This window comes from Mustelus asterias, unplaced genomic scaffold (genome assembly GCF_964213995.1).
Source record: "Mustelus asterias unplaced genomic scaffold, sMusAst1.hap1.1 HAP1_SCAFFOLD_677, whole genome shotgun sequence".
Lineage (NCBI taxonomy): Eukaryota > Metazoa > Chordata > Chondrichthyes > Carcharhiniformes > Triakidae > Mustelus > Mustelus asterias.
Genome location: NW_027590626.1, coordinates 65,222 through 207,637, shown reverse-complemented (window position 1 = coordinate 207,637; position 142,416 = coordinate 65,222). Strand labels below are relative to the sequence as shown.

Genomic DNA, 142,416 nt, shown 5'->3' with positions numbered 1-142,416 from the left:
CTTTGGACTGTGGGAGAAAACCGGAGCACCCGGAGGAAACCCACGCAGACACGGGGAGAACATGCAGACTCCACACAGTGACCCAAGCCGGGAATCAAACCCAGGTCCCTGGCGCTGTGAGGCAGCAGTGCTAACCACTGTGCCACCGTGCCGCCCTTAACACTTATCGTTATCACTTATAGTTTCAGGGGTCATTAATGTGGTTTATTGTTTATAAGTGTTATATTCAGTAGTAATGAGGAGCAGGAATGAAGGACCCGAGAGAATTGGATATAATCTGACATCAAGAATCTTCCAAAGGTTTAATTTAAAAGGGTAAGTCATGGCAGGGGAGTTCCAAGCTGTGGTATGCTCTTCATGCTCCACGTGGGAGGCCGGGAACATTTCCAGCATCTGGGACCAGCATGTGTACAGAAGCTGCAGCTCCTGGAAGCCCGCGTTTTGGAGCTCGAGCGGCAGCTGGGGGACACTGTGGAGCATCCACGCAGTGGAGAGAATTGTGGATAGCATGTATAGAGAGGTGGTCACACTGCAGTCTCAGACACCACATGCAGGAAGGGAATTTGCGTGACCACCGGGCAGAGCAAGAGGGCGAGGCAGTGCAGGAATCCCCTGTCGCCATTACCCTACAAGATAGATATACCGTTTTGGATACTGTTGAGGGGAGTGACCTCTCAGGGGAAAGCAACAGCAGCCAAACTCGTTGCACCACGGTTAGTTCTGCTGCCAAAGGGGAAGAGTAAAAAGTGTGGGAACGCAATAGTCATAGGGGGTTCAATTGTAAGGGGAAAAGGTAGGCATTTCTGTGGCTGTAAACGAGACTCCAGGATGGTATGTTGCCTCCCTGGTGCGAGGGTCACGGATGTCTTGGAGCAGCTGCGGGACATTCTGGAGTGGGACGGTGAACAGCCAGTGGTTGTGGTACACATCTGTACCAGTGATATAGGTTAAAAAAAAGGATGAGGTCCTAAAAGTACATTACAGGGAGCTGGGAAGCAAATTCCGAAGTTGGATCTCAAAGGTAGTGACCTCAGGATTACTACCAGTGCCATGTGCTAGTTGATGCGCGATATAACTCACGAGGCTAGAGATGCTCAAGGAAATAAAGGCTTTTATTTACTATTACAATGGAGCTACCATATATAGTACACGATCCCAGACTGAGGGGTCCCAGACAGAGCAGTGACCTTTATACCTCTCCCAGGAGGCGGAGCCCGACTGGAATGTACCATAATAACTATAATACAGGTAGAACAGCCCAACCCTAACCCCAACAGTAACAAGTAGAACAACCCAACCCTAACCCCAACAGTAACAAGTAGAACAACCCAACCCTAACCCCAACAGTAACAAGTAGAACAACCCAACCCTAACCCCAACAGCAACATATATACAGACTCATAGGACTGGCCAGACCCTGGCTCAGTACTGCCTGGTGGGAACCAACGATGGTTCACCACACTAGTCAGAGTAGAAGTAGGACATTTCGGATGCTGAGGTGATGGTGTGAAGGGGAGGGTTTCAGATTCCTGGGGCATTGGGACCGGTTCTGGGACCTGTACAAACTGGACAAGTTACACCCGGGCAGGACTGGGACTGATGTCCGAGGGGGAGTATTTGCTGGAGTGGTTGGGGAAGGTTTAAACCAAGATGGCAGGAGGATGGGAACCAATGCAAGAGAATCAAGGACAAAAACTGAAGACAGAAAGGGGAATAAGAAAAGGGATAGGCAGAGAAACAAAGGGCCAGATTCAAACAGGGCCACTGTGAAAAATAGTGGGAACGGGAGCAGTAACGTTAAAAAGACAAGCCTAAAGGTTTTGTGCATTAACACACAGAGAATTCCCAATAAAGCAGATGAACTAACAGATATAATCAGGTATGATATAGACGGGATTATGGAGACATGGCTGCAGGGTGACCAGGGATGGGAACTGAACATCCAGGGGTACTCTGTATTTCGGAAGGACAGACAGAAAGGTAAAGGGGCTGGAGTTGCATTGCTGGTTAAAGAGGAAATTCACACCGTATTGAGGAAGGCTATCAGCCCCGACAGTGGGAATCTGTATGGGTGGAGCCAAGAAACACCAAGGGGCAAATAAATGTGAGTTGGGGTTTTATGTAGACCCCCGAAATGTAGCAGTGATATTGGGAATGACATTAAACAGGAAATTAGAGGTGAGTGCAATAAAGGAATATCTGTAATTACAGAGGAGTAGGAGGGGGCTGAGGACACAGCCTTGTGGAGCACCGGTGTTGAGGATGATCGTGGAGGAGGTGTTGTTGCCTATCCTTACTGATTGTGGTCTGTGAGTTAGGAAGTTCAGTCACAGAGGGGGGTGCCGAGGCCCGGGCCACGGAGTTTGGAGATGAGTTTTGTGGGAATAACCTGTAATTATAGATTGGGCAAATCAAATCAGTCATGGTACAATAGGGGAGGAATTTCTGGAGTGTGTATATGGGATGGTTTTCTGGACCAATATATTGAGGAACCAACTACAGAGCATTCTATTCTAGACTGGGTATTGCGCAATGAGAAAGGAATAATTAGCAATTTAGTTGTGAGGGCCCTTGGGGATGAGCGATCATAATATGTTGTAATTTTTCATCAGCTGGAGAGTGATGAAGTTGATTCTGAGACGAGGGTCCTGAATCTTAATGAAGGAGACTACGATGATATGAGGCACGAGTTGGGCTATGATAGACTGGGAAACGTTACTTAAAGAGATAATGCTGGGTAGCCAATGGCAAAAATTCAAGGAGCGCATCGGTGAACTGCAACAATTGTTTATTCCTGTCTGGCTCAAAAGTAAAACGAGAAAGTGGCCAAACCATGGCTTACAAGGGAAATTAGAGATGGTATTAGAGCCAAGGAAGAGGCATAAAAAATTGGCCAAGAAAAACAACAGACCTGAGGGTTGGGAGCAGTTTCGAATTCAGCAAAGGATTTTGATTTGATTTATTATTGTCACGTGTTAACTTACAGTGAAAAGTACTGTGTCTTGCGCGCTATACAGACAAAGCATACCGTTCATAGAGAAGTAAAGAAGAGAGTGCAGAATGCAGTATTACAGTCATAGCTGGAAGGTAGAGAAAGATCAGCTTAATGCAGGATAGGTCCATTCAAAAGTCTGACGGCGGCAGGGAAGAAGCTGTTCTTGAGTCAGTTGGTACGTGACCTCAGACTTTTGTATCTATTTCCTGAAGGAAGAAGGTGGAAGAGAGAATGTCCGGGGTGCGTGGGGTCCTTGATTATGCTGGCTGCTTTGCCGAGGCAGCGGGAAGTGTAGACAGAGTCAATGGATGGGAGGCTGGTTTGCGCGATGGATTGGGCTACATTCATGACCTTTTGTAGTTTATTGCGGTCTTGGGCAGAGCAGGAGCCATACCAAGCTGTGATACAACCAGAAAGAATGCTTTCTATGGTGCATCTGTAAAAGGTGGTGAGAGTCGTAACTGACATGCCAAATTTTCTCAGTCTCCTGAGAAAGTAGAGGCGTTGGTGGGGCTTTCTTAACTATAGTGTCGGCATGGAGGGACCAGGACAGGTTGTTGGTGATCTGGACACCTAAAAACTTGAAGCTCTCGACCCTTTCTACTTCATCCCCCTTGATGTAGACAGGGGCATGTTCTCCTTTACACTTCCTGAAGTCGATGACTATCTCCTTTGTTTTGTTGACACTGAGGGAGAGATTATTGTTGCCGCACTAGTTCACCAGATTCTCTATCTCTTTCCTGTACTCTGTCTCGTCATTGTTTGAGATCCGACCCACTACGGTGGTGTCGTCAGCAAACCTGAAAATCGAATTGGAGGGGAATTTGGCCGCACAGTCACAGGTGTATAAGGAGTATAGTAGGGGGCCGAGAACACAGCCTTGTGGAGCACTGGTGTTGAGGATAATCGTGGAGGAGGTGTTGTTGCCTATCCTTACTGATTGTGGTCTGTGAGTTAGGAAGTTCAGGATCCAGTCACAGAGGGAGGTGCCGAGGCCCGGGCCACGGAGTTTGGAGATGAGTTTTGTGGGAATAATAGTGTTGAAGGCTGAGCTGTAGTCAATAGATAGGAGTCTGACACAGGTGTCCTTCTTATCTAGGTGTTCCAGGTGCACCAAAGGATTGATTAAGAAGGGGGAAAATAGAGCATGAGAGTGAGCTTGTGGGGAACAAAAAAACTGACTGTAAAAGTTTCTATAGGAATGTGAGGAGAAAAAGATTGGTGAAGATAAATGTAGGTCCCTTACATTGAGAAACATGGGAATTTATAACGGGGAACAAAGAAATGGCTGACCAACTGAATACATACTTTGATTCTGTCTCCTTCACAAAGGAGGACACAAATAACATACCAGAAATGTTAGAGGGAGGAGCTGATGGAGATCAGTATTAGTAGAGAAATGCTGTTGGGGAAACTGATGGGATTGAAGGCAGATAAATCCACGGGGCCTGATAATCTTCATCCTTAAGGAAGGATGAAGATTATCACATAAAAGATTTGACAGGCCACTTAAGGAAGTGGCCTGACAAATAGTGGATGTTTTGATGGTCATCTTCCAAGATTCTGTAGACTCTGGAACAGATTGGAGAGAAGCTAATGTAACTCCACTAATTAAAAAAGGGAGGTGGAGAGAAAACAGGGAATTATGGAACAGGAAGCCTAACGTCGGTACTGGAGAAAATTCTGGAATCCATTCTCAAAGATTTTATAGCAAAAACACTTGGTAAACAGCGGCAGGTTGAGGCAGAGTCAACATGGCTTTATAAAAGGGAAATCATGCTTTCCAAATCTACTGGAATTCTTTGAGGATGTAACTAATAGTCGATGAGGGGGAGGCATTGGATGTGGTTTATTTGGACTTTCAGAAGGCTTTCGTCAAGGTCTCACATAAAAGATTAGCGCGTATAATTAAAGATTGGGGTAGTGTATTGAGATGGATAGAAGACTGGTTGTCAGATGGGAAACAAAGAGTAGGAATAAATGGGTCTTTTTCCAAATGGCAGGCAGTGACTAGTGGCTTACAGTATGGATCAGTGCTGGGAACCCCAGCTATTCACTAGACATATTAATGATTTAGATGAGGGAACTAAATGTGATATCTCCAAATTTGCATATGACACAAAGCTGGGTGGGAGGGTGAGCTGTGAGGAAGATGCAGAGATTCTTCAGTGTGATTTGGACAGGCTGAGTGAGTGGGCAAATGCATGGCAGATGCGGCATCATGTGGATAAATGTGGGATTATCCACTTTGGTCGCAAAAAGGGGAAGGCAGATTACTATCTGAATGGCCATAAATTAGGAGAGGGGAATGTGCAGCGGGACCTGGGTGTCCTCATACACCAGTTGCTGAAGGTAAGCATGCAGGTACAGCAGGGGGTATAAAAGGCAAATGGTACGTTGGCCTTCATAGCGAGAGAACTCGAGTACAGGAGCAGGGATGTCTTGATGCAATTATACAGGGCCTTGGTGAGGCCACCCCTGGAATATTGTGTGCAGTTTTGTTCTTGCTATAGAGGGAGTACAGCGAAGGTTTACCAGATTGATTCCTGGGACGGTGTGATTGATTAATGAGGAGAGATTGAGTCGGTTAGGATTGTATTCACTGGAGTTCATAAGATTGACGGGGATCTCATAAAATCCTATGAAATTCGAACAGGACTAGACAGGGTCGATGCAGGAAGGATGTTCCCGATGGTGGGGGTGTCCAGAACCAGGGGTCACAGTCTGAGGATACGACCCTTTAGGACGGAGATGAGGAGAAATTTCTTCACCCAGAGCGTGGTCAGCCTGTGGAATTCACTACCACAGAAAGTAGTTGAGGCCAAAATGTTGAATGTTGTCAAGAAGCAGTTCGATGTAACACTTGGGGATCAAAGGATATGGGGGGAAGGCGGGACCGGGCTATTGAGTTGGATGATCAGCCATGATCATAATGAAGTGATTTGATTTATTATTGTCACATGTATTAACATACAGTGAAAAGTATTGTTTCTTGCGCGCTATACAAAGCATACCGTTCATAGAGAAGGACACGAGAGAGTACAGAATGTAGTGTTAGTCATAGCTAGGGTGTAGAGAAAGATCAACTTAATGCAAGGTAAGTCCATTCAAAAGTCTGACAGCAGCAGGGAAGAAGCTGTTCTTGAGTCGGTTGGTACGTGACCTCAGAGTTTTGTATCATTTTCTCGAAGGAAGAATGTGGAAGAGAGAATGTCCGGGGTGCGTGGGGTCCTTGATGATGCTGGCTGCTTTTCCGAGGCAGCGGGAAGCGTAGACAGAGTCAATGGATGGGAGGCTGGTTTGCGTGATGGATTGGACTACAATCATGACCCTTTGTAGTTTATTGCGGTCTTGGGCAGAGCAGGAGCCATACCAAGCTGTGATACAACCAGAAAGAATGCTTTCTATGGTGCATCTGTAAAGGTTGGTGAGAGTCGTAGCGGACATGCCAAATTTCCTTAGCCTCCTGAGAAAGTAGAGGCATTGGTGGGCTTTCTTAACTATAGTATCGGCATGGGGGGGAACCAGGACAGGTTGTTGGTGATCTGGACACCTATGAGTGAATGAATGGCGGAGCAGGCCCAAATAGCCGAATGGCCTCCTCCTGCTCATATTTTCTAAGTTTCTATGGAACTTCAGTAGCCATTTCTTCTCTTGGAACAAATTCAATATCATTCTCTCTAGGGATATCAGTATAGATTCACTCGTCAGGTAACTCATATTCAACTAAGTCTTCCGTTCTAGTATTCACAACATTAGAAACATAGAAACATAGAACATAGAAAAACTACAGCACAAACAGGCCCTTCGGCCCCACAAGTTGTGCTGAACATATCCCTACCTTTTAGGCCTACCTATAACCCTCCATCCTATTAAGTCCCATGTACTCATCCAGGAGTCTCTTAAAAGTCCCTATTGAGTTTGCCTCCACCACCACTGACAGCAGCCGATTCCACTCGCCCACCACCCTCTGAGTGAAAAACTTCCCCCTAACATTTCCCCTGTACCTACCCCCCAGCACCTTAAACCTGTGTCCTCTCGTAGCAGCCATTTCCACCCTGGGAAAAAGCCTCTGAGAGTCCACCCGATCTATGCCTCTCAACATCTTATATACCTCTATCAGGTCTCCTCTCATCCTACGTCTCTCCAAGGGACTAAAGAAGTTGGTACCTCTGGAGATCATTTTGAGATGATCACAATTAGTCAGCATGGCATCACCCAACTAGTTCATCTTCCGTGTGAACCATGTCAGAAATTGGACCTGTTTTTGCTAAAACTATGGCTGGCACCCATTTCTCACTTGTGGCGTCATTACACACTCACACTTGATCTTCTTGTTGAACTGAGTGTTTTGCTCTCACTTCTTGTCCAGCGACTTGAACATAGAACAGTACAACACAGTACAGGCCCTTCGGCCCATGATGTTGTGCCGAGCTTTATCTGAAACCAAGATCAAGCTATCCCACTCCCTATCATTCTGGTGTGCTCCATGTGCCTATCCAATAACCACTTGAAAGTTCCTAAAGTGTCCGACTCCACTATCACAGCAGGCAGTCCATGCCACACCCCAACCACCCTCTGAGTAAAGAACCTACCTCGTACATCCCTCCTATATCTCCCACCATGAACCTTATAGTTATGCCCCCTAGTAACAGCTACATCCACCCGAGGAAATAGTCTCTGAACGACCACTCTATCTATCCCCTTCATCATCTGATAAACCTCTATTAAGTCGCCTCTCAACCTCCTCCGCTCTAAAGAGAAAAGCCCTAGCTCCCACAACCTTTCCTCATAAGACCTACCCTCCAAACCAGGCAGCGTCCTGGTAAATCTCCTTTGCACTCTTTCCAGCGCTTCCACATCCTTCCTATAGTGAGGTGACCAGAACTGCACACAATATTCCAAATGTGGTCTCACCAAGGTCCTGTACAGTTGCAGCATAACCCCATGGCTCTTAAATCAAACCCCCTGTTAATAAACGCTAACACACTATAGGCCTTCTTCACGGCTTTGTCCACTTGAGTGGCAACCTTCAGAGATCTGTGGATATGGACCCCAAGATCTCTCTGTTCCTCCACATTCCTCAGAACCCTACCTTTGACCCTGTAATCCGCATTCAAATTTGTCCTCCCAAAATGAATCACCTCGCACTTATCAGGGTTAAACTCCATCTGCCATTTTTCGGCCCAGCTCTGCATCCTATCAATTGATAGGATTGAGATTGTTGTTGACTCTCTCCTATCTCTGAAATTTCTGGAGGTAATAACAAGTCAAATGTAGTTCCTCAACTTTCTCTTTAAGAGTAATAATGCAAGTGAACTTTGGGTAGTTGCATAATTCGTGTTTCTGATAAGATACCAAAAGGTTATTCACACAAATCTTGCTCTCTTGAAGCTCTTAAAGAATGTTTCAGGGATTCTAGGAATCTTTCAGCTACCCCATTGGTTGACAGGTGATAAGGTGTAGATGTTACATGCTAAACACCATTTACTTTGAGATAATCCTCAAACTCTTCTGAAGTAAACTGTGAACTATTATCGCTTTCTGTCCCAGTTTAACAAATCTTGCAAAAATTTAATCAAGTTCTTCAATATTTGTTCAGTTGTTGTAGATCTCATGATAACTTCTGGCCACTTCGAGTGTGCATCAATTATGACTAAGAAAATGTAACTCTCAAATGGACCAGCAACATCTACATGTAATCATTACCGTGGCATTTTAGGCCATTCCCAAGGATGTAAAGGAGGCAATGTTAGAAACATAGAAACATCGAAAAACTATAGCACAAAACAGGCCCTTCGGCCCCACAAGTTGTGCCGAACATATCCCTACCTTCTAGGCCTACCTATAACCCTCCATCCTATTAAGTCCCATGTACTCATCCAGGAGTCTCTTAAAAGTCCCTATTGAGTTTGCCTCCACCACCACTGACGGCAGCCGATTCCACTCGCCCACCACCCTCTGTGTGAAAAACTTCCCCCTAACATTTCCCCTGTACCTACCCCCCAGCACCTTAAACGTTGGTGTATTTCTTATTTGTGCTCAGGAAGGATGTCCTTCGTGTATTTGTTCAAGAACTCTTCCACGCAGATTGGGAGGAATTATCACTCGGATTCCCCACAACAGACACCCAACTTGGACGGACAACTCAAATTTTAATGACAGATATGGGATGGAAATTTTCCCCCAAAAATTCGAAGTGCCATACTGGCGAGAAAGCGGGAGGTGCTGGTTTTTTTCAGTGGGCTCTGCACCGCAATCTTCCAGCACTTCGATTGACAGCTGGGAGCTTGGCTTCAGAGCGCGAGGGCTCCATTTCACAGGGCACCCCGATCCGCCGGTGAACTGAGAGGCCTCCACCCACCGCCCCACAGACATCAGACCACCCTCCCTCCCCCCACCACCCATTGGTGGCGGCATGTTCTCTCTCCGCACCGATGTAGGTCACTGGCATCGGGCCATCAGGGCTCTCCCGATGGGTCCGCTGGCAGACCCCTAATATGTCAACCCCCCTCAACCCCGGCATGACCCCCTTCACAATCCACCCCTGCAAGACTCCCCTTGACGATTCCCCCACGTAGTTCATAACCCCCTGTCAGAATGCCTAGACCACCCTGTGTATAGCACCACCCCTGCCAAATCATAGCCCTTTCACCCCCACTCTGCCCCTTTGGACTGCCCCCGGCACACTTTCAGTGCCCAATCGGCACTGCCCAGTCACGCTGAAGCCCAGGTTCTTCAATGGCCCCCAATCTCCCCCCACTCCACCAGGCATGGGCATGGCACCTGGTCCCCACTGGTGAAGACCAGTATTGATTCTCGCTGGCATGAAGCCTTGCCGGAGAGCATCCGGGAGGGGGGAATTAGCCGTGCCGGATAATGATATGGAGATCCAAGCACTCTGATGCTAATAAGCTTCATAGAAATCATAGAAACCCTACAGCACAGAAAGAGGCCATTCGGCCCATCGAGTCTGCACCGACCACAATCCCACCCAGGCCCTACCCCCATATCCCTACATATTTACCCACTAATCCCTCTAACCTACGCATCCCAGGACACTAAGGACAATTTTAGCATGGCCAATCGACCTAACCCGCACATCTTTGGACTGTGGGAGGAAACCGGAGCACCCGGAGGAAACCCACGCAGACACGAGGAGAATGTGCAAACTCCACACAGACAGTGACCCAAGCCGGGAATCGAACCCGGGTCCCTGGAGCTGTGAAGCAGCAGTGCTAACCACTGTGCTACCGTGCCGCCCTTTTGTGCCCCTTTGTGGCGAGAAGCCATTTTTGGCAGTCAAACGGGGCCGGGAAGATGGCAGTCTGGGTGTGAATTGGGTTTTTGGTCTCTCGGGCTATGTACCCAGCTCGCCATGCCAACCGACAGGTGCGGTGAGCTGCTAAGATCGCCCTTATGGTTTCAAACCAGGATGTGTATGACGCGTTCCAGCTATCCTTTCTTCAGTACTCTGTCATAGAATCCCACAATGCAGGAGGAGGCCATTTGGCCCATCGAGTCTGCGCTGACCACAATCCCACCCAGACCCTACCCCCACAGCCCCATGCATTTACCCTAGCTAGTACCCATGTTGGAGGGAGTGCAGAGAAGGTTCACCAGGTTGATACCGGAGATGAGGGGTGTAGATTATGATGAGAGATTGAGCAGATTAGGTTTGTTCTCGTTGGAGTTGAGAAGGCTGAGGGGTGATCTTATAGAGGCCTATAAGATAATGAAGGGGCTGGATAGGGTAGAAGTGGAGAGATTCTTCCCACTTAGAAAGGAAACTAGAACTAGAGGGCACAGCCTTAAAATAAAGGGGGGTCAGTTTAGGACAGAGTTGAGGAGGAACTTCTTCTCTCAGAGGGTGGTGAATCTCTGGAATTCTCTGCCCACTGAAGTGGTGGAGGCTACCTCGTTGAATATGTTTAAATCACGGATAGATGGATTTCTGATCGATAAGGGAATTAAGGGGTTATGGGGAGCAGGCGGGTAAGTGGAACTGATTCACTTCAGATCAGCCATGATCTTATTGAATGGCGGGGCAGGCTCAAGGGGCTAGATAGAAACATAGAAAAACTACAGCACAAACAGGCCCTTCGGCCCACAAGTTGTGCCGAACACATCCCTACCTTCTAGACCTACCTATAACCCTCCATCCTATTACGCTCCATGTACTCATCCAGGAGTCTCTTACAAGACCCTATTGAGTTCGCCTCCACCACCCCTGACGGCAGCCGATTCCACTCGCCCACCACCCTGATGGCCTAACTCCTGCTCCTATTTCTTATGTTCTTATGTACCCCTGACATTAAGGGCAATTTAGCATAGCCAGTTTACCTAACCCACACATCTTTAATTTCTTTAATAGAGGGATACGGTTCTCGGGAGGGTAGGGAGTTTTAGTTCAGTCGGGCAGCATGGTCAGTGCAGGCTTGGAGGGCTGAAGGACCTGTTCCTGTGCTGTCATTTTCTTTGATCTTTGGACTGTGGGAGGAAACCGGAGCACCCGGAGGAAACCCACGCAGACACGGGGAGAATGTGCAGACTCCGCACAGACAGTGACCCAAGCCGAGAATCGAACCCGGGTTCCTGGCGCTGTGAGGCGGCAGTGCTAACCACTGTGGCACCGTGCCACCTAGATCCATCACTTTGCCCATCACAGGATCATAGGTCTCTGAACCTGAGAAACTGTCATAACAGAAAAATAACGAATATCAGTAAATCTAATTGGTGGCATCACTCGTTGTAACTGGTCTAACACACCAGTGTTGACAAATCGTACTAACTCTTCTCTGACCTTTCTGCAAACTGCATATGGGACCCCTCTTGCTTTGAGAATTTTTGGTTGACTATTGGGATTTATCTTGAGTTTCACTTGAACTCCCTTCACTGAGCCAAATAACTCTTTGAATACACTCTTGTATTTAACCAGAAGGCATTTTGGCATCGACCAATCTGTTGACGGAACTCCAGTTAAGATTTATTTTCCCCAACCACGATCTCCCAAATAGAGCTGGAAAATTACCACGGAACAGATGACCGAGGCAGCACGGTGGCAAACTGCCGCCTCGCCAGCACCACGGACTCGGGTTCGATTCCCGGCTCGGGTGTGTGGAATCTGCACCTTCTCCCCGTGTCTGCGGGGGTTTCCTCCGGGTGATCCGGTCTCCTCCCACAGTCCAAAGATGTGCGGGTTAGCGTGGATTGGCCATGCCAAATTGCCCCTTAGCGTCAGGGGGATTAGTAGGGTAAATATGTGGGGTTATGGGAATAGGACCTGGATGGAATTATTGTCAGTGCAGGCTTGATGGGCCAAATGGCCTTCTTCTGCACTGTAGATTCTATGATTCAACGAGAGGCAACTCCACCGTTTGTCCATTCAACTCTACATTGACCTTTTAACGGCACAATCTCTCCCGTGTGTGTCCTTGAAATCACATCAGCCGGTTTGAAAGGAAGATGCTTCAGCTTTGCTGGTGTGTAGTCTCAGGAATTAAAGATACAGCAGTGACAGTTTCAAACTCCACCCTGATGTGTTGTCGACTTAACTTCAGAATCACCCAGAATCCATGTGGCTTCCCCTGTATGGATAAGACGTTCAGTTGGAGCTTGTCGTCCTATTCCTGGACATTTTCTTCCTCACAGTCGGAATTCTGTTCTTCCACGTTGTAAATTATTTTTGTACAACGCAACATGTTCTTCTTCTGAAAACTCTTCTCAGGGGAAGCTGGTCGAGCCCAATAATGCCGCCCATTTTGCTACAATTCTTACATTGACTCCCCTCCCTCCAGTACTCACTCGCTGAATGGCCCGTTTGGACCCATCTGTGACATGCTTGTGGATGTTTTGACTTCTTGTGGGAAGTTCCCAACTTCATTCCTGCACCAAATCCTGAAGCCTCTTTCGCAGCCAGTTCCATCGACACTGCGATTTCTACCGCTGTCTTTAAAATCAAAGCACGTTCAGTAAGCAATCGTCTTTGAATAACCTCGTTTTGGAGGCCGCAAACTAGACGATCTGGAAGAATATCTTCTCATGGCTCACCCAACTCACAATGTTGTGCCAGCCTATTTAAGGTTGCCACAAACAAAGCGATGTTTTCGCCTGCTTTCTTCAGAGGAACCTGAACCAAAGAACAAAGAAAATTACAGCACAGGAACAGGCCCTCCAAGCCTGCACCGACCGTTCTGCCCAACTTAACTAAAACCCCCTACCCTTCCTGGGACCATATCCCTCTGTTCCCATCCTATTCATGTCTTTGTCCAGACGCCCCTTAAAAGTCACGACCGTATCCGCTTCCACTACCTCCCCCGACAAAGAGTTCCAGACACCCACCACCCTCTGTGTAGAAAATCTGCCTCGTACATCTCCTTTAAACCTTGCCCCTCGCACCTTAAACCTGTGCCCCCTCGTATTGACTCTTCCACCCTGGGAAAAAGCTTCTGACTATCCACTCTGTCCATGCCTCTCATAATCTTGTAGACTTCTATCAGGTCTCCCCTCAACCTCCGTCGTTCCAGTGAGAACAAACCAAGTTTCTCCAACCTCTCCTCGTTTGGTGATGATCGATGACTCTGCCTCAACTATTTACCATTTATATAGACGATCTGGAGGAGGGGACTGAGTGTAGGGTAACAAAGTTTGCAGACGACACAAAGATAAGTGGAAAAGTGAATCGTGTGGAGGGCGTAGAAGGTCTGCAGAGAGATTTGGACAGGCTGAGTGAGTGGGCGAGGATCTGGCAGATGGAGTATAACGTTAACAAACGCGAGGTTATTCACTTTGGAAGAAATAATAGCAAATCGGATTATTATCTAAATGGAAAGAAATTACAACATGCTGCTGTGCAGAGGGACCTGGGGGTCCTTGTGCATGAGACGCAAAAACCTGAAGCAGGTGCAACAGGTGATCAAGAAGGCAAATGGGATGTTGGCCTATATTGCAAGGGGGATAGAATATAAAAGCAGAGATGTCTTGCTGCATCTGTACAGGGCATTGGTGAGGCCGCAGCTGGAATACTGTGTGCAGTATTGGTCCCCTTATTTGCGGAAGGATATATTGGCCTTGGAGGGAGTGCAGAGAAGGTTCACCAGGTTGATACCAGAAATGAGGGGTGTTGATTATGAGGAGAGACTGAGCAGATTGGGTTTGTATTTGTTGGAATTTAGAAGGCTGAGGGGGGATCTTATAGAGACCTATAATATAATGAAGGGGCTGGATAGGGTAGAGATGGAGAGATTCTTTCCACTTAGAAAGGAAACTAGAACTAGAGGGCACAGCCTCAAAATAAAGGGGGGTCGGTTTAGGACAGAGTTGAGGAGGAACTTCTTCTCTCAGAGGGTGGTGAATCTCTAGAATTCTCTGCCCACTGAAGTGGTGGAGGCTACCTCGTTAAATATGTTTAAATCACGGATAGATGGATTCCTGATTGGTAAGGGAATTAGGGGTTATAGGGATCAGGCGGGTAAGTGGAACTGATCCACTTCAGATCAGCCATGATCTTATTGAATGGCGGGGCAGGCTCGAGGGGCTAGATGGCCTACTCCTGCTCCTATTTCTTATATTCTTATGTTCTGGAGAGTAAAGTTCCGCAAGGATCTTTGTCAAGTCATCGTACGTTTTGCTTCCTGTCTTTGCTGGATGAACAAAGCTCCAGAGCAAAGTGAAGGTTTTACTTCCTATTGTACTGAGAAAAGCTGGCGCGAGCAACTCATTTTCAATCTTATTCACTTGTACAGAGTACTGAAAATACTCGGCAAAGAAACTCCATCATTCATTCTCATCATTGAGATCCTAACTGATCAGTCATTTCTCTTGCAAGCACGAGCAACTCGCATTTAGTGTCTTCCCACTACTCCCCTTTTTAGCCTAGAGACCGTTGACTTTTTGCTTTTTCTCAAATGGCCACAGCCGTACACCAAAGCATCCAGTTATTGTAGGTGTCCTTCACATGCTGTCTCCGACTTAGAAAAACAGTTCTTGCAGCTGCTGTTGCTTGCCTGCATTGTGTACCCTTCAGGAATGCAGTCAATTTCTAGCGAACCCAGCATGCCTTCTGAGTTTTAAAATGTAGTCAAGTCAGTAGTGTTAGTTAACCCCCACAGTCGAGCATTTAAATGTAATTGCATAGGCGTAAATATCTTAAAATGAAGTCTTTGCATAGACTGAAGCAAACAGGGCTAAGCATACACAGGATCTCTCAGCTCTCCTCAGCTTTCTAATATTCAAAACATGGGGACCCACAATGTTTCTTTTCCTTCTAGAATCTTTTCTCGATGTTATCAACGAAACAAAATCCCAACTCGTCGTCAATTTCCTTTTTGTAATGTCCTGACTACGTTTGGGGTTGTGGGTTTTAAACATAAAGAAAAGCTATAGTTTTGCACACATAGATTCAAGGTAACACACAACAGGTTTATTCGAAGAGAATATACTAGGAAGGATAGGTGAAGTGAGCGATCTTGGCGTACAAGTACACGGGTCCCTAAAGGCAGCAGTTCAAGTAGACAAGGTAGCAAAGAAGGCATATGGAATGCTCTCCTTCATTGGCAGAGGTATAGAATATAGAAGGATATAATGTTGGAATTGTATAAAACACTGGTGAGGCCACAACTGGAGTACTGTGTGTAGTTCTGGTCACCACATTATAGGCAGGATGTAACTGCTCTGGAGAGAGGGCAGAGGAGGTTTACAAGAATGTTGCCAGGGGAGAAAAGTGTAGCCACGGGGAGAGATGGGATAGGTTGGGGTTATTTTCCTTGGAACAAAGAAGGCTGAGGGGCGATTTGATAGAGGTCTATAAAATTATTGAGGGGAAGAGATAGAGTGAACATTGTTTCCCTTGGCGGAGAATTCTAGAACCAGGGGACACAGATTCAAGATAAGTGGCACTAGGTGTAGAGCGAACATGAGGAAGAACTTTATTGCGTAGAGGGTGGTGGGTGTCTGGGATTCACTGCCCGAGTTGGTGGTGGAGACAGAGACCCGAAACTCTTTTAAAAAGTACCTGGATCTGCACCGTACGTGCTGTAAGATACAGGGCTATGGGTCTGGTGCAGGAAGGTGGGATTAGAAAGGGCATCTGGGTGTCCTTGGGCTAAACACAGTAAGAAGTTTAACAACACCAGGTTAAAGTCCAACAGGTTTATTTGGTAGCAAAAGCCACACAAGCTTTCAGAGCTCTTAGCTCCTTCTTCAGGTGAGTGGTTCTGCTTAGGCCAAAACTGGAGTACCGTGTGCAGTTCTGGTCACCACATTACAGGCAGGATGTGATTGCCACTCACCTGAAGAAGGGGCTAAGAGCTCCGAAAGCTTGTGTGGCTTTTGCTACCAAATAAACCTGTTGGACTTTAACCTGGTGTTGTTAAACTTCTTACTGTGTTTACCCCAGTCCAACGCCGGCATCTCCACATCATGTCCTTGGGCTGGCATGGGCAAGATGGGCCGAATGTCCTCCTCTGTGCTGTAACCTTTCTACGGTTCTATAGATAAATAGAGACAGTAATAAACAGAGATAGAGATGCATTCATAGATAGACAGATAGTGACAGTGAAAGAAGCAGAGATAGGAAAAGTAGAGAATGACTGATACTGTGAGAGATAGAGCGAGAAAGACATGGTGATGGACAGATAGAGGGAGGTAATAGAAACCGTTAGTCGCACAGTTCTTGAGTGGCAGCCTGTGTGGTTTCCCAGTTTAATTACAGGATGGCCAGTTCCAGGGTGGATTGCAGGCGGTTCATTAATGGACCCACCAGAATCAGGATAATGGAGGGATAGTACTGGAGTCTGTAATTACCCAGCCTGTCGTTAAATACTGGCCCTGGGCGCATGGGGAATGCGGCGCTGCAACAGTCACCCCGGGGTTGAGACCCTCAGACGTCAAGTTTTTTTTTCTGGTGCGGAGGTTATCAATGAAACAAAATCCCAACTTGTCGTCAATTTCCTTTTTGTAATGTCCTGACTACGTTTGGGGTTGTGGGTTTTAAACATAAAGAAAAGCTATAGTTTTGCACACATAGATTCAAGGTAACACACAACAGGTTTATTCGAAGAGAATATACTAGGAAGGATAGGTGAAGTGAGCACACTTCATTACGCAGTGGCCAAATCGCACACAGCAAGATCCCACGAGCAGCAATATGATAATGGCCAGATCGCCCTGTGATGCGTCGAGCCTCCGCCCCATACCCTGAGCGGCAAGAGTGAGTGTGGGACACAGATTGATGGCAGTGTCGTCAAAGGAGAGCAAAAATTGGGAATTTGATTTGCAGGAGTAAGGAGGGCCTACCTTTTCTCCTTTCTTTTACCTCCGGTAGCTGGTGAGTGGTTTTCTTCTTTAAGCCTTGGGTTTATTTCGGTTCGTTTTGGTAAATCGTCGAATATGCAGAAGCTTGGCGGGGGCACTTCAGTCCCATGGAAGGCATGTCCTGCGACACGTGGGAACTCCGGGACGCTTCCTGTGTCTTGGAGAGCACCACCCACGCAAGAAGTGTCTTCAGCTGGAGAAGATTGAGCGCTGGGCCTTGAAGCCTGAGCAATGGCGTCACTGTGTCCCTTTTCAAAATGTTATTTCTGCCCAAACTGCTTCATCCCACCTCTGGGGGGGTCGAGTTTAAAGGTAAAACTTAAAGGCCACCTCCCGTTCTCTGCCCCCCGCCACCGCCCCCATGTCCGATCCTCCCATCCTCCCGAATCAAAACATGTAAAGTTCTGACAGGGTTGGACAGATTGGATGCAGGGATGTTGTTTCCTCTGGGTGGGGGGAGGTGGGGGGTAGGGGTGGCGGCTGCATCTAGAACAAAGGGTCCCAGTTTCAGGATACAGGGGAGGCCATTTAGGACTGAGGTGAGGAGAAATTTCTTCACTCAGAGGATGATGAACCTGTAGAATTCTCTCCCACAGAAAGCTGTGGAGGCCAAGCCTGAAAGTGTTTAAGAAGGAAATGGATTTCTAGACTCTAAAAGGTGTCCAGGGGGTATGGGGAGAGCGAGGGGAGTGTGGCCTTGAGACAGAGGATCAGCCGTGGCCATACTGACTGGTGGAGCAGGCTCAGAAGGGCTGAATGGCCTACTCCTGCTCCTATTTTCCAGGTTTCTATACCAATAACAATGTAAGACTTGAAGTAACCTAGAGTAACTCAAAGGCCTCAATTTTTGTCCCCTGTGGGCCCACCCGCTGGGTGGGCCGTGAGGTGGGCACGGAACGCACTTCCAGCTAATTGAGGTGGCAGCCAGCGGGAAATGCGTATGGAGTCATCGAGGTTTACAGCATGGAAACAGGCCCTTCGGCCCAACTTGTCCATGCCGCCCTGTTTTTTTAAACCCCTAAGCTAGTCCTGGTTGCCCCCATTTGGCCCATATCCCTCTATACCCATCTTACCCATGTAACTCTCTAAACCCTTTTTAAAAGACAAAATTGTACCCACCTCTACTACTGCCTCTGGCAGCTCGTTCCAGACACTCACCGCCCTCTGGACCCTTATGTATCTCTCCCCTCTCACATTATGGAAAGGCGGACGCCAAGAAAAGGAAAGGCACGGCGGTGGGCTGGCGTTTCTAACGTGGGCCCTTGGGAGGCAGGGAGGGCAGTGTGGGTGTGGGGGAAGGGGGCAGGGAGGGCACTGTGGGTGTGGGGGAAGGGGACAGGGAGGGCAGTGTGGGTGTGGGGGAAGGGGGCAGGGAGGGCAGTGTGGGTGTGGGGGAAGGGGGCAGTGTGGGTGTGGGGGAGGGGGGCAGTGTGGGTGTGGGGGAGGGGGGCAGTGTGGGTGTGGGGGAAGGGGGCAGTGTGGGTGTGGGGGAAGGGGGCAGGGAGGGCAGTGTGGGTGTGGGAGAAGGGGGTAGTGTGGGTGTGGGGGAAGGGGGCAGTGTGGGTGTGGGGGAAGGGGGCAGGGAGGGCAGTGTGGGTGTGGGGGAAGGGGGCAGGGAGGGCAGTGTGGGTGTGGGGGAAGGGGGCAGTGTGGGTGTGGGGGAAGGGGGCAGTGTGGGGGAAGGGGGCAGTGTGGGTGTGGGGGAAGGGGGCAGTGTGGGTGTGGGGGAAGGGGGCAGGGAGGGCAGTGTGGGTGTGGGGGAAGGGGGCAGTGTGGGGGAAGGGGGCAGGGAGGGCAGTGTGGGTGTGGGCGAAGGGGGCAGTGTCGGTGTGGGGGAAGGGGGCAGTGTGGGCGAAGGGGGCAGTGTCGGTGTGGGGGAAGGGGGCAGTGTGGGGGAAGGGGGCAGTGTGGGTGTGAGAGAAGGGGGCAGTGTGGGTGTGGGGGAAGGGGGCAGTGTCGGTGTGGGAGAAGGGGGCAGTGTGGGTGTGGGGGAAGGGGGCAGTGTCGGTGTGGGAGAAGGGGGCAGTGTGGGTGTGGGGGAAGGGGGCAGGGAGGGCAGTGTGGGTGTGGGGGAAGGGGGCAGTGTGGGGGAAGGGGGCAGGGAGGGCAGTGTGGGTGTGGGCGAAGGGGGCAGTGTGGGGGAAGGGGGCAGTGTGGGTGTGGGGGAAGGGGGCAGTGTGGGTGTGGGGGAAGGGGGCAGTGTGGGTGTGGGGGAAGGGGGCAGTGTGGGTGTGGGGGAAGGGGGCAGTGTGGGTGTGGGGGAAGGGGGCAGTGTGGGTGTGGGGGAAGGGGGCAGTGTGGGTGTGGGGGAAGGGGGCAGTGTGGGTGTGGGGGAAGGGGGCAGTGTGGGTGTGGGGGAAGGGGGCAGTGTGGGTGTGGGGGAAGGGGGCAGTGTGGGTGTGGGGGAAGGGGGCAGTGTGGGTGTGGGAGAAGGGGGCAGTGTGGGTGTGGGCGAAGGGGGCAGTGTGGGGGAAGGGGGCAGGGAGGGCAGTGTGGGTGTGGGGGAAGGGGGCAGTGTGTGTGTGGGGGAAGGGGGCAGTGTGGGTGTGGGGGAAGGGGGAAGGGGGCAGGGTTGGTGTGGGGGAAGGGGGAAGGGGGCAGGGTTGGTGTGGGGGAAAGGGGTACACAGCTGCTGTAGGGTGGACTCAGGGACCTACAAAATCACAATGGAGGAACTACACCCAGAGCGTCCAGGCGATGCATTCGAACGCAAACCCCAGTCCCCAGGCACATTGGAAACATTTTATTTCTGCCCAGATCCACAAGAAACAATGCTTTTCATTGCATAAAGTTTATTTATTTGTGTCACAAGTAAGCTTACGTTAACACTGCAATGAAGTTACTGTGAAAATCCCCTAGTCGCCACACTCCGGCTCCCGTTCGGGGACACTGAGGGAGAATTTAGCACGGCCAATGCGCCTAACCAGCATGTCTTTCAGACTGTGGGAGGAAACCGGAGCACCCGGAGGAAACCCACGCAGACACGGGGAGAACGTGCAGACTCCACACAGACAGTGACCCGAGCCGGGAATTGAACCCGGGTCCCTGGCGCTGTGAGGCAGCAGTGCTAACCCACTGTGCCACCGTGACCTCATGAATACCAATCCCTGTGACAACAATAAATCAAATCGAAAACCGCTTCATCCCGCCCCGGGTCGAGATTGAAGCTAAAATGTAAAGGCCACTTCCCATTTTCCCTTCCCCGTTGTCTGACCCTTCCCCCAATCCACCCCCACCCCCCCGATCTCCAATCGAGAGAGGGAGAGCATGTCCCAAAGGGGTCGAGGGCAGAATCTATTTAGTTAGAGTTACGAAATAATCAAGATATTACAGGGTGTATTCTAGACATAATAAAGACATTACAGGGTGTATTCTATAGTGTATAATACGCTGTTGGTCAGGGCTACCCCAACTATTTCCACTGTGACCCCATTTAAACACGTAAAAATTAATGTGGGCCAAAGACCAACAAAACAAAAAAAATAGAATATTAACATTCAGTGTATAAGGAGATCCATTAGAGGTGCCAAAAGACAGTACCGGACCAAGTTAGAATCCCAGGCTGGCCACACCGATCCCCGCCGACTATGGCAAGGTCTTCAAGACATAACAGGCTACAAGATGAAGGCATGTAAAATCTCCGGCTCCAACACCCCCCTCCCTGATGAGCTCAATGTATTCTATGCCCGTTTTGAGCAAGAGGTCAGCGAGAGCATGTCCTCCACCCTGGATGAACCTTGTATCTGGGGTCACCATTGCAGATGTCAGAGCAGCTTTCTCGAAGGTCAACCCATGGAAAGCGACTGCCCGGATGGGGTACCCGGACGAGCACTCAGATCCTGCGCGGATCAGCTGGCGGGGGTATTCACAGACATCTTCAACCTCCCTTTACAACAATCTGAGGTCCCTATCTGCTTCAAGAAGCTGACCATCATCCCGGTACACAAGAAAAACCAAGCAGCGTGCCTTAATGACTATCGGCCGGTGGCTCTGACATCCATCATTATGAAGTGCTTCGAAAGGTTAGTCATGGCACAAATCAATTCCAGCCCCGGACTACCTGGATCCACGACAGTTTGCCTATCGCCGCAACAGGTCCACAGCAGACACCATCTCCATGACCCTGCACTCAACCCTGGAACACCTAGATAACAAGGACACTTATGTCAGACTCCTATTTATTGGCTACAGCTCAGCCTTCAACACTATTATTCCCACAAAACTCATCTCCAAACTCCGTGGCCTGGGCCTCGGCTCCTCCCTCTGTGACTGGATCCTGAACTTCCGAACTCAGAGACCACAATCAGTAAGGATTGGCAACAACACCTCCTCCACGATCATCCTCAACACCGGTGCCCCACAAGGCTGTGTTCTCAGCCCCCTACTATACTCCTTATACACTTCTGACTGTGCGGCTAAATTCCCCTCCAATTCGATTTTCAAGTTTGCTGATGACACCACCATAGTGGGTCGGATCGCAAACAACGATAGACAGAGTACAGGGATGAGATAGAGAATCTGGTGAACTGGTGTGGCAACAATAATCTCTTCCTCAATGTCAACAAAATGAAGGAGATTGTCATCGACTTCAGGAAGCGTAAAGGAGAACATGTCCATGTCTACATCAACAGGGGATGAAGTAGAAATGGTTGAGAGCTTCAGGTTTTTAGGTATCCAGATCACCAACAACCTGTCCTGGTCTCCCCTGCTGAAACTATAGTTAGGAAAGCCCACCAACACCTCTACTTTCTCAGAAGACTAAGGAAATTTGGCATGTCAGCTACGACTCTCACCAACTTTTACAGATGCACCATAGAAAGCATTCTTTCTGGTTGTATCACAGCTTGGTATGGCTCCTGCTCTGACCAAGACTGCAAGGAACTACAAAAGGTTGTGAATGTAGCCCAATCCATCATGCAAACCAGCCTCCCATCCATTGACTCTGTCTACACTTCCCACTGCCTCGGCAAAGTAGCCAACATAATTAAGGACCCCACGCACACCGGACATTCTCTCTTCCACCTTCTTCCTTCAGGAAAAAGATACAAAAGTCTGAGGTCACGTATCAACCGACTCAAGAACAGCTTCTTCCCTGCTGCCATCAGACTTTTGAATGGACCTATCTTGCATTAAGTTGATCTTTCTCTACACCCTAGCTATGACTGTAACACTACATTCTGCACTCTTTCGTTTCCTTCTCTATGAACGGTATGTTTTGTCTGTATAGTGCACAAGAAACAATATTTGTGGGGGGTCAGTGCTGAGGGAGCCGGCACTGTCGGGGGGTCAGTGCTGAGGGAGCGCCGCATTGTTGGAGGGTCAGTGCTGAGGGAGCGCCGCACTGTGGGAGGGTCAGTGCTGAGGGAGCGCCGCACTGTGAGAGGGTCAGTGCTGAGGAAGTGTCGCACTGTGGGAGGGTCAGTGCTGAGGGAGCGCCGCACTGTAAGGGGGTCAGTGCTGAGGGAGTGCCGCACTGTTGGAGGGTCAGTGCTGAGGGAGCGCCGCACTGTCAGAGGGTCAGTGCTGAGGGAGTGCTGCGCTGTCAGAGGGGCAGTGCTGAGAGAGCGCCACATTGTCAGGGGGCCAGTGCTGAGGGAACGCCGCACTGTGTGTGGGTCAGTGCTGAGGGAGCGTCATGCTATTGCAGGGTCAGTGCTGACTGAGCGCCGCACTGTCGGAGGGTCAGTGTTGAGGGAGCGCCGCACTGTCAGAGGGTCAGTGCTGAGGGAGCGCCGCACTGTCGGAGGGTCAGTGCTGAGGGAGCGCCGCACTGTCAGAGGATCAGTGCTGAGGGAGCGCCGCACTGTCGGAGGGTCAGTGCTGAGGGAGCGCCGCATTGTGGGAGGGTCAGTGCTGAGGGAGCACCGCACTGTGGGAGGGTCAGTGCTGAGGGAGCACCGCACTGTGGGAGGGTCCGTGCTGAGGGAGCGCCGCACTGTGGGAGGGTCAGTGCTGAGGGAGCGCCGCACTGTCGGAGGGTCAGTGCTGAGGGAGCGCCGCATTGTGGGAGGTTCAGTGCTGAGGGAGCACCGCACTGTGGGAGGGTCAGTGCTGAGGGAGCGCAGCACTGTGGGAGGGTCAGTGCTGAGGGAGCGCCGCACTGTCGGAGGGTCAGTGCTGAGGGAGCGCCGCATTGTGGGAGGGTCAGTGCTGAGGGAGCGCTACTGTCAGAGGGTCAGTGCTGAGGGAACGTCGCACTGTCGGACGGTCAGTGCTGAGGGAGTGCCACACTGTGGGAGGGTCAGTGCTGAGGGAGCGCTGCACTGTCAGAGGGTCAGTGCTGAGGGAACGTCGCACTGTTGGAGGATCAGTGCTGAGGGAGCGCTGCACTGTCAGGGGGTCAGTGCTGAGGGAGCACCGCACTGTGGGAGGGTCAGTGCTGAGGGAGCGCCGCACTGTGGGAAGGTCAGTGCTGAGGGAGCGCCGCACTCTGGGAAGGTCAGTGCTGAGGGAGCGCCGCACTGTGGGAGGGTCAGTGCTGAGGGAGCGCCGCACTGTGGGAGGGTCAGTGCTGAGGGAGCGCCGCGCTGTTGGAGGGTCAGTGCTGAGGGAGCACTGCACTGTGGGAGGGTCAGTGCTGAGAGAGCGCCGCACTGTGGGAGGGTCAGTGCTGAGGGAGCACCGCGCTGTTGGAGGGTCAGTGCTGAGGGAACGTCGCACTGTTGGAGGGTCAGTGCTGAGGGAGCGCTGCACTGTCAGGGGGTCAGTGCTGAGGGAGCACCGCACTGTGGGAGGGTCAGTGCTGAGGGAGCACTGCACTGTGGGAGGGTCAGTGCTGAGAGAGCGCCGCACTGTGGGAGGGTCAGTGCTGAGGGAGCACCGCGCTGTTGGAGGGTCAGTGCTGAGGGAGCACTGCACTGTGGGAGGGTCAGTGCTGACGGAGCACTGCACTGTGGGAGGGTCAGTGCTGAGAGAGCGCCGCACTGTGGGAAGGTCAGTGCTGAGGGAGCACCGCACTGTGGGAGGGTCAGTGCTGAGGGAGTGCCGCACTGTGGGAGGGTCAGTGCTGAGGGAGTGCCGCACTGTCGGAGGGTCAGTGCTGAGGGAGCGCCGCACTGTGGGAGGGTCAGTGCTGAGGGAGCGCTGCACTGTCAGAGGGTCAGTGCTGAGGGAACGTCGCACTGTCGGACGGTCAGTGCTGAGGGAGTGCCACACTGTGGGAGTGTCAGTGCTGAGGGAGCGCTGCACTGTCAGAGGGTCAGTGCTGAGGGAGTGCCGCACTGTCAGGGGGTCAGTGCTGAGGGAGTGCCGCACTGTGGGAGGGTCAGTGCTGAGGGAGCACCGCACTGTGGGAGGGTCAGTGCTGAGGGAGCGCCGCACTGTGGGATGGTCAGTACTAAGAGAGTGCTGCACTGTCAGTGGGTCAGTGTTGAGGGAGCGTTGCGCTGTTGGAGGAACAGTGCTGAGGGAACGCCGCACTCTTGGAGGGTGAGTGCTGCGGGACCGTCGCACTGTTGGAGGGTCAGTGCTGAGGGAGTGCCGCGCTGTCAGAGGGACAGTGCTGAGGGAGTGCCGCACTGTGGCAGGGTCAGTGCTGAGGGAGCGCCGCACTGTGGCAGGGTCAGTGCTGAGGGAGTGCCGCACTGTGGGAGGGTCAGTGCTGAGGGAGCGCCGCACTGTGGGAGGGTCAGTGCTGAGGGAGCGCCGCACTGTGGGAGGGTCAGTGCTGAGGGAGCGCCGCACTGTGGGAGGGTCAGTGCTGAGGGAGCGCCGCACTGTGGCAGGGTCAGTGCTGAGAGAGCGCCGCACTGTGGGAGGGTCAGTGCTGATGGAGCATCGCGCTGTTGGAGGGTCAGTGCTGAGGGAGCGCCGCACTGTGGGAGGGTCAGTGCTGAGGGAGTGCCACACTGTGGGAGGGTCAGTGCTGAGGGAGCGCCGCACTGTGGGAGGGTCAGTGCTGAGGGAGTGCCACACTGTGGGAGGGTCAGTGCTGAGGGAGCGCCGCACTGTGGGAGGGTCAGTGCTGAGGGAGCGCCGCACTGTGGGAGGGTCAGTGCTGAGGGAGCGCCGCACTGTGGGAGGGTCAGTGCTGAGGGAGCGCCGCACTGTGGCAGGGTCAGTGCTGAGGGAGCGCCGCACTGTGGCAGGGTCAGTGCTGAGGGAGCGCCGCACTGTGGGAGGGTCAGTGCTGAGGGAGCGCCGCACTGTGGGAGGGTCAGTGCTGAGGGAGCACCGCGCTGTTGGAGGGTCAGTGCTGAGGGAGCACCGCACTGTGGCAGGGTCAGTGCTGAGGGAGCACCGCACGGTGGGAGGGTCAGTGCTGAGGGAGCACCGCACGGTGGGAGGGTCAGTGCTGAGGGAGCGCCGCACAAATGACTTGGGGTCGTTTATCACACCGGCTCCCAATGGGATCTTGCTGAGTGCAAATCGGCTGCAAAGTTTCCAACATGACAACAGTGATCGCGCTTCAGGTATTTGATTGGCCACTTTGGGATGTCCTGAGGTTGGAAGACAGGGTGAGGGTCGGGGGAAACCCTTCCAAAGCGAGAGGGAGAAAGGAACTTGTGCAAAGTTGTGGGGTGAAGCAGGGAGTGGGTGGGAGAATGGGTGCGAATGAATGGTAGCTCTTTCAAAGGCCAGCAGGGCTACAATGGGCCGAGTGGCCTCCTCCTGAGCCTGGCCAGGGCTGCAAAGTGGCTCCCCTGAATCTGGCAACCCCCATCTGACATCCAAAGGGGTTTGCCATACAGAATAAAGGTGGTGCTGCGGATGTTCAGACTTTGAGCCGCAATCCCCTTCCTGATTTTGCAACCAGCAGCATGCAAATAGCTGACTGTTCCTCCCCATCCACCTCCCTTTCTGTCCCTGCTCAATCCAACCAATAAGATGTTCGTGGCGTGACTTCGATTTTGAGCAAAACCCACCCACCTGAGCGAACGACATATCCGCTGTGCTTGTGGATTGAGAAAGCAGAGGGGAAGGAGGAAGTTTCTGCAGCAGATTCAGTGTTCCTGCAGAGAGAGAGAGAGAACATTACAGTGAACCTCCTGCAGCCTCACTGTTCCTGCACTCACACAGGGAGGGAGTGGGCTGAATTATACACTGATACAGTAGCAGTGTGTGTTTCCTGCACAGATATTGTACACTGATACTGTAGCAGTCTCTCTCTCTGTTTCCTGCACACCTTGCCTTTGGGAGCCCGTTAACACTCTGCTTATTCCTGCAGCCATGGATAGCTCTCAGCTCCCAGACAGTAAGGGTCGCCAGACTCTCCGGGACATCGCCAACAGACTTCGCATCCTCTCCATCAAAGCGACATGCGCCTCCAATTCAGGGTGAGACATCTTCTCCTCCCCCCTCGCCTCCTCACTCCTTCTCCACACTCTCCCTCATTATCTCTCTCCTCGCACACTTTCCCCAGCTCTCTCTCTCTCTCCCTTTCTCCAATCTCATTCTTTCCCCCTCTGCTATCAGATTCTCGACACGTGTTTCTCCCCCACCCCCCACCATTTCATTGTATCTCCACATTTCAGGAGTGTCTCTCTCTTTTCCCCCTCTCTCTTTCAGTAGTGTGTGTGTCTCTCTCCCCTCTATATTCCAGTAGTGTGTCTCTGCCCCCTCTCTCTCTCTTTCAGGAGTGTGTGTCCCTCTCTCTCCCCTATCTCTATTTCAGTAGTGTGTCTCTTTCTCCCTTGTATCTCTCTCTTTCAGGAGTGTGTCTGTCTCTCTCCCCCCTCTCTATATTCCAGTAGCGTGTCTCTTTCTCCCCAGTATCTCTCTATTTCAGGTGTGTGTGTCCCTCTCTCTCCCCTATCTATATTTCAGTAGTGTGTCTCTTTCTCACCTGTATCTCTCTATTTCAGGAGTGTGTGTGTGTGTCTCTCTCTCCCCCCTCTATATTCCAGTAGTGTGTCTCTTTGCCCCGACTCTCTCTATTTCAGGAGTGTCTCTCTCTTTTCCCCCTCTCTATATTCCAGTAACGTGTCTCTTTCTCACCTGTATCTCTCTATTTCAGGAGTGTGTGTGTCTCTCTCTCTTTCTCCCCCCTCTATATTCCAGTAGTGTGTCTCTTTGCCCCGTCTCTCTCTCTCTTTCAGGAGTGTCTCTCTCTCTTCCCCCTCTCTATATTCCAGTAGCGTGTCTCTTTCTCCCCAGCATCTCTCTATTTCAGGTGTGTGTGTCCCTCTCTCTCCCCTATCTATATTTCAGTAGTGTGTCTCTTTCTCCCTTGTATCTCTATTTCAGGAGTGTCTCTCTCTCTTCCCCCCTCTCTATATTCCAGTAGTGTGTGTGTCTCTTTCTCCCCTGTATCTCTCTATTTCAGGAGTGTCTCTCTCTCTTCCCCCTCTCTATATTCCAGTAGTGTGTGTGTCTCTTTCTCCCCTGTATCTCTATTTCAGGAGTGTCTCTCTCTCTTCCCCCCTCTCTATATTCCAGTAGTGTGTGTGTCTCTTTCTCCCCTGTATCTCTCTATTTCAGGAGTGTCTCTCTCTCTTCCCCCCTCTCTATATTCCAGTAGTGTGTGTGTCTCTTTCTCCCCTGTATCTCTCTATTTCAGGAGTGTCTCTCTCTCTTCCCCCTCTCTATATTCCAGTAGTGTGTGTGTGTCTCTTTCTCCCCTGTATCTCTATTTCAGGAGTGTCTCTCTCTCTTCCCCCCTCTCTATATTCCAGTAGTGTGTGTGTCTATTTCACTGGTGTGTGTCACTCTGACTCAGCATTTCCTCATTGTTAGTATGGATGCTTTTTCCAAAGCTCTGCGAGACTATCAGGCTGTTGCTACGTTGATTTCTCCCCCTCCCCCTCCCCCTGATTTGGAAGAAATGTATTTGGTATTTGGGTCAGTATTGGGAGTGAAGGTTATTTTGAAAGCTGGCGGGGAGGGGGGTGGAATCACTCCACCCTTGTCAGCATTTCGCCATGAGTGAGGTGAGTTCCATTTGTGTGCTGTTCCCTCCCCTGCAGCGAGCACACAGACTGATTAAGTGTGCTTTATTGAGCAACCTCCTGGCTGCTAGTTTGGAGAACAATAGTCAGAGAAGGGAGGCAAATTTTGACGAGTCACTCACAGAGGGGAAGTGGGACCAGAATTAGAAGCTGTTGGGAGAAGGGGGTGAATTTGGAGGACTGTGTTAAAGGGTGGGAGTGTGTGGCACCAATGAGAGCTCGCTCTCTCGGGGATGGGGGGGGGGGTGGGTTAGCATGGACAGGATGGGCTGAATGACCTCTCCTGTACCATGCAAGTCTTGATTTCAGAGATGTGCTGGGGGAGAGCGAGGGGAGGGGGAACTAGCTTTTGGATCAAGTCTTTCAATGGGTGAAAGAGCAAAAGAGGTGGCCCTTTTTTTTGGATCTACTCTGTAGAATCCCTACAGTGCAGAAGGAGGCCATTCAGCCCATCAAAAGTCTGCACAGACTCTCCAAAAGAGCATCCCAAACCAGGCACCCTCTTCCCTCCCCATGAACCCCTGCACATCTTTGGACTGTGGGAGGAAACCGGAGCTCCCGGAGGAAGCCCACGCAGACACGGGGAGAATGTGCAAACTCCGTACGGACAGTGACCCAAGGTGGGAATCGAACCCGGGTCCAACTGCGAGGCAGCTGTGCTGACTAATGTGCCACCCTTCCTTGCGGCAGCAGGGATGGGATGGGTTGGATTAGCTGCCACCTCCTGAGGCGAGTGAGCGCCGCGGCAGAATGCCTTGAACATGTACCCAAAGTGGGTTGAACGTTGGGTCAGAGGTGTCCCCACCCTCCCCCTCAATCACAACTGCGTGCAGTTTTGGCCTCCTTACACTTGAGGGATCTACTCTCATCGGAGGCCGTTCAGACTCACTGGGCCGATTCCGGGGATGAAGTTGGGGGGGTGCGGTTTGTCTTATGAGGAAAAGGTTGATCAGGTCAGGGCCTGTGCCCATTGGAGTTTGAATTAATTAAAAACTAATTCTTCGACAGGATGTGGCCGGTCCCAGCCTTTATCCCATTCCTAATTCCCCCTTGAGAAGGTGGTGGGTGGGCTTGCCATCTTGAACCCGCTGCAGTCCCGTGTGGTGTAGGTACACCCACAGCGCTGCTAGGGAGGGAGCTCCAGGATTTTGACCCAGTCGCAGTGAAGGAACGGCCGATATATTTCCACGATGGCACAGTGGTTAGCACTGCTGCCTCATAGCATCAGGGACCAAGGTTCAATTCCTGGCCTCGGGTCATTGTCTGTGTGGAGTCTGCACATCCTCCCCATGTCTGCGTGGGTTTCATCCAGGTGCTCCGGTTTCCTCCCACAGTCTGAAAGACTTGCTGGTTAGACGCATTGACCTGAACAGGTGCTGGAGTGTGGCGACGAGGGGATTTTCACAGTAACTTCATTGCAGTGTTAATGTAAGCCTACTTATGACACTGATAAAATAAAATTAAACACATCATCATGACTTTAGTTTTAATTTTGGGGGGGTTCAGAGGGGATAACTTGCGTCTGCTGCCCTTGTCCATCTAGGGGATAGAGGTGACACGTTTAGGCGATGCTGTTGACGCCTTTGCCAAATTGTTGCAGTGCATCTGGGTAGATGGTACATGCTGCTGTCGCTGTGTCGGGAAGCCTTGCTTTAACTGTACAGAGCATTGGTGTTTCTGCAGCTGGAGCACTGCGAACAGTTCTGGTCTCCTCACCCTCACTGAAGGAGGGATCCACTCGCATCGGAGGCCGTTCAGAGAAGGTTCACTGGGCCGATTCCTGGGGTGAAGGGGGGGTTTTGTCTGATGAGGAAAAGGTTGAGCAGGTCGGGGCCTGAACCCATTGGAGTTTAGAAGAATGAGAGGGGATCTTATTGAAACATCTCAGATTCTGAGGGGGGGTTTGACAGGGTGGATGCTGAGAGGATGTTTCCCCCTCTCGTGGGGGGAATCTAGAACTTTTGGGGGGGGGGCACAGTTTGAGAATGAGGGGGTCTCCCATTGAAGATGGAGATGAGGAGGAATTTCTTCTGAGTGGTCAGTCTGTGGAATTCCCCCCTCCCCCGGACAGCAGTGGGGCCTGCGGCTCATTGAATGTATTCAAGGCCGAGTTTTTTGGCGGTGGGGGAGGGAGGGGACACAATTTGATCCGCCATGATTTTTGTTCAATGGGATAGCAGGGCTCAAGGGGCTGAATGGCATTGCTAATTCAGATGCTTGCCCCCCCCCCCTCAAGTGGCTATGGGAGATTCCACGGCCATGATTGGAAGTGGGGTGGGGGGTATGGGGAACTCTTTCCTGTGTCCCGGGACCCAATAGTGATCCTGCAGATCCAATGTCACGGAGAGAACACGTGTGTCGGTCGTTTAACAAGTTGCTCTCTGTGGGATCTTCCTGTGCCTGAACAGACTGAGGCGTTCCCTTCGTCCCAGGTGAGCGGACTGTAAAATTTCAACATTGGTTTTGGGCCGTTGTTGAATGAACTGAGGTTATCGCAGGCTTTTCACCCTGAAACACATGATTCACCTCAACCACTCCCTGTGGGAGCGACTTCCCCACTCTCCGGGGAAAGAGCTTCCTCCTCAATTCTCCCCCTCCCCATTTGATTTGTTAGTGGCTGTCTTACACCTGATGGGTTTCCTAGTTCAGGTCTGGCAGAAACATTCTTGCTGTAACCCAACCCTTCAAAAAAATTTGAAGTTATCAGAGTGAGAACACATTCTGGACCCTCCCCCCACCTCAGGCAGCTGAAGGCACGGCCGCCAATGGTGGAGCGATGGGAATCGGGGGATGTTGGAGGCCGGAATTGAAGGAGCGCAGAGATCACGGAGGGTTGTAGGAGGTTACGGAGATGGGGAGGGCTGGGGGGGGCGGTTACGGAGATGGGGAGGCGGTTACGGAAATGGGGGGGTTGGGGGGCGGTTACGGAAATGGGGGGCGGTTACGGAAATGGGGGGGGGCTGGGGGCGGTTACGGGGATGGGGAGGCGGTTACGGAAATGGGGGGGGGGGCTGGGGGGCGGTTACGGGGACGGGGGGGGCGGTTACGGAAATGGGGGGGGCTGGGGGGTGGTTACGGGGATGGGGAGGCGGTTACGGAAATGGGGGGGGCTGGGGGGCGGTTACGGGGATGGGGGCTAGGGGAGTGGGTACGGAGATTGGGGGGGGTGGTTACGGAAATGGGGGGGGCGGATGGGGGGGCTGGGGGTCGGTTACAGAGATTGGGGAGGTGGTTACGGGGATGGGGGGGCTGGGGGGCGGTTACGGGGATGGGGGGGCTGGGGGGCGGTTACGGGGATGGGGGGGCGGTTACAGAGATGGGGGGGGGCGGGCTGGGGTTACAGGGATGGGGGGGGGGGCTATTGTTACAGAGATGGCGGGGTGGTGGGGGGAAGCGAGGTGGCCAAGGAGGAAGTTGAGAATAAGTAAGTGGGGGCGGACGGGTAGGGAGTTGCTGGACTGGGAGTGAATGGAGAATTAGTGAGCACCGCATCAGTGATAGACTCTGATTGTGGTGTTCGATGAGGTTAAACTCCGATTGAATGTACAGAGCTCCTGAAGCCTTGCATTGTTGCTAAGCAACCTAAATCTTCTTAATACAAGCTGGGACATGGGGGAGGGGGTTTGACGGGAGGGAGGCAGGGTGTAGGGGGAAAGAATACAGAGTTGGGTTCAGTGACTTTTGGAATAGCAGCAATGCTCAATGTGTTCAGTTCCCTCTGGAGAATTCAATCTCTGGTAACAGGGTCAATGTTAAAAACAAGGATTAGAGGCCTATTCACGGGGATAATTCCATTAGTTCAGGTTTTGAAATGCATTGCTTTATCTGGAGTTGCTGTTTACACTGGCACTCTTCCCGTCCACCCCCATCCCATCTACCATCATCTCCAGAGACTCGAGCCCATAATCTGGACCCCTGAGTGACAGTGCTCAGAGAGGAACCCTACAACCCTCCCTATCTCTGTTATTCCCTTCCAACTCTCCCTATCTCTGTAACTGCCTCCAGTCCCCGACAACCCTCCCTATCTCTGTAACTGCCTCCAGCCCCCACAACCCTCCCTTTCTGTGTCAGCAAGGAGAACAGCACACACCACGGCCCCAGCTTCTCTGACATAGCCACATAACTGAAATTCTTCTTGTCTGGAACCTTTCTTGTCAATATTTCAGCACCCCCTCTAAAGCCTTTGCAACCTTCTTTAAAGTGCGGTGACCAGAATTGGAGAGGGTGGAGCGATTCGCAAAATGGCCGCTTTCAGGGCAGTGTTTGTTGTGTGGGAACTGGATGGGTGCGATACTTGCTGAACCTCGATACCTAATGGTACTGTTGGTTTGGAAAGATTGGCGGCAAACTGATTGAAACGGGACAGGTGGGAGATGAAGAAATGCTTGTGTGGATAAGGGAGGAGTGGGGGTGTTGGAGGTGGGAAACAGAGCAATCAGATGATGGATTATTGACTGGATCCATTCTAGATTTGTCTTTGAGCTTTAATGGTCTGTGTCCTGCTGCTGACACTAATGTCTGAGATACTTGCTTTTTATTCCAGTCATCCCACCTCCTGCTGCAGTTCTGCGGAGATCATGTCCGTTCTCTTTTTCCATGTTATGAAGTACAAAGCCAAGGCTCCAAGGGACCCCAACAACGATCGTTTTGTGCTGTCAAAGGTAAGGGTGGGGAAGGGGGGTGGTCTCATAGACTGTCCTGCCCCGAGGGGAGGGGGTCTTCCCAGAACGGAAGATTGGAGGCCACTCAGCCCCTCTTGAGCCTGTTTTGCCCCACACCCCCCCCATTCGATAGGCATGATGGCACAGTGGTTAGCACTGCTGCCTCAGAGTGCCAGGCACCCCGGGTTCAATTCCAGCCTCGAGTGACAGTCTGTGTGGAGTTTGCATGTCTGTGCGGCGTCTGTATGTTCTCCCCGTGTCTGCGTGGGTTTCCTCCGGGTGCTCCAGTTTCCTCCCACAGTTTGAAAGACGAGCTGGTTAGGGTGCATTGGCCGTGCTAAATTCTCCCTCAGTGTAACCCGAACAGGCTCCGGAGTGTGGCAACTAGGGGATTTTCACAGTAACTTCATTGCAGTGTCAATGTAAGCCGTACTTGTGACACTAGTAAATGAACTTTAACCTTTACAATCATGATCTCCCACCTCAACTCCACTTCCCCCACCTGCTATCCCTCAATTCCCTCAACGTCCAAAATTACCCCTCAATCCCCTTCTCCCCACCCACCCCCAGTCTCTTAACGGCTGAGCTTCCTCTGGAGTTTGAGAATTCGGGGCGAAGAGATGCCTCCGTTTCTCTGTCCAAAATGGCCACCCTGTTATCCTGGGGCTGTGACCCCACCCCCTGCCCCGTCTTCCTGACTCTGTGGTTGCGGGGGGGCGGGGGGGAACAGCCTCTCAGCATCACCCTTGTCAAAACCCCCCCTTAGAATTTAATAGGGGTTGGGGGGGGGGTGGGGTTTAATATTTGGAACCGCCTTGAGTTTAGAGAGGCGACTTGATTGAAGCCTTTGAGATTCTAAGGGGGTGTTGCTTGACAGGGTGGATGTGGAGAGGGTGTTTCCTCTTGTGGGAGAATCTAGAATTTGGGTGGGGAGGGGGGGTCACTTTATAAATAAGGGGGTCGCCCATTGAAGATTTCAGAGGGGGCTGAGTTTCTGGAACTCTCTTCCTCAGAAGACGGGGGAAGCAGAGTCTTGGAATCTTAAGGCAGAGGTGGAAAGATTCTGGCTTAACGCTGAGGTGAAAGGTTATCGGGGGGAGGGGGGGGGGTGGGAATGTGGGGCCGAGGTGACAGTGGGACCGCCATGATTTTATGGAATGGCGGACCAGGCTTGGGGGGCAGGGGGGGCTGAGTGGCCTATCCTGCTGCGAATTGATATGTCCGTATTTCTCCGCTGACCACTCGTCCGTCAGCAGAAAGATGTTTCAATTTTTGATTTCTCCCTCAACCCGTTTGAAGTTTTGGACTGATCTAATCTTCTATTTTCTTCCATTTATTTACCGGACGTGGGCGTGGCTGGCCGGGCCCAGCATTTACTCCCATCCCTAATTGCCCCCTTGAGAAGGTGGTGGGTGAGCCGCCATCTTGAACCCGCTGCAGTCCCGCGTGGTGTAGGTACACCCACAGCGCTGTTAGGGAGGGAGCTCCAGGATTTTTGACCCAGCCACAGTGAAGGAACGGTCGATATATTTCCAAGTCGGGATGGTGTGGGAGTCGGCGGGGGGGGAATCTTGCAGGCGGTGGGTGTTCCCCATGGCATCTGCTGCCCATGTCCTTCCAGGGGGTCGAGGTGGCGGGTTTGGGCAGCGCTGTCGAAGGAGCCTTGGCGAGTCGCTGTGGTGCATCTTGTAGATGGTACACACTGCTGCCGCTGTGCGTCGGAGGGAGCAGACCCAACCTGTCCTCGTACGACAAAAACCTCCTCCATCCTCAGCCCAGTGAATTGTACTCCTAGGGGACCTGGTGCATCCAAGATTTTGGATTGGAGGGCTGTATCTGCTGTTGTTGATCACTTTTGCCGGGAGCTACGAGAGCCCAATAGTCGTCCCCTTTTTCACGTGCACTGACCTGTTCTCTGATTCTAGGGACACGCGGCCCCGATACTGTATGCGGCCTGGGTCGAGGCTGGCTACGTGGAAGAATCGGAGCTCATGAAGCTCCGCAAGGTTGGCTGCCTACTCGAAGGACACCCCACTCCAGTAAGTTTGACTCCTGTGTGGGTGAAAACCAACATCATTTCAATGGGTCGGTAACGCACCCCAGTCCCCACGGTGCACAGTGGGTACGGAAAGCCTCCGTGATGCTGTTGGGTTTTTTTTAATTCTTTCCTGGGATATGTGGCGTCGGGGATAAGAGCACTCATCCCCAGTTGCCCCTTGAATGGAGAGTCTTGCTCGGGCTTACTTCTGAGGGGCAGTTAAGAATCAGTCACATTGCTGTGTGGGGTCTGGAGTGGGCGGAAGGGCAGCCTGGTCCTGGGGGAGTGGAAGAGGGGCCCTGTCGTGGCGGGAGGGGGGGGGGTCGCGCTGTTAGGTCGGCCAGTCTAGAGGATGGGGGGGGGTGGCGTTAGGGGTGTCAGTCCTGTCCAGGGTGGTTGTCAGGGGGGGTGGAGAAGATTGGGAACCAAAATGTCTGTTGAAAACACATCTCATTGCTGATTTGTGGGATCTTGCGTAACACGACTGTTGGTTTTCCTACATAAAGAGAGTGTCTTATTTATTTAGAAATCTGCGTCATTGGCGATGAGGCACTTTGGGATGTCCTGAGATGGGAAACACGCTGGAGAAATGGGAATTTGTTCTGGTTCACTCACGTGCTCTCTCTCTCTCTCTCTCTCTCCCACAGAAACTAGCCTTTGTGGATGTTGCTACAGGATCCCTGGGTCAGGGTCTTGGGGCAGCCTGTGGCATGGCCTACACTGGGAAATACTTCGACCGTGCCAGGTACCAAGAATGGAGGGCCTCTTCTCCCCCCACCCCTTCCCAGGACAGGGTCCTGCCGAGGTTTAATTTGGGAACATATTTTTTCATCAGGATAATGGGTGTGGCTGGCCGGGCCCAGCATTTACCCCCGTCCCTAATTCCCCTCCTAGAGAAGGTGGTGGGTGAGTCGCCATCTTGAACCCGCTGCAGTCCCGTGTGGTGTAGGTACACCCACAGCGCTGTTAGGGAGGGAGTTCCAGGATTTTGACCCAGCCACAGTCAAGGAGCGGCCGATATATTTCCAAGTCGGGATGGTGTGTGTGTGCGCCGCGGGGCGGGGTCTCTCGGAGGGGCAGCTTGCAGGCAGTGGGTGTTCCCCATGGCGTCTGCCCTTGTCCTTCCAGGGGGTAGAGGTGGTGGGTTTGGGCGGCGCTGTCGAAGGAGCCTTGGCGAGTCGCTGCGGTGCATCTTGTAGACGGCACACACTGCTGCCGCTGTGCGTCGGTGGTGGAGGGAGTGAATGTTGAGGGTGGGGGGGTTAGCGTGTCGATTGAGCGGGGGGGGGGCTTTGTCCCGGATGGTGTCGAGCTTCTCGAGTGTTGTCGGAGCCGCGCTCATCCAGGCGAGTGGGAGAGTATTCCATCACACTCCTGACTTGTGCCTTGTAGATGGTGGACAGGCTTTGGGGGGAGTCAGGAGGTGAGTTACTCTCCGCAGGATTCCCAGCCTCTGACCTGCTCTGGGAGCCACAGTATTTATATGGCTGGGTCCAGTTCAGTTTCTGCTCAATGGTAACCCCCCAGGATGTTGATAGTGGGGGGGATTCAGCGATGGGAATGCCATTGAATGTCAAGGGGAGATGGTTGGATCCTGTCACTTGTGGCCTGGCACTTGTGTGGCACGAATGTAACTTGCCGTTTGTCAGAATTTATATGTCCGATACAGACTTTTGTCAATGGTGACCCCCCCCCCACCGCCCTAAGAAGTGGGGAGGTTTAAGAGAGGAATTGCAGAGCTTTCCCCCCCCCTCCCCGGCAGCTGTGGGCACGGCCGCCCCTGATGGAGTTGAGGTCAGAAGTGGAGAAGCGCAGAGACCTCTGGAGGGAAGTTCCGGAGATGGGGAAGGGTCAGACAAGGAAGAGTGCTTGGCCACAAGATAAGAAACCAATATCTCATGAATTGGCTCCTGTTCTGACACAGGGACATTGTCTAAAAGACAGATTTGGAATGGGGGGTGCGGGGAAGGAACAGGAGTGTTGGAGGTGGGTGGAGTGGACTTGACTGCTGAACATTGAGTCTGGCATGTTGTACAATTTGAACAGAGACTCTTTCATTCGCTCCTCTTCAGCCTGCCCACCCATCACAACATTGTACCAGTCTGCCACCGGCCCACTGAGGAGAGCCAAGTAGCCTACTTTGAACTGCCTCAATTTAATCTTTATCGTGTCTCTCTCTTTCACCCTGGGATTGAGATTCGGGGTGGATTCTTGTGTCAGCTCCCTGGAGTCTGATTGGAGTTTGTTGGGATTCGGGTGTGTGTGGGGTAGGAGGTTTGGCCGGGGTGGGGAGGGGAGGGGGGGGAGAGGAGAGAGATTAATGGGGGGAGTTGGAGGTTTGTGTCAGTTTGACTCAGGTCAGGCTTCCTCCCCCTCGCCTTGGAGTCAGGCGGGCATTGGTTACACCATCCCTCATGCCACTGTGTGCCCCATGATCCAGGATAGACATTGCTCATGGTGCCAGTGTTGGAGGCACGGTCCTGTCGATTTTGCGTGGGGGGGGTTCTCTAGGCACAGAAGAAATTGGGGGTGGTGCTCTGGGCATTGTGGGGGGGGGGGGGGGGGGTGGTGCTCACGGGTACTTTGGGGAAGGAGTGGTGCTCCCTGGGTGTGGGTACCTTGGAAGGGGTGGCATGCTGTCTGTGCGCAGGGGATTGGGATGTAGCTCACTGAGGGGACGGCGCTCACTGAGCATGGGGGTAGGAGTTGAGGGGGGGGGGTGGAGTTCTGTGGGTGTGGGGGGCCCTCCACTGGGCATGGTGGGGAAATGGGGGGCACTCTCTGGGTGCAGGAGGAATGGAGGAACAGGGCTCCCTGGGCGTGGGCATCCAGGGGATGGACGGCAGGGGCGCAAGATGAGTGTTGGGCCTGGTTAATCATCCTTTTTGAACCTTGAGTGGTGAATTGCAAAGGTTTAGTGTGTGGGGGGGGTTTTGCAGTGTTGTACGTGGCTGGGAGCTCACCTGCTTTTCTCTCCCAAGCTATCGCGTGTACTGCCTGATCGGTGACGGAGAGTCCTCTGAGGGTTCCATCTGGGAAGCCATGGCCTTTGCCTCGTTCTACAAGCTGGACAACCTGGTGGCCATCTTTGATGTCAACCGCCTGGGCCAGAGCGAGCCCGCACCCCTCCAGCACGACATGAACATCTACCGCAAGCGTTGTGAGTCCTTCGGGTGAGTACTGGGGGCGGTGAAACAGTAAACACGTCTTTCGGACTGTGGGAGGAAACCGGAGCACCCGGGGGAAACCCACACAGACACGGGGAGAACGTGCAGACTCCGCACAGACAGTGACCCAAGGCCGGGAATCGAACCCAGGTCCCTGGCGCTGTGATGAAGCAGTGCGAACCACTGTGCCACCGTTCTGCTTCTAAATCTTCATTCCCTGACTGGAAATTGAACCTGGTCTGTGGTGTTGAAAGTGCCGAATCCTGACCACTCGACCACCAGGAAAGATTCAAACTTATTAACGAGATATGGGGGAAGTGAAGGTAGGGATATGGAGATGGATAATCATGATCTCATTGGATGTGGAAACCGGTTTTAGTGGGGCTGAATGGGCCTCCTACTGTTCCTGTGTAACAGGCTGGAGAGGGGCTGAATGGCCTCCTGTTTCTGTGTTACAGGCTCGAGGGGTGGTTGGCAGCTGAATGAGCCTCCTCCTGTTCCTGTGTAACAGTATCGAGACAGGCTGAGTGGCCTGGCCTGGGTCACAGGCTCGGGGTCGGGCGGGGGGGGGCTAAATGGGCCACTTCCTGTTCCTGTGTAACAGGCTCGGGAGGGGCTGACAGGCCTCCCGTTCCTGTGTAACAGGCTCGGGAGGGGCTGAATGGCCTCCTCCTGTTCCTGTGTAACAGGCCCGAGAGGCTGAATGGCCTCCTCCTGTTCCTGTGTAACAGGCTTGGGAGGGGCTGAATGGCCTCCTCCCGTTCCTGTGTAACAGGCTCGAGAGGGGCTGAATGGCCTCCCGTTCCTGTGTAACAGGCTCGGGAGGGGCTGAATGGCCTCCTGTTCCTGTGTAACAGGCTCAAGTGGGGCTGAATGGCCTCCTCCTGTTCCTGTGTAACAGGCTCAAGTGGGGCTGAATGGCCTCCTCCCGTTCCTGTGTAACAGGCTCGGGAGGGGCTGAATGGCCTCCTCCTGTTCCTGTGTAACAGGCTCGGGAGGGGCTGAATGGCCTCCTGTTCCTGTGTAACAGGCTCGGGAGGGGCTGAATGGCCTCCTGTTCCTGTGTAACAGGCTCGGGAGGGGCTGAATGGCCTCCTGTTCCTGTGTAACAGGCTCGGGAGGGGCTGAATGGCCTCCTGTTCCTGTGTAACAGGCTCGGGAGGGGCTGAATGGCCTCCTGTTCCTGTGTAACAGGCTCGGGAGGGGCTGAATGGCCTCCTGTTCCTGTGTAACAGGCTCGGGAGGGGCTGAATGGCCTCCTGTTCCTGTGTAACAGGCTCGGGAGGGGCTGAATGGCCTCCTGTTCCTGTGTAACAGGCTCGGGAGGGGCTGAATGGCCTCCTGTTCCTGTGTAACAGGCTCGGGAGGGGCTGAATGGCCTCCTGTTCCTGTGTAACAGGCTCGGGAGGGGCTGAATGGCCTCCTGTTCCTGTGTAACAGGCTCGGGAGGGGCTGAATGGCCTCCTGTTCCTGTGTAACAGGCTCGGGAGGGGCTGAATGGCCTCCTGTTCCTGTGTAACAGGCTCGGGAGGGGCTGAATGGCCTCCTGTTCCTGTGTAACAGGCTCGGGAGGGGCTGAATGGCCTCCTGTTCCTGTGTAACAGGCTCGGGAGGGGCTGAATGGCCTCCCGTTCCTGTGTAACAGGCTCGGGAGGGGCTGAATGGCCTCCTGTTCCTGTGTAACAGGCTCGGGAGGGGCTGAATGGCCTCCTGTTCCTGTGTAACAGGCTCGGGAGGGGCTGAATGGCCTCCTGTTCCTGTGTAACAGGCTCGGGAGGGGCTGAATGGCCTCCTGTTCCTGTGTAACAGGCTCAAGAGGGGCTGAATGGCCTCCTCCTGTTCCTGTGTAACAGGCTCGAGAGGGGCTGAATGGCCTCCCGTTCCTGTGTAACAGGCTCGGGAGGGGCTGAATGGCCTCCTGTTCCTGTGTAACAGGCTCAAGTGGGGCTGAATGGCCTCCTCCTGTTCCTGTGTAACAGGCTCAAGTGGGGCTGAATGGCCTCCTCCCGTTCCTGTGTAACAGGCTCGGGAGGGGCTGAATGGCCTCCTCCTGTTCCTGTGTAACAGGCTCGGGAGGGGCTGAATGGCCTCCTGTTCCTGTGTAACAGGGGCTGAATGGCCTGTTCCGGTGGGTTTATTAGTGTGTGCGTGTGACAGTGGTGGTGATTTATGTTGACAGGTGGAACACCTATGTTGTGGATGGACACGATGTGGTGGAATTGTGTGAGGCGCTCGGCCAGGCCAGCCTGGTGAAGGACCGACCGACCGCCATTGTCGCCAAGACGCTGAAAGGGAAAGGAATTAAAGGTCAGTGCTGGGCCCGACACGGCTTCAGTCAATCCTCCAGAGCCACTTTTCCCAGTGGCTGCTCTTCCCCCCCAGACCCTGTGCCTCCAGGAGGCGGCAGGGCGCTCCTGCTTGCTCTCAGGCTGTCGTCCGCGATGCGCTCTCTGTCACACTGTGGTACTGTTGCTTTGCGGTGTCTCGGAGGGGGAAGCGGTTTGAAGGGCACAGTAATTTCTCCCGGTCTCCGGACACACACTCCCTGTTTTGAATTGCAGGTGTGGAGAATGAAGAGAACTGGCATGGGAAGCCCATACCCAAGGATCGCGTGGCAGCAATACTGCGTGAAATCGAGGAGCAGATCCAGACCAATGTGCCCTTGCAACCCACGCCCCCTCAGGAGGATGCCCCAGCTGTCGACATTTCGGCCATCAAGATGCCATCTCTCCCCAGCTACAAGCTTGGTGATAAGGTACCCGAGTGTGACAGGTCCTGTTGTCAGGAGCTGGGAATGACAGAGGTTTATTCCCCTCGCCCCAGGATAGAGACTGTGGGATGTCCGCCACTCCGACATTCAGGGTGTCGGAACTTTCCCGTCGCTCTTGGCTCGGGGTGGATTCGATCCTCATTCCAATATCCAGCACTAACTGTGTGCTGGGCTGCTGCAGGAGCGGCACACTGCTATTGTGGGGGGGGCGGGTGGATCAGTGCTGGGGGTTGGGAGGGTGGAGGCAGGTGCTAAGGGGGTCATGCACTGTTTGGGGGGGGGGGGGGGGGCAGGTGGATGTTTAGGGACACTGTGCCCTTTGGAGTCTTTTTGTGTTATGGGGGGGCACTGCCATGGGGGGGTGTGGGTGCTGAGGGGGCAGTGTGCCATCTGAGGCAGGTTGGGTGTTGAGGGGGCACTGAACTGTTTGGGAGGGGGTTTGAGGGCTATGAAGGCACGGTGATGTAATCATAGGATCCTACAGTGCAGAAAGAGGCCATTCGGCCCATCGAGTCTGCACCAACCACAATCCCACCCAGGCCCTATCCACATATCCCTACATATTTACCCACTAACCCCGCTAACCTATGCATCCCGGGATACCAAGGGGCAATTTAGAATGGCCAATCAACCTAGCCCGCACATCTTTGGACTGTGGGAGGAAACCGGAGCACCCGGAGGAAACCCGCGCAGACACGGGGAGAATGTGCAAACTCCACACAGACAGTGACCCGAGCCGGGAATCGAACCCGGGACCCTGGAGCTGTGAAGCAGCAGTGCTAACCACCGTGCTACCGTGCCGCCCAAGGGGTATGGTTGTGGTTTGTCTGGGGGGATGGCTGCAGCTCCACAGTCCCCATTTTGAAAGGACTTATTTGAAAGGTCTTATTCCCACCTGGAGACATCGTTCCTGGCTAGGCCGCAGCCTGCGTTGAGTACTGTGTCCCGTTCTCGGGTTGCATGCTCCGGGTAGAACCCCAGTCCGTTTTGTTTTAAATTCCCCGTGTCTTGTAGATCGACAATCTCGGTGTATGTGCTGAAGATTTGGAGTGACCGTGTGCCTTTCACTCCTCAGATTGCCACCCGGAAGGCCTATGGCCTCGCCCTGGCCAAACTGGGCCACGCCAACCAGCGGGTCATCGCCCTGGACGGCGACACCAAGAACTCTACGTTCTCCGATCTCTTCCGCAAGGAACATCCCGAGAGGTTCATCGAGTGTTACATTGCTGAACAGAATATGGTAAGCACTTGAGGTGAAGATCTCCGGTCGGTTAGTGTTCACCGGACAGAAGCAAGCAGTTTAGGCTCCCTTATCTAGGGAAAGATATGCTGGCTATTGGAGGCAGTCCAGAGAAGGTTCACTCGGTTGATTCCAAGAATTGAGCCAGCTCTTTGCTTCACACCTCAAAAGATCTAAATTTTCTTTTTTTTTGTTTGCTTCTCTCCTGAATGTCCTGCTGAGTTGCAATTCAAAGTCGCGAGCAGTTATTCCCTGTGGCCCAAAATGGCCACCCGCAGGGCCCAAAATGGCCACCCGCAGGGCCCAAAATGGCCACCCTTTTTTCCCCCTTCAAGTATTTATCCAATTCCCCCTATTTGAGCATCAATATGCTTCCACTGCCCTTTCGCAGAAACTAGGGGCAGGAGTAGGCCCTTCGAGCCTGCTCTGTCACTCAGTATGATCATGGCTGATCCTCTATCTCAATATCTCACTCTCCCCATACCCCCCTGAACACCTCCAGAGTCTAGAAATCTATTGATTTCCTTCCTAAACACATTCAGTGCCTTGTCCTCCACTGCTTTCTGTGGGAGAGAATTCCACAGGTTCACCATCCTCTGAGTGAAGAAATTTCTCCTCATCTCAGTCCTAAATGGCCTCCCCCGTATCCTGAGACTGGGACCCCTTGTTGTAGACCCTCCCCAGCCAGAGGAAACAACATCCCTGCACCCAGTCTGTCCAGCCCTGTCAGAATTTTATACACTTCAATGAGATCCCCCCTCATTCTTCTAAATTCCAGTGAATACAGGCCCGGTCGACCCAATCTCTCCCCATAGGACAATCCTGCCATCCCAGGAATAAATCCCAGTGAATACAGGCCCGGTCGACCCAATCTCTCCCCATAGGACAATCCTGCCATCCCAGGGATAAATCCCAGTGAATACAGGCCCGGTTGACCCAATCTCTCCCCATAGGACAATCCTGCCTTCCCAGGAATAAATCCCAGTGAATACAGGCCTGGTCGACCCAATCTCTCCCCGTACAACAATCCTGCCATCCCAGGAATAAATCCCAGTGAATACAGGCCTGGTCGACCCAATCTCTCCCCGTACGACAATCCTGCCATCCCAGGAATCAGTCTGGTGAACCTTTGCTGCGCTCCCTCGATGATAAGTATGTCCTTTCTTAAATAAGGAGCCCAAAACTGCACACCATACTCTGGATGTGGTCTCACCAAGGCCCTGTACAGCTGCAGTAAGACATCCTTGCTCCTGTACTCGAGTCCTGTTGCTATGAAGGCCAACATACCGTTTGCTTTCAGTGACTGGTGTACAAGGACACCCAGATCCCTTTGTACATCAACATTTCCCAATCTATCCCCATTTAAATAATACTCTGGCGTTCTGTTTCTCTATTTGAAGTGGATAGTTTCACATCTAACCACATTACTCTGTGCCTTAGAGATCACAGCGCACACTCCTTGGCACATGCCCCCCACCCCCCCCCACTCCACAAGTTCCCCCTCCGAACCCTCCACACACCATCCTGACTTGGAAATATGTTAGCCGTTCCTTCACTGTGACTGGGTCAAAATCCTGGAACTCCCTCCCTAACAGCGCTGTGGGTGTACCTACACCATACGGGACTGTGGTGGGTTCAAGATGGCGGCTCACCTACCACCTTCTGAAGGGGGAATTAGGGATGGGGGTAAACGCTGGGCCCGGCCGGTGACGTTTGAATGCACGTTTTTAAAATAAACCCTGAGTGCAACCTGCCCAAGGAAGGGGCAAGGAGCCATTAATGTCTTGGGGGGTGATTGAGGAATGGGCAAAAGGTGTGGGGCCTTGGCAGGTGCCCTTATACCCGTGAATGAAGAAGGAAAGAAATCGTCGTGTGCCAAAACAGTTTTTGCTGCATGAGATTGATATATTTTAAGAGCCATCATGACATGGGAGGAGGAACCATTCAGCCCATCAAATGCTCTGAGGTTGAGTAGGATAGCCAGCCATGAGGTGGTTGAGTGGTGAAGCTAATTTCTTCTTTCTTGCACTCCTCCTCCTGACCTGTCCAGATCAGCGTTGCCATCGGTTGTACCACGCGGGACCGCACCGTGGCCTTCGCCAGCACCTTCGCCGCCTTCCTCAGCCGCGGCTACGATCAGATTCGCATGGCGGCCATCTCCCAGAGCAACGCCAACTTCTCTGGATCCCACTGCGGCATCTCCATCGGTGAGTTGCCATGGTTATCTGGGGATTCGGTGGGGGTGGTGGGGTTTCCTTGCGTTGGTGGTGCCCCAGTATCCTAGTTCCCAAAGCTCCAGGGGGTGGCGGGGGAGGGAGGCTGATTTGCGCACAGGAAGACTCCACAATGTGATTCATGAATTTGACTGTTGGTCGAGGGATGAATGTACGGCTCCAGGACGTGGGGTGAACTCTCCCTCCCCCTCACTCCCACGGTTGTCTTCTGATGGTGACCGAGGGGGAGATTTTGGTCCCATCTGAATAAGCGGATGGGGGCTTGGAAAAGATGCCCCCTCTTTTCTCCCCCACCCCCGCCTCACAAAGCAGGGTTGTACAGTCTCGATGCTTGAGGAGTCTTTTTTTTTTTAACGTTCTTTCATTCTTTCTCACCCAGGTGAAGATGGCCCCTCTCAGATGGCTCTGGAGGATATTGCCATGTTCCGGGCAATCCCAACATGCACCATCTTCTACCCCAGTGATGGTGTCTCCACCGAAAGTGCTGTGGAGTTGGCGGCGAACACCAAGGTACCATTCTTCATCTCCCCTCCTAAGTTCAGGAACCCCTCCGAGATCTCTGTGCTCCTCCAATTCTGGCTTCTTGGACATTCTCTTCCCCGCACCACCCCCCCACCGATGTTTCCATGGCTCTGCCATTGGCTGCCATGTCTTCAGCCGCATGGCGTGGAAAGCTAGTCTCTGGAATTACTTCCCCCTTGCTGGGGTGGCGCCAAGCCTCGATTATGGGGCTCCGGTTCCAAGACTTTGAACCTCTGATCCTGAGGCGACAGTGAGGCAGATTGAACCCCATTGGGCTTTCCAGAATCAGGTTTGCCTAACACTCTGTGAAAATTGAGCAATCTCTTGTAATGAACAAGTGACCTGGTGCTGACGTAAGACGCAGGAGCAGAATTAAGCCATTCGGCCCATCGAGTCTGCTCCGCCATGCAATGAGATCATGACTGATCTGATGTGATAATCCTCAACTCCACTTTCCCGCTGGGGAGAGTCCAGGACCAGGGGTCCCAGCACACTCTGGGTGAAGAAATTTCTCCTCACCTCAGTTCTAAAAGGTTTACCCCTTCCCCTCAAACTATGACCCCCTAGTTCTGAACTTCCCCCAGCATCAGGAACATTCTTTCTGAATCTACCCTAGGGAACGGGATAGCTTGATCTTGGTTTCAGATAAAGCTCGGCACAACATCGTGGGCCGAAGGGCCTGTTCTGTGCTGTGCTGTTCTATCTATACCCTATTCCTGATAGAATTTTATAAGTTTCTATGAGATCCCTTCTCACTCTTCTAAACTCCAATTAATATAATCCTAACTGACTTAGTCTCTCCTCCATGTGACAGACCTGCCATCCCAGGAATCAGCCTGGTACTCAATAAGGTTGCCTCAATCTTCTGCACTCCCAGTGAGGACAGGCTCAAACTCTCCTGGAATCATAGAATCCCTACAGCGCAGAAGAAAGTCATTCAGCTCAGAGTCTGAACTGACCACAGTCCCACCCAACCCCACATATTTACCCTGCTAATCCTTCTAACCTACGCATCCTGGGGCACTAAGGGACAATTTAGCATGGCCAATGCACTGAACCCGCACATCTTTTGGACTCCTCATAAGAAAATTCCTCCATACCCGGGATTGACCTAGTGAACCTTCTCTGAACATCTCTGCTGCCGTCCAATCCAGCCAGTGATCTAAAGGGTGGCCATTTTGGGGCCCCTGTGGTCAGTCCGAAGTCTGGGAGTGAAACCATGGATACAAATTTACCTCTTCTCCCTTTATGTTTTTTAGGGAATCTGTTTCATTAGAACCAGCCGACCGGAGACAGCAGTCATCTACTCGAACAATGAGAAGTTTGAGGTTGGCAAGGCTAAAGTAAGTGACTTTGATGCGTTGACCTCGGCACCTCCCTGCTGCCAATCTATGTCTTGAAGACCAAGATGTGGAGATGCCGGCGTTGGACTGGGGTAAACACAGTAAGAAGTTTAACAACACCAGGTTAAAGTCCAACAGGTTTATTTGGTAGCAAAAGCCACACAAGCTTTCGGAGCTGCAAGCCCCTTCTTCAGGTGAGCCCCACCTGAAGAAGGGGCTTGCAGCTCCGAAAGCTTGTGTGGCTTTTGCTACTAAATAAACCTGTTGGACTTTAACCTGGTGTTGTTAAACTTCTTACTTTGAAGACCAAGACCAAGACCAGTCCTCCTGCCCAGTTACCTGTGATAAACCGCCCTCACCCCCGGGACATTGCAAAACGCCTCACAGCTAATGGAGTGCTGATTGCATGCAGCAAGATCCCACAAATAGCCCTCATGTTAAATGATCCAGATCATCTGTTTTGTTTTGAGTGTCAGCTGAGGGATAAATATTGGCCCCAGGACACTGAGGGAGAATTCAGCACCCCTCCGACCCCAACTTCCAATTGAGGCTGTTGAATCTTTATGCCCACTTGAGAGGGTGGATGTTTGGAGGGGAGGGGGGAGTCCTTGGGTATAATGTCCCCTCTTGAAAGATGGAGCCCTGCCTTGCTGGTGGGTGGGCGCGGCGCTCCCTTGACCGTGACCCTCTGGGCGCATCTCGCCTTGGGCTCAGTGCTCCCTTGGCCCTCACACCCAGGGAGTGTTGAGCCTACATGGATTGTGGGGTTTGTCTCTCCGGAGTGAGGGATGGAGTTCAGACCCGTGTATTCCATGTGGGAGTACGAGTCCCATTGTAATGGAGCCATCTGACCTTCCTCTAAGTGTGTTACATTTTTATACTAGCATTTAAAAGGTTAATATGAGGCTTCTTGTGTATGTTTTGAGTATAGAAGGGATGATCTGATTGGGGGGGGGTGGGTGGTTAAGTTGATGTAGAAGGATTTGATAAGGTGGGTGGGGTCCCTGAACCCAGGGAGTGGGTAGAACCTTAAAATGAGAACCAGGCCACTCAGCAGGGACAAAAACAGAAAATGCTGGAAAATCTCAGCAAGTTTGACGGCATCTGTGGAGAGAGAATAGAGCCAACGCTTCAAGTCTGGATGAACCTTCGCCAGAGCTCAGTCTGTCAGACCTGCTGAGATTTTCCAGCATTTTCTGTTTTTGTTTCAGATTCCAGCATCTGCAGTGTTTTGCTTTTTTAAATCTTAATTCAGAGGGGGGATGTGAGGAAGCACTTTGCACTAAGGGGAGCGGAAATCTGGAACTCTTTCACCCACACGCGCGTGCGTGCGCGCACACACTAAGTTGTCTGAGGCTGGTGGGGGTCAAGTAAGCATTTCCAAACTGAGATTAATAAGAACTTTATTGGGTAAGAGGGATTAAGCGTTACGGAACTGAGGTGGGTGGCAGAGTTACAACACGGATAAGCTGTGATTTGATGGGACAGGCTCGAAGGGGCTGAGGCCTACTCCTGTTCCCATGGTGACAGGCTCGAAGGGGGCTGAGGCCTACTCCTGTTCCCACGGTGACAGGCTCGAAGGGGCTGAGGCCTACTCCTGTTCCCACGGTGACAGGCTCGAAGGGGGCTGAGGCCTACTCCTGTTCCCACGGTGACAGGCTCGAAGGGGGCTGAGGCCTACTCCTGTTCCCACGGTGACAGGCTCGAAGGGGCTGAGGCCTACTCCTGTTCCCACGGTGACAGGCTCGAAGGGGGCTGAGGCCTACTCCTGTTCCCACGGTGACAGGCTCGAAGGGGCTGAGGCCTACTCCTGTTCCCACGGTGACAGGCTCGAAGGGGCTGAGGCCTACTCCTGTTCCCACGGTGACAGGCTCGAAGGGGCTGAGGCCTACTCCTGTTCCCACGGTGACAGGCTCGAAGGGGCCGAGAGGGCCTGTTCCTGTTCCAGTGTTTCCTGTCAATATTCTAGGTAGAGGGAGGGGGTTGCCTCCCCGCCCCCCCCGCAGTTGTTTTTGGAGCAGCAACATTATTTGGATGGTATCTCATTTCCACAGATCGTTCTGCAGAAGGAGAAGGACAGTGTCCTGGTGATCGGAGCTGGCATCACGCTGCACGAGGCCCTGGCGGCGGCCAAACAGCTGGCAGCAGAAGGTGAGCTTCGAGTCTCTGTTCCAGAGGATGCCATTCAGCCCGTTGGGCCTGTGCCAGCCCCTTTTTTTTTTTTGGAAAGCTATCCAATTAGGCCTGCACTTGCTCTCTACCACCCCCCCCACCCATTTTCCCCTTCAAGTATTTGTCCAATTTTCCCTTTTTGAGCAGGCGTAGGCCCACTCAGCCCCTTCAAGCCTGTTCCAATGGGATTAAAGCCATAGATACTTTCGGGCAGCGCCTTGCGGATCTCAACAACTCACTGTGTCAAAAAATAATTCTCCTCATTTCCTCTCCACGCACAGACCCCACCCCACCCTGGGACAATGTTGGCACCAGCTAGTGTAACCCTAACCTTGTGAGCGCTGACTGACACATCGAGAATCTCTCTCCTCCCTTGGCCAGTCCTTCCCAATTGACTTTTGATTTGATTTATTATTGTCACATGTATTACCATACAGTGAAAAGTATTGTTTCTTGCGCGCTATACAAAGCATACCGTTCATAGCGAAGGAAAGGAGAGAGTGCAGAATGTAGCGTTACAGTCATAGCTAGGGTGTAGAGAAAGATCAACTTAATGCAAGGTAGGTCCATTCAAAGGTCTGACGGCAGCAGGGAAGAAGCTGTTCTCGAGTCGGTTGGTAGGTGACCTCAGACTTTTGTATCTTTTTCTCAACTGAAGAAGATGGAAGAGAGAATGCCCGGGGTGCGTGGGGTCCTTAATTGTGCTGGCTGCCTTTCCGAGGAAGCGGGAAGTGTAGACAGAGTCAATGGATGGGAGGCTGGTTTGATTGATGGACTGGGCTACATTCACCACCCTTTGATACCTTGGGTGTCTCTATTTTCGCTTCGCTCCTCCTCGCACATGCACACCTGTTCCAGGGTAACAGGCTCGAGGGGCTGAATGGCCTGATTTGGGTGGGGAGGGGGGAAAATGAGCTGACCGATTTGTTCAGCTGAAAAATGGTCTGAGATCCCTCTTGAGGGAATTTGGCCAATTTATGCCCAATGAAGCCGTTGATGTCCAAATGCAGCGAGACCCGGACAATATCCAGGCTCGGGCTGACAAGTGGGGAGTAACATTCACCCCACACAAGCACCAGGCAATGACCATCTCCAACAAGAGAGGATCCAACCATCTCCCCTTGACATTTAATAGTCTTATCACCAATGAATTCCCATTCTTCCCACCCCCCCTCCCCCACAAAGCCTGTCCACCATCTACAAGGCACGAGTCAGGAGTGTGATGGAATACTCTCCCACTCGCCTGGATGAGCGCGGCTCCGACAACACTCGAGAAACTCGACACCATCCGGGACAAAGCAGCCCCCCCCCCGCTCGATCGACACGCTAACCCCCCCCCATCCTCGACACTCACTCCCTCCACCACCGACGCACAGCGGCAGCAGTGTGTACCGTCTACAAGATGCACCGCAGCGACTCGCCAAGGCTTTTTCGACAGCGCCGCCCAAACCCACCACCTCTACCCTCTAGAAGGACAAGGGCAGCAGACGCCATGGGGAACGCCCACACACCATCCCGACTTGGAAATATATCGGCCATTCCTTCACTGTGGCTGGGTCAAAATCCTGGAACTCCCTCCCTAACAGCACTGTGGGTGTACCTACACCACACGGGACTGCAGTGGATTCAAGATGGCGGCTCACCACTTTCTCGAGGGGCAATTGGGGATGGGAGAAAAGTGCTGGTCCCGGCCAGTGACATCCGCATTGCAAAAATACTTCCTGGGGGGGGCACCCTGTTCCAGAGGGCCCGCTACTTTGAGGAACCACCTCCCCTGAGAACTTCCATCAATCTGAACCTAGTAGAAAGTCTGTGACCCCCGTCCTTCCTCAGCCTTTTATTACACCCACCCTTGCAGTCAATTCACTCCATCTTGTCCTGTTGTCGTTTGTTTGAAATGTTTAACATTTTTCTCTGTTGGCAGGTATTAACATTCGAGTCCTCGACCCTTTCACGATTAAGCCCCTGGACGCTGCCACCATCATAGCCAATGCCAAGGCTGTGGGCGGACGCATCATCACCGTGGAAGATCATTATTACGAAGGTAAAATCTCCCCGCTGCCACCTCTTTGTTGTGTTTCCCAGAGGGAGAGTTCTCAGACGTGGACAAAGTGCCTCCTAGCCAAGAGCTTGGCGTGTGGTCACTGTTGTAATGTAAGAAACGTGGCAGCTCATTTCTGCACAGCAAGATCCCACTAAGAGCCAATGTGATAAATGACCCAGATCATCAGTTTGAGTCACCAGGAACATGCCCATTCAGCCCCCCTCGAGCCTGTTACACAGGGACAGGAAGAGGCCATTCAGCCCCTCTCGAGCCTGTTACACAGGGACAGGAAGAGGCCCATTCACTCCTCTCGAGCCTGTTACACAGGAACAGGAGAAGGCCATTCACTCCTCTCGAGCCTGTTACACAGGGACAGGAAGAGGCCCATTCACCCCCCTCGAGCCTGTTACACAGGGACAGGAAGAGGCCCATTCAGCCCCTCTCGAGCCTGTTACACAGGGACAGGAAGAGGCCCATTCACCACTCTCGAGCCTGTTACACAGGGACAGGAAGAGGCCCATTCACCACTCTCGAGCCTGTTACACAGGGACAGGAAGAGGCCCATTCACCCCTCTCGAGCCTGTTACACAGGAACAGGAGAAGGCCATTCAGCCCCTCCTCGCACCATTCAATGTGATCGTGACTGACCCATCTCCCGTCCGCTTGACCTGGCTGATGATATAACCCTACCTTGCACTGATCTGTCAATCTACCATTGACAATGAGTGTGAATTTTCACACTAGGCATCTTTTGCGGCTGATTAATTTGCCTGTGATTGAGATATTGGCGAAGGGATCAGTATTGGTCCCAGTGACACTGGGGAGAACTGCCACCATCACCCCCCCCCCCCCCACCCCACTCTTTTAAACAAAGAACAGTACAGCACAGGAACAGGCCCTTCGGCCCACCAAGCCTGTGCTGACGCATGCACTTTTTTCTAAACAGTAGTGGCCGTGGGGATTTCGACTCCACTGAGGGATGGACAGGCATGGTGGGTGGTTCCATTTCTAATCCCAAAAAGTGGCACCTCTGCAGCGCTCTCACCCTACGGCCCCTTTCTGCCAGAGCAGTGTCCCTCTGTACAGGCACTGGGGGGAGGTGGGAGAGCGAGAGAGAGAGCAGCACACCAGCCACCGGGGTGGACTTCAAACCCACAGCCTTCACTCCCTGAGACTGGGTGGGGAGAGAAATAAGTTCATTCATTCGTGTCACAAGTAGGCTTACATTAACACCTGCAGGTTGCTGTGAAAATCCCCTAGTCGCCACACTCCGGCGCCTGTTCGGGTACACTGGAGGAGGATTTAGCATGGTCAATGCACCTAACCAGCACGTCTTTCGGACTGCGGAAGGAAACCGGAGCACCCAGAGGAAACTCATGGGGAGAACGTGCAGACTCTGCACAGTGACCCAAACTGGGAATCTAACACTGAGGCAGCAGTGCTTAACCACTGCGCCACCGTGACGCAGTAAAACGTCCCAAGTGTACGGCATGGGGCTGGGTGGGGGGGGAAATGCTGTACTTCCCTCTGAAAATCTGTGTCTCAGTTGACAGTGACACCAGTTTGAGTTTTTCTTGGGGTTGAGGGGACCACAGGAGGTGGGTGGGAGCCAGAGCAGTCACACTCTCCATTGAAGGGAAGAACCCAGCAGACTGAAATGGTCACCTCCTGCTCCGACAGCAGGAAGCATCTGTGTGTTTAGTTAGTGGGTTTAGCATTGCTGTCAGTTGATATTGGAGGGTCAAGGAGTATACAAACTTGTGGGTGGGGGGGTCGATGTCCTCCTGTCTGTACAAACGGCTGGCTAACGTTTGGGTTTTTTTGTGTTCCACCTGCACTTTTTAATCTCTCCCTGCTGCGTGACCCTGACACAGTGCCCCCAGTGCCCCCCTCCCTGCTGCGTGACCCTGACACAGTGCCCCCAGCGCCCCCCTCCCTGCTGCGTGACCCTGACGCCGTGACCCTGACGCAGTGCCCCCAGCGCCCCCCTCCCTGCTGCGTGACCCTGACGCAGTGCCCCCAGCGCCCCCCTCCCTGCTGCGTGACCCTGACGCAGTGCCCCCAGCGCCCCCCTCCCTGCTGCGTGACCCTGACGCAGTGCCCCCAGCGCCCCCCTCCCTGCTGCGTGACCCTGACGCCGTGACCCTGACGCCGTGACCCTGACGCAGTGCCCCCAGCGCCCCCCTCCCTGCTGCGTGACCCTGACGCCGTGACCCTGACGCAGTGCCCCCAGTGCCCCCCTCCCTGCTGCGTGACCCTGACGCAGTGCCCCCAGCGCCCCCCTCCCTGCTGCGTGACCCTGACGCAGTGCCCCCAGCGCCCCCCTCCCTGCTGCGTGACCCTGACGCAGTGCCCCCCAGCGCCCCCCCTCTCTCTGCTGCGTGACCCTGACGCAGTGCCCCCAGTGCCCCCCCTCTCTCTGCTGCGTGACCCAGTGCTCCTGTGCCGTCTCCCTGCTGCATGATCCTAACGCAGTGACCCCTGCTTGCCCCTGAAGCAGTGCCCCCCCTCCTGCGTCTGGAATGCTTTGGCCGGCCATTGTGCCAGGTTGCAGCTGCTGTCTCGCTAACTGGTGAAGTGTTCCCTGTTCCAATGAAGCCTTCCCCTTTCTCGGGGGTCTCCGTTTACACCCCCCCCCCCCCCAGTGCAGTGCAGAAGGCAGCCATTTGGCCCATCGAGTCTGCACCGACTCTCTGAAAGAGGATCTTACCCAGGCCCCAACGGCTGGTGGTTAAGTGTGAGAGAGATTTATGGACAGCGACACCTGATGAAGAGTGGCTCCCCCTCGAGCTCCAAGCCCCCTGGCAACAGACTAGCGACCTGTTCTGGGAATAACCAGCCGTGGAAACGAGAGAAGGGTCTGCCTTGCTGAACCATTGGGCAGGGGAGGAGGTGTTGAAGGTCAGCCTGCCGCCCCCTTTGTGTGTTTCCTAGCTTCTCCTCTTGAAAGGGCCTGGCTCCCAAGTTCAGGCTGTCTCTCCCGGGCCCAAGCCTGCCAAGGTAGTTTCTCTTCCCTTTTTTAAAATATCGTGCCTCACCCTCCCCAACATTCGAGAGGTGTCCTGTTACTCCGAGATGAGGCGACTCCCACCCCCTGCGTGTTATCTCAGGTGGGCGTAAAAGAGGAACATGGAGGAGAGAGAGTCGGGCAGTTCTGCCAGGCAGACTGGGGCCAAATGTTCATCCCTTAACCAACATTACCTTAAAGAAAACAAACCGATGATCTGGGTCATTGTCACAAACAGGAGTGTGTGGGCATGTTGAAATACAGCTAGGGGTTTCATTGGTGTCCAGTATCAGAAATCAACTGGAATGTTCCTTCCGAGAGGAGGTGTGCTGACTGCGTCCCCGCCTTTCCCAGAGCAAGACCGACCCGACAGGCAGAGGCACGTAGAACGAGTCAGTCGGGTTGCAGCAGTTGGCAGGTTTGATGAGGGTCCCAATGGCTTAGCAGTTGCCACCGGCTTGATGGTAAACAGCGCAGGCTGTTCCCTGGGGTTAGATTCAGGTTGGAGATCAAACTGGGACTACTGAAGTTCCGTTCCGACCTACTGGATAACGACAGTGCAGCTTGGGAGGGGTATTGCCTCGATGTTGGACATGGGCGGTGTGTTGCCGCGGACAGAATCTCGACGTTATCGGGTGGAGTTGGGAAACCTTTTTGTTTCTGGAGTTGCTGGTCTCGAGTCAGTAAACAGGCTCACTCTTGTCAGAGTTGTTCGTGCTTCATCCATTGGTACAATCACTGGAGGTTTCAGTGCTGCGAAGATTTTCCTTTGTTTGGGGTTAGCTGGATCGGACACCCCTGTCCCCGTGGCTATTGTTACTTAGCAACTACTGCAAGGCATCAGGAGGCCGGCTGAACAATTCACTAGCTCAGCAATTTTCCACCTTGAACAGCACAGGAAAAAATGACCTCAGTTGCTGAATGTTTGTCTCAGCCGTGACGATCCCATCGCCTGTTGGTGGGATCTTCCTGTGTGCAAATTGGCTGCCGTGTTTCCTATTCTAGAACAGACCATGCTTCCATAAAGCAGCAACTCCCTCATTGGCGCTGAAGGGGGGCTGGAGATACCAGATTTTTTTTCCCTGCCCCCTCTGATGTGAACATTCTCTCCCTCTTTTGGTCTGTCTGTTGGACTGTCCCACTCCATCCAATGCTGTTTAACCAATGTGTCTTTCTCCTGTTTCCGCAGGTGGACTGGGGGAGGCAGTGTCGGCCGCTGTCTGCACTGAACCGGATATCCTGGTCCATCGCCTGGCTGTGAATGGCGTCGCCTGGAGTGCCACGTCCTCCGAGCTGCTGGACACGTTTGGCATCAGCGCGAGTGCCATCGTGACCGCTGTGCGCTCCACCTTGGCTAACTGAGGGCCTGGGCCCATGCACCCCCCCCCCCCCCCCTCTCACTGCCCCATCATGCCTTGGCACCTGCCAACACAAGGGTGGGTGGGGGGAGGTGCTGCCTTTAAACCGGGTGACGGAGCAGGGTGGACCTGACTTGTTTCATGTCCTGGCTGTACGGACCATTATGTGAGTGTGTACGCGGCTTCCAGTCTGATCATTAACTGGGGGATGGCTGACAGACCGCTCCCCCTATCTCTCTCCACGAACACACCCCAGCCCTGCCCTTACACACACACCTCTCTATCATTCCTCTCTGCTAACGATGGACCAACTGTTACCCATGCTGCATCACTGTCGCTGAACTGGGTTGTCCGCTCTCTTTTCCCCGAATCCCCCTTTTTTTTATTCCACGTTGGGATCCTTGATTTCACAAATCCCTGGCCTCGGGAGGTCGGGCTGACCATACTGCAGACCAATGTCGCGAATCTCAGTGGTTGCCGTGGGAATGGATTGCTCGGAAGCACCAATAAAACTTGACATTCCTCTGATCTCTCGGCTGTGTTTGTTTGTGTGTGTGTGAGAGAGACTTGGGACATCATCTCTCAGTTTTGTCCTGGTGCTCGCTGGGAGAACTGAGCGGGGGGGGAGGGTGGAATTGTTCAGACTAAGGCGATTTGAGCTGGGCTAATTGAGTCACTCGATTGGACAAGGTGTTGTCATAGGAAAAGCCACGGGAACCTAAAGGCTCCCAGGAAATTGAAAACAAAACCTACACACGACTTGATCACATCCCTCTTGTTTGCAGAAAAAAGGGGTGCGAGTGTGAAGCTGGCAACTACAGGCCAGTCAGTCTGACACTGCAGCGGTAGGGAAATTTTGGGACAAAGTCAGTCTTCACTTGGGTAAGTGCTGGATCATTAAGGAAAGCCAGTATGGCTTTGTTAAGTGGAAAGCATCATAGAGCTTTACAGCGCAAGAAACAGCCATTCGGCCTATGGTGTCAATGATAAACCAGCTAAGTATTCTAAATCCCATTTTCCAGCACTTGGTCCATAGCCTTAGAAACATAGATAGGAGCAGGAGGCCATTGGGCCCTTCGAGCCTGCTCCACCATTCATTACGATCATGGCTGATCATCCAACTCAATAGCCTAATCCTGCTTTTATAGAAACATACATAGAACATTACAGCGCAGTACAGGCCCTTCGGCCCACGATGTTGCGCCGACCAGTGGAACCAATCTAAAGCCCCTCTAATCTACACTATTCCAATATCATCCATATATAGGAACAGGAGTATGCCTTGACGTCACAAGTGCCTTTCCGTGCCCGTTGGGCACCGCAGGGAGTGTTACTGACCTCTAATTACCTTTTGGTTTGATGTTTTAAGTTTAATTTGTTTTTGCTTTTGTTCCAGGCGGTGCCCTTTAAGGAGCTGCCCTTGCTTTGTCCCTCAGTTTGTTTAATTTGGTTTAATTTCATTGAATTGGCTGATTGAGTCTTCACTGACGCATGAGAAACACCTGACCTCCCATTTACCAGCACTTGGCCCATAACCCTGTATGTTCTGCCGTGCCAAGTGCTCCTCCAGGTACTTTTTAAAGGATATGAGGTAACCCACTTCTACCACCCTCCCACAGAACTTCCTGGTTTCCGGCCATTCACTTGAGTTACTTCCTTGTCAAATTACTCCTTGCAAAGTGTATCACCTCTCCTTTTTCAGGGTGAAATTCCATCTGCCCATTTGACCATTCCGTCGATATCTTCTTGTAGCCCAAGACACTCCGCCTCAGTGCTAACCACCCGGCCAATCTTTGTGTCATCTGCAAACTTACTAATCCTACCCACCACATAGTCATTAATGTTATTTATATAAATGACAAATAATAGTGGACGCAACACAGATCCCTGTGGTACGCCACTGGACACTGGTTTCCAGTCACGAAAGCAGCCTTCTGTCATCACCCTCTGTCTCCCACAACTGAGCCAATTTTGAATCCACTTTATCAAATTACCCTGTATCCCATGTGTGTTTAGTTTCTTTACAAGTCTCCCGTGTGAGACCTTGTCAAAGGCTTTGCTGAAATCCATACAGATTATATCAACTGCACTACCCTCATCTACAAACCTGGTCACCACCTCAAAAAATTCAATCAAATCTGTTAGGCATAGCCTCCCTCTGACGAAGCCATACTGTCCTTGATCAAACCTTCCTTCTCCAAGTGGAGATAGATTCTCTCCTTCAGAACTTTCTCCAATAGTTTCCCTACCACTGATGTGAGACTCACTGGTCTGTAGTTCCCTGGTTTATCTCTACAACCCTTCTTAAACAGCGGAACCACATTAGCTGTTCTCCAGTTGTCTGGCATCTCCCCCGTAAGAGTTTTAACAACAACAGGTTAAAGTTCAACAGGTTTGTTTGGTAGCAAACACCATTAGCTTTCGGAGTGCTGCTCCTTCATCAGATGGAGTGGAAATGTCCACATCGTGACCTCCCCCGTGACCAAAGAGGAATTGAAAATTAGGGTCAGAGTCCCTGCAATCTCCTCCCTTGCCTCCCACAGCAGCCTGGGACACAATTCATCCGGACCTGGAGATTTATCCAGTTTTAAGGCTGCCAACACCTCCAATATCTTGTCCTTCCCTATGTCAATTTACTCAAGAACCTCCCTGAATTCCATACCTTCATCCTCTCTCGAGTGAAGACACCCTCTGGATGTCCTCTGGCTCTACCCACAGATTGCCCCCTTGGGCCCTAATGAGCCCCACTCTTTCCCTTGGTTATCCTCTTCCCATAATTTGTTTTCTCCCATCTAAACACTTCTTAAATGTAATGATGGTCTCTGCCTACTTCAGACTCCTACCACACTCTCAAGAACGATCCCCAGGAATGAAGGGTTGATCATGTGAAGAGCAGTTGAGGAGTCTGGGTATATACTTGGAATTTAGAAGGATGAGGGGGGGATCTAATTGGAACTTACAGAACTTACTGAGAGGCCTGGATAGAGTGGATGCGGAGAGGATGTTTCCACCAGTGGGAGAGACTAGAACTCGAGGGCACAGCCTCAGAGTGAAGGGACGCTCCTTTAAAACTGAGATGAGGAGGAATTTCTTCAGCCAGAGGGTGGTGAATCGGTGGAACTCACTGACGTAGAAGGCTGTGAAGGCCAGGTCGTTGAGTTTCTTTAAGACAGATATAGGTTCTTGATCAAGGGTTACGGGGAAAAGGCAGGATGAGAATCATATCAACCATGATTGAATGGCGGAACAGACTCGATGGGCCGAATGGCCTAATTCTGCTCCTATATCTTATGGGTGCCCTCGGATCCCCTCTAAACCTCCTGTCCCTTGCCTAACCAACATTTTATATACTTCCAGCATAACCCCCACCCAACTCTTAGACACTCCTGCCTCAGCTAATAAAGCAAAGTATACCACATGCCTTCTGAACCACTTTATCCACCTGTTTTGCTGCTTTAAGGAACCGTCTGATTATATTTTACTAACCTCTTCTTGGACAGAGTGGATAGTCGAAAGCTTTTTCCCAGGGTGGAAGAGTCAATTACTAGGGGGAACAAGGTTTAAGCTGCGAGGGGCAAGGTTTAAAGGAGATGTACGAGGCAGATTTTCTTTTTAAAGAGGGTGGTGGGTGCCTGGAACTCGCTGCCGGGGGAGGGAGTGGAAGCAGATACGATAGTGACTTTTAAGGGACATCTTGACAAATACATGAATAGGATGGGAATAGTTAAGTTGGGCAGCATGGTTGGTCCAGGCTTGGAGGGCCGAAGGGTCTGTTCCTGTGCTGTAATTTTTGTTCTTTGCTGGAGTGTTTGTTTTTAGATAAGAGGATTGATGAGGGTCATGTTGTTGGTGAGGTGTATATGGACTTCCAAAAGGCATTGGAGAGAGTGCCACACAACAGACCTGGGAGAAAGACTCAAGCTTGTGGAATAAATGAGGAAGTAGGCATTTGGAAAAGAAATTAGTTGAGTGGCAGGAAGCAGTTGTGATTGAAATGGTTGTTTTTCAAATTGGAGGAAAGTTTGGAGCGGAATTCCCCAGGGGTCAGTGTTGGGAAGCTTCGCTCTTCCCGATGGATATTAATAACCTCGACTGGTGCTCGGGACATGATTTCAAAATTTGCAGAAGATAGCGAAGATTGGAACTGTTGCCAAATGATGATCAGGACAGAGTTGAACTTCAAAAAGGACATTGACGTGGGTGAAGTGGGCAGACAAGTGGCAAATGAAGTTTAATGCAGACGAGTGCGAGGTGATTCATTTCGGCAGGAAGAATATGGAGCGATGGTATAAAACAAAGGGATAAACTCAAAAGGAGGTGCAGGAACAGAGGGACCCTTGGTGTAGATGTACGCGAGTCATTGAAGATGGCAGGGCATGTTACATAGAAGCTGGAGTAGGCCATTCGCCCCTGCTCCGCCATTCGATTTGATCATGGCTGGCCATCAAATTTAATATCCTGAGTTCCCCCCCCCCCCCAATTATCCCTTGATCCCTTTAGCCCCTAGAGATTTCTTCTTGAAATCGGGACAACGTTTTGATGTCAACTACATTCTGTGGTAGTGAATTCCACAGGTTAAGAGAGTATATGATACCTGAGGTTTTCATTAATAGGAGCATTGAGTACAAGAGTGAGGAGATCATGTTGAACTTGTATAAGACACCAGCTAGGCTACATTTGGAAGACTGCAGCCAGTCCTGGATGCTGCACTTGAAGGACGTGAAGGCATTGGAGAGAGCTCAGAGGAGATTCACAAGAACCTGAGGATAGATTGGAGGTTTGGGACTGTTTTTCTTTGGAGCAAAGAAGGCCGAGAGGGGACTTGACGGAGGTATTCGAGATCCTGAGGGGTCTGGACGGGGTAAATAGTAGAGAAACTTCCCCCACTCTCTCGAGCATCAAGATGGAAAGGGCACAGATTCAAAACAATGGACAAAAGGATGTGAAGTGATGTGAGGAGAAATGTTTTCACTCAGGGTGGCTGGAGTTTGAAACAAACTTCCTGAGAGGGTGAGGAGGCGGGCTCGATTGCGATCTGAAAAGAGAGAATGATTTTGATTTATTATTGTCACATGTATTGGCATCCAGTGAAAAGTATTGTTTCTTGCGTGCTATACAGACAAAGCATACCGTTCATAGAGAAGGAAAGGAGAGAGTGCAGAATGTAGTGTTACAGTCATAGCTAGGGTGTAGAGAAAAATCAACTTAATGCAAGGTAGGTCCATTCAAAAGTCTGACAGCAGTCGGGAAGAAGCTGTTCTCGAGTCGGTTGGTACGTGACCTCAGACTTTTGCATCTTTTTCCCGACGGAAGAGAGAATGTCCGGGGTGCGCGGGGTCCTTGATTATGCTGGCTGCTTTTCCGAGGCAGCGGGAAGTGTAGACAGAGTCAATGGATGGGAGGCTGGTTTGCGTGATGGATTGGGCTACATTCACGACCTTTTGTAGTTCCTTGCGGTCTTGGGCAGAGCAGGAGCCCAGACCAAGCTGTGATACAACCAGAAAGAATGCTTTCTATGGTGCATCTGTAAAAGTTGATGAGTTGTAGCGGACATGCCAAATTTCCTTAGTCTTTTGAGAAAGTAGAGGTGTTGGTTGAGCTTTCTTAACTATAGTGTCGGCATGGGGGGGCCCAGGACAGGTTGTTGGTGATCTGGACACCTAAAAATTGAAGCTCTCAACCATTTCTTCCACTTCCCCACTGATGTTGACAGGGGCATGTTTTCCACTACACTTGAAGTCGATGACTATCTCCTGCATTTTGTTGACAGTGAGAGATTATTGTTGTCACACCAGTTCACCAGATTCTCTCTCTCTCTTTCCTGTACTGTGTCTCCTCATTGTTTGAGATATGACCCACTAGGGTGGTATCATCAGCAAACTTGAAAGTCAAGTTGGAGGGGAATTTTGGCCACACAATCAAAGGTGTATAGGAAAGGAGAGTGTGTAAATAGGAGTGTGTGTAAGGTTACGGGGATAAGGCAGGGGAGTGGGATTTCTTGAATTATTATGGTTGCATGCGCCGAGACAGTAAAAAATGTATAGCTCACAAGTTTCCATGCTCCATCTTGAAACAATGATGTGGGCAATCCACAGGGAGATCAGTACCACATCCCCATTCTCTCTGCACTCCGTGTCGATGGGGATTGACTGCAAGGATTTTAGGGCCTTGTGTCAAGCTCCGGTTTTGTGAATGAAAGAAACACAACCAACAGGGGTGATGCACCGCTGATTTACGCAAAGACTAGATGTTGTGAAACAACAGGCTTTTATTAACAAAGAACAGAAGCACTCCCAAACTGATAACTAACCCGAACTGAGGCAAAAGGGACGGAGAGAAGTCACCTTTATACCCCAAGGAGGGCGGAGCCCTGGATTGAGGCAGCAGGGGCGTGTCCAGGCATATCATAACTACAGTGGTTCACCACAAGGGGAAAGAGAAAAAGTTTTAAATTGAACTAAAATAAAGACGACAACTTGCACAATGGCCCTACATTAACATATCAGTGGAGTGACAGAAATTGCCAACATGTCAGAGACTCGGGAGGGGAGGTGATTGTTGTCTGTCTCTTTTTTTTAAACTTGTGCTTTTTGTACTGGCTTGTTGCGCAGAATGATCTTTCAGAGAGCTGGTGCAGATGCAGTGGGCCAAATGGCTGCCTCCTGCCCTGTAAAGATTATTTTTTTCCTGTAGTATAAATTGTGGTGAGAGTTTGAAATTTGGCCTGCTGAGTGCAAGACCAAAAGTTTCGACACTATGTCACTCGTTACATCCAGGCTGGAGTTCTGTCCTAGCAAGTGACTTGGTGAATTCCTTCCGCCCGCTGTGCGCACTCTGAGGGACAGGGTACCGCAAAACATAGAATGTGAGGAGGCCATTCATCCCATTGTGTCCAGTCTAATCCAGGTTTCCAGGCTCTTCAATCCATAACCCTCATTGGTTGCAACACCTCAAGGTGTGTATTTTTTCAAATGACGGAGATCGGGTTAGAACAAATTACTCCTTGCTGCTCTCCCTCTAACCAATTTTATGACCTGGCTGACCATTTCCCCCTGGGTTATTGCCCTCCCTGTGAGGGAAATAAGTCCAAACCGCTCCATTCTAGTGCTAATCCTGTGGTGCAGTGGGGAGTTACCCTGCCGCGTGAGACAGAAGCTTTGGGTTCAAGTTGCACTGCAGTGGTTGTTGGCCCAGAAAGGAGCATTCATGACAAAGTCTGGGCAGGGCTGAGCATACACCTGAAAATCCATTTTGCCACACGCGGTGAGTGGGGAGAGGCACCTGCTCAGCCGTGTGGCTGGAACCTCGACCATCGCTCTTCAGAAGTAGGCCGTACACGCGGAGATTGCCTGTCGCTATGACAACTCTGATACCAAGAGACTAGTAACACGCCAACGCCACTTGTCAAGCTTCATCTGGACCCTTCGCCGTTGTACAGACTTTGATTAAATCTCCCCTCTGTCCTGAAGGAAACAACCCCAGCCTCTCGGCTCCTTCCGCCAAGGGTGGACTCGCTGTTCCTCCACCCCTCTCGCCTCCCTCTGCAATGTGGCTTAATGCAGCAGAGGTGCGGGTGGGATTTGAAAAGGAGGATGAGGGTGTATACCATAGGGTAGCCGTCGGATGTGCTCCCTTCAGCAGGTTTAACCGGATCTTCCACCACGGGCGGCACGGTAGCACAGTGGGTTAGCACTGCTGCTTCACAGCTCCAGGGTCCCGGGTTCGATTCCCGGCTCGGGTCATTGTCTGTGTGGAGTTTGCGCATTCTCCTCGTGTCTGCGTGGGTTTACTCCGGGTGCTCCGGTTTCCTCCCACAGTCCAAAGGTGTGCGGGTTAGGTTGATTGGCCAGGTTAAAAATTGCCCCTTAGAGTCCTGGGATGCGTAGGTTAGAGGGATTAGCGGGTAAAATATGTGGGGGTAGGGCCTGGGTGGGATTGTGGTCGGTGCAGACTCGATGGGCCGAATGGCCTCCTTCTGCACTGTAGGGATTCTATGATTTCTATGATTTGATTCACTCCTGCCGCTAAATGTACAACCGAGTCAATGAGGGACTATTGCCCCATGCACAGGTTGGCCTAGTGTGCTGGATTGGTGTAGCAGCCACGACGAGCTGTTACCCATGTGGGATGGAGCTCCCCATTTGGAACTAACTCTTTTTAACCTCAATTCGAAACAGCAAATGCTGGAGACGAGTCGGTTAACTGACACTGTACTATCATAGAATCATAGAATCCCTACAGTGCAGAAGGAGGCCATTCGGCCCATCGAGTCTGCACCGACCACAATCCCACCCAGGCCCTACCCCCACATATTTTACCCGCTAATCCCTCTAACCTACACATCTCAGGACTCTAAGGGGCAATTTTTAACCTGGCCAATCAACCTAACCCGCACATCTTTGGACTTGTATCGACGGCGAGGGTGGGAGGATTGGTGCCCCGGGAGTATAGGTGCGATAGGGGTGGGCAAATTGATGCCTGGGAAGGGCCGGATCTTCAGGAGGGAACATTAAAACAGAGGCCCGCATCGGCTCTGAGGGGTAGATGTAAAATTTCCATGGCCAATACTGGACCATGGGAGCGTGGGAATTGGAAAAACATTGATGGATTCTTCCAGTTCGGGGTGAGAGCATGCAGAGGCCACCGATGCAGTCATTGATGAACCAGCACTGGACGTGAAATTAATTCCCACACAGGCGATGGAATCGTAGAATCTACAGTGCAGAAGGAGGCTGTTTGGCCCATCGAGCCTGCACCGACAACGATCCCGCTCGGGTCCTGTCCTATCCCCGCAACCCCATATATTTACCCTCCTAATCCCCCTGACACTAAGGGGCAATTTATCATGGCCATTCCACCTAACCCGCACATCTTTGGACTGTGGGAGGAAACCGGAGCACCCGGAGGAAACCCACGCAGACACGGGGAGAACGTGCAAACTCCACACAGACAGTGACCCGAGGCTGGGAATTGAACCCGGGTCCCTGGTGCTGGGAGGCAGCAGTGCTAACCCAATGTGCCGCCCCAAACGCACTTCAACCAATCACCATAGGAGATACCTGGATTTGAACCGCAGACCTCTTGATCTGCAGTCAAATGCTCTTCCACTGAGCTATACCCCTTCAGGTATAGATAGATTGCAATTGGTGGGTATTATAGAAACAGGGGTCCTGTGGCACAGTGGGTACGAACAAGGAGGCCCTTCCAACCTGCTCCACCATTCTATAAGAGCAGGGCAGATCCAATTGTCACCTTGACCCCATATTCCCGCCTACCCCCACTCCCCCAATAATCAAGAATTAAAAAGGTTCTAAGACTCTGCTTCCCCCGCCTTCTGAGGAAGAGAGTTCCAGAGACTCAGCACCCTCTGAGAGAAATCATTTCTGCTCCTCTCCGTCTGCAATGGGCAACCCCAATTTTATACAGAAACCACACACCCCCCACACCCTGCCCCCAGTTCTAGATTCTCCCACAAGAGGAAACATCCTCTCCACATCCACCCTGTCAAGAAACTCCCTCAGGATCTGAAAGGTTTGGATCGAGTCGCCTCTTACTCTTCTAAACTGCAGCGGGTACAAGCCTGACCTGTCCGACCTTTCCTCATCAGACAACCCGCCCATTCCAGGGATAGGTCTGGGAAACCTTCCCTGAACCACTCCCAACACATTCACATCCTTCCTTAAATAAGGAGACCCCGTACTGTACACAATACTCCAGATGTGGTCTCACCGATACTGTACACAATACTCCAGATGTGGCCTCACCAACACTACACAATACTCCAGATGTGGTCTCACCCATACTGTACACAATACTCCAGGTGTGGTCTCATCGATACTGTACACAATACTCCAGATGTGGTCTCACCCATACTGTACACAATACTCCAGATGTGGTCTCACCCATACTGTACACAATACTCCAGATGTGGTCTCACCCATACTGTACACAATACTCCAGATGTGGTCTCACCCATACTGTACACAATACGCCAGATGTGGTCTCACCCATACTGTACACAATACTCCAGATGTGGTCTCACCCATACTGTACACAATACTCCAGATGTGGTCTCACCAATACTGCACCCAATACTCCAGATGTGGCCTCACCAATGCCCTCTATAACTTGAGCATAACCTCCCTAATTTTGTACTCAATTCCCCTCACAATAAATGATAACATTCTATTAGCTTTCCTAATTACTTGCTGTACCTGTATATTAGCCTTTTGCGATTCATGCACTAGGACACCCAGATCCCTCTGCACCTAGGGTAGCGACGTCACTTCTCGACCAGAAGCTCTGCGTTCAAGTCCTATTCAAAGACCCGATGGCCACGATGGTGCACTCACAGCATGGTTAAACGGGCTGGTGACCGGTCTGTAAATCCCTTTGGTATGGCTGAAGGCAGGCAGTAAGGGAGCGGGAGAGTTCCCTGGTCAGCCACACTGCGGAGGGCAGTGACAAGCCACTGCAGTATGTTTCTGATCCTTGACCAATCCAATGGAAGTCCGTGTTCGCCAACACCAGCTTGGTACCTGGAAGAGGAGGAAGGAAATAAAGCCCTTGTCCAGAGTGAGTGTGAATGGCAGGAGTGTTTCCTCTGTCCCCAGGGAAACCTCCCCACCGACACCTGGGATACCCGAGACTGTTCAAAGTGAAGGGACAGCGTCCGGGGAAGGCACTTTGATTGCCCAGAGACAGCTGAAGTCCAACATCAACAGTGAACAGAGCACATGGCAACCCAGGCACGCCAACCACCTGCTCCCCCCCCCCAACCACCATCTGCCCCAGCTGTGGCAGAGACTGCAGGTCGAGCATCGGACTCCTCACTCACCTGAGAGCTGGTTGTTAGTGTGGAAGCGACAAGACACTGGTTAGACCTCAGATGGAATATTGTGTACAGTTCTGGGCGCCACGCTAGAGGAAGGATCATAGAATCCCTATGGTGCAGAAGGAGGCCATTCAGCCCATCAGGTCCACACGTATTTACCCCACTAATCCCCCTAACCTACACATCTTTGGACACTAGGGAGTAATTTAGCATGGCCAATCCACCTAACCTGTACATTTTTGGACACTTAGGGGCAATTTAGCATGGCCAATCCACTTAACCTGTACATTTTTGGACACTAAGGGACAATTTAGCATGGCCAATCTACCCAATCTGCACATCTTTGGACATCAAAGGGCAATTTACCACAGCCAATCCACCTAACCTGCACATCCTTGGACGCTAAATGGCAATTTAGCATGGCCAATCCACCTAACCGGCACATCGTTGGACACTAAGGGGCAATTTAGCATGGCCAATCCACATAACTTGCACATCTTTGGACATCAAAGGGCAATTTACCACAGCCAATCCACCTAACCTGTACATCCTTGGATACTAAAGGGCAATTTAGCATGGCCAATCCACCTAACCTGCACATCCTTGGATACTAAAGGGCAATTTAGCCTGGCCAATCCACCTAACCTACACATCTTTGGACATCAAAGGGCAATTTACCACAGCCAATCCACCTAACCTGTACATCCTTGGATACTAAAGGGCAATTTAGCCTGGCCAATCCACCTAACCTACACATCTTTGGACATCAAAGGGCAATTTACCACAGCCAATCCACCTAACCTACACATCTTTGGACACTATAGGGAAATTTAGCATGACCAATCTCCCAACCTGCCCATTTATGGACATTAAGGAGCAATTTAGCATGGCCAATCCACCTAACCTGCACATCTGCGAAGTGTGGGAGGACACCAGAGCACCCAGAGGAAACCCACACAGACATGGGAAGAACGTGCAAACTCTACACAGTCACCCGAGGCCGGAATTGAACCCGGATCTCTGGGGTGTGAGGCAGCAGTGCTAACCACTGTGATGTTAACGCATTGAGAGTTTTTTTCTTTTTATTCATTCACGGGATGTGGGTGTCGCTGTCTGGGCCGGCATTTATTGCCCATCCCTGAGGGCATTAAAGAGTCAACCACGTTGCTGTGGGTCTGAAGTCACATGTAGGCCAGACGGAGTAAAGGTGACAGATTTCTTTCCCTAAAGGAAATTAGTGAACCAGATGGGTTTTAATCGACAATGGTTTCATGATCATCATTACATTTTTAATTCCAGATTTTTATTGAATTCAAATTTCACCAACTACCATAGTGGGATTCAAAACTGGGTCCACGGAGCATTATACTGGGTCTCTGGATTACAAGTCCAGTGACAATACCATTACCCCACTGCCTCCACTTAAAGTGCCAATGCCGGCATCTCCACTCCATTTAAAGTGTGCAGCAGAGGTTACAAGATTGGTCCCAGGGCGGAGAACTTTCAGTTATGAGGATAGATATGACAGGTTGGAACTGTTCTCGGAGAGAAGGCGGCTGGGAGTAAATTTGAAAGGAAAGAAGAAAACGCTGGATAAACTCAACAGGTCTGGCAGCATCTGTGGAGAGAGAAAGCAATAACGTTTTGGATCCAAATGACACTTCTGGCACGGCGGTGCAGTGGTTAGCATTGCTGCCTCACAGCTCCAGGGACCCGGGTTCAATTCTGGCCTCGGGTGATTGTCTGTGTGGAGTCTGCACGTTCTCCCCGTGTCTGCATGGGTTTCCTCCGGGTGCTCCGGTTTCCTCCCACACTCCAAAGATGAGCAGGTTAGGTGGATTGGCCGTGCTAAATTGCCTCTTAATGTCAGGGGTTTAGCAGGGTAAATACGTGGGGTTATGGGGACAGGGCCTGGGTGGGATTGATGTGGTGCAGGCTCGATGGGCCGAATGGTCTTCTTCTACCCTGTCGGCATTTTATGATTCTACAGAAGTTTGACAGATGTTCAAAATCAGGAAGGCAGAGTAGAGAGGGGGGGAAATGGTCCTGTTCACAAAAGGATTGGGAAAGAGAGAATGTAGATTTAAAGAGATTTGCTAAAATAAGCAAACGTGACAAGAGGAAAAACCTCTTCACACAGCGAGAGGTTGGGGTCTGGAATATTCTGCCTGGAAGTGTGGTGGGGACAGGTTCAATCGAGGCATTCAGGAGGGCATTATTTGATTATTTGAATAGAAACAATGTGCAGGGGTAGAGTATGAGGAAAAGGCAAAGGGATGACACCAAGTCACAATGCTTGTTCCGGACAGCTGATGCAGACCGAACGGCCTTCCTGCATTGTAACATTTCTGTGATCCTTGGTTCTGAAGGACTGCCTTGGCAGACTGATCTGAGTTATTATTGTCACATGTATTGGAATACAATGATAAGTATTGTTTCTTGCATGCTTTACAAACAAGGCATACCATACATAGAGGAGGGTGCAGAATGTAGTGTTACAGTCATAGCTAGGATATAGAGAAAGATCAATTTAATATGAGGTACGATTCAAAAATCGTAATTCAAAATTCAAAAATTCAGGTAGGCCCATTCAAAAGTCTGACAGCAGCAGGGAGAAGCTGTTCTTGAGTCAGTTGGTACGTGACCTCAGACTTTTGTATATTTTTCCCAAAGCAAGAAGGTGGAAGACAGAATGTCTTTGATTATGCTGGTTGCTTTGCCGAGGCAGCAGGAAGTGTAGACAGAGCCAATGGATGGGAGGCTGGTTTGAGTGATGGACTGGGCTTCATTCACGACCTTTTGTAGTTCCTTGCGTCGTCAATCCTGTTGAAGACTCTGACACTTCCAAATATCCAGTCTGCCTCGTGAGACGGCGCTAGTACCAGCGGGAGGTGTAGACAGAATCAGTGGATGGGAGGCTGGTTTGCGTGATGGGCTACATTCACAATCCTTTGTAGTTTATTGCGGCCTTGCACAGAGCAGGAGCCATACCAAGCTGTAATACATCCGGGAAAGAATGCTTTCTATGCTGCGTGGTGGGCAGCTGGCCCTGTCTGCTTGTTTCTGGACCTCCAGGGAGGGCAGCAATGGAGGCGCCGCTATCCCGGTATGCACTGCGCCAGTGAAAGCCCCCTATTACAGACAATGGGGGGGGCGGATGGGGAAGGGGGGGAAAGCCAATGCCGGAAGATAGTAAGCTCTCCAAATGGGTCCACGTTCACTCAGCGACCATTAATTATCAATTTGCATCGACACTCACCCGCTTGGCGCCATCGCTTGGAAAGGTTTTAAAATGTCTCCTCCTCCCGCTGCTGCCGCCCAGTCCGCTGACTGACGTCCGCTCCGACCAATCACAGCGCGGCCATTGTTCAGGAGGCGGCGGCTATTGGCTGTTACGAGGCAGGGGGCGGGATTAACGCTGCCGCCCCCACTCCCAAACGGCCTAGCGAGCGAGCGAGCGCGTCCCCGCCCCCCCCCACCAGCACGCAGGCGCAGTCACTCCCCATTCAACAGCAGCGCGTCCTCCCCACCTGCGCACGCGCCGTCTCTCCCGGCCATTCCCATTGATTGAGACCGCAGTCACCGCGCATGAGCAGACTCCTCCTGCGGGCCGAAGGACGTGCGCCCCCAACCCAAACCCCGCCCCCTGCCCGATCGCTCCGCCCTCCGTGACGCCTGCGCAGTCTTTTCTCCGGCCCGGCCTGACCAACACGCATGCCCCCGCCCCCGTAAAGCCCCGCCCACTTGCGACCAACGCTCCAACCGGCTTCGCGAGGACGGCGTGATTGACGTGACGGGCGCCCAATCGAGAGAGGGAGCGAATGAGAGAAGGGTCTGGGGAGCTATGCAAATGAACTGACGTCAGCAGCCTCTCGTGGGTAAAAGGGAAGGGCGCGCGCGCCGGGCTAATTTGAATAAAAACTGCCGCTCGGCGCCAGCCAGCGGGGGGGGAACTTTAAGGCGAATAAAAATCGGCTCAATTGGGAAAAAAGATCAATTGGACATTCAGCGATGTGAAGTAGGGAAGCGAACGGTTTATCGTTTTTTATTTTTTTTCGGGGCGGGGAGGGGATGGCGGACTGGACGGAATCGGAGGTGGAAGGCCTGCGGGCTGAGGTGGAGCGGCTGAGCGCCGAGCTGGCCGAGACGAGCGAGCAGAAGGTCCAGGCGGCGCAGTACGGGCTGGCCGTGCTCGAGGAGCAGCAGCGCCTCCAGCAGCGCTTCTCCGAACTGGAGCAGGAGCACGAAGCCGCCGCGCAGGAGCTGGAGCGCCTGAAGGAGGTGAGGCTGCGATTGGGGGGGCGGGACCGGGACCCTCCCACTTGGCGCTCAATCACGCCGTTGCCCCGGGCGACCACAATGGCCCACGTGGGGTCTCCTCGACGCCGATTGGTCTCTTTCCTTTCCCACCCCCCCTTCCCATTGGACAGCCATCCCGTCAATCCACCGTTGCCAGGAGACAACAATGGCGCACGTGGGGCGGGCTGGACGCCGATTGGTTCCTTCACTCCCCCCTTACCCCCTCGCTGGCCCAATGGCCTGCCTCTTACTCCTCCCATTGGGCAATCAGCCGTTGCCCGGGCGACCACGATGGCGCACGTGGGGTTTACTCGACGCCGGTTGAGCTCCTGCCCCATCCCTGCCAATCAAGCGTTGCCAGGCGACAACAGTGGGGTGGGCTGGGCTTATGAGGAGGAGGAGGAGGCCATTCAGCCCAGCCCTGCTCTCCCGTTCTATGAAATCTGATTGTCTCCCGGGCCCCACTTTCCTGGCTGCCCCCCCTTCACCCCCTTGTGGATCAGAAATCTGTGTAACTCACCCTTGAATATATTCAGTGAGCCGCAGCCCCCACTGTTGTCCGCGGGGAGGGGGGTAAACAACACTGACCACCCTCTGAGAGAAGAAATTCCTCCTCTTCCCCCTCTTCAATGGGAGACCCCCTCATTCTCAAACTGTGCCCCCCACCCCTTCCCAGTTCTAGATTCCCCCACCCTCCAAGATGGGGGGGAGGACATCCTCTCAGCATCCACCCTGTCAAACCCCCCCTCAGAATCTGAGATGTTTCAATAAGATCCCCTCTCATTCTTCTAAACTCCAATGGGTTCAGGCCCCGACCTGCTCAACCTTCTCCTCATCAGACAAAACCCCTCCTTCACCCCAGGAATCGGCCCAGTCAACCTTCTCTGAACGGCCTCCGATGCGAGTGGATCCCTCCTTCAGTGAGGGTGAGGAGACCAGAACTGTTCGCAGTGCTCCAGCTGCAGAAACACCAATGCTCTGTACAGTTGGAGCAAGACTTCCCGACTTTGGAACAACGTTCCCATTTGTCTTCCCAATCACTCGCTATGCCTGCACGGTGACCTGTTGTGATTCGTGCCCCAGGACGCCCAGATCCCTCTGTACCAGAGTTCCACAGTCCTTCCCCAATCTAATTCTATTCTGATTTTCTGGTGTCAATATGTAGATATCCCGTCGAGGCAACTGGGCAGTTTGCTGGCTAGGTTACAAATTGGTTTTGGCGTTTCCGATTGGAGGGATAGAAAGAGAGAATGGAGATGGGGGAAGAAAGGATCACACTGGGACTGAATATAAACGTCTGGTTTGGCCTCAGCTTGTGGGCCATTCCAGGCTCCCTTGGCACGCCCACACGAGGGAAGGTGTCAGTGTCTTGGTAAGATTCACAGAGCAGCTTCACCAGGAAGACACCAGACAGGGAGGGTCTTCAGCTGCCACACATCCTCCCGAGGGGACATTACAAAAGGTTCGGCGCTGTTCCCCCTGGGAGCAGACGGGGACAGGAGATTGGTCGAAGAAAGGTCCGTGAGATGTTTGGGGGGGGGTGTGGATTTAGATGGTGAAAAACCACTGCGTCAGTGAGTGGCTGGCTGATTTCAAATGATGAAAGACTGCTGAATGGCTATAGAGGCATAGAGGTTTACAGCATGGAAACAGGCCCTTCGGCCCAACTTGTTCATTCCGCCCAGTTTTTACCATTAAGCTGGTCCCAATTGCCTGCGTTTAGCCCATATCCCTCCACCGGTGGCACGGCGCTCCCTCGACACCAGCCCTGGGGCAGTGCGGCGCTCCCTCGACACCAGCCCTGTGGCAGCGCGGGGCAGTGCGGCGCTCCCTCGACACCAGCCCTGTGGCAGCGCGGGGCAGTGCGGCGCTCCCTCGACACCAGCCCTGTGGCAGCGCGGGGCAGTGCGGCGCTCCCTCGACACCAGCCCTGTGGCAGTGCGGCACTCCCTCCACACCAGCCCTGTGGCAGTGCGGGGCAGTGCGGCACTCCCTCCACACCAGCCCTGTGGCAGCGCGGGGCAGTGCGGCGCTCGCTGATGCTCTGGCCCTCGGGCAGTGCGGCGCTCGCTGATGCTCTGGCCCTCGGGCAGTGCGGCGCTCGCTGATGCTCTGGCCCTCGGGCAGTGCGGCGCTCGCTGATGCTCTGGCCCTCGGGCAGTGCGGCGCTCGCTGATGCTCTGGCCCTCGGGCAGTGCGGCGCTCGCTGATGCTCTGGCCCTCGGGCAGTGCGGCGCTCGCTGATGCTCTGGCCCTCGGGCAGTGCGGCGCTCGCTGATGCTCTGGCCCTCGGGCAGTGCGGCGCTCGCTGATGCTCTGGCCCTCGGGCAGTGCGGCGCTCGCTGATGCTCTGGCCCTCGGGCAGTGCGGCGCTCGCTGATGCTCTGGCCCTCGGGCAGTGCGGCGCTCGCTGATGCTCTGGCCCTCGGGCAGTGCGGCGCTCGCTGATGCTCTGGCCCTCGGGCAGTGCGGCGCTCGCTGATGCTCTGGCCCTCGGGCAGTGCGGCGCTCGCTGATGCTCTGGCCCTCGGGCAGTGCGGCGCTCGCTGATGCTCTGGCCCTCGGGCAGTGCGGCGCTCGCTGATGCTCTGGCCCTCGGGCAGTGCGGCGCTCGCTGATGCTCTGGCCCTCGGGCAGTGCGGCGCTCGCTGATGCTCTGGCCCTCGGGCAGTGCGGCGCTCGCTGATGCTCTGGCCCTCGGGCAGTGCGGCGCTCGCTGATGCTCTGGCCCTCGGGCAGTGCGGCGCTCGCTGATGCTCTGGCCCTCGGGCAGTGCGGCGCTCGCTGATGCTCTGGCCCTCGGGCAGTGCGGCGCTCGCTGATGCTCTGGCCCTCGGGCAGTGCGGCGCTCGCTGATGCTCTGGCCCTCGGGCAGTGCGGCGCTCGCTGATGCTCTGGCCCTCGGGCAGTGCGGCGCTCGCTGATGCTCTGGCCCTCGGGCAGTGCGGCGCTCGCTGATGCTCTGGCCCTCGGGCAGTGCGGCGACCCCTCGACACTGGCGTTGCGGCGCTCTGGGCTGCTGGTTTGATTGATGTGTTGTCTGTATTTGTATTTCTGTAACAGTTTCTTGGTGCTTTAAATCTCCCTCAGTGCCTTGCACCCCCCCACTCCTGTTGAAGTTAGTGCGTGTTGCTTTAGTTAAGAAGTTCCTTATGTCTGTAAACACTGGGGTTGCCTGTGCTGCATTCCTGAAGTTCCAGTGTGTGAAGTTGAGCAATGGATGGGTTATTTGTGTTCGAGATGAACCCCACCCCCAAGGCTTGGGATTAAGCAGTCATCCCACTCGGCCTCCTGTGCTGCAGCCTCCTCCCCAGGACTGCCTTCAGAGGCTTAGAAACCAATTCTGCTTCACTGCCTCAGTGTCAAAATTCTCCTCCTTTTTCGATCCCTCCTGCCCTCATCTCTGTCACCTCCCCAAGCCCCTACAACCCTCCCTATCTCTGTAACCTCCTCCAGCCCCTACAACCCTCCCTATCTCTGTAACCTCCTCCAGCCCCTATAACCCTCCCTATCTCTGTAACCCCCTCCAGCCCCTACAACTCTCTGTATCTCTGTAACCTCCTCCAGCCCCTACAACACTCCCTATCTCTGTAACCTCCTCCAGCCCCTACAACCCTCCCTATCTCTGTAACCTCCTCCAGCCCCTATAACCCTCCCTATCTCTGTAACCTCCTCCAGCCCCTACAACCCGCCCTATCTCTGTAACCCCCTCCAGCCCTTACAACCCTCCCCATCTCTGTAACCTCCTCCAGCCCCTACAACCCTCCCTATCTCCAGCCCGTGTTGTACTGGAGTAGCAGGCATTGTCTGGGTTGGCGATGGGACCCAGGCCTGACCCAAGAGTCCCTGAGCCGCCTCGCTGTGTTGGGTTCTTGCTCACAGTCAGTTCAATGGCAGGTGGAAGGGCCGGATATAGGCATCACCTCTGAAGACGGCACAGTGGTTAGCACTGCTGCCTCACAGTGCCAGAGACCCGGGTTCAATTCCGACCTTGGGTGACTGTCTATGTGGAGTTTACACCTTCTCCCTGTGTCTGCATGGGCTTCCTCCGGATGCTCCGGTTTCTTCCCACACTCCAAAGATGTGTAGGTTAGGTGGATTGACCATGCTAAATTGCCCCTTAGTGTCCATAAATGTGCAGGTTGGGAGATTGGCCATGCTAAATTTCCCTATAGTGTCCAAAGGTATGCTTGGTCTGGGCTCCTGCTCTGTCCAAGACCGCAAAAAAACTACAAAGGGTTGTGAATGTAGCCCAATCCATCAATCAAACCAGCCTCCCATCCATTGACTCTGTCTGCACTTCCCGCTGCCTCGGCAAAGCAGCCAGCATAATTAAGGACCCCACACACCCCGGACATTCTCTCTTCCACCTTCTTCCTTCGGGAAAAAGATACAAAAGTCTGAGGTCACGTACCGACCGACTCGAGAACAGCTTCTTCCCTGCTGCTGTCAGACTTTTGAATGGACTTACCTTGCATTAAGCTGATCTGTCTCTACACCCTAGCTATGACTGTAACACTACATTCTGCACTCTCTCCATTCCTTCTCTATGAACGGTATGCTCTCTGTATAGCGCGCAAGAAACAATACTTTTCACTATGTTAATACATGTGACAAATCAAAGGTTAGGTGGATTGTCCCTTGGTGTCCAAAGATGTGCAGGTTAGGGAGATTAGCCATGCTAAATGCGTGGGGCTACGGGCATATAGCGGAGGTGCGAGCCTCGCTCTTTCGGCAAGTTAGTACAATCACGATGGGCCGAATGTCCTCTTTCTGCGCTGTTGGGATTCTCTGTACAATATATCTATATACTGTTTCCCATCGATCTCTCTGTATACCCTCCCAATCCTGCCCCGGAACCAGCGCAGCGAAGGCCAGGAGGGTATTCCAGTTCCGGTGTGGAAAGTTTCTAATCTCCGGGTCCCAGAGGAAGCATCGACAGGCAAAGCTGATTGTCCCAGAGCTGTGTTTGCTGAGAACATGCACTTCTCTCGAGCTGCTTACCAAGAGGAGAGTAAACTCCTGTGAGGAAAGTTGTTTTAAAATGGACACCATCTCCAATTCCTTTCCTCTGTGCATTATTTTTGTGTTTCCCCACCCCCTCTCATGTTCTGGAGGCAATGACTCATTTACCTTGGGACGGTTCCAAGTTTGGCAGCAAGGCCCCCCTCACTGCCTCCACCATCCTGCCTCTCAGCTTCCTCAGGGGTCATCCTGCACGTCTGTGTGTCCTGGCAAAGACTTCAGCCTTTGGAATGGCAGAGAGCTCGTGGCTCCTGCCCTTTCTCTCACTCCCCAGCGCTTCTAGCACTTCGAGCGGGCCCGTAGCCCAATACAAGGGCGCTTTACGAGGGCCTGCTCAACCCAAATTTCACTCGGAGCCACAGGCAAAGATATCAGGGACAAGCGGTAAAAGCTCAGTCAAAAGGCCGATTTCTGCAGAGTGTCTTCGAGTAACAGAGACGGAGAGGTTTTGGGAAGGAATTCCAGAGCTTGGGGGCCCCCCAGGCAGCTGAAGGCACGGCCGCCAATGGCGGAGTGATGGGAATCGGGATGCTCGAGAGACCGGAATTGGAGGAGCGCAGAGATCTCAGAGGGTGGTAGGAGGTTACAGAGATAGGGAGGGTTGTAGGGGCTGGAGGAGGTTAGAGATAGGGAGGGTGGTTGGGGCTGGAGGAGGTTACGAAGATAGGGAGGGTTGTAGGGGCTGGAGGAGGTTACAGAGATAGGGAGGGTTGGAGGGGCTGGAGGAGGTTACAGAGATAGGGAGGGGTGTAGGGGCTGGAGGGGGTTACAGAGATAGGGAGGGTTGTTGGGGCTGGAGGAAGTTACAGAGATAGGGTTGTTGGGGCTGGAGGAGGTTACAGAGATAGGGAGGGTTGTAGGGGCTGGAGGAGGTTACAGAGATGGGGAGGGTTGTAGGGGCTGGAGGAGGTTACAGAGATGGGGAGGGTTGTCGGGGCTGGAGGAGGTTACGAAGATAGGGAGGGTTGTAGGGGCTGGAGGAGGTTACAGAGATAGGGAGGGTTGGAGGGGCTGGAGGAGGTTACAGAGATAGGGAGGGGTGTAGGGGCTGGAGGGGGTTACAGAGATCGGGAGGGTTGTTGGGGCTGGAGGTAGTTACAGAGATAGGGTTGTTGGGGCTGGAGGAGGTTTCAGAGATAGGGAGTGTTTTGGGGCTGGAGGAGGTTACAGAGATGGGGAGGGTTGTAGGGGCTGGAGGAGGTTACAGAGATGGGGAGGGTTGTCGGGGCTGGAGGAGGTCACCAGAGGTAGGGAGGATGGCAGGGGCTGGAGGAAGTTACAGACTGAGAAGTCGGGATGCGTGTGTAGCGAGAGGTTGTGGAGGGGCTGCTGCTGGGAATATATTTGCAGCTTGTGTTGTTTACTTTGTGTAGATGTCCCGCCCTTTCAGAAGAATGTTCAGGCCTCGGGGAGTTTAGTTTCTTTAAAGTTTATTTATTCGTGTCACAAGTAGGCTTACATTAACACTGCAATGAAGTTACTGTGAAAATGCCCTAGTCACCACACCCCAGCGCCAGTTCGGGTAACACTGAGGGAGAATTTAGCACGGCCAATGCTCCTAACCAGCATGTCTTTCAGACTGTGGGAGGAAACCCATGCAGACACTGGGAGAATGTGCAAGCTCCGCACAGACGGTGACCCAAGCCGGGAATTGAACCCGGGACCCTGGCGCTGTGAAGCCGCAGTACGAACCACCATGCTGCCCAGAACATTCCCATTGACGAGGAGACTTCAGTTCATGCAGAGAGAGAGAGTGACTGGGAGAAGCTGGGATCGTTCTGCTTTAGAGCAGAGAAGGTTAAGGGGGGGGGGGGATTTAATCGAGGCCGTCACTATCACGAGGGGGCTTCCATCGAGTGAGTGAGGAGAAAGTGTTTCCCCACCGGCCGGGGGGTTGGGGGCGTGGGCGTCAGGACACACACACACACACACTCACACACACACATGCACACATACACAGATTGAAGAGAATCACTGAAGGAACCAGAGGAGGAAGTATTTTATTGTTGCAGCGAGTTGTGATCTGGAAGGCGCTGCCTGAGAGGGCGGTGGGAGCAGATTCACCCTCGGAAGGGTGACCATTGGAGAAATCAGCGCAGGGAAAAGATTTGCAGGGTTGTGGGGTGGGGAGAGTTGGTGCTGGGGGAAGGAATGGGGAAAGTGTGGGACTGAATGGAGAGCTCTTTTGAAGGAGCTAGCCCGATGATGGGCCAAATGTCGCTGTGCAAGGCTGTGAGATCCTGTGACATGATTGCGCGCAAGGTACATCAGGGACCTGGAGTGAAGGGGCGCATGAGCAGCAACACCGATTCACGGACTCCCAAGCTACCTGCCCTTTTTGCAATCTTGTGGAGTCCATGGAATCTATCCACGACACTTGTTTTAGCCCCATCCATGCCACCGCTCTCCAACAGTCAGCTCCACCCATGGATCCCCACCAAATTTTTCCCTTCGATTAATCATCCCCCAGTTCACCTTTTGGGAAGCCTCGATTGAAAACTATCTCCTCCGCGCTCCCTCAGGCAGTGCCTTCCAGATCCTCCTTGGATAAATGAGAGGTTATCCACTTTAGATGCAAAAACAGGAAGGTAGATTATTTTCTGAATGGCTGTAAATTGGGAGAGGGGCGTGTGCAGCGGGACCTGGGTGTCCTCGTACCCCAGTCGCTGAAGGTAAGCATGCAGGTGGTAAAGAAGGCAAATGGACGCTGGCCTTCATAGCGAGAGGTTTCGAGTACAGGAGCAGGGATGTGTTGTTGCAATTCTACAGGGCCTTGGTGAGGCCACACTTGGGGTACTGTGTGCAGTTTTGGTCTCCTTTTCTGAGGAAGGATGTTCTTGCTCTCGAGGGAGTGCAGCGAAGGTTTACCAGGCTGATTCCGGGGATGGCGGGACTGATGTATGAGGAGAGATTGACTAGGTTAGGATTGTTATTCGCTGGAGTTCAGATGAATGAGGGGGGAATCTCATAGAGACTTATAAAATTCTAATAGGACTAGACAGGGTAGATGCAGGGAGGATGTCCAGAACCAGGGGGTCACAGTCTGAGGATTCAGGGTAGACCATTTAGGACGGAGATGAGGAAACTTTTCTTCACCCAGAGAGTGGTGAGCCTGTGGAATTCATTACCACAGGAAGTAGTTGAGGCCAAAACATTGAATGTTGTCGAGAAACAGTTCGATACAACACTCGGGGTGAAGGGGATCAAAGGATTGGGGGGGGAAGGTGGGATCAGGATATTGAGTTGGATGATCAGCCATGATCATAATGAATGGAGGGAAAGGCTCAAAGGGCTGAATGGCCTCCTCCTGTTTCTAATCACTTGCTGCTTGAAAACTTTCTCGTCGTGTCTCCATCGCCTCTTTCGCCAGTTGATTAAAATCTGTTAATTTGAGGGCACTGCTTGATGTTTCACAGTTTGATTTGATTTATTATTGTCACATGTATTAGTATACGGTGAAAAATATTGTTTCTTGTGCGCTATACAGACAAAGCATACTGTTCATAGAGAAGGAAAGGAGAGAGTGCAGACTATAGTGTTACAGTCATAGCTAGGGTGTAGAGAAAGATCAACTTAATGCAGGATAGGTCCATTCAAAAGTCTGACAGCAGCAGGGAAGAAGCTGTTCTCGAGTCGGTTGGTGCGTGACCTCAGACTTTTGTATCGTTTTCCCGAAGGAAGAAGGTGGAAGAGAGAATGTCCGGGGTGCGTGGAGTCCTTAGTTATACTGGCTGCTTTGCTGAGGCAGCGGGAAGTGTAGACAGAGTCAATGGATGGGAGGCTGGTTTGCGTGATGGACTGGGCTACATTAACAACCTTTTGTAGTTCCTTGCAGTCTTGGACAGAGCAGGGGCCATACCAAGCTGTGATACAACCAGAAAGAATACTTTCTATGGTGCATCTGTAAAAGTTGGTGAGAGTCGTAGCTGACATGCCAAATTTCCTTAGTCTTCTGAGAAAATAGAGGCGTTGGTGGGCTTTCTTAACTATAGTGTCGGCATGGAGGGACCAGGACAGGTTGTTGGTGATCTGGACACCTAAAAACTTGAAGCTCTCGATTCTTTCTACTTCATCCCCGTTGATGTAGACAGGGGCATGTTCTCCTTTACGCTTCCTGAAGTCGATGACAATCTCCTTTATTTTGTTGACATTGAGGGAGAGATTATTGTTGCCGCACTAGTTCACCAGATTCTCTATCTCATTCCTGTACTCTGCCTCGTCATTGTTTGAGATCCGACCCACTACGGTGGTGTCGTCAGCAAACTTGAAAATCGAATTGGAGGGGAATTTGGCCGCACAGTCAGAGGTGTATAAGGAGTATAGCAGGGGGCTGAGAACACAGCCTTGTGGGGCACTGGTGTTGAGGATGATCGTGGAGGAGGTGTTGTTGCCAATCCTTACTGATTGTGGTCTGTGGGTTAGGAAGTTCAGGATCCAGTCGCAGAGGGAGGAGCCGAGGCCCAGGCCACGGAGTTTGGAGATGAGTTTCGTGGGAATAATGGTGTTGAAGGCTGAGCTGTAGCCAATAAATAGGAGTCTGACATAAGTGTCCTTGTTATCTAGGTGTTCCAGGGTTGAGTGCAGGGCCAGGGAGATGGCGTCTGCTGTGGACCTGTTGCAGTGGTAGGCAAACTGTAGTGGATCCAGGCAGTGCAGGAGGCTGGAATTGAATCATACCATGACTAACCTTTTGAAGCACTTCATAATGATGGATGTCAGAGCCACCGGCCGATAGTCATTAAGGCACGCTGCCTGGCTTTTCTTGTGTACCAGGATGATGGTCAGCTTCTTGAAGCAGATAGGGACCTCAGATTGTTGTAAAGTGAGGTTGAAGATGTCTGTGAATGTCTCCGCCAGCTGGTCAGCGCAGGATCTGAGTGCTTGTCCGGGTACCCCATCTGGGCCAGTCGCTTTCCGTGGGTTGACCTTCGAGAAAACTGCTCTGACATCTGCAATGGTGACCCCAGATACAAGGTTCATCCAGGGCTTCCAGGGTGGAGGGCATGTTCTCGCTGACCTCTTGCTCAAAACGGGTATAGAATGCACTGAGCTCATCAGGGAGGGGGGAGTTGGAGCCGGCGATTGTACATGCCTTCATCTTGTAGCCTGTTTTGTCTTGCAGAGCTTGCCATAGTCGGCGGGGGTCGGTGTGGCGAGCCTGGGATTCTAACTTGGTCTGGTTCTGTCTTTTGGCATCTTTGATGGATCTTTTTAGATCGTATCTGGCTTTCTTGTGTAGGTCAGGGTCGCCTGACTTGAACGCCTCAGACCTGGACTTCAGCAGGCAGTGGATACCCCTGTTCATCCATGGTTTCCGGTTGGGGAACACACGGATTTGCTTCTTTGGCACAGTCTTCTACACACTTACTAATGAAGTCAGTTACTGTAGTGGCGTACTCGTTCAGGCTGGTCGCAGAGTTTTTAAATACCGACCCCAATGTGCAGGAGGTTACGGGGAAAGGGGGGGGGGGGAGGTGGAATGCATCTAAGTTACGGGGTCGGGGCAGCGACAACAAGTCGAGTGTGTTCCTTCTGTGCCCCTCTGGTTATCGACGCTTCAGTCACTGGCGACACTTTCTCCTCGTTTTACTCAATCGAAGCCACCCTCCCCGATTGCAAACTCCACAATTAAATCTCTCTCTCCCCCCGACTCCTAACCTTCTCTGCTTTGAGGGGAATGCTCCTAGCGTCCTCCAGCCTCACGCCACGTGAACTAAGGTCCCCCCGTCTCTTTAACATCAACAGCTGCCAATCTATAGATTTTCCATTCCCCTAGCCTCCAGATTGTGGATTTTCTTTTTAAGTAATTGAATTTAATATCAAGGCCATTTTATTTGTATTGTTTAGGATAAATTTCTCTTGGTTTAATATTCGTAGAATCCTACAGTGCAGAGTGAGGCCATTCGGCCCATCGAGTCTACACCAGGCCCTATTCCCGTAACCTCTGCAAATCTCCCTGACAGTAACAAGCAATTTAGCATGGCCAATCCACCTAACCTGCACATCTTTGGACTGTGGGAGGAAACCGGAGCACCCGGAGGAAACCCACGCAGACACGAGGAGAATGTGCAGATTCCACACACACACTGACCCGGGGCCGGAATCGAGCCCGGGTCCCTGGCGCTGTGAGGCAGCAGTGCTAACCACTGTGCCACCCCAAATGTTACTGAACTTCCAGCCATTTTGGCAGCTGGCACTGCTGCCTCACAGCGCCAGGGACCCGGGTTCGATTCCCGGCCTTGGGTCACTGTCCGTGCGGAGTCTGCGCGTTCTCCCCGTGTCTGCATGGGTTTCCTCCGGATGCTCTGGTTTCCTCCCACAGTCTGAAAGATGTGCTGGTTAGGTGCACTGGCCATGCTAAATTCTCCCTTGGTGTACCCGAACAGGCACCAGAGTGTGGCGACTAGGGGATTTTCGCAGTAACGTCATTGCAGGGTTAATGTAAGCCTACTTGTGACACTAATAAATAAACTTTAACAGAGTAAAGCCACCCCTGGGTAGCAGCAACCACAACATGATTGAATTTTATATCCAGTTTGAAAGGAAGAAGAGTGGGACTAAGAGTAGTACTTCAAACAGATAAGTGCATCTATGTAGACATCAAAACTGAGGGAGCTGAAGTGAACTGAGATACTAGGCTAGGGGATAGATCAATAGAGAGGCAGTGCCAGACTTATGGAGATATTTCTGAAGACTCAGAATAAGTGTATTCCTGCTGTGAAGAAAAATTCTGAAAGGGACAGTGCACCATCTGTGGTTAACTCCTTAAATACCTGCAGATGGAGTACAATGTGGGAAAACGTAAGGGTGTTCACTTTGGCAGGTAGGATAAAAAACCGGATATTCCTTAAGTTAAGGAAAGCATCAAACTTGAGGAAGTAGCGTAAAACTGCACAAAGGCAGAGGTAGATTGATTCTAGTTGGGTAAGAGAATCCGAGGTAATCGGGGGTAGGTGGGAGTGTGGTGTTTGAAACAAACAGGCCAACCATGAACTTATTGAATAGAAGAGCAGGCTCGAGGGGCCGAATGGCCTACAATTGTTCACATTTCTTCTGTTCACATGCAACTGTTGGGATCTTCTGCCACTTCCAATCTTTTCCCCTTCCAAGATGCAATAGTTATTGTCCTCACTACTTTAACTGACCCCTTCCACACAGCTCCTCCCTGCCCTCTGAGTCAAACAGCCCCCCCCCCCCCCCTCCAAAGACAACACTCTCTATAATCTTTCAGAATTGCCTCTCCTCTTAGCCTGTAGCATGTCGATTGTTAAGAGGGCTGGGATTAATAAATAAACGTAATCTCTTCACTCTGAGGATTGTGAATCTTCGGGATCCTCAAAGGATTTGAGGTTTAGACATTTAGTACAATAGTGAGACCCCACCTGTGAACAGTTTAGGTCTCCTTAGCAAAGGAATGATATACCGGCATTGGAGGCAGTCCAGAGAAGGTTCACTAGGCTGATCCCAGGTAGGGAGGGGTTTTCTTGCAAACAGAGGTTGAGTAGGTTGGGTCTGGACTTACTGGGAGTTTAGAAGAATGAGGGGCGGCTTATTGAGACATATCGGATTCTCAGGGAGGGTTTGACGGGGTGGATGCTGAGAGGTTGTTTTGAAAGTCAAAGATGTACCAATGTATCGCTTAGTACCCTGTTCACTGTGCCCCCTTCCTTTTATTCATTCACAGGAATGTGGGGGTCGCTGGCCGGGCCCAGCATTTATCCCCCATCCCTAATTGCCCCCTTGAGAAGGTGGTGGGTGAGCTGCCATCTTGAACCCGCTGCAGTTTCGTGTGGTGTAGGTACACCCACAGTGCTGTTAGGGAGGGAGTTCCAGGATTTTGACCCAGCCACAGTGAAGGAACGGCTGATATATTTCCAAGTCGGGATGGCGGTTGCGGGGGGGGGCGGGGGGGTGCTCGGCTCAGAGGGAAAACTTGCAGGCGGTGGATGTTCCCCATGGCGTCTGCTGCCCTTGTCCTTCTAGGGGGTAGAGGTGGTGGGTTTGGACGGCGCTGTCGAAGGAGCCTTGGCGAGTCGCTGCAGTGCATCTTGTAGACGGTACACACTGCTGCCGCTGTGCGTCGGTGGTGGAGGGAGTGAGTGTCGAGGGTGGGGGGTTAGCATGTCGATCGAGCGGGGGGGGCTGCTTTGTCCCGGATGGTGTCGAGCTTCTCGAGTGTTGTCGGAGCCGCGCTCATCCAGGCGAGTGGGAGAGTATTCCATCACACTCCTGACTTGTGCCTTGTAGATGGTGGACAGGCTTTGGGGGGGGGGAGTCAGGAGGTGAGTTACTCTCCGCAGGATTCCCAGCCTCTGACCTGCTCTGGGAGCCACAGTATTTATGTGGCTGGGTCCAGTTCAGTTTCTGCTCAATGGTGACCCCCCCAGGATGTTGATAGTGGGGGGGATTCAGCGATGGGAATGCCATTGAATGTCAAGGGGAGATGGTTGGATCCTCTCTTGTTGGAGGTGGTCATTGCCTGGTGCTTGTGTGGGGTGAATGTTACTCACCACTTGTCAGCCCGAGCCTGGATATTGTCCGGGTCTCGCTGCATTTGGACACGGGCTGCTTCAGTATCTGAGGAGTGGCGAATGGTGCTGAACACTGTGCAGTCAGCAGCGAACATCCCCACTCCTGACCTTGTGATGGAGGGAAGGTCATTGATGAAGCAGCTGAAGATGGCTGGGAGGAGGAGGCTCCACAAATACCCCCACCCTCAATGATAGGGGAGCTCAACATCCAGCCCAGCCCCTGTGGTGCCCAGTGGGCACGGAGGGCACCCAAAGTGCTGCAGCTGTCTCTATTTATATATACTGTCAGTGTCATGTGTTTAACTAGCAATTCCTCTCTGTTGTTACCATACAGGGTGATTAATACTTGATACAATGAGTCGCCTCCCCCTGTTCCTCATTTACCCTCTACCCTCTGAACGAGGAAGTATTCTGTTACCTGCCGTCCCCTCTGTGCTCACCGAGCGCGTCTTTCTTCCCCTCGCTTTATAATTAGCCCCATGCAAATTTTCGCAGTCCCTGACGCCGTTGTGACTCGCGCTCCTGCGCCGTGACGTGCCCCTCGCCCTACTCCGCACCTACGAGACATCCTTCCACCTGATGCCCCCATTCCTGACTCTGCGGCAACTCCCTCAAGGGGGCGGTGGTGGGAGGCGAGCCCTTGGTGCGGCACTCCCCCGGGGCTGGAGGAGGGGGGATGATATTGGGATTTGATCTCTCTGGGGTAGGGGGTTTGTACCCTCGGCCTGCTGACTGGGACAGGGCGTGTCCTGCAGGGCAGCAGCTAGTCCTCCCAGGCTTCAGACAGCAGCTGCAGATGGTGAGACGGTGGCAGCTCACAGCTGCACCCCCCCACTCCACACACTCTCTCTCTCACACATATATATACACACACACACACTGACATTCCGTACACGCCACGGGAGAGATCATCCCCTCAAAACAGCAACCTTTCACACGCATTCTGCTGAACCTTCTCTCTCTCTTATTCCTTCTATATTAAAATTCTGCATTCGAGGGGGAGGGGTTGGCGAGGGGTGGGGCGCTGAGGTCGTGCGGAGCAGACAGAGGGAGGGTGCTGAGGGAGCATGGGGTGATCTGGGGGAGTGCGGGGCGGACGGAGGGAGAGTGTGGAGTGGAGGGAGGGCGCTGACAGAGTGCGGGACAAACGGAGAGAGGGAGCGAGGCAGTGTGGGACGATCGGAGGGAGAGCTCTGGGGGGGGGGGGGGGAATGAGGCAATCCAAGGGTGGGGCTGAGGCTGCACTCTGAACTCGGACTTTGTCTCTCTCTCTCTGTCTCGCGCACACGCTAATTGAGGCCCACTCTCCTATTTTCAATAACCAATCTCATTGCTCTGTGGGATCTTGCTGTGCAGTTTGGTTGCTGGATGTTTTTAGCCACCGTGTTCACATGTGGGTAGATGGGGAGCTGTGGAAGTGTGTGTGAGGTGACTGGAGATGTGTACGGTGCTGTGACAGTCAGTAGTCCAGGTCAGGATCAATGTTCAGCTGTATATTTACAAGGTCAGAGGGAGGTGGCGTGCATACCTCGGTCTTTTGGCAGCGAGACGGGGCAGTTTATAAAGCACCTGAGACTCTGAGGTTTAGCAATAGAATACAAGGAAGTTTGTATTAGCGCTGTGTAAACCACCGCTACGATCTCAGCAGTTCTGGGCCTGCTTTAGGGGGGATGTCGCAGCCTCGGGGAGGGGTGAGAGTGGGAGAAGATTTACCCAAAACGTACCCTCGGGATGAGGGGACTTCAGTTCATGCAGTGAGAGCGAGAGACTAGGAGGAGCTGGGATCGTTCTCCTTTCAAGCAGAGAAGGTTAAGGGGGGGGGGGGGGATTTAATGGAGGCCGTCACTATCACGAGGGGGCTTCGATCGAGTGAATGAGGAGAAAGTGTTTGCCCAGCGGCAGACGGGTCGGGAACCAGGGGGTGTGGGGAGCGGGGTGGTCACAGATTGAAGAGAATCAGTGGACGGGGAGGCAAAGAGATGAGAAGTTTGTGTGTTGACACGGCGAGTTGTCGTGATCTGGGAGGCGCTGTGCCGCAGATTCCCACTCGGAAATGGAATACCAGAAGGGGGAAAATGGGGGTCAGAGCAGGGAACGGTGCAGAGAGAGAGTGTGTGGGACTAATTGGATGGGCGATATTCTCTGGCCACATGTTTCCCACCGGCGGAAGGTGGCACGTTGTTTGCTAGCGGTGGGATCTTCTGGTCCAATGGGAAACCCGCGGGCAGGGCTGCGCTGCCAGCGGGACCAGAGAATCCCACCGGCATGAACAGCCGGACAATTCCGGCCGATAGCTCTTTCGCAGGGGGCCAGCACAGAGACAATGGGCCGAGTGGCCTCCTCCACTGCTGCTGGTGTTTACCACTGATTTATACTCTGGATTCGCGCAGTGATGCACAAAGCGAATCTGGACATATGATTCTAATGGCTTGTCTGTGTAAACTAGCCAGTATCTCTGAATCTCGGTTCCAGCGCTGCCTGTTTGTCTGTCCCAGTGGTATTTACCACACCAAGCCCATTCTTTTTATTTTTGCACACTGTGTCCTGTTGTGGTTCTGTTTTTAATTGAGAAAATTAATAGGTCCATGATATTGGCACAGCTGCAGAGCCAGGCAGATGTGAGTCAGGGCAATCTGGCTCCAATCTTCCTCTCTCTGTCTGCATCCGTTTATTTCCAGGGTTGAGTCAGAGACGAACCTGGCCACGTTGTTGTGAAACTCTTGTGATTTCCTCTTTAAATCTCACCGTTACTCTGCTTCCTGTGTGTCAGGGTGTACACGTGAATGTCAGAGGGAGCATGCGTGCCAGTGCGTCAGTGTTTGTGTGTGCACCAGTGTGCTTGTGCCCGGCTGCCTATACCCCAGAGCGTGTGCCCCAGAGTGATCTGGAGCACAGGCACACGCGTGCGTTGAGAGTGAGTTTGTGTGCGCCCCATCTCAAAATAAATGAAGCTGTGTACGTGCCCTGTGTGCCCACCTTCAGGACCAGCTGTCCGGCCTGTTGCTCAGACAGCTCACTCTGTGGGAGTGAGAGAGGCTGGCATCGTTCTCGTGCCCACAGCTGACCTGCAGAATTTCTCCCCTGGTGCGTAATGGATATGCGGTGACACACAGTGGATGGCACTGCTGCCTCACAGCGCCAGGGACCCGGGTTCAATTACGGCCTTGGGTCACTGTCTGTGCGGAGTCTGCACGTTCTCCCCGTGTCTGCGTGGGTTTCCTCCGGGTGCTCCGGTTTCCTCCCACAGTCCGAAAGACATGCTGGTTCGGTGGATTGGCCATGTTAAATTGCCCCTTAGTGTCAGAGGGATCAGCAAGGTAAATACGTGGGGTTGTGGGGATAGAGGCCTGGGTGGGATTGTGTCGGTGCAGACTCGATGGGCCGAACGGCCTCTTTCTGCACTCTGGATTGTATGAACTCTGCACTGAGCATTCATGGCCATTGGAACCTGGAACTGAGAGGCCCGTACTATTGGCTAGAAAAAGAGAAGGCTGATTGAGAGCTTTAATAAACTGGAGGAGGTTTCGATTGGGGTCATAGAGGTTTACAGCATGGAAACAGGCCCTTCGGCCCAACTTGTCCATGCCGCCCGTTTTTTTTAAACCCCTAAGCTAGTCCCAGTTGCTCACATTTGGCCCATATCCCTCTATGCCCATCTTCCCCATGTAACTGTCTAAATGCTTTTTAAAAGACAAAATTGTACCCACCTCTACTACTGCCTCTGGCAGCTTGTTCCAGACACTCACCACCCTCTGTGTGAACAAATTGCCCCTCTGGACACTTTTCTATCTCTCCCCTCTCACCTTAAACCTGTGCCCTCTAGTTTTAGACTCCCCTACCTTTGGGAAAAGATGTCAACTATCTCGCTGATCTGTGCCCTTCATTATTTTATAGACCTTTATTAGATCATCCCTCAGCCTCCTACGCTCCAGAGAAAAAAGTCCCAGTCTATCCAGCCTCTCCTGATAACTCAATCCATCAGGTCCCGGTAGCATCCTAGTAAATTTTTCTGCACTCTTTTTCTAGTTTAATAATATCCTCCCTATAATAGGGTGACCAGAACTGTATTCCAAGTGTGGCCTTACCAATGTCTTGTGCAACTTCAAGACGTCCCAACTCCTGTATTCAATGTTCTGACCAATGTAACCAAGCATGCCGAATGTCTTTTTCACCACCCTGTCCACCTGTGACTCCACTTTCAAGGAGCTATGAACATGTGCCCCTCGATCTCTTTGTCCTGTAACTCTCCCCAACGCCCTACCATTAACTGAGTAAGTCCTGCCCTGGTTCAATCTACCAAAATGCATCACCTCGCATTTGTCTAAATTAAACTCCATCTGCCATTCGTCAGCCCACTGACCCAATTGATCAAGATCCCGTTGCAATCCTAGATAACTTTCTTCACTGTCCACTGTGCTACCAATCTTGGTATCATTTGCAAACTTACTAACCATGCCTCCTAAATTCTCATCCAAATCATTAATATAGATGACAAATAACAGTGGGCCCAGCACTGATCCCTGAGGCACACCGCTGGTCACAGGCCTCCAGTTTGAAAAACAACCCTCTACAACCATCCTCTGGCTTCGGTCATCAATTTTGTATCCAATTAGCTACCTCCCCCTTGTGCAACAACCTACCATGCAGTACCTTGTCAAAGTCCATTAGACAACGTTGACTGAACTGCCCTCATCTACCTTCTTGGTTACCCCTTCAAAAAACTCAATCAAATGCGTGAGACATGATTTTCCACTCACAAAGCCATGCTGACTGCCCCTAATCAGTCCTTGTGTCTCTAAGTGCCTTTAGATCCTTTATAATATAGATATCCTGTAGGTAGGTCAACTGAAAGCTTGTGTGGCTTTTGCTACCAAATAAACCTGTTGGACTTTAACCTGGTGTTGTTAAACTTCTTAGTGTTTACCCCAGTCCAACGCCAGCATCTCCACATCATGACTGCTGATCTTCAGCCCAGACTCCACTTTCCTTGCCCCAACCCACAGTGTTTGAAAATCTCATGCCCTCTGTCTCAAATATACCGGACAACCGAGCTTCCTGACCCTCGGGAGTGAAGAGATCGCTCCGCTTTGGAGTCCAAAATGGCTGCCCCCTTATCCTGAGACCCTTCCCTCCTGCTCCAGATTCCCCAAGTGGGTGTGGATGGGGGGGCGGGGGGGCGGTGGGGGGGGGGAAGGAGAAGGAGAGAGACTGCATCTCAGCACCGACCCTGTCAAACCCCCTCTCCCGGGGAATCGGATACGTTTCCAGAAGATCACCTCTCATTTTTATAAACTCAACCTTTCCACACAAGACATAAAACCTCCTTCATCCCAGGAATGGGCCCAGTGAACCTTCTCTGAACGGCCTCCAATGCGGGTATGACCGTCCTTCAGTAAGGTGGGCAGAACTGTACACGGCACTCCAATTACGGCTTCACCAAAGCCTCATACAGTCTCGGCAGGGTGTCCCTACGCCCAATCAAATTGGAGTTTTTCCTGTGGGTTATGTACAAGGACACCCAAATCCCTCTGACTGCCAGGACTCTGGGTCTGGAAGGAATCACTATAATTGCTGGAATGTTGCTGGCGTAAGGACTTTGCGGGGGGGACGGACCTTTATGTTGTTTAAAAAAGAAAACATCTTCGATCTTTCTGAGCCAGATGGTGCGAGGGAGTCAGGGAGTGACCCCCTTCACACGCCGGACACAGCTTTGCATCAGCCTCACATGTCTCAACGGGGGTAATCCCCTCACCGCTGTCACGTTCCGCCTCCTCGCCTCGGCTCCCACTCAGCTCACTTTGCTCTTGGGCTAAACATCTGGGGCTGTTTCGCAATGGTGGCATAGAGGGCAGCACAGTGGTCTAGCACTGCTGCCTCACAGCGCCAGGGACCCGGGTTCCATTCCCAGCCTCGGGTCACTGTCTGTGCGGAGTCTGCACCTTCTCCCCGTGTCTGCTTGGGTTTCCTCTTATAGTCCAAAGACGTGCAGGTTAGGGGTGAGTGGCCGTGCTAAATTGACCCAAGTGTCGGGGGGGGGGTGGGAATTAGCATGCTGAGCAGAGCATATAAAAACTGCATTCATCGTGGACCCAAATGTATGGATTTCATTGTTGATGAGACTTTGTAGAAATGGAATTGTTATTTTTATGTGGGGTTACGGGAATAGGGCCTGGGTGGGATTGTTGTCAGTGCAGGATCGATGGGCCGAATGTCTTCCTTCTCTACTGTAGGGATTCTATTCAATGAAAATGGATGAATTAGTTGCGCAGGTAGATGTTAAAGGGATCTGATATAACAAAGAACAGTACAGTACAGGAACAGGCCCTTCAGCCCACCAAGCCTGTGCTGACACATTGCACCACCTAAACTAAAGACTTTTTGCCTCTACGCAGTCCCTCGATTCCCTGCCTGTTCATGTATTTGTCAAAATGCCTCTTAAACGTTGCTATTGTATCTGCTTCTACCACCTCCTCTGGCAGCGCATTCCAGGCACTTGCCGCCCTCTGTGTAAAAGAACATGCCTCCCACATCTCCTTTAAACTTCCCCCCCCCCCCTTTTACCTTAAACCCATGTCCCCTAGTGATTGACGTTTCTACCCTGGGAAAAAGACTCCGACTATCCATGCCTCATAATTCTGTAAACCTCTATCAGGTCACCCCTCAGCCTCCGACGTTCCAGTAAGAACACAGCAAGTTTGTCCAGTCTCTCCTCGTAGCTAATACCCTCCAAACCAGGCAACATCCTGGTAAACCTTTTCTGTACCCTCTCCAAAGCATCCACATCCTTCTGCTAGTGTGGCGACCCGAACTGTACGCAATATTCCAAATGCGGCCTAGCTAAGGTTCTATACAGCTACAACATGACTTGCCAGCTTTTATACTCCATGCCCCGACTGATGAAGGCAGGTATGCCCTACGCCTTCTTGACCACCTGATCCACTTGTTGCCACTTTCAGGGAACTGTGGACCTGTACGCCTAGATCCCTCTGTATGCTAATGCTTGTAAGGATTCTGCCATTTACTGTATACTTCCCTCCTGCATTAGACCTTCCAAAAAGCATCACCTTGCATTTGTCTGGATTAAATTCCATCTGTCATTTCTCCGCCCAAGTCTCACGGGTGTAGCTGGCTGGCCAGCCTTAGTTGCCCTTGGAGGGCAGTTGAGAGTCAGCCACATTGCTTTGGCTCTGGAGTTACATGTAGGCCAGACCAGATAAGGACGGCAGATTTCCTAAAGGACCAGATGGGTTTTTCCGACAATGGTTTCGTGGTCATCAGTAGATTCTTAATTCCAGATATATTTTATCGAATTCCAATTCTACCAGCTGCCGTGGCGGGATTTGAACCCGGGTCCCCAGAACATTAGCTGAGTTTCTGCATTAATAGTCTAGCGATAATACCACTGGGCCATCGCCTCACTGACTAGATCCTGCGCAATCCTCTGGCAATCCTCCTCACTCAATCTTTGTGTCGTTGGGATGTCAGTGACATGGGGCAGGATTTTACGGCCTTGCTCAGGCGAGACGCTTTCCTCCACCCCCCCCCCCCCACCCCCCCCCCCCCTTCGCCCGTGCCAATTCCATGGAGGGCAAGATGGTAGAGTTCCAGCCATGGCTACAAGGTGACCAAGGATGGGAACTAAGCATTGAGGATATTCCGAGTTTAGGAAGGATGAACAGAAAGGAAAAGGTGGCAGAGTTGCATTGTCGATTAAAGAAGATACTGACACAAGATTGAGGCAAGATTTTAGTACAGACGACGGGGAATGTTTATGGGTCGAGTTCAGAAACACCAAGAGGCAAAAAAAAATATTCACCGGGGTGGTTTACAGATCAAACTGTAGTGGTAATGTTGGGGAAAGCATTAGATAGAAAATCAGAGGTGGATGTGTTTAAAGGAACCTCTGTGATTATGGGTGACTTTAATCTGCATATAGATTGGGAGAGTCAAATTAGTCACAGTACAATAGAGGAGGAATTTCAGGAGTGCATCCAGGATGGTTTTCTGGAACAAATACATTGAGAAAACAACAAGGGAACAGGCCATCTTGGACTGGGTGTTGTGCAATGAGAAAGGACTAGTTGGCAATCTCGTTGTGAGAGAACTCTTGGGGGACGAGTGACCATAATATGGTAGAATTCTTTGTCAAGGTGGATAATGACGTAGTTGATTCTGAGACCAGGGTCCTGAATCTCAGTAAAGGTAACTATGAGGCATGAATTGGCCATGACGGACTGGGAAACATTACTGAAAGGAAAGGCAGTGGACAGGCACTGGCAGGCATTTAAAGAACAAATAGGTGAACTCCAGAAGTTGTTTATTCCTATTTGGCGCAAGAGAGAGAGAGGCAGGGATGGGGGAAGAGGGAAGACAGAGAGCGAACATGGGGTCCCAGGGAGAGAGGGAGGGGTGGGCAGGCATGGGGTCCCAAAGAGATATGGAGTCCAAGAGAGAGGGAAAAAAAAGGAGAGAGATGACACGAGGTCTGAGACAGAGTGGGGGCAGACACGGGCTAAGAGAGAGAGAGAGAGTTTGAGGCAGACACTGCATGTAGAAGTTACTGGGAATTTGTACTGACTGCGCTGTGACTACCTGTGCTGCAACCCTCGCACAGACAGTCCAAATACTTCTCAATGTCCCTGCCCCCGCCTCTCCCGGAATTGAAGCAGTGTGAGTAATGCAGTTTACCACGGAGCTGTAATGTAATCTGCTCACTCATTCTTAAACATGTTCCATTTATACTTCAGGGAGGCCTCAACCACTCCCTGTGGGAGCGACTTCCACATTCTCCCCACTCTGGGTGAAGACCAATTCCCTCCCCCATTAGTGACCGTCGTAGATCGATGGCCATTAGGTCTGGGCGGACACGGGCACCCACACATCTGCTCTATGTTGACCCTACCTACAGGATATCTATATTATAAAGGATCTAAAGGCCAAATAAACCTGTTGGACTTTAACCTGGTGTTGTTAAACTTCTTACTGAAGATCAGCCACAGTGGTGTTGAATAAGGGCCAGCAGCAGGCCTGAGGGGCTGAATGGCCTCCTGTTCCAGTGTAACAGGCTCCAGAGGGGTTGAATGGCTTCCTCCTGTTCCTGTGTAACAGGCTCGAGCGTGGCTGAATGGGCCTTCTCCTGCTCTGTGTAACCTCGAGTGTTGCCTCCTTGTCTTGTGACCTGGTTGGACGCATGCTTGTAGTGTTTCTGTGCTGACACTTCTCACACCGCGAACCGCCCGTCTGCGTCTATTTAACCGGGTGGCCGATTTCTCACCACGTCTGCCTTGCTTTGTTTTTCCTACCCCCCCCCCCCCCCATCCTCCTGCAGGCCTTTGCAGATGCGTGCAGCAACCAGAAGAAAGTGGCAGCGGATGGCGAAACCCGGGAGGAGACTCTGCTGCGGGAGGCGGCGCGGAAGGAGGGCGCCCTGTCCACCAAGATCGCGGAGCTGCAGGCGGAATGCAAGCAGACCAAGACGGTGCTCACCAACACCGTCTCTGAGAACGAGCGTCTGAACGGCGAGCTGCAGGAGGTGAAAAAGGTACTGTCCCAGCGCCCTCGAGGCCCTTCTGCCCCGCGCCAGCGATTTACAGCCCCACAACCAACCTCCTGCCACTTCAGCACATTCTCTCTCATTCCTTTCTGAGGCCCAGAGCAAAAGGTCCATTGTTTGATATGATTCTGCAATGAGGCAGCACATGCTGGGTAACTCTGAGTGTGCTGGACAGTCGCGGGTGTGCTGGGTAGCACGGTGGCACAGCGGTTAGCACTGCTGTCTCACAGCGCCAGGGACTCGGACTCGGGTTCGATTCCCGGCTTGGGTCACTGTCTGTGTGGAGTCTGCACGTTCTCCCTGTGTCTGCGTGGGCTTCCTCCGGGTGTTCCGGTTTCCTCCCACAGTCCAAAGATGTGTGGGATAGGTTGATAGGCCATGCTAAAATTGCTCCTTAGTGTCCTGGGATCCGTAGGTTAAAGAGATTAGCGGGGTGATGGGGATAGGGCCTGGGTGGGATTGTTCTCGATGGGCTGAATGGCCTCCTTCTGCACTGCACGGTTTCTATGAACCCCATGTGCGCTAATACCTACACTAACAACCAATTTAAGATCATCGGTCCAACTCGTCATGTGACTCATTTATGCATGCTCAAGGTGCCCTGTATTCATAAACAGGTATTCATAAACAGTCCTCTGCAAACAAAAATAATCCGTTCAAGCCTCCCGCCTTTATTTTGAATTCCCTGGTAGCCTGTCATTTTGCGTTGCTTTCTCCATGACAGCGCCTCAGCCAATCCGAATTGACCACCAACCAACACCCTTTTACTGCAGAGGTTGTTCCCCTTTTGAGAAGCCGTGCCGAATCCCCCAAAGAGGAATCCCTCGCTTGGTGATCTGTTAAGAGTGTTTGGGACGGTGTGAACTGTTCTTCATTAACGTTTAGAGGTTCATTAACATAAAGACCTGACACTCACTTTCAGTGAATAATTAAGTTATTTATTTAACCAACCAGGAAATTTAACTAAACAAGTAACATATTGATTAAAGTAAGATACTACTGGAATGCTGTTCAAATAAATATAAGGATCATTCATTACCAAAAAATAATAATAATTTAGTCGCTCGCAAAAAAATATACACAACCAGGTGTCTTGGCTTTGGAAAACCTTTGGAGTTCTACTATCTGTAAGCTCTTTTTGATTCAGATACCCTTCGTTAGATAGATGGAGAGTTCTCTTGAGAGATATTTTTAGCTGGCAGTGAGCTTCCCTTGCCCTCTCTAGGTGTTGAGAGGTGGCAGCTCTTCGGGTGAACTGCAGGCAGGCAGTTGAGTTCCTCTTTATAACTGTGATGATCTCATCAACTTTCCTACCCCAGGATTGGTCTGATGTTGTCAACAACAGCAAATTCAAATTTGATAGGTTCCTGGGAGCGGAGTTTCTTCTTTAAACTGATAGGCTGCTGAAGTCAAAAGTCGGCAAAGCCTGTTACCAAGGCAACCCTGATGCTTGGTCCTTGTTACAAATGTTGCAGTCTGTGTACCTTGTATGCCTGCATTTTAAACATCCAAGTATCGACACAAAGCCAGCTGTTAAAGGGACTCCATTTCACAACAGTGCCAATTGATCCTTTTGAAATTTGACATTCATGGGTTTGTCCTGATGAGTGCCAGACGAAAAGATTTGACGGCATGTTCCTTTTTTTTCCCAGCAAGATTCCATTCTCCCTCCTTTGTGCCATAGGTTATGTTTAGTTTAACATGTCCTAGAATCAGAACTGGAAGAGGCCATTCAGACCCACCCCAAGTCTATTTTCTGCCCCCCCCACCCTCCAGCAGACCAGGTAAGGACAGAAGATTTCCTTTTCCCTGGAAGGACATTAGTGAAGCAAATAGATTCTGGCTCCACACAAAGGAGAGATGAACTATGAAACTCCTTCTCCCCACTCCCACCCTGCCAAAAGGGCCGAATAGCTGCCTACTGTTCCTGTGTAACAGGCTCGAGAGGGGCAGAATCTTCTCCTCCTGTTCCTGTGTAGCAGGCTCGAGAGGGGCTGAATGGCCTCCTCCTGTTCCTGTGTAACAGGCTTGAGAGAGGGGCTGAATGGCCTCCTCCTGTTCCTGTGTAACAGGCTTGAGAGAGGGGCTGAATGGCCTCCTCCTGTTCCTGTGGAACAGGCTCAAGAGGGGCTGAATGGCCTCCTCCTGTTCCTGTGTAACAGGCTTGAGAGAGGGGCTGAATGGCCTCCTCCTATTCCTGTGTAACAGTCTCGAGAGGGGCTGAATGGCCTCCTCCTGTTCCTGTGTAACAGGCTCGAGAGAGGCTGAATGGCCTCCTCCTGTTCCTGTGTAACAGGCTCGGGAGAGGCTGAATGGCCTCCTCCTGTTCCTGTGTAACAGGCTCGAGAGAGGCTGAATGACCTCCTCCTGTTCCTGTGTAACAGGCTCGAGAGAGGCTGAATGGCCTCCTCCTGTTCCTGTGTAACAGGCTCGAGAGAGGCTGAATGGCCTCCTCCTGTTCCTGTGTAACAGTCTCGAAAGAGGCTGAATGGCCTCCTCCTGTTCCTGTGTAACAGTCTCGAAAGAGGCTGAATGGCCTCCTCGTGTTCCTGTTCGTGGCAGGTTAAATAATGCTGTGGGTTTGCTCTCTTTGTTAATTCGCACCCAAGTTTAGCACCTAGTTGGTGGCAAACAGCTCAAGTGTCTGGGTGGAAGGAAAGACAGTAAGAAGTTTAACAACACCAGGTTAAAGTCCAACAGGTTTATTTGGTAGCAAAAGCCACACAAGCTTTCGAGGCTCTGAGCCCCTTCTTCAGGTGAGTGGGAATTCTGTTCACAAACAGAACTTATAAGACACAGACTCAATTTACATGAATAATGGTTGGAATGCGAATACTTACAACTAATCCAGTCTTTAAGAAACAAAACAATGGGAGTGGAGAGAGCATCAAGACAGGCTAAAAAGATGTGTATTGTCTCCAGACAAGACAGCCAGTGGAACTCTGCAGGTCCACGCAACTGTGGGAGTTACAAATAGTGTGACATAAATTCTGATTCTAGGATCGCATGATAAAGACTCAGGAGGAAAAAAGCAGAAATATTTATGTGAAATAGTGTGACATAAACCCAATATCCCGGTTGAGGCCGTCACGGGCATTCGGCCGTCACGGGCACTTCAGCGGTCACGGGCATTCGGCCTCTGATATTCGGGTAAGCGTTCTCCAAGGCGGCCTTCGCGACACACGACAGCGCAGAGTCGCTGAGCAGAAACTGATAGCCAGGTTCCGCACACACAAGGACGGCCTCAACCGGGATATTGGGTTTATGTCACACTATTTCACATAAATATTTCTGCTTTTTTCCTCCTGAGTCTTTATCATGCGATCCTAGAATCAGAATTTATGTCACACTATTTGTAACTCCCACAGTTGCGTGGACCTGCAGAGTTCCACTGGCTGTCTTGTCTGGAGACAATACACATCTTTTTAGCCTGTCTTGATGCTCTCTCCACTCCCATTGTTTTGTTTCTTAAAGACTGGATTAGTTGTAAGTATTCGCATTCCAACCATTATTCATGTAAATTGAGTCTGTGTCTTATAAGTTCTGTTTGTGAACAGAATTCCCACTCACCTGAAGAAGGGGCTCAGAGCCTCGAAAGCTTGTGTGGCTTTTGCTACCAAATAAACCTGTTGGACTTTAACCTGGTGTTGTTAAACTTCTTACTGTGTTTACCCCAGTCCAACGCCGGCATCTCCACATCATGGAAGGAAAGAGGCAGGAAGCTGAGGAAACCACAGTCGCGTGAGATTGTTAACTAACCGGCACGTCAGTTAAGACTGAATACACAAAGGCTCCCAGCCTCGGGGCTTCCAGCTTTGACAGAAAGTGGTGCAGTTTATGTTTGATAAGGGGGCGCCCACTTTGGACCCAGACGAACCCTCTTGGCTCCGAGGGAGAGGAACCTTCTGGAAATCTCAGCCCTCCCCTCCCAGAGGAACCACGGTTAGAACCATAGAAAATTACAGCTCAGAAACAGGCCTTTTGGCCCTTCTTGTCTGTGCCGAACCATTTTATTCCTAGTCCCACTGACCTGCACTTGGACCATATCCCTCCACACCCCTCTCATCCATGAACCCGTCCAAGTTTTTCTTAAATGTTATTTTCCACTTTATCCGGCAGCTCATTCCACACTCCCACCACTCTCTGCGTGAAGAAGCCCCCCCTAATATTCCCTTTAAACTTTTCTCCTTTCATCCTGTTGGGTTGTTGGGTGTATTTGAGACGGGAGATCGCCAGAGATTTTCGGGCGGGGAGGAATTGAGGGACGGAGGAGATGATTTTCTCTGAGAGGGAAGCAGGGAGTTGGAGCGCTCGGTGCGGGAAGGTTTCCGAAGCTGTTCCCGTCCGTGGTTTTCGGAAAGAGGGAGTCGGGCACGCACCTGAGGGAGTGTAGGCAGGGTGTGGACTGAATTTGCCCCGTCAAAGAGCCGGCATGCAGAATGGCCTCCCCTTGCATGGGGAAGGGGCCATTTGACCCAACTGGTTTGCGCTGGTGTTTCGGCTGCACACGAGCCTCCTCCCGCATTGCTTCCCCCTCTTCGTTCACTCATCAGGCGGGATTTTACGGCCTCGCTCTGATTCCCGTGGTGGGCGGAATGGTAAAATTCTCTAGCTCTCGGGCTCAAACCAGAGTCTGTTATGACCAGGGAGGAGGATGAGTGAGAGGGGGAGCAGAAGGTGGATGAGCAAGAAGGGGAGTGACTGGGAAAGAGGGGTTGATGTTGAGAAGATGTTTCCAGCTGTCCGTGTGTCGAAGGAATTGCAGGATAGCGGGGGGGGGGGGGGGGGGGGGAGATAGAGTTTGTGCTGTTCTCCAATGGAACGGGCTGGGTCTGTGAGTGAGGGGTCCTTACCCCACAGCAGCCAAGCTGCAGAGGGTCTGGAGCTGGAAGCAGCCAGCCTAGAATTGTCCTCGGGCCAACGTGCGTGCACACACATACACACAGCGGAGATCTGTGATCCTCAGTCTGGGAGGAAGGAGAGGCTTGTGTGCACTCTGCTGGCCAGAGACAGCAATCGTCTGATTATCCAGTGGGTTGCAAAACGATGTGCATTCATATAGTGCCAGGAACATCCCCAAGGCACCGTCACTGCAGTGTAAAGCAGGCAGAATTTGACCCCAAGTCACGTGAGATCATAGAACCGTGGAATCCCTCCAGTGCAGGAGGAGGCCATTCGGCCCATCGAGATATCAGGGACAGGTGACCTAAAGCTCGGTCAAAGAGGTCAGTTTATAAACAGAGTCTTAAAGGAGGAGAGACACTCGCACACTCACACTCACTCTCACTCACTCTCACTCACTCACACTCACTCACTCTCTCACTCTCACTCACTCTCACTCACTCTCTCTCACTCTCTCACTCTCTCACTCTCTCACTCTCTCACTCTCTCTCACACACACACACACACAGAGACTCACTCACTCACTCACACACAGACACTCACACACACATACATGTCGAGGGAGAGAATTCCAGTGCTTGGGGGACCCCCAGGCAGCTGAAGGCACGGCCGCCAAAAAGATGAAAGGAGACTCAGAAAAGCCTGGAAACCATTGATTTGATTTTTTATTCAGTGGGGGATTGGTGCTGTGAGGCAGGAGGGTCTGGATGATGTGTAGGGTTGTTGAGTGTCTGTGTGGTTCAGACTCGGTCTGCTTCATGGTAACTACCCGGGGGCGAGGGTTCTCACGGTGTCCGGGAAGCCTGATATTGATCACGACAACCAACGTCACTAAAAAGACAAAGCAGACTCTCTGGGATCTTGCTGTGCGCACGTCGGTTCTTGGTCAGCTGCTCGAGGGTTGTTAACGACAGCCCAGTAAACATCAGGCTGTTGCTGTCTGGGTAACGACTCTGGCGTCTTCTCAGCGAAGGCAAGTTGTGTGAAAGGGTTTGTTTGTTGATTGGACAATTGGGCGACACAGATGTTGTCAGAACGTGTCAGTGTCGGTCTCCGTGACTTGTGAGGGCTCATTGTTACCATCCGTTCAACAGCACGGAAAGAGGCCAATCGCACCACCCCCGCCCCCCCCTCAACCTGTTCCCCTCAGTCTCTGCCCCCCCACGCTCTCTCTCTCTGTGTCTCTGTCTCACACGCTCGATTGAACCTGCCTCCCCCACACTCTCAGGCAGCGCCTTCCAGATCCTAACCACTCGCTGCGTGAAAAGCTCTCTCCTTGTGTCTCCGTCGCTTCTTTCTCCAATCGACTCCAATCTGTGTCCCCCTCTGGTTCCCCATCCTCCCGCCAATGGGAACAGTTTCTCCCTCTACTCTGTCCCGGACCCCAATCCCCCCCCCCTCATGATTTTGAACCCCTCGATCAAATCTCCTCTCAACCTTCTCTTCCCCCAAGGAGAACATTCCCAACTTCTCCCAACCTATCCACGGAGCTGAAGCCCCCTCATCCCCGGAACCATTCTCCTCAATCTTTTCCACAATCTCTCTCTCTCTCTCTCTCTCCCTCTCCTTTTCCTCTCTCTCTCCTTTTTGTGTGTCTCTCTCTCTCTCTCTCTCTCTCTCCTTTCTCTCTCTCTCTCCCTCTCTCCTTTCTCTCTCTCTCTCTCTCTCTCCCTTCTCTCTCTCTCCCTCTCTCTCTCTCTCCCTTCTCTCTCTCTCCCTCTCTCTCCCTCTCCTTTCTCTCTCTCTCCCTCTCCTTTCTCTCTCTCTCCCTCTCCTTTCTCTCTCTCTCCCTCTCCTTTCTCTCTCTCTCCCTCTCCTTTCTCTCTCTCTCTCCCTCTCCTTTCTCTCTCTCTCTCCCTCTCCTTTCTCTCTCTCTCCCTCTCCTTTCTCTCTCTCTCCCTCTCCTTTCTCTCTCTCTCCCTCTCCTTTCTCTCTCTCTCCCTCTCCTTTCTCTCTCTCTCCCTCTCCTTTCTCTCTCTCTCCCTCTCCTTTCTCTCTCTCTCCCTCTCCTTTCTCTCTCTCTCCCTCTACTTTCTCTCTCTCTCCCTCTCCTTTCTCTCTCTCTCCCTCTCCTTTCTCTCTCTCTCCCTCTCCTTTCTCTCTCTCTCCCTCTCCTTTCTCTCTCTCTCCCTCTCCTTTCTCTCTCTCTCCCTCTCCTTTCTCTCTCTCTCTCCCTCTCCTTTCTCTCTCTCTCTCCCTCTCCTTTCTCTCTCTCTCTCCCTCTCCTTTCTCTCTCTCTCTCCCTCTCCTTTCTCTCTCTCTCTCCCTCTCCTTTCTCTCTCTCTCTCCCTCTCCTTTCTCTCTCTCTCTCCCTCTCCTTTCTCTCTCTCTCTCCCTCTCCTTTCTCTCTCTCTCGCCCTCTCCTTTCTCTCTCTCTCTCGCCCTCTCCTTTCTCTCTCTCTCTCGCCCTCTCCTTTCTCTCTCTCTCTCTCCCTCTCCTTTCTCTCTCTCTCTCCCTCTCCTTTCTCTCTCTCTCTCCTTTCTCTCTCTCTCTCCCTCTCCTTTCTCTCTCTCTCTCCCTCTCCTTTCTCTCTCTCTCTCCCTCTCCTTTCTCTCTCTCTCCCTCTCCTTTCTCTCTCTCTCTCCCTCTCCTTTCTCTCTCTCTCTCCCTCTCCTTTCTCTCTCTCTCTCCCTCTCCTTTCTCTCTCTCTCTCTCCCTCTCCTTTCTCTCTCTCTCTCGCCCTCTCCTTTCTCTCTCTCTCTCTCCCTCTCCTTTCTCTCTCTCTCTCGCCCTCTCCTTTCTCTCTCTCTCTCGCCCTCTCCTTTCTCTCATTCCGTTCCTTCAGTAGGGGTAAGGAGACCAGAACTGTTCTCAGTACTAACACACCGTACAGCTGGAGCAAGACTTCCCAACCTTTATACTCCATTCCGCTCCTCCTTGCGATAAAGGATGATATTGCCATTTGCCTTCCCAAACACTTCCTGTATCTGCACGATGACCACTTGTGATTCATGCACCGGGACGCCCAGATCCCTCTGTACCACAGACAGCCTGATGTTCCGATTTTATAGCCTTCCTGCCAAAGTGCACACCCTTGCATTTTTCCACATGACACTCCACCTCTCTGTTTTTAGCCTTGCGTCCTCCTTGGAGCAGAGCAGGTTCAGAGGAGGGGATTGCTGGGAACTATGCCAGGGATGTGTGATAGTCCTTTATGAAGCGCTGTGCCAGACGCTGTCTAATTGAACCTGTTTTAACTCGGTCTTGTCTGCCGCCTCCTTTGTTGACAGCTCTGTGAGAATCTGGAACTGGAGAAGTGCCAGCTGAGGGATGAGATCAAGGAATCCAAGGTGCGCGAGAGCCAGCAGCTCCAGGATTGTACCGAGCTCGAGGAGGAGAACATCGCTCTGCAGAAACTGGTCTCCACACTCCGGGAGAACCAGGTACGGCGGACAGGTTAACACCAGAAACAGGCCATTCGGCCCCTCAGCTTCGTGCCCGTGCTTCTGCCCCTGCCTCTTGGCCAATCAAGATTAATCCAGGCCAGTTGTGCGCTCGTCTCAAAACTCACTCTCTGTATGCCACCTCTCGCTTTTTCTCACCATGTCTCTCCCTGTTGCTCTCAGCCCCTCTCTCTCTCTCTCTCTCTCTCTCATCACTCCCATTCTTCCCCTCTCTCTGCCTGTCGACACTGACCCTCTGACGGCGCGGGCCCTCCCTTAGCACAGACCCTCCCCACAGAGCGGCGCTCCCTCTGCACTGACCCTCCGACAGTGCGGTGCTCCCTCAGCACTGACCCTCCGACGGTGCGGCGCTCCCTCAGCACTGACCCTCCCACAGTGCGGCGCTCCCTCAGCACTGACCCTCCGACAGTGTGGCGCTCCCTCTGCACTGACCCTCCCCTCTGCACTGACCCTCCCCACAGTGCGGGCGCTCCCTCTGCACTGACCCTCCCCACAGTGCGGGCGCTCCCTCTGCACTGACCCTCCCCACAGTGCGGGCGCTCCCTCTGCACTGACCCTCCCCACAGTGCGGGCGCTCCCTCTGCACTGACCCTCCCCACAGTGCGGGCGCTCCCTCTGCACTGACCCTCCCCACAGTGCGGGCGCTCCCTCTGCACTGACCCTCCCCACAGTGCGGGCGCTCCCTCTGCACTGACCCTCCCCACAGTGCGGGCGCTCCCTCTGCACTGACCCACCCCACAGTGCGGCGCTCCCTCAGCACTGACCCTCCCACAGTGCGGCGCTCCCTCAGCACTGACCCTCCCACAGTGCGGCGCTCCCTCTGCACTGACCCTCCCCACAGTGCGGCGCTCCCTCTGCACTGACCCTCCCCACAGTGCGGCGCTCCCTCTGCACTGACCCTCCCCACAGTGCGGCGCTCCCTCTGCACTGACCCTCCCACAGTGCGGCGCTCCCTCTGCACTGACCCTCCCCACAGTGCGGCGCTCCCTCTGCACTGACCCTCCCCACAGTGCGGGCGCTCCCTCTGCACTGACCCTCCCCACAGTGCGGGCGCTCCCTCTGCACTGACCCTCCCCACAGTGCGGGCGCTCCCTCTGCACTGACCCTCCCCACAGTGCGGGCGCTCCCTCTGCACTGACCCTCCCCACAGTGCGGGCGCTCCCTCAGCACTGACCCTCCCCACAGTGCGGCGCTCCCTCAGCACTGACCCTCCCACAGTGCGGCGCTCCCTCAGCACTGACCCTCCCACAGTGCGGCGCTCCCTCTGCACTGACCCTCCCCACAGTGCGGGCGCTCCCTCAGCACTGACCCTCGGACGGTGCGGGCGCTCCCTCTGCACTGACCCTCCCACAGTGCGGTGCTCCCTCAGCACTGACCCTCCCACAGTGCGGCGCTCCCTCCGCACTGACCCTCCCCTCTGCACTGACCCTCCCCACAGTGCGGGCGCTCCCTCTGCACTGACCCTCCCCACAGTGCGGGCGCTCCCTCTGCACTGACCCTCCCCACAGTGCGGGCGCTCCCTCTGCACTGACCCTCCCCACAGTGCGGGCGCTCCCTCTGCACTGACCCTCCCCACAGTGCGGGCGCTCCCTCTGCACTGACCCTCCCCACAGTGCGGGCGCTCCCTCTGCACTGACCCTCCCCACAGTGCGGCGCTCCCTCAGCACTGACCCTCCCACAGTGCGGCGCTCCCTCAGCACTGACCCTCCCACAGTGCGGCGCTCCCTCTGCACTGACCCTCGGACGGCGCGGGCGCTCCCTCTGCACTGACCCTCAGACGGCGCGGCCGCTCCCTCTGCACTGACCCTCGGACGGCGCGGGCGCTCCAGGACACGGGTTTAAGTTGAGGTGAGGAGAGACGGTATCAGAGCTCTGCTCCCTGAGCCTGAGATTGGGGATTGAGTTGATGCTGTTTGTCCCTCCCTCTCTCAGGTGGAGTTTGAAGGGTTGAAACATGAGATGAAGCAGCGTGAGGAAGACATTGAGATCCTGCACAGCCAGCTGGAGGAGGCCAATCGCCTGCGGAACATTGTCGAGCGGCAGCTGGAGGAGGCCCTGGAGACGGTGCGGACTGAGCGCGAGCAGAAGAACGTCCTGCGCAAGGAGCTCTCGACCTACGCCAACTCCAGCGGCTCGCTCTGCAACCTGCACGCCAACTTCGAGGAACTGCGGCTGGACGACAGCGCCGGCCAGGACGAGCTGGACAGCGGCTACCAGCAGGGCTCCTCCAGCCAGCTGAACGGAGAGATCCGGGTGTCCACCCCTCGGGCTGGCCAGGCCTTCCGGCCGGCTCCCGGCCTCGTCTCCGACCTCTTCAGCGAGCTCAGCCTCTCCGAGATGCAGAAGCTGAAACAGCAACTTGTCCAGGTACTGGTGCCGAGTGGGGGAAGGGGAGGGGGGCTGCCGTGACAGCGGGGGGGGGGGCGCTCGCTGTCTGCTGGGTCATCATTCATCGCCCATTGTTATGAAGTGGAGGTAAATCCTCCCCCCCCACCCCCCGAGAAAATAACATCTAACCACTCAAAGATGACCTCACCTCATAACCTGTCAAAGTGAGTGTGAAGCGGTACGATCTGCGCCTCAGTAACTTGTCGTGGTTAAATCAAAATAACTCCCTGTCACTCTCTCAAAAGTCAACAAGTAACTATTTATTTTATGTAACAGTGAACAGATTAACTAAACTATTAACAATCCCAATAAAACATTATTCCAATGGAATGCTGTTTAGATAAATTCAATTCCCATTCCCACTTCTTAACACAAAAAATAGAATTTTAGTCACTCTAAATTCTAACCTAGTTTGACGTCTTCTTCCGGAACCTTCTAGGCCTTCTCTGTTGATTCTTCTTTCATCTTTGCTATCTCGACGAGGCTTTGAGCTGGTAGCTATGAGCTGGGGCAGTTGCTCTCTCCTTTTGTCCCACTGCCCCCTTCCTTTTATACCTGTGATGACAAATCCATATCCCCCACAATAGGATTGGTCCCAGGTTACCAAAACCATCAAATTTAAATCTAATAGGTTGCTGGTATCCAAGTTTCTGATTTAAATTGATAGGCTGAATTAAAATAAAATCCAAATGCCTTGTCTTGCCAACACTGCTGCCTTGCCTTCCGTTTCACTTTGGGTACTCTATCTGCACTTGCATTTTTCAAAAGAAAACATCACCTTTTTTTAAAGGGATAGTGCAGTACTTCCACCCCTGAGAACTATTCTAACATTCTGCTCAACTTCTCACCCCCCATCCCTAATTGTCCCCCGTGAGAAGGGGGTGGGTGAGCCCCCATCTTGAACCCGCTGCAGTCCCGTGTGGTGTAGGTACACCCACAGCGCTGTTAGGGAGGGAGTTCCAGGATTTTGACCCCAGCCACAGGGCCTGAGCCTCTCTGGCTGTTCCCATCCCTAACTGCCCTCCATTTCAGAGGGCATTCGGGAGTCGACCCCATTGCTGGGGATCTGTGGAGTCGCGTGTAGGCCAGACCGGGGTAAGAGCGACAGATTTCTTTTCCCCTGAAGGAGACATTGGTGAACCGGGTGGGGTTTTTTTTTGAACGACAATCGACAGTGGTTTCGTGGTCATGTTAGACTTTTAATTCCAGATTTTGTTTGGTGGATTGGCCTTGCTAAATTGGTGTCCAAAGATGTGCAGGTGAGGGGGATAGAACATAGAACAGTACAGCACAGAACAGGCCCTTCGGCCCACGATGTTGTGCCGAGCTTTATCTGAAACCAAGATCAAGCTATCCCACTCCCTATCATCCTGGTGTGCTCCATGTGCCTATCCAATAACCGCTTAAATGTTCCTAAAGTGTCTGACTCCACTATCACTGCAGGCAGTCCATTCCACACCCCAACCACTCTCTGCGTAAAGAACCTACCTCTGATATCCTTCCTGTATCTCCCACCATGAACCCTATAGTTATGCCCCCTTGTAATAGCTCCATCCACCCGAGGAAATAGTCTTTGAACGTTCACTCTATCTATCCCCTTCATCATTTTATAAACCTCTATTAAGTCTCCCCTCAGCCTCCTCCGCTCCAGAGAGAACAGCCCTAGCTCCCTCAACCTTTCCTCATAAGACCTACCCTCCAAACCAGGCAGCATCCTGGTAAATCTCCTCTGCACTCTTTCCAGCGCTTCCACATCCTTCTTATAGTGAGCTGACCAGAACTGCACACAATATTCCAAATGTGGTCTCACCAAGGTCCTGTACAGTTGCAGCATAACCCCACGGCTCTTAAACTCCAACCCCCTGTTAATAAAAGCTAACACACTATAGGCCTTCTTCACAGCTCTATCCACTTGAGTGGCAACCTTTAGAGATCTGTGGATATGAATCCCAAGATCTCTCTGTTCCTCCACAGTCTTCAGAACCCTACCTTTGACCCTGTAATCCACATTTAAATTAGTCCTACCAAAATGAATCACCTCACATTTATCAGGGTTAAACTCCATTTGCCATTTTTCAGCCCAGCTTTGCATCCTATCTATGTCTCTTTGCAGCCTACAACAGCCCTCCACCTCATCCACTACTCCACCAATCTTGGTGTCATCAGCAAATTTACTGATCCACCCTTCAGCCCCCTCCTCTAAGTCATTAATAAAAACCACAAAGAGCAGAGGACCAAGCACTGATCCCTGCGGCACTCCACTAGCAACCTGCCTCCAATCCGAAAATGTTCCATCCACCACCACCCTCTGTCTTCGATCAGACAGCCAGTTACCTATCCAATCAGCCAACTTTCCCTCTATCCCACACCTCCTCACTTTCATCATAAGCCGACCATGGGGGACCTTATCAAACGCCTTACTAAAATCCATGTATATGACATCAACTGCCCTACCTTCATCAACACACTTAGTTACCTCCTCAAAAAATTCTATCAAATTTGTGAGGCACGACTTGCCCTTCACGAATCCGTGCTGACTATCCCAGATTAATCCGCATCTTTCTAAATGGTCGTAAATCCCATCTCTAAGGACCTTTTCCATCAATTTACCAACCACCGAAGTAAGACTAACCGGTCTATAATTACCAGGGTCATTTCTATTCCCTTTCTTAAACAGAGGAACAACATTCGCCATTCTCCAGTCCTCTGGCACCATCCCCGTGGACAGCGAGGACCCAAAGATCAAAGCCAAAGGCTCTGCAATCTCATCCCTTGCCTCCCAAAGAATCCTAGGATATATTTCATCAGGCCCAGGGGACTTATCGACCTTCAGTTTATTCAAAACTGCCAGGACATCCTCCCTCCGAACATCTATTTCCTCCAGCCTATTAGCCTGTAACACCTTCTCTTCCTCAAAAACATGGCCCCTCTCCTTGGTGAACACTGAAGAAAAGTATTCATTCATCACCTCGCCTATCTCTACTGACTCCATACACAAGTTCCCACTACTGTCCTTGACCGGCCCTAACCTCACCCTGGTCATTCTTTTATTCCTCACATAAGAGTAAAAAGCCTTGGGGTTTTCCTTGATCCGACCCGCCAAGGACTTCTCGTGTCCCCTCCTAGCTCTCCTAAGCCCCTTTTTCAGCTCATTCCTTGCTAACTTGTAACCCTCAATCGAGCCATCTGAACTTTGTTTCCTTATCCCTACATAAGCTTCCCTCTTCCTTTTCACAAGACATTCCACCTCTTTCGTGAACCATGGTTCCCTCACTCGGCCATTTCCTCCCTGCCTGACAGGGACATACCTATCAAGGACACCCAGTATTTGTTCCTTGAAAAAGTTCCACTTTTCATTAGTTCCTTTCTCTGACAGTTTCTGTTCCCAACTTATGCCCCCTAATTCTTCCCTAATCGCATCATAATTACCTCTCCCCCAATTGTAAACCTTGCCCTGCCGTACGGCCCTATCCCTCTCCATTGCAATAACAAAAGACACCGAATTGTGGTCACTATCTCCAAAGTGCTCTCCCACAACCAAAATCTAACACTTGGCCCGGTTCATTTCCCAGTACCAAATCCAATGTGGCCTCACCTCTTGTCGGCCTATCCACATATTGTGTCAGGAAACCCTCCTGCACACACTGCACAAAACTGCCCCATCCGAACTATTTGACCTACAAAGGTTCCAATCAATATTTGGAAAGTTAAAGATAGGACATTGGATGGGCTCTGTCGGGGAGTCGGTACAGACTCGATGGAGCAAATGGCCGCCTCCTGCACTGTGGGGGGGGATTCTGTGACTAACCCTGGGGTGTTTGGGTCATTAGTCCAGTGACAATGCCACCGCCTCCCCGCTCGTGTTATCTTGCATATTAAAGCTGCCTTGCCGAATGTGCCTTTTAAGATCCAGGTACACAAACTCTCCAGGGTTTCTGCGCTTTGCCATTGCAGGCGAGAATCGGGGTCTCGGGATGAGAAGGTCACCACTTTGGACTGAGATGTGGAGAAATCTCTTCGAGGGTCTTCGGAATCCTCGCCTGCCCTGAGACCGAGCCAGTGTATTCGAGACAGGAGATGGCGAGATATTTTCTGGACACTGAGGGGGGGATCGAGGGCCGAAGCTCCTTCGAAAGAGACAGAGAGAGTGAGACACAGACAGAGAGACACAGTGTGGGGTTGCGCTCCTTACCTGCTTATTGGCCTTCAGGACAGTGCGCAGTGTGGGGGATCAGCTGAGTGGCTGGAAAGGGGCCGAATGGCCTCTACGTTCGAACAAAGTGGAGGGGAGGGGAATGAGGGGAGGGGGGGAATGGTTTGAAGTGACGTGTGTGTGTGTCTGTGCTTCCCCCAGGCAGAGCGGGAGAAGGCGTCCCTGCTGACCAGTGTCCAGGAGCTGCAGAGGCGGCTGGAGGCTCACTGCCGAGGGGCGGCCGTGGAGGGGGAAGTGTCGGCTGGCCTGGAGGCTCAGTACCAGGAAGCGTTGGCAGCGATTGGGCAGCTGAAGACGGAGCTGCAGGAGCTGCAGGCCCGGTACCTGGCGTGTGAGGGGCGGCAGCTGGAGGAGCGAGAGCTCTGGAAGCAGGAATCCCAGGAGCTGACGGAGAACATTGAGCTGCACGCCCGCTGCAGCCAGGAGGACCAGGAGTGCATCGTGCGGCTCCAGAAGGAGCTGCGAGCCGTGGCCAAGATGGCGTCGGACTCGCAGGGCGGCCTGAGCCGTGCCCACGACGAGCTGGCGGCGCTGAGCGAGGAGCTGGCCGGCCTCTACCACCACGTCTGTCTGTGCAACAACGTCACGCCCAACCGGGTGACGCTGGACTTTGTCAAGGGGTCCCGGGGCCGGCCGGGGCCCCCCCTTCGCCGCCGGCGCTCCTCCGACCTCTTCGGCAGGCCTACCACCGAGCCCGACAGCGGCGGCAGCAGCGGGGGAGACCTGTCGCCGCGCTCGCTCCCTTCCTCCCCCGTCCCCGAGGCTGCGGACGGCCAGCGGGAACCCCTCAACATCCTGAACCTGAGCGCGGTGATCCGCAGTCAGATCAAACACCTGCAGGCCGTGGTGGAGGTCTCCCGGCAGAGGGCGGCTCTGCAACTCCTCTCCCCGGGCGCCGAGAAGGACAAGGAGGCACTGATCGAGGAGGTACTGAAACTCAAATCGCTGCTCAGCACCAAGCGGGAGCAGATAGCCACGCTGCGTACCGTCCTGAAGGCCAATAAACAGGTAAGGAGGGTCTCCCCGCACTGCGCCTCTCTCGGTTGCTGTGTCTGTGTCTCTATCCACCTCTGCCATGCTCCTATCTGTTTTGTATCGCTCCGGTGAAGCAACACTCTGCTTCTGTTATTCGTCCTGCCAAACTGGATAAGCGCACGTTTCTCCCACATTACACTCCTCCCGCCAATCCTTTGGCCATCCCTTATCCAGTCGACATCCCTTTTACAGACCCTTTGTATCCTCCTCACAACTTTCTGGACTGGCGGACTTGCGGATAGCGATGAGCATTGTCGGGCAATACAGCAGGATATAGATAGGCTGGAAAATTGGGCGGAGAGGTGGCAGATGGAGTTTAATCCGGATAAATGCGAAGTGATGCATTTTGGAAGAAATAATGTAGAGAGGAGTTATACAATAAATGGCAGAGTCATCAGGAGTATAGAAACACAGAGGGACCTAGGTGTGCAAGTCCACAAATCCTTGAAGGTGGCAACACAGGTGGAGAAGGTGGTGAAGAAGGCATATGGTATGCTTGCCTTTATAGGACGGGGTATAGAGTATAAAAGCTGGAATCTGATGATGCAGCTGTATAGAACGCTGGTTAGGCCACATTTGGAGTACTGCGTCCAGTTCTGGTCGCCGCACTACCAGAAGGACGTGGAGGCATTAGAGAGAGTGCAGAGAAGGTTTACCAGGATGTTGCCTGGTATGGAGGGTCTTAGCTATGCGGAGAGATTGGGTAAACTGGGGTTGTTCTCCGTGGAAAGACGGAGAATCAGGGGAGATCTAATAGAGGTATACAAGATTATGAAGGGGATAGATAGGGTGAACGGTGGGAAGCTTTTTCCCAGATTAGAAGTGACGTTCACGAGGGGTCACGGGCTCAAGCTGAGAGGGGCGAAGTATAACTCAGATATCAGAGGGATGTTTTTTACACAGAGGGTGGTGGGGGCCTGGAATGCGCTCCCAATTAGGGTGGTGGAGGCAGACACGCTGACATCGTTTAAGACTTACCTGGATAGTCACATGAGCAGCCTGGGAATGGAGGGATACAAACGATTGGTCTAGTTGGACCAAGGAGCGGCACAGGCTTGGAGGGCCGAAGGGCCTGTTTCCTGTGCTGTACTGTTCTTTGTTCTTCTTTCCCAACCATCAGTATATTGTCAGCAAATCTGACTGCAGTACAGCCGCTCCCTTTGTCCCAGTCATCAATATAGATGGTGAATGTTGAGGCCTCCGCCCTGACCCCTCCGACACTCATCAGGTCACTGTTTGCCCACCCGAAAATGTCCCGTTTTCCCGGACTCTCTGCTTCCTGTTAGTTGGTCGGCAATCATCTATCCGTGCAAATATCTTCACCCCATCACCCTGAGCTCTCATCTTGTGCCTTTTATGTGGCACCTTGTTGAATACCCTTTGAAAATCCAAATACACCACATCTACTGGTTCCCCTCTATCCACCCTCTTGGTTACGTCCTCAAAGGATAAATTAGCCAGACGCTATTTGCCTTTCACGACACCATGTTGACTCTGCCCTGTCACACTGCCTTGCAGAGAGTAATAATTGGCTGCAGGATTGGACCTAGCCTGATGTGCAAACCCATACCGGAAATGTGGGTACAGGAGCCTCGTGGTTACATTACTGAGCCAGTAACCCAGAGTCCTGGCTCAATGATGGGAGAGAGTTTGGAAAACACCCCACGCAGCAGCTGACAGGGTATTTACATCTGATTGGTTAAGTAGCTCGGTGACGAGCCTCCAAAATGGTGCCACCTGCTTGGCACGTGCCTGGTAGGTGTGGGAAATCTGCCACCTTCACCCTAGGTTTGGCCCACATGTGGCTCCTGTCATGTGGGCGACTCCTTAACCTGCCCTCCGCAGTGGCCCAAGAGAGATGCTCATTCACGCAACAAGAATCATAAAATTCAAGAGAATCAGAGAATTCCTGCAGTGCAGAAAAGGCCATTCGGTCCATCGAGTCTGTACCGACTCTCCCAAAAGGGCATCTTTCCCAGGCCCAATCCCCTACCCTAACCTTGTACGCTAAGGGACAATTGACCATGGCCAATCCACCTAACCTGCACATCTTGGGACAACTTAGCATGGCCAATCCACCAAACCTGCACATCTTGGGTCAACTTACCAGGCCAATCCACCTAACCTGCACATCTTGGGACAATCTAGCATGGCCAATCCACCAAACCTGCACATCTTGGGACAACTTACCAGGCCAATCCACCTAACCTGCACATCTTGGGACAATCTAGCATGGCCAATCCACCTAACCTGCACATCTTGGGACAATCTAGCATGGCCAATCCACCAAACCTGCACATCTTGGGACAATCTAGCATGGCCAATCCACCAAACCTGCACATCTTGGGACAATCTAGCATGGCCAATCCACCAAACCTGCACATCTTGGGACAATCTAGCATGGCCAATCCACCTAACCTGCACATCTTGGGACAATCTAGCATGGCCAATCCACCTAACCTGCACATCTTGGGACAACTTACCAGGCCAATCCACCTAACCTGCACATCTTGGGACAATCTAGCATGGCCAATCCACCTAACCTGCACATCTTGGGAGAACTTACCAGGCCAATCCACCTAACCTGCACATCTTGGGACAATCTAGCATGGCCAATCCACCGAACCAGCACATCTTTGGAGTGTGGGAGGGGACCCGTGCAGACTCCACACAGCCAATGACCCGAGGAAGGAATGGAACCCAGGTCCCTGGCGCTGTGAGGCAACAGTGCTTGCCAAGGTGGTTCAGAGGAGTGGGGGCTTACCCACCACCTTCTCAAGCGGCAGTCGTGGGGTGGGGGGCCAAATGCTGAGCCTTGCCCACGATGCTCGGGCCTCGTGAATGAATGAGCCCCACCGGCCTCTGGTGGCCATGGAGACCTGGATTCTTGTTCAGTGTGAACCGGGACGGGTTGTGCTGTGTGGTCGGAAGGAAGTAACAGCGATGTACTTTTCCCCCCTCCCCATTCCCTGCGACCCTCCCCTTCCTCAGACTGCGGAAGTGGCTCTGTCGAACCTGAAAAGCAAGTACGACAATGAGAAGTGCCTGGTATCCGACACCATGGTGAAGCTGAGGAACGAGCTGAAGGCACTGAAGGAGGACGCTGCCACCTTCTCCTCTCTCCGCTCCATGTTCGCCAGCAGGTTAGTCTGCCCACCCCAACCCCGCCACCTTCCCGTCTCCGGTGGAGAGAGACTGGGATCGTTCTCCTCGGAGCAGAGAAGGTCAAAGGGGAGGGGATTTAAATCGAGTCGTTCAAATAAATCACGAGGGGGGGCGAGTGTTGATCGACTTTGCAGGGAGCTGGGAGCGTGGGACTAATAGCTCTTGGGCTAGCACAAGCATAGTGGGCTGAATAGCCTCCTTCTGTGCCTCCACTGCTGTGCAATTCCAAGCTCGTTAGTGTCCTTTCCTCTTTATTCCTCCTTGGGGCGTGACCATCCCTAACCTCGGTGGCACAGCGGGTTAGCACTGCTGCCTCACAGCTCCAGGGTCCCGGGTTCGATTCCCGGCTTGGGTCACTGTCTGTGTGGAGTCTGCATGTTCTCCCCATGTCTGCCTGGGTTTCCTCCGGGTGCTCCGGTTCCCTCCCACAGTCTAAAGATGTGTGGATTAGGTGGATTGGCCAAGCTAAATTGCCCCTTTAGTGTCAGGGGGACTAGCTAGAGTGAATAAATGGGGTTATGGGGATAGGGCCTGGGTGGGATTGTGGTCGGTGCCGACTCGATGGGCCAAATGGCCGCCTTCTGCACTGTAGGAATTCTAAGATAATCGCCCTTTGAGAAGGTGGTGGGTGAGCCGCCATCTTGAACCTGCTGCAACCCCGTGTGGTGTAGGTACACCCACAGCGCTGTTAGGGAGGGTAGAGGTGGCGGGTTTGGACGGCGCTGTCGAAGGAGCCTTGGCGAGTCGCTGCGGTGCATCTTGTAGACGGTACACGCTGCTGCCGCTGTGCGTCGGTGGTGGAGGGAGTGAATGTTGAGGGTGGGGGGGTTAGCGTGTCGATCGAGCGGGGGGGGGGTTGCTTTGTCCCCGATGGTGTCGAGCTTCTCGAGTGTTGTCGGAGCCGCGCTCATCCAGGCGAGTGGGAGAGTATTCCATCACACTCCTGACTTGTGCCTTGTAGATGGTGGACAGGCTTTGGGGGGAGTCAGGAGGTGAGTTACTCTCCGCAGGATTCCCAGCCTCTGACCTGCTCTGGGAGCCACAGTATTTATATGGCTGGGTCCAGTTCAGTTTCTGAGGCGGTGCACTGAAGGAATACGCTGACGAGGGAATCAATTAAATTGAATTGATTAATTAAAAATAAAAACCTCGATTTGCAAAGCTCGACTTGCTGTGGGAGAGGCTGAAACTATCTTCGATTGTCGTAAAAGCCCATCTGGTTCACTAGTGCCCTTTTAGGGGAAAAGGAAATCTGCCGTCCTTACCCCGGTCTGGCCTACTTGTGATTCCAGGCCCCCAGACTCTTAACCTCCTCTGAAATGGCCGCCAGCGGCAAACCACGACAGAAGCTCAAACCAGATGGATTGCAGCAGTTCAAGAAGGGAGTACGCCACCTTGGTCTCATTGAGGGCAACTATCAAAATGCAGACCAAATGGTTTCCCCACCCACTCCCCTCCTTATTGGGTACAGGGATGGGGGGGGGGGGGATTGCATGGCAGTTAAATGCTGGTCCCGTCATGTGCCCTATCAAAGGCAAAGTCTGATCTCTTCCCCACCCGCACCCCCAATTCCCTAGTGGGCAGCACTGAGACAGAGAGGGAGTGGAGGAGGTTACAGAGATAGGGAGGGTTGTAGGGGCTTGGGGAAGTTGCAGAGATAGGGAGGGTTGTAGGGGCTGGAGGGGGTTACAGATAGGGAGGGGTGTAGGGGCTGGAGGAGGTTACAAAGATAGGGAGGGTTCTAGGGGCTGGAGGGGGTTACATCGGGAGGGTCGAAGGGGCTGGAGGAAGTTGCAGAGTTAGGGAGGGTTGTTGGGGCTGGAGGAGGTTACAGAGATAGGGAGGGTTGTAGGGGCTGGAGGAGGTAACAGATAGGGAGGGTTGTAGGGGCTGGAGGAGGTAACAGATAAGGGAGGGTTGTTGGGGTTGGAGGAGGTAACAGATAGGGAGGGTTGTTGGGGTTGGAGGAGGTAACAGATAGGGAGGGTTGTAGGGGCTGGAGGAGGTTAGAGATAGGGAGGGTTGTTGGGGTTGGAGGAGGTAACAGATAGGGAGGGTTGTTGGGGTTGGAGGAGGTAACAGATAGGGAGGGTTGTAGGGGCTGGAGGAGGTTAGAGATAGGGAGGGTTGTTGGGGTTGGAGGAGGTTACAGAGATAGGGAGGGTTGGAGGAGGTTACAAAGGTAGATTGAGGATTTGGATTTGAAAGTGGAGGTATTGTGCAGTGGGGGTGGGGGGCATTGCGTTGTGACACAGGGCAGCGGGAGTCGGGTACATTGAACCTCGGAGAATGTTGTCAGCCACATCGACAAGCGTTGTAATCCAGGGCTGATGGGAGCGGCCAGGAGGGCAACACATTCTCGGAGAGCAGTGCTGTTAACGTTCTACCATTGTGTCTCCTCCTCCCCCCACCTTCCCCCCCCGCCCCCTTCCCCAGATGTGATCAGTACGTCACACAGCTGGATGAGATGCAGCGACAGTTGGCGGCGGCGGAGGATGAGAAGAAGACACTGAACTCGTTGCTGCGGATGGCCATCCAGCAGAAGCTGGCTCTGACCCAGCGGCTCGAGGACCAGGACCCCAAACCCGAGCACCCCCGGCACAGCTACAGCCGGACAAAGAGCCACTCCAAGAACAAGTCCCGAGCAGCCCGGACCAGCCAGCAGGTAAGCGGGGACGGTGCCAGCGCGGGGCAGGCTGTGGGGTGGTGGTGGGATTGGGGACACCGTTGGCCCTTCAGAAACCTACCAGCTGCCTGGTGGCCCCATGAACCCGCTGTGATCGGTGACGACTGAACATCATTCTCACGGTGCTTTGTGGGATCTTGCTGTGCGTTCCATGGCTATCCCCCCCATTGGCTGTCGGGGATGCGGGTCATCCTGACCTGGTGAAGGACACTGGGGGAAATGGAAGTCTCTCTGACTCTTAAATTCTTTCCTTTCTTGATCTTTATTTTCACACTCCCCTTCCTCTCTGTAAACTCCCCGACAACCCTCCCTATCTCTGTAACCCCCTCCAGCCCTTACAACCCTCCCTATCTCTGTAACCTCCCCGACAACCCTCCCTATCTCTCTAACCTCCCCGACAACCCTCCCTATCTCTGTAACCCCCCCAACAACCCTCCCTATCTCAGTAACCCCCTCCAGCCCCTACAACCCTCCCTATCTCTGTAACCCCCCAACAACCCTCCCTATCTCTGTAACCTCCCCGACAACCCTCCCTACCTCTGGAACCTCCCCGACAACCCTCCCTATCTCAGTAACCCCCTCCAGCCCCTACAACCCTCCCTATCTCTGTAACCCCCTCCAGCCCCTACAACCCTCCCTATCTCTGTACCCCCTCCAGCCCCTACAACCCTCCCTATCTCTGTAAACTCCCCGACAACCCTCCCTATCTCAGTAACCCCCTCCAGCCCCTACAACCCTCCCTATCTCTGTAACCCCCTCCAGCCCCTACAACCCTCCCTATCTCTGTACCCCCTCCAGCCCCTACAACCCTCCCTATCTCTGTAAACTCCCCGACAACCCTCCCTATCTCAGTAACCCCCTCCAGCCCCTACAACCCTCCCTATCTCTGTAGCCTCCCCGACAACCCTCCCTATCTCTGTAACCCCCTCCAGCCCCGACAACCCTCCCTATCTCTGTAGCCTCCCCGACAACCCTCCCTATCTCAGTAACCCCCTCCAGCCCCGACAACCCTCCCTATCTCTGTAACCCCGTCCAGCCCCGACAACCCTCCCTATTTCTGTAGCCTCCTTCCCCCTGTCTCCTTTCCTCCCTCGTTCTGGGTATCCCCCACCCTGCCCCGTGCGAGCTGGTGATCCCATTCCCCCGCCTCACGCGGCAGCTTCCGTTCGCCCCGCCCATGTCGATGTTTAGTGTGGCTCTCCCCGCTGCCGCCGACGTCTGAGTAATTTTCCCCCTTTGTGTTCTTTTCCAGCAGCAGAATATTTGAGCTGGGGGAAGGGGAGGACCGAGGGAGGTGGCGGGTCAGGCTGGTGGGGGGGGGGGGGGGGGGCGGTTGTGCCTCCAGATCAATCCCCCTGCCTCCCTCCTCCCCTCCCACCCCGAGCGACCCCCCCCACCACCGATGACTTGGAACCGCCGCCATCGCTCAACATCACCTGCAGAACACAGCGGAGGACGGGGCCACGCGTCGCTGCAGGGGGAGTGCCCCGGGGACAGGTGTCAACACAGCGGCCGCCCAGACCTTCCCCACCCCTGACCCTGCCGCCCCCCTGAAAACCTTCTCCTGAAAACTAAAATCCGCACAATCGGCCAAGCGAAGACCCGTGCGGCTCAACCTTTGCGCACATCTTAACTTTCTCTTCTGTTGCCAGGGAGCCGATCGTCTCCTCCCACTTTTCCTGCTCCCGGACGCGTCCGTCAGTATTCCGGGAGTGGGGGGGGGGGTTGCTACAGATACGCCGTGCTGCGCGCAGCTCTCCACCCAGCCGCCGTTCGCCTTCCCCGGCGAGGAGAGAAACGTCTTGGTTTCATCTCTCTTTCCCACTCTCCTCTCCCCTCCACTCACTGCCTCCCCCCACAACTCCCCCAGTCGTGATTAAAACCCGAGGACACCTCCCAACACTCCGGAAAGAAAATAAAACCTCCAGGGACTGCCGATGCTCCAAGCTGATGACGTTTGTTGTTCTTGTTGGGGGTCATTGTGGGGGGGGGGGGACCTCCGCTCTCAGTTAATTGTACGTCGCGGGAGAACAAGTCAGAAAGTCCGCTCGGGGTGTGGGGGAATTAAAATACGGTTTATTTCCAAGGTGGAGTCACCGACTCCCCCACGTCCTCCCCAGCACTCGGATTGAAACTGGGAAACCGGAGCACCCGGGAGGAAACCCATGCGGACACGGGGGGGGGGAGAACTCCGCGCACGCAGTGACCCGAGGCCGGGAAGCGAACCCGGGTCCCTGGCACTGCTCCCTCACAGCGCCAGGGACCCGGGTTCGCTTCCCGGCCTCGGGTCACTGCGTGCGCGGAGTTCTCCCCGTGTCCGCATGGGTTTCCTCCCGGGTGCTCCGGTTTCCTTCCACAGTCCGAAAGATCGGTGGATTGGCCGTGCTAAATTGCCCCTTAAGTGTCGGGGGGGGGGGGGTGGTGGATGAGCAGGGTAAATGTGTGGGGTTAAGGGAATAGGATCTGGGTGGGATTGTGATTCGATGGGCCAAATGGCCTCCTTCTGCACTGTAGGATTCTATGTCTGCGTGATCCCACGCTGATTTCCCTCGTCCTTTCCCTGCCTTTGGGGGGGACGGGACACACCCAATGCCCAATATCCAACTTAACAATCAGGTGCCCCCTTGATGCACAAAGACTCGACATGGGCAGTCACGACTGTTGCAAAAGGAACGAGGCATAGATACCTCCCTCTCTCTCCCGTCGCGATGCTCCCCGCCTCTTCTGACTCTGACGCAGGATACGGGGAAGCATTTTGGAGGAAGAGTTGGGTGCGAGGTTTGGGGGGAGGGGGGGGGGGGGGGGGGGCAGAAAGTCCCGGGAGCAGTGATTTAACCACTAGTCACCAAGTGCCCACTGGGTCACTGGCCCTCTCTCACCATGTAGCCTTAAGGTCAGCTTTGCGGGTGGGCTGTCGATCTTCTATACAGTGTATGTATTATATTCACCCCCACCCCCTCCCCGTTACTCTCTCTGCCCCCCCCCCCCCCCCCCCCCGGGGTCCTCCACGTTGCCAGACAATAACTTTTTGCCCCTCCCTCTCGCTTTGTCCCCGTACGTCTCTGCCTCGGGCGATAGTTAAACGTTCCCCGTGCTGCTGTGTTTAATTTCCCCACTCGGGCGTGGGGGTGAGGGGGGCATGGACTCCAGTGGGCCCTCTGTCAGTGTCCGCCCGCTGACTGGCTGACGTTTCTCCGTCCTCCTGTTTGCCGGTGCCTTGTCGCTGCTGCCACGAGGTGACACAGGATGTGGTTTTGTTCTTTTTGCCAATAGCCAGAAGGCCGAGACTTTGTTAAACTTCATGCGGGTTCCTTCATGAAGCCTTTGCCTGTGATTCTTGCACAATTGTTGTGTGTGTGTCTGTCTCTCTGTATGCCTGGTGTGTGCTCATCTGTCTGTCTGTCTGTCTCTCTCTCTGCCTGGTGACTGTCCATCTTTCTCTCTCTCTATGCCTGGTGTCTGTCTGTCTGTCTCTCTCTCTCTCTCTATGCCTGGTGTCTGTCTGTCTCTCTCTCTCTATGCCTGGTGTCTGTCCGTCTGTCTCTCTCTCTCTCTCTCTATGCCTGGTATCTCTGTCTGTCTGTCTGTCTATCTCTCTCTCTCTATGCCTGGTGTCTGTCCGTCTGTCTCTCTCTCTCTATGCCTGGTGTCTGTCTGTCTCTCTCTCTGCCTGGTCTGTCTGTCTGTGTCTGTCTCTCTCTCTATGCCTGGTATCTGTCTCTCTCTCTCTCTGTCCCTGGTGTCTGTCTGTCTCTCTCTCTCTCTCTGCCTGGTATCTGTCTGTCTCTCTCTGTCCCTGGTGTCTGTCTGTCTCTCTCTCTCTCTCTCTCTCTGCCTGGTATCTGTCTGTCTCTCTCTGTCCCTGGTGTCTGTCTGTCTCTCTCTCTCTCTCTCTGCCTGGTATCTGTCTGTCTCTCTCTGTATGCCTGGTGTCTGTCTGTCCGTCTGTCTCTCTCCCTATGCCTGGTATCTGTCTCTCTCTCTCTCTCTCTGTGCCTGGTGTCTGTCTGTCTCTCTCTCTCTCTCTTTCTCTGCCTGGTGTCTGTCTGTCTCTCTCTGTCTGCCTGGTATGTGTCTGTCCCTCTGTGTGTGCCTGCTGTGTGTGTGTGTCTCTCTCTGTGATCTGTCACCTCTGTCTGCGTGCTATGTTCTCTCTCTCTTGCCTTACCTAATGAGTGCTGCTTACCACAAACACTGACAAAGCTGTGCGTGGGGGAGGAAGAGAGGGGGCTGTATATCCAAAGTGCCTCGGAGATTTTTTTGTCGAATTGTAATCATGTGTACGAGGTTTTTAAAACAAAAAATGCAAAAAATGAACTTCTGTGACTTGTTGATGTGAACGGCTGGGATTTCTGAATGACCAGGTCACCATTTACCGTTAATGTGAGGCAGCAGAGCAGCATGTGAGGAACTCAACTAGGGGGAATGGCCTTAAACTTCAAGGTTATATCGAGAATCGGGTGGTAGAGTTGAATCAAATACAGACGGAGTTAATTGTTGTGCAGCCTGGGTGCAGACACTCTAATCATGCTCCGATTAAACACCTCCCATTCCCCCTCTCCTCATCGCTGGCTTTCCAAGGCTCGATTTGGATTTGGCCTCCAATCGCAGCCTCCCCTCGAAATGCCCTCCTCACCACTCCCTGCAGCCTGAGCTTGTTGAAAGTATGCACTGTGCAAACCTCAGCGGAGAACAATGATTGTCGTCTCCTCCTCCACACTCCCAATGTCCGTCCACAACTCATCCCGATTCCCCACTGTGAGCGCCGCACTGTGGGAGGGTCAGTGCTGAGGGAGCGCCGCACTGTGGGAGGGTCAGTGCTGAGGGAGCGCCGCACTGTGGGAGGGTCAGTGCTGAGGGAGCGCCGCACTGTGGGAGGGTCAGTGCTGAGGGAGCGCCGCGCTGTGGGAGGGTCAGTGCTGAGGAGTGCCGCACTGTGGGAGGGTCAGTGCTGAGGGAGCGCTGCACTGCGGGAGGGTCAGTGCTGAGGGAGCGCCACACTGTGGGAGGGTCAGTGCTGAGGGAGTGCCGCACTGTGGGAGGGTCAGTGCTGAGGGAGCGCCGCACTGTGGGCGGGTCAGTGCTGAGGGAGCGCCGCACTGTGGGCGGGTCAGTGCTGAGGGAGCGCCGCACTGTGGGAGGGTCAGTGCTGAGGGAGCGCCGCACTGTGGGCGGGTCAGTGCTGAGGGAGCGCCGCACTGTGGGCGGGTCAGTGCTGAGGGAGCGCCGCACTGTGGGAGGGTCAGTGCTGAGGGAGCGCCGCACTGTCGGAGAGTCATCTTTAAAATTGAGTTGTTCAACACTCAGGGTTACAGCATCTGGTTGTAAAGGTCCCACTGCAGGATGAGGGGTGGGAGAGTTCTTCCCAGTGACCGAGAGACGACGTTTACTTTACAAAAAAGCTGACAGACCCATCCCCACCAGTACTGTACCCCAGTGTTATACAGTGACAGACCCGTCCCCACCAGTACTGTACCCCAGTGTTATAGTGACAGACCCGTCCCCACCAGTACTGTACCCCAGTGTTATACAGTGACAGACCCATCCCCACCAGTACTGTACCCCAGTGTTATAGTGACAGACCCGTCCCCACCAGTACTGTACCCCAGTGTTATAGTGACAGACCCGTCCCCACCAGTACTGTACCCCAGTGTTATACAGTGACAGACCCGTCCCCACCAGTACTGTACCCCAGTGTTATACAGTGACAGACCCGTCCCCACCAGTACTGTACCCCAGTGTTATAGTGACAGACCCGTCCCCACCAGTACTGTACCCCAGTGTTATACAGTGACAGACCCGTCCCCACCAGTACTGTACCCCAGTGTTATAGTGACAGACCCGTCCCCACCAGTACTGTACCCCAGTGTTATAGTGACAGACCCGTCCCCACCAGTACTGTACCCCAGTGTTATAGTGACAGACCCATCCCCACCAGTACTGTACCCCAGTGTTATAGTGACAGACCCGTCCCCACCAGTACTGTACCCCAGTGTTATACAGTGACAGACCCGTCCCCACCAGTACTGTACCCCAGTGTTACACAGTGACAGACCCGTCCCCACCAGTACTGTACCCCAGTGTTATACAGTGACAGACCCGTCCCCACCAGTACTGTACCCCAGTGTTATACAGTGACAGACCCGTCCCGACCAGTACTGTACCCCAGTGTTACACAGTGACAGACCCGTCCCCACCAGTACTGTACCCCAGTGTTATACAGTGACAGACCCGTCCCCACCAGTACTGTACCCCAGTGTTATACAGTGACAGACCCGTCCCCACCAGTGCTGTACCCCAGTGTTATACAGTGACAGACCCATCCCCACCAGTACTGTACCCCAGTGTAATACAGTGACAGACCTGTCCCCACCAGTACTGTATCCCAGTGTTATACAGTGACAGACCCGTCCCCACCAGTACTGTACCCCAGTGTTATACAGTGACAGACCAATCCCCACCAGGACTGTGCCCCAGTGTAATACAGTGACAGACCCATCCCCACCAGTACTGTACCCCAGTGTAATACAGTGACGGACCCAACCTCACCAGTACTGTACCCCAGTGTAATACAGTGACAGACCCATCCCCACCAGTACTGTACCCCAGTGTAATACAGTGACAGACCCATCCCCACCAGTACTGTACCCCAGTGTAATACAGTGACGGACCCAACCTCACCAGTACTGTACCCCAGTGTAATACAGTGACAGACCCATCCCCACCAGTACTGTACCCCAGTGTAATACAGTGACGGACCCAACCTCACCAGTACTGTACCCCAGTGTAATACAGTGACAGACCCATCCCCACCAGTACTGTACCCCAGTGTTATACAGTGACAGACCCGTCCCCACCAGTACTGTACCCCAGTGTAATACAGTGACAGACCCATCCCCACCAGTACTGTACCCCAGTGTTATACAGTGATAGACCCGTCCCCACCAGTACTGTACCCCAGTGTAATACAGTGACAGACCCGTCCCCACCAGAACTGTCTCCCCAGTGTAATACAGAGAGACCCATCCCCACCAGTACTGTACCCCAGTGTTATACAGTGACAGACCCGTCCCCACCAGTACTGTGCCCCAGTGTAATACAGAGAGAGACCCATCCCCACCAGTACTGTACCCTAGTGTTATACAGTGTCAGACCCGTCCCCACCAGTACTGTACCCCAGTGTTATACAGTGACAGACCCGTCCCCACCAGTACTGTACCCCAGTGTTACACAGTGACAGACCCATCCTCACCAGTACTGTACCCCAGTGTTATACAGTGACAGACCCATCCTCACCAGTACTGTACCCCAGTGTTATACAGCGACAGACCCGTCCCCACCAGTACTGAACCCCAGTGTTATACAGTGACAGACCCGTCCCCACCAGTACTGTGCCCCAGTGTAATACAGAGAGAGACCCATCCCCACCAGTACTGTACCCTAGTGTTATACAGTGTCAGACCCGTCCCCACCAGTACTGTACCCCAGTGTTATACAGTGACAGACCCGTCCCCACCAGTACTGTACCCCAGTGTTATACAGCGACAGACCCGTCCCCACCAGTACTGTACCCCAGTGTTATACAGCGACAGACCCGTCCCCACCAGTACTGAACCCCAGTGTTATACAGTGACAGACCCGTCCCCACCAGTACTGTACCCCAGTGTTATACAGCGACAGACCCGTCCCCACCAGTACTGTACCCCAGTGTTATACAGCGACAGACCCGTCCCCACCAGTACTGAACCCCAGTGTTATACAGTGACAGACCCATCCCCACCAGTACTGTACCCCAGTATTCGTGACAGACCCGCTCCCACCAGTACTGTACCCAGTGTTATACAGCGACAGACCCGTCCCCACCAGTACTGTACCCCAGTGTTATACATTGTCAGACCCATCCCCACCAGTCCTGTGCCCCAGTGTTATACAGTGACAGACCCGTCCCCACCAGTACTGTATCCCAGTGTTATACAGTGACAGACCCGTCCCCGCCAGTACTGTGCCCCAGTGTTAAACAGCGACAGGCCCGTCCCCACCAGTACTGTACCCCAGTGTTATACAGCGACAGACCCGTCCCCACCAGTACTGTACCCCAGTGTTATACAGTGACAGACCCGTCCCCACCAGTACTGTACCCCAGTGTTATACAGCGACAGACCAGTCCCCACCAGTACTGTACCCCAGTGTTATACAGTGACGGACCCGTCCCCACCAGTACTGTATCCCAGTGTTACACAGTGACAGACCCGTCCCCACCAGTACTGTACCCCAGTGTTATACAGTGACAGACCCGTCCCCACCAGTACTGTGCCCCAGTGTTATACAGTGACAGACCCGTCCCCACCAGTACTGTGCCCCAGTGTTATACAGCGACAGACCCGTCCCCACCAGTACTGTGCCCCAGTGTTATACAGCGACAGACCCGCCCCCACCAGTCCTGTACCCCAGTGTTATACAGTGACAGACCCGTCCCCACCAGTACTGTATCCCAGTGTTACACAGTGACAGACCCGTCCCCACCAGTACTGAACCCCAGTGTTATACAGTGACAGACCCGTCCCCACCAGTACTGTACCCCAGTGTTATACAGCGACAGACCCGTCCCCACCAGTACTGTACCCCAGTGTTATACAGCGACAGACCCGTCCCCACCAGTACTGTACCCCAGTGTTATACAGCGACAGACCCGTCCCCACCAGTACTGTACCCCAGTGTTCGTGACAGACCCGCTCCCACCAGTACTGTACCCAGTGTTATACAGCGACAGACCCGTCCCCACCAGTACTGTACCCCAGTGTTATACATTGTCAGACCCATCCCCACCAGTCCTGTGCCCCAGTGTTATACAGTGACAGACCCGTCCCCACCAGTACTGTATCCCAGTGTTACACAGTGACAGACCCGTCCCCACCAGTCCTGTACCCCAGTGTTATACATTGTCAGACCCATCCCCACCAGTCCTGTGCCCCAGTGTTATACAGTGACAGACCCGTCCCCATCAGTACTGTATCCCAGTGTTACACAGTGACAGACCCGTCCCCACCAGTCCTGTACCCCAGTGTTATACAGTGACAGACCCGTCCCCACCAGTCCTGTACCCCAGTGTTACACAGTGACAGACCCGTCCCCACCAGTACTGTATCCCAGTGTTACACAGTGACAGACCCGTCCCCACCAGTCCTGTACCCCAGTGTTATACAGTGACAGACCCGTCCCCACCAGTACTGTATCCCAGTGTTACACAGTGACAGACCCGTCCCCACCAGTCCTGTACCCCAGTGTTATACAGTGACAGACCCGTCCCCACCAGTCCTGTACCCGTGTTATACAGTGACAGACCCGTCCCCACCAGTACTGTATCCCAGTGTTACACAGTGACAGACCCGTCCCCACCAGTCCTGTACCCCAGTGTTATACAGTGACAGACCCGTCCCCACCAGTACTGTACCCCAGTGTTATACAGTGACAGACCCGTCCCCACCAGTACTGTACCCCAGTGTTACACAGTGACAGACCCGTCCCCACCAGTACTGTACCCCAGTGTTACACAGTGAGACCCGTCCCCGCCAGTACTGTACCCTAGTGTTATAGTGACAGACCCGTCCCCACCAGTACTGTGCCCCAGTGTTATACAGTGACAGACCCGTCCCCACCAGTACTGAACCCCAGTGTTATACAGTGACAGACCCGTCCCCACCAGTACTGTACCCCAGTGTTATACAGCGACAGACCCGACCCCACCAGTACTGTACCCCAGTGTTCGTGACAGACCCGCTCCCACCAGTACTGTACCCAGTGTAATACAGCGACAGACCCGTCCCCACCAGTACTGTACCCCAGTGTTATACAGTGACAGACCCGTCCCCACCAGTCCTGTGCCCCAGTGTTATACAGTGACAGACCCGTCCCCACCAGTACTGTATCCCAGTGTTACACAGTGACAGACCCGTCCCCACCAGTCCTGTACCCCAGTGTTATACAGTGACAGACCCGTCCCCACCAGTACTGTATCCCAGTGTTACACAGTGACAGACCCGTCCCCACCAGTCCTGTACCCCAGTGTTATACAGTGACAGACCCGTCCCCACCAGTCCTGTACCCCAGTGTTATACAGTGACAGACCCGTCCCCACCAGTACTGTATCCCAGTGTTACACAGTGACAGACCCGTCCCCACCAGTCCTGTACCCCAGTGTTATACAGTGACAGACCCGTCCCCACCAGTCCTGTACCCGTGTTACACAGTGACAGACCCGTCCCCACCAGTACTGTATCCCAGTGTTACACAGTGACAGACCCGTCCCCACCAGTACTGTATCCCAGTGTTACACAGTGACAGACCCGTCCCCACCAGTCCTGTACCCCAGTGTTATACAGTGACAGACCCGTCCCCACCAGTACTGTACCCGTGTTATACAGTGACAGACCCGTCCCCACCAGTACTGTATCCCAGTGTTACACAGTGACAGACCCGTCCCCACCAGTCCTGTACCCCAGTGTTATACAGTGACAGACCCGTCCCCACCAGTCCTGTACCCCAGTGTTATACAGTGACAGACCCGTCCCCACCAGTCCTGTACCCGTGTTATACAGTGACAGACCCGTCCCCACCAGTACTGTATCCCAGTGTTACACAGTGACAGACCCGTCCCCACCAGTCCTGTACCCCAGTGTTATACAGTGACAGACCCGTCCCCACCAGTACTGTACCCCAGTGTTATACAGTGACAGACCCGTCCCCACCAGTACTGTATCCCAGTGTTACACAGTGACAGACCCGTCCCCACCAGTCCTGTACCCCAGTGTTATACAGTGACAGACCCGTCCCCACCAGTACTGTACCCCAGTGTTATACAGTGACAGACCCGTCCCCACCAGTACTGTACCCCAGTGTTACACAGTGACAGACCCGTCCCCACCAGTACTGTACCCCAGTGTTACACAGTGAGACCCGTCCCCACCAGTACTGTACCCCAGTGTTACACAGTGACAGACCCGTCCCCACCAGTACTGTGCCGTTCTCTAACTCTTTCTGCCTCATTTGCCAACTCGCTTTGTTCCTCTCTCTCTCTCTCTCTAATATATATCTGTACCTCTTCCTCATGCCCCGCTGACACTCAGGCTGGGGACTGTTGACTCACGCCCCTGTCAGTACTCATCCCCAATAACCCGGCGTCCACCAGCATTCCCGGGAGGTCTGAAAGATGACGGCAATCAATCAACCCAACTGACGACACGAATCTTCTGCTTCTCCCAGCCTGGAACCTGTGCCGGGCTCCGAGGGAAAGTGGTGGTGTTAAATTGCCCACTTAGTGTCCAAAGATGTGTAGGTTAGGTGGGATTGGCCATGTTAAATGTACGGGGTTACAAGGATAGGGAGGAGGAGGAGAGGGAGTGGGCCTGGGTAAGATACTCTTTCGGAGAGTCAGTGTAGATTCGATGGGCTGAATGGCCTCGTTCTCCACGGTCGGGATCCTGTGGCCCGCTTGTTCCCAGGAGCCCGGTGGATTAAGGAATGTTTGATCGCTGGGGAGTTTCTGCGATGGGAGAATGAGAACACTGACCCAGTCACAGGCTGCCTGGCACTGCCCACTGTGGGGGGGGGGGGGGGGGGTTGTCTTGGGTAGGTGTGGCACTGTGGCTGAGGGTGGGTTTCATGCCCGGGTGAGCTACATGTCAGACTTTGCTGTCTCCAAGTGCCTTTCAGTATTCCGTTTGGTTTTAATTGTTGTGGATATTGTAAACGCCACATGTTCTTTTTGGAACAACTGACGTCTCGAGTGCTGAATGTATCTTGATGTCTGAATTTCGTTTACAGCAGAGTTCAAACTGGACAGGAGGGTGTGGGAGAAAGTGCAATTCAGTGTGTGTGAGTTTGTACATAAACCATGTCAATAAATATGCCTCAAGACACGCGTCATCTCTTAAATCCTCTCCAAAAGAACCCCGCACCTTCACCGCAGAGAAACATCAGCGGGCGTTTCACAGAGCGGAACACAGACAGGATTTCACCCTGAGCCCCGGTGCGGAGAGAGCAGGGACAGGTGACAAGCTCAGTCAAATAGGTTGGTTTTTAATGAGCGTCTTAAAGGAGGAGAGAGAAAGAAGTGGAAAGGTTTAAGGAGGAAACTTCTGAGCTTGGGGGTTGAGGCAGCTGAAGGCACGGCCGCCAATGGTGGAGCGATGGGAATCGGGGGATGCTCGAGAGGCCGGAATTGGAGAAGCGCAGAGATCTCTGAGGGTTGTAAGAGATTACAGAGATGGGGAGGGGCTGGAGGGGATGACAGAGATTGGGAGGGTTGTAGGGGATGTAGGAGGTTAGAGCGATTAGGGTTGTGGGGCTGGAGGAGGTTCCAGAGATGGGGAGGGTTGTAGGGGCTGGAGGGGATGACAGAGATTGGGAGGGTTGTAGGGGATGTAGGAGGTTAGAGCGATTAGGGTTGTGGGGCTGGAGGAGGTTCCAGAGATGGGGAGGGTTGTAGGGGCTGGAGGGGATGACAGAGATTGGGAGGGTTGTAGGGGATGTAGGAGGTTAGAGCGATTAGGGTTGTGGGGCTGGAGGAGGTTCCAGAGATGGGGAGGGTTGTAGGGGCTGGAGGGGATGACAGAGATTGGGAGGGTTGTAGGGGATGTAGGAGGTTAGAGCGATTAGGGTTGTGGGGCTGGAGGAGGTTCCAGAGATGGGGAGGGTTGTAGGGGCTGGAGGGGATGACAGAGATTGGGAGGGTTGTAGGGGATGTAGGAGGTTAGAGCGATTAGGGTTGTGGGGCTGGAGGAGGTTCCAGAGATGGGGAGGGTTGTAGGGGCTGGAGGGGATGACAGAGATGGGGAGGGTTGTAGGGGATGTAGGAGGTTAGAGCGATTAGGGTTGTGGGGCTGGAGGAGGTTCCAGAGATGGGGAGGGTTGTAGGGGCTGGAGGCATTCGCAAACTAGGTTTTTTTTTAAAACTCATTAGTGGGACATGGGCATCGCTGGCTTGCCTACATTTATTGCCCATCCCTGGTTGCCCAAGGGCAGTTGAGTGTCAACCACATGTTGGCCAGACCAGGCAGATTTCCTTCCCCAAAGGACATTGGTGAACCAGATAGGTTTTTCCAACAATGGTTTCATGGTCATCAGTAGATTCTTAATTCCAGATTTTTTTAAAAATTGGATTCAAATTCCACCGTCTGCCGTGGCGCAATTTGACCCCAGGTCGGCAGGACATTTGCTGAGTTTCTGGATTAATAGAACATAAGAAATAGGAGCAGGAGTAGGCCATCTAGCCCCTCGAGCCTGCCCCGCCATTCGATAAGATCATGGCTGATCTGACGTGGATCAGTACCACTTACCCGCCTGATCCTTGTATTAATAGTCGAGCGATAATATCATTCGGCCATCGCCTCCCTTGAATTTTAAAATCAGAATGATGCTACCAACATAGATCAGGGTGTGAAAGGAGCAGAGCGTTGGATGGCCTTGGGCTCAGGGAGGGTGGAAGGTGGGAGAGACCCAGGAGTGCACCAGAGTAGTTGAGTCCGGAGATACCAATGGCATGGATGAGGGCTTCAACAATCGATAAGCCGTGATTTCAGCAAGCACGTACCTATCTTAGTTCAGAGAAGGTTCACTGAGGTCACAATTTCGTCAACGAACAAAGAACAATACAGAACAGGCCCTTCGGCCCACCAAGTCTGTACTGACACAGATGCCTCTCTAATATTTTCTTGCCTCTATATGGTCCATATCCCTCTATTTCCTGCCTATTCATGTATCTATCCAGATGCCTCTTGAATGTTGTTATAGAATCTGCTTCCACCACCTCCTCCAGCTGCACATTCCAGGCATTCACCAGCCTCTGTGTGAAAAAACCCCTTACATCTCTTTTAAACTTTCCCCCTCTCACTCTCAATCTTTGCCCCCGAGTAATTGACCCTTCGACCCTGGGAAGAAGACTATCCATTCTACCCAAGCCTGTCAAAGAGACCTAGGGGTACATGTTCATAGCCCCTTGAAAGTGGAGTCACTGGTGGACAGAGTGGTGAAGAAGGCATTCGGCATGCTTGGTTTCATCGGTCAGAACATTGAATACAGGAGTTGGGACGTCTTGTTGAAGTTGTACAAGACATTGGTAAGGCCACACTTGGAATACTGTGTGCAATTCTGGTCACCCTATTATGGAAAGGATATTATTAAACTAGAAAGAGTGCAGAAAAGATTTACTAGGATGCTACCGGGACTTGATGGATTGAGTTAGAAGGAGAGGCTGGATAGACTGGGACTTTTTTCTCTGGAGCGTAGGAGGCTGAGGGGTGATCTTATAGAGGTTTATAAAATAATGAGGGGCATAGATCAGCTAGATAGTCAATATCTTTTCCCAAAGGTAGGGGAGTCTAAAACTAGAGGGCATAGGTTTAAGGTGAGAGGGGAGAGATACAAAAGTGTCCAGAGGGGCAATTTTTCCTCACAGAGGGTGGTGAGTGTCTGGAACAAGCTGCCAGAGGCAGTAGTAGAGGCGGGTACAATGTTGTCTTTTAAAAAGCATTTAGATAGTTACATGGGTACGATGGGTATAGAGGGATATGGGCCAAATGCGGGCAATTGGGATTAGCTAAGGGGTTTTAAAACAAAAGGGCGGAATGGACAAGTTGGGCTGAAGGGCCTGTTTCCATGCTGTAAACCTCTATGACTCTATAATCTTGTAAACCTCTATCAGGTTCCCCCCTCATCCTCCGACGCTCCAATGAAAACAATCCAAGTTTGTTCAACCTTTCTTCATAGTCCATATCCTCCAAATCAGGCAACATCCTGGTGAATCTCTTCTGCACCTTTTCCAATGCATCAACATCCTTCCGGTAGTGTGGCGATCAGAATTGTACACAATACTCCAAATGTGGCCTAACCAAAGTCTTATACAACTGCAACATGATTTTCCAATTCCTATACTCAACGCCCCAACCGATGAAGGCCAGCATGCCATATGCCTTCTTGACCACCTTGTCTACCTGAGTAGCCACCTTCAGGGAACTGTGGATCTGCACGTCTAGATCCCTCTGTATGCTAGTATTTCTAAGGGCTCTACCATTTACTGTATACTTTCCTTCTGCAGTAGACCTTCCAAATTGCATCACCTCACATTTGTCCATATTAAATTCCATCTGCCATCATTTGGCCCATGGTCTCAAGCGATTTATATCCCGCTGTATCCTCTGACAATCCTCCTCACTATCCGCTACTCCCCCAATTTTTGTATCATCTGCAAATTTACTAATCAGACCACCTACATTTTCGTCCAAATCATTTATATATCACAAACACCAGAGGCCCCAGTACTGATTCTTGTGGAACACCGCTTGTCACATACCTCCAGTTAGAAAAGTACCCTGCCACTGACGAAGGCCTTATCAAATGACGGAGCGGTTCGAGGTGCCGAACAGGAACAGGAGCCGATTATTTTTAAAGGCGGGGCAGGGCTAAGAGGCAGCCTGGGGTAACGACGTGGGTATGGGGTCAAGCTCGCGTCAGGATCAAATATGACAGTCTTCCAGGTGGAATCCGCAGAGACTTTGTCATAGCCCTGGGAAAATAACCAGTGGCTGGGTTTTACTAACAGTCATTTGTCACTACGGTGCAGAACTGGAAACGGCAGTGTACCAGCGAACCTCCTCCCCTTGCCTTCACCCGGACAAACCCAAGAATACCAAATTTCAGATAACGGCCACCATTTAGGCTACGGGAGAAAAGGGTGTTGATTGGTTGGCAACTCATAGAAAATAGGAGCAGGCGTAGGCCATTGGGCCCTTCGAGCCTGCTCTTCCATTCATTTTGATCATGGTTAATCATCAAATTCAATATCCTGAACCCCCTTCCCCCCATATCCCTTGATCCTTTAGCCACAAGAGCTATATCTAATTTCTTCTTGAAATCACACAATGCTTTGGCCTCAACTACTTTCTGTGGCAGTGAATTCCACACATTCACCGCCCTCTGGGTGAAGAAATTTCTCCTCACCTCAGTTCTAAAAGGTTTACCTCGTTCTGGACTTCCCCCACCATTGGGAACATTCTTTCTGAATCTACCCTGTCTAGCCCTGTTAGAATTTTATAAGCTTCTATGAGGTCCCCTCTCACTCTTCTAAACTCCAGTGAATATAATCCAAACCGGCTTAGTCTCTCCTCATATGACAGACCTGCCATCCCAGGAATCAGCCTGGTAAACCTTCGCTGTACTCCCTCTATAGCAAGGACATCCTTCCTCAGATACTGCACACAATACTCCAGGTGCGGCCTCACCAACGCCCAGTATAAGTGCAGCAAAACATCCCGATCCCTAAACTCAAATCCTCTTTCCATGAAGGCCAACATACCATTTGCCTTCTTTACTGCCTGCTGCACCTGCATGCTTATCTTCAGCGACTGATGCTTGACTCTTGGCTGGGGCGTTGCCATGGAGAGGGCAGTGGCGACGCACAAGCACATACCAACCCGCCCCCTCCCCACCCCCCAAGCTCCCAGTTAACCCCACAAACCTAAGCATGAAAGCTTGGACATGTACCTCTCGCTTGCAGAGGGTGGATTCCCTGTGCATGAATGTATGTTACCTCGAGCATGTATAAATGAGCCACATTACAGGATGATATGAAATTGGTAGATGGTGCAGATCGAAGGTCTTCAGCGAACAAGTTCACCGAGAGTGATGTTGGGTCTATCTGACAACAATATCCCACCGGAATCATAAATCATTCCAGAATTCATCTGATTTAAAGCGACGATTTGTGAGGAGAGTTTCTCTGTTAATTTTGTATCTCGAGAGGTGTACTGCTTGTGATTCCTGGACGAGGAAGGGGGTGGGGGGCGGGGGGGGGGGTCAGTATAGCGAAGACAGTGAGAATCAGCAGATGAGGAACAACTTGGAGGGGGACAGAGTGCGGCTGCCACTCGTGTACTACTAACAACCTGTCCTGGTCCCCTCCATGCCGACACTATAGTTAAGAAAGCCCACCAACGCCTCTACTTTCTCAGGAGACTAAGGAAATTTGGCATGTCAGCTGTGACTCTCACCAACTTTTACAGATGCACCATAGAAAGTATTCTTTCTGGTTGTATCACAGCTTGGTATGGCTCCTGCTCTGCCCAAGACCGCAAGAAACTACAAAAGGTCGTGAATGTAGCCCAGTCCTTCACGCAAACCAGCTTCCCATCCATTGACTCTGTCTACACTTCCCGCTGCCTCGGCAAAGCAGCCGGCATAATCAAGGACCCCACGCACCCCGGACATTCTCTCTTCCACCTTCTTCCTTCGGGAAAAAGATACAAAAGTCTTTTTCCCGCTCCAGCCAACTCAAGAACAGCTTCTTCACTGCTGCTGTCAGACTTTTGAATGGACCTACCTTGCATTGAGTTGATCTTTCTCTGCACCCTAGCTATGACTGTAACACTACATTCTGCACCCTCTGGTTTCCTTCTCTATGACTGGTATACTTTGTATAGCGTGCAAGAGACAATACTTTTCATTGTATGCTAATACATGTGACAATAATAAATCAAATCAAATCAATGTTTATGCGGCTGTGTCTCTGAGGAGGAAAGGGTTGCCTTTCCCGTGGAGTGGGAATGAGCTGGGACAATCCTGGCCGCAAGGGTGGTGGAAACAGAGACACGAATGGACGTGGAGAATCGGGTGCACAGCAGGAGGATGAGGTGGGCAGGGTGACAGGGAGAGAGCGAGGGGGAGGGAAGGGAAGTGGGGGTTTGTACGAGTATACCGAGTGTGGAGCCAGGAGGGCTCCAGAATAAACAGAAGCAGGGGGAAAATGATCAATAGTGGTGAACCTTTCTGTTATTCTCCAGCATCAAGTAGCACACTGTATCTAACCCCGTGCTGTACCTGTCCTGGGAGTGTTTGATGGGGACAGTGCAGAGGCAGCTTTACTCTGTATCTAACCCCGTGCTGTACCTGTCCTGGGAGTGTTTGATGTGGACAGTGTAGAGGAAGCTTTACTCTGTATCTAACCCCGTGCTGTACCTGTCCTGGGAGTGTTTGGTGGGGACAGTGTAGAGGGAGCTTTACTCTGTATCTAACCCCGTGCTGTACCTGTCCTGGGAGTGTTTGATGGGGGACAGTGTAGAGGGAGCTTTACTCTGTATCTAACCCCGTGCTGTACCTGTCCTGGGAGTGTTTGATGGGGACAGTGTAGAGGGAGCTTTACTCTGTATCTAACCCCGTGCTGTACCTGTCCTGGGAGTGTTTGATGGGGACAGTGTAGAGGGAGCTTTACTCTGTATCTAACCCCGTGCTGTACCTGTCCTGGGAGTGTTTGATGGGGACAGTGTAGAGGGAGCTTTACTCTGTATCTCACCCCGTGCTGTACCTGTCCTGGGAGTGTTTGATGGGGACAGTGTAGAGGGAGCTTTACTCTGTATCTAACCCCGTGCTGTACCTGTCCTGGGAGTGTTTGATGGGGACAGTGTAGAGGAAGCTTTACTCTGTATCTAACCCTGTGCAGTACCTGTCCTGGGACTGTCTAACGTGGGACTGTGTTGAGAGAGCTTTACTCTGTATCTAACCCTGTGCTGTACCTGTCCTGGGAGTGTCTAATGTGGGACTGTGTTGAGAGAGCTTTACTCTGTATTTAACCCCATGCTGTATCTGTCCTGGGAGTGTTTGATGGGGACAGTGTAGAGGGAGCTTTACTCTGTATCTTACCCCGTAGCTATACTTTTCCTGGGAGTGTTTGATGGGGACAGTGTAGAGGGAGCTTTACTCTGTATCTTACCCCGTAGCTATACTTGTCCTGGGAGTGTTTGATGGGGACAGTGTAGAGGGAGCTTTACTCTGTATCTAACAGCTGTACCTGTCCTGGGAGTTTTTGATGGGAAGAAGTCTTACAACACCAGGTTAAAGTCGAGAAGGAGTTTCAGGTACTAGCGAAGACACTAGGGGGAGCCCTTTCACTGTTTTGAATCCAGCAAAGCTCATAATTGTAAGCCGTAGCTTCAGTCATCCCAAGCCCCTACTGCCCACCATATCTCTGTAACCTCCTCCAGCCCCTACAACCCTCCCTATCTCTGTAACCTCCTACAGCCCTCCCTATCTCTGTAACCTCCTCCAGCCCCTACAGCCCTCCCTATCTCTGTAACCTCCTCCAGCCCCTACAACCCCCCTTTCTTTGTAACTTCCTCCAACCCTACAACCCTCCCAATGTCTGTAACCTCCTCCAGTCCCTACAACCCTCCCTACCTCTGTAACATCCTCCAGCCCCGACAACCCTCCCCTATCTCTGTAACCTCCTCCAGTCCCTACAGCCCTCCCTATCTCTGTAACATCCTCCAGCCCTTACAACCCCTCTTTTCTGTAACTTCCTCCAGCCCCTACAACCTCCCTACCTCTGTAACCTCCTCCAGCACCTACAATCCTCCCAATCTCTGTAACCTCCTCCAGTCCCTACAACCCTCCCTACCTCTGTAACATCCTCCAGCCCCGACAACCCTCCCCTATCTCTGTAACCTCCTCCAGTCCCTACAGCCCTCCCTATCTCTGTAACATCCTCCAGCCCTTACAACCCCTCTTTTCTGTAACTTCCTCCAGCCCCTACAACCTCCCTATCTCTGTAACCTTCTCCAGCCCCTACAATCCTCCCAATCTCTGTAACCTCCTCCAGTCCCTACAACCCTCCCTACCTCTGTAACATCCTCCAGCCCTTACAACCCCTCTTTTCTGTAACTTCCTCCAGCCCCTACAACCTCCCTATCTCTGTAACCTCCTCCAGCCCCGACAACCTCCCTATCTCTGTAACCTCCTCCAGTCCCTACAACCCTCCCTACCTCTGTAACATCCTCCAGTCCTTACAACCCCACTTTTCTGTAACTTCCTCCAGCCCCTACAACCTCCCTATCTCTGTAACCTCCTCCAGTCCCTACAACCCTCCCTACCTCTGTAACATCCTCCAGCCCTTACAACCCCTCTTTTCTGTAACTTCCTCCAGCCCCTACAACCTCCCTATCTCTGTGACCTCCTCCAGCCCCTACAACCTCTCTATCTCTGTGACCTCCTCCAGCCCCTACAACCTGTGTTTGATTCCGGCCTCAGGTTACTGTCTGTATGGAGTTTGCACATTTTCCCCATGTCTGCGTGGGTTTCCTCGTGTGGAGATGCCGGCGTTGGACTGGGGTAAACACAGTAAGAAGTTTAACAACACCAGGTTAAAGTCCAACAGGTTTATTTGGTAGCAAAAGCCACACAAGCTTTCGAGGCTCTGAGCCCCTTCTTCAGGTGAGTGGGAATTCTGTTCACAAACAGAACTTATAAAGACACAGACTCAATTTACATGAATAATGGTTGGAATGCGAATACTTACAACTAATCCAGTCTTTAAGAAACAAAACAATGGGAGTGGAGAGAGCATCAAGACAGGCTAAAAAGATGTGTATTGTCTCCAGACAAGACAGCCAGTGAAACTCTGCAGGTCCACGCAACTGTGGGAGTTACAAATAGTGCGACATAAACCCAATATCCCGGTTGAGGCCGTCCTTGTGTGTGCGGAACTTGGCTATCAGTTTCTGCTCAGCGACTCTGCGCTGTCGTGTGTCGCGAAGGCCGCCTTGGAGATATTGATATTCGGGTAAGCGTTCTCCAAGGCGGCCTTCGCGACACACGACAGCGCAGAGTCGCTGAGCAGAAACTGATAGCCAAGTTCCGCACACACGCGGACGGCCTCAACCGGGATATTGGGTTCATGTCACACTATTTGTAACTCCCACAGTTGCGTGGACCTGCAGAGTTTCACTGGCTGTCTTGTCTGGAGACAATACACATCTTTTTAGCCTGTCTTGATGCTCTCTCCACTCCCATTGTTTTGTTTCTTAAAGACTGGATTAGTTGTAAGTATTCGCATTCCAACCATTATTCATGTAAATTGAGTCTGTGTCTTTATAAGTTCTGTTTGTGAACGGGTTTCCTTCCACAGTCTAGTGGTTGATTGGCCATGCTGAATTTCCCCTTCGTGTCAGGGAGATTAAGTTAAATTAAATTAATTTATTGGTGTCACAAGTTGGCTTACATTAACATTGGTCATAGAGGTTTCCAGCATGGAAACAGGCCCTTCGACCCAACTTGTCCATGCCGCCCTTTTTTTTAAACCCCTAAACTAATCCCAATTACCCACATTTGGCCCAAATCCCTCTGTACCCATTTTACCCATGTAACTGTCTAAATGCTTTTTAAAAGACAAAATTGTACCCGCCTCTACTACTACCTCGGGCAGCTTGTTCCAGATACTCACCACCCTCTGTGTGAAAAGATTGCCCCTCTGGACACTTTTGTATCTCTCCCCTCTCACCTTAAACCTCTGCCCTCTAGTTTTAGACTCCCCTACCTTTGGGAAAAGACATTGACTATCTCGCTGATCTGTGCCCCTCATTATTTTATAGACCTCTATAAGATCACCCCTCAGCCTCCGACGCTCCAGAGAAAAAAGTCCCAGCCTATCCAGCCTCTCATTATAACTCAAACCATCAAGTCCCGGTAGCCTTGCAAAGAAGTTACTGTGAAAATGCCCTGGTCACCACACTCAGGGTAAATATGTGCCAGCACGGGTTCATGAAGGGAAGGTCATGTTTGATTAATTTGGTGGAATTCTTTGAGAACATTACATGTGCAGGTGCAGACCTGCACTGTACTCCAGGTGGAAGAGGATGGAAACTGAACTAGGGCACCTTCAAAGCTTGGATATAATAAGGTCCGTGCAACTTGCAGAATGGGCCACGCAAGTAGCGCCTGTTCTTAAGCCCGATAAATCCATTCATCTTTGTGGGGACTATAAACTAACAGTTAATCGGGTCTCCAAACTCGATAGATACCCCATGCCCCGAATCGAAGATTTGCACGCTAAGTTAACAGGCACTGATATCTTCTGCAAGTTGGACATGAACCATGCCTATCTTCAACTTCAGAAATATGTAATGATCAACACACATAAGGGACTCTACGAGTATCCCCGTTTGCCCTTTGGGGTCTCGTGTGCTATCTTCCAGTCATGAAGAACAGCCTTCAAGGGCCCTCCAAAGTGGTAGTATGCTTAGATGACGTCTTTTGATTTGATTTATTATTATCACGTGTTGGTATACAGTGAAAAGTATTGTTTCTTGCGCGCTATACAGACAAAGCATACCGTTCATAGAGAAGGAAAGGAGAGATTGCAGAATGTAGTGTTACAGTCATAGCTAGGGTGTAGAGGAAGATGAACTTAGTGCGAGGTAGGTCCATTCAAAAGTCTGACGGCAGCAGGGAAGAAGCTGTTCTTGAGTCGGTCGGTGCATGACCTCAGACTTTTGTATCTTTTTCCCGAAGGAAGAAGGTGGAGGAGAGAATGTCCGGGGTGCGTGGGGTCCTTGATTATGCCGGCTGCTTTTCCGAGGCAGCGGGAAGTGTAGACATTGTCAATGGATGGGAGGCTGATTTGCGTGATGGATTGGACCTTTTGTGGTTTCTTGCGGTCTTGGGCAGAGCAGGAGCCCAGACCAAGCCGTGATACAACCAGAAAGAATGCTTTCCAAGGTCACGGGGACTTCAGAATAGGAACACCTGGCCAACCTAGAAGAAGTCTTGCAGAGATTTTCCAGAGCTGAAGTTCACTTGAAGAAGGAGAAATGCGTTTTCCAAGCATCTGAAGTAACCTATGTGGGCTACTGAGTAGATGGGAAGAGGTTACATCCACTTGAGGGTAAGGTAAAGGCCATCGAGGAAGCAGCAACCCCAAGGAAGACCACAGAGTTGAAATTCTTCCTGGGATCAGTCAATTATTACAGGAAATTCATCCCAACTTTGGCTTCCATGATGGCCTCTTGCACACCCGATTACAAACATTCCAGACATGTTCCTGGGAAGATCTGCAGGCAGAGGCTTCTTCTAAAGTTAAACGTCAGTTACTGTCAACCAACTTACTGGCTCATTTCTACCCTAAGAAAGAACTCCGAGGGAGGGTTGTAGGGACTGGAGGTGGTTACAGAGATAGGGAGAGTTGTAGGGACTGCAGGAGGTTACAGAGATAGGGAGGGATGTAGGGCTGGAGGAAGGAACAGAGATAGGGAGGGTTGTAGGGGCTGGAGGAGGTTACAGAGATAGGGAGGGTTGTAGGGACTGCAGGAGGTTACAGAGATAGGGAGGGATGTAGGGCTGGAGGAAGGAACAGAGATAGGGAGGGTTGTAGGGGCTGGAGGAGGTTACAGAGGTAAGGAGGGTTGTAGGGGCTGGAAGTGGTTACAGAGATAGAGAGGGATGTAGGGGCCGGAGGAGGTTACAGAGATAGGGAGGGTTGTAGGGACTGGAGGAGGTTACAGAGATAGGGAGGGATGTAGGGCTGGAGGAAGGAACAGAGATAGGGAGGGTTGTAGGGGCTGGAGAAGGTTACAGAGATAGGGAGGGTTGTAGGGGCTGGAAGTGGTTACAGAGATAGAGAGGGATGTAGGGGCTGGAGGAGGTTACAGAGGTAGGGAGGGTGGTAGGGGCTGGAGGAGATTACAGAGATAGGGAGGGTTATAGGGGCTGGAGGAAGTTACAGAGATAGGGAGGGTTGTAGGGGCTGGAGGAGGTTACAGAGATAGGGAAGGTTGTAGGGGCCGGAGGAGGTTACAGAGATAGGGAGGGTTGTGGGGGCTGGAGGAGGTTACAGAGATAGTGAGAGTTGTACGGGCTGGAGGGGGTTACAGAGATAGGGAGGGTTGTAGGGCTGGAGTTAGTTACAGAGATAGGGAGGGTTGTAGAGGCTGGAGGAGGTTACAGAGATAGGGAGGGTTGTAGGGGCTGGAGGAGGGTACAGAGAAAGGGAGGGTTGTAGGGGCTGGAGGAGGTTACAGAGATAGGGAGGGTTGTAGAGGCTGGAGTTGGTTACAGAGATAGGGAGGGTTGTAGGGGCTGGAGGAGGTTACAGAGATAGGGAGGGTTGTAGAGGCTGGAGGAGGTTACAGAGATAGGGAGGGTTGTAGAGGCTGGAGGAGGTTACAGAGATAGGGAGGGTTGTAGAGGCTGGAGGAGGTTACAGAGATAGGGAGGGTTGTAGGTGCTGGAGTTGGTTACAGAGATAGGGAGGGTTGTAGAGGCTGGAGGAGGTTACAGAGGTAGGGAGGGTGGTAGGGGCTGGAGGAGATTACAGAGATAGGGAGGGTTATAGGGGCTGGAGGAAGTTACAGAGATAGGGAGGGTTGTAGGGGCTGGAGGAGGTTACAGAGATAGGGAAGGTTGTCGGGGCCGGAGGAGGTTACAGAGATAGGGAGCGTTGTAGGGGCTGGAGGAGGTTACAGAGATAGTAAGAGTTGTACGGGCTGGAGGGGGTTACAGAGATAGGGAGGGTTGTAGGGCTGGAGTTAGTTACAGAGATAGGGAGGGTTGTAGAGACTGGAGGAGGTTACAGAGATAGGGAGGGTTGTAGGGGCTGGAGGAGGTTACAGAGATAGGGAGGGTTGTAGAGGCTGGAGGAGGTTACAGAGATAGGGAGGGTTGTAGGTGCTGGAGTTGGTTACAGAGATAGGGAGGGTTGTAGTGGCTGGAGGAGGTTACAGAGATAGGGAGGGTTGTAGTGGCTGGAGGAGGTTACAGAGATAGGGAGGGTTGTAGGTGCTGGAGTTGGTTACAGAGATAGGGAGGGTTGTAGGGGCTGGCGGAGGTTACAGAGATAGGGAGGGTTGTAGGGGCTGGAGGAGGTTACAGAGATAGGGAGGGTTGTACTGGCTGGAGGAGGTTACAGAGATAGGGCGGGTTGTAGGGGCTGGAGGAGGTTACAGAGATAGGGAGGGTTGTAGAGGCTGGAGGATTGGTGCAGTGCTATCATATTGCTGGAAACTCGGACAGAAACAGAAATGGATGGAGTGGCACTGTGGCACAGTGGTTAGCACTGCTGCCTCACAGCGCCAGGGACCCGGGTTCAATTCCGGCCTCGAGTCACTGTCTGTGTGGAGTTTACATATTCACCCCGTGTCTATACGGATTTCCTCCGGGTTCTCCGGTGTCTTCCCACACTCCAAAGATGTGCTGGTTAGGTTGATTGGCCATGCTAAATTGCCCCTTAGTGTCAGGGGGACTAGCAAGGTGAATGTGTGGGGTTGTGGGGATGGGGCCTTGGTGAGATTGTTGTCGGTGCAGACTCGATGGGCTGAATAGCCTCTTTCTGCACTGTAGGGATTCTATAATTCTATCCCATGGCGTTTGCCTCCAGGACCCTTTTGGATGGGGAGCCAAGATATTTTCAAATTGAGAAGGAAGGGCTGGCGGTCGTCTTCAGTGTGAAGATGTTCCATCAATGCGGCTATGGTTTTGCATAGTTACCGACCATAAACCCTTACAGGGCCTCTTCAAAGAGGACAAGGCAACTCCCCCCATCCACCCTGCTCAGATACAGCGCTGGGCTTTGCTATTGGCAGCCCACGAATATTTACTAGAACACCGCCCTGGGACCCGGGTAGCTAATGCGGACGCCCTGAGTCACCTCCTGTTGCCCGCAAGCCTGGCTCCTTTACCAACACCGGAAGAGATTCTGATGACTCTGAACTTTTTGGAAACTTTGCCAGTGTCAGGAAAGCCTGGACCCAAAAAGATCCAACCTCATCCGAAATAAGGCACATGATCCTACATGATTATGAGGGGCATGGACAGAGTGGATAGTCAGAAGCTTTTTCCCAAGGTGGAACAGTCAACTACTCGGGGGCACAGGTTTAAGGTGCGAGGGGCAAGGTTTAAAGGAGATGTACGAGGGGGATTCCAAGGAAGAAATGAAACCCTATCTCCTTAAAGGAAGACGAACTTTGCGTTGAGGACAGGATCATTCTTTGGCGGTCCCGAGAAACTGTTCTGCTCCCTCAGGACAATGTCCAGTATTAATGGAGCTACAAGTAAGGCCGCACTTGGAATATAGTGTTCAATTCTGGTCACCACACTACCAGAAGGATGTGGAGGCTTTGGAGAGGGTACAGAAAAGATTTACCAGGATGTTGCCTGGTATGGAGGGCATTAGCTATGAGGTGAGGTTGGAGAAACTTGGTTTGTTCTCACTGGAACGACGGAGGTTGAGGGGCGACCTGATAGAAGTCTACAAGATTATGAGGGGCATGGACAGAGTGGATAGTCAGAAGCTTTTTCCCAGGGTGGAAGAGTCAATTACTAGGGGGCACAGGTTTAAGGTGCGAGGGGCAAGGTTTAAAGGAGATGTACGAGGCAAGATCTTTTACACAGAGGGTGGTGGGTGCCTCGAACTTGCTGCCGGGGGAGGTAGTGGAAACAGATACGATAGTGACTTTTAAGGGGCGCCTGGACAAATACATGAATAGTGTAGGAATAGAGGGATATGGTCCTTGGAAGGGTAGGGAGTTTTGGGCAGCATGGTTAGTGCAGGTTTGGAGGGCCGAAGGGCCTGTTCCTGTGCTGTAATTTTCTTTGTTCTTTGTTCTGTTTGTGCACAGTTGCCACAAATAGAGATGCTCCTCGGGGTTATGTCTGGTGACCCGATCTTAACTCTGACACCACAGACTTGGTGAAACAGTGTGGCCCGTGCCAAGAAAATCACAAACCCCCACCCTCAGCCTCCCTGCACCCATGGGAGAGGCCTGGCAGACCGTGGGTGCAAGTACACATGGACATGGCGGGGCCCTTCGTGGGTTCCATGTTTTTAATGATGGCGGGAGCCCACTCCAAGCGGTTGGAGGCGCACCGCACGAGCGCCACGACACTATTGGGGCGGCATGGGTGGCACAGTGGGTTAGCACTGCGGCCTCACAGCGCCAGGAACCCGGGTTCGATTCCCGACTCGGGTCACTGTCTGTGTGGAGTTTGCACATTCTCCCCGTGTCTGCGTGGGTTTCCCCCGGGTGCTCCGGCTTCCTCCCACACTCCAAAGATGTGCAGGTTAGGTGGATTAGCCGTGCCAAATTGTCCCTTCGGGCCTGATTTTACTATTGCATCGCGCCCGTTTTCGGGCGTGAAAACGTGGTAACTCGATCCGCGCCCGCGTCCGCGCGGATGCCCTCTTTACCGAGGCCCGGGAATGGCAGCGATCCGATTTAAATGTATTTCCATGCATTTAAATTGAATTAATGAGCTGGATGCCCAAACGTATCGGCATTTCCCCCTTTACCATCGTGTTCGCGCGTCCAGACTCAGCGCGGAGCGGAAATGCTCGGCAAAGGTCTGTTTCGGGCGCTCCAGCTTCTGAAGAGGTAAGTTCAGAGCTTCCAGCGGCTCTGACTCAGTCTGTGGGCGATCGGTGGTGGTGGTAGAACATAGAACATTACAGCGCAGTACAGGCCCTTCGGCCCTCGATGTTCATAGAATCATAGAACCCTACAGTGCAGAGAGAGGCCATTCGGCCCATTGAGTCTGCACCGACCACAATCCCACCTAGGCCCTACCCCCATATCCCTACATATTTTACCCGCTAATCCCTCTAACCTACACATCCCAGGACACTAAGGGCAATTTTAGCATGGCCAATCAACCTAACCCGCACATCTTTGGACTGTGGGAGGAAACCGGAGCACCCGGAGGAAACCCACGCAGGCACGAGGAGAATGTGCAAACTCCACACAGACAGTGACCCGAGCCGGGAATTGAACCCAGGTCCCTGGAGCTGTGAAGCAGCATTGCTAACCACTGTGCTACCGTGCC

General features: G+C 52.6%; 2 protein-coding genes across 2 annotated transcripts; both read left to right on the top strand.

Moving 5' to 3' along the window:
- The first annotated feature begins 26,260 nt into the window (after nucleotides 1-26,260).
- LOC144487254 (transketolase-like) lies at nucleotides 26,261-55,278 on the top strand. The gene is made up of 15 exons (XM_078205339.1): nucleotides 26,261-26,338; nucleotides 26,382-26,583; nucleotides 32,738-32,855; nucleotides 34,781-34,894; nucleotides 35,541-35,638; nucleotides 37,875-38,066; nucleotides 40,240-40,367; nucleotides 40,622-40,815; nucleotides 41,906-42,070; nucleotides 44,121-44,277; nucleotides 44,684-44,814; nucleotides 46,086-46,169; nucleotides 48,224-48,320; nucleotides 50,266-50,385; nucleotides 54,582-55,278. The coding sequence occupies exons 2-15, from the start codon at nucleotides 26,477-26,479 to the stop codon at nucleotides 54,752-54,754; spliced, it is 1,878 nt and encodes a 625-aa protein (XP_078061465.1). The 5' UTR covers nucleotides 26,261-26,338; nucleotides 26,382-26,476; the 3' UTR covers nucleotides 54,755-55,278.
- A 14,235-nt stretch (nucleotides 55,279-69,513) lies between these two features.
- LOC144487255 (protein bicaudal D homolog 2-like) lies at nucleotides 69,514-116,919 on the top strand. The gene is made up of 8 exons (XM_078205340.1): nucleotides 69,514-69,865; nucleotides 92,768-92,980; nucleotides 101,126-101,278; nucleotides 103,232-103,666; nucleotides 108,042-108,908; nucleotides 111,927-112,078; nucleotides 114,537-114,765; nucleotides 116,039-116,919. The coding sequence occupies exons 1-8, from the start codon at nucleotides 69,656-69,658 to the stop codon at nucleotides 116,051-116,053; spliced, it is 2,274 nt and encodes a 757-aa protein (XP_078061466.1). The 5' UTR covers nucleotides 69,514-69,655; the 3' UTR covers nucleotides 116,054-116,919.
- Nucleotides 116,920-142,416: the final 25,497 nt, after the last annotated feature.

Excerpts from the sequence above, each read along its gene's own strand:
- LOC144487254 (XM_078205339.1), top strand. The coding sequence starts at position 26,477 with ATGGATAGCTCTCAGCTCCCAGACAGTAAGGGTCGCCAGACTCTCCGG. Across the intron at positions 35,639-37,874 it reads AAATACTTCGACCGTGCCAG|CTATCGCGTGTACTGCCTGA; the intron begins GTACCAAGAATG and ends TTCTCTCCCAAG. Across the intron at positions 38,067-40,239 it reads AAGCGTTGTGAGTCCTTCGG|GTGGAACACCTATGTTGTGG; the intron begins GTGAGTACTGGG and ends TTATGTTGACAG.
- LOC144487255 (XM_078205340.1), top strand. The coding sequence starts at position 69,656 with ATGGCGGACTGGACGGAATCGGAGGTGGAAGGCCTGCGGGCTGAGGTG. Across the intron at positions 101,279-103,231 it reads CCACACTCCGGGAGAACCAG|GTGGAGTTTGAAGGGTTGAA; the intron begins GTACGGCGGACA and ends TCCCTCTCTCAG. Across the intron at positions 108,909-111,926 it reads TCCTGAAGGCCAATAAACAG|ACTGCGGAAGTGGCTCTGTC; the intron begins GTAAGGAGGGTC and ends CCCCTTCCTCAG.